Source organism: Chaetodon trifascialis, chromosome 9 (assembly GCF_039877785.1).
Source record: "Chaetodon trifascialis isolate fChaTrf1 chromosome 9, fChaTrf1.hap1, whole genome shotgun sequence".
NCBI lineage: Eukaryota > Metazoa > Chordata > Actinopteri > Chaetodontiformes > Chaetodontidae > Chaetodon > Chaetodon trifascialis.
Genome location: NC_092064.1, coordinates 18530207 through 18673200, shown reverse-complemented (window position 1 = coordinate 18673200; position 142994 = coordinate 18530207). Strand labels below are relative to the sequence as shown.

At 43.4% G+C, this 142994-nt stretch overlaps 8 protein-coding genes across 14 annotated transcripts in view; 3 read left to right on the top strand and 5 right to left on the bottom strand.

Annotated features, from left to right (window-relative positions):
• Positions 1–6631, bottom strand: part of fxyd6 (FXYD domain containing ion transport regulator 6) — an 11802-nt gene extending 5171 nt beyond the window's left edge. The window contains exons 1-2 of the mRNA XM_070971269.1: positions 6379–6631; positions 1–15 (exon numbers count right to left, since the gene is read on the bottom strand). The exon at positions 1–15 is cut by the window's left edge and continues 39 nt beyond it. Coding sequence (XP_070827370.1) covers positions 1–10 — 10 coding nt within the window. The 5' untranslated portion in view covers positions 11–15; positions 6379–6631. The remainder of the gene's footprint in view (positions 16–6378) is intronic.
• A 158-nt stretch (positions 6632–6789) lies between these two features.
• On the bottom strand, positions 6790–17182 carry tmprss13a (transmembrane serine protease 13a). The gene is made up of 13 exons (XM_070970605.1): positions 17007–17182; positions 13686–13860; positions 13465–13575; positions 12450–12611; positions 11754–11880; positions 11181–11276; positions 10906–10949; positions 10113–10275; positions 9660–9835; positions 9088–9186; positions 8077–8219; positions 7816–7968; positions 6790–7686 (listed from the first exon to the last, which is right to left on the bottom strand). Exons 1-13 carry the CDS (start codon positions 17022–17024, stop codon positions 7672–7674), a joined length of 1482 nt encoding a protein of 493 aa, XP_070826706.1. The 5' UTR covers positions 17025–17182; the 3' UTR covers positions 6790–7671.
• A 4056-nt stretch (positions 17183–21238) lies between these two features.
• Positions 21239–26304, top strand: il10ra (interleukin 10 receptor, alpha). The gene is made up of 7 exons (XM_070970701.1): positions 21239–21510; positions 22512–22635; positions 22825–22994; positions 23112–23257; positions 23647–23818; positions 24196–24314; positions 24544–26304. The coding sequence occupies exons 1-7, from the start codon at positions 21423–21425 to the stop codon at positions 25459–25461; spliced, it is 1737 nt and encodes a 578-aa protein (XP_070826802.1). The 5' UTR covers positions 21239–21422; the 3' UTR covers positions 25462–26304.
• Positions 26305–38252: 11948 nt separating this feature from the next.
• On the top strand, positions 38253–47011 carry tmprss4a (transmembrane serine protease 4a). 2 transcript variants are annotated; one of them, XM_070970675.1, is made up of 13 exons: positions 38253–38394; positions 42297–42351; positions 42449–42592; positions 42815–42967; positions 43074–43200; positions 43305–43424; positions 43789–43832; positions 44152–44314; positions 44424–44587; positions 44987–45082; positions 45212–45354; positions 45442–45594; positions 45703–47011. In XM_070970675.1, the coding sequence occupies exons 3-13, from the start codon at positions 42481–42483 to the stop codon at positions 45712–45714; spliced, it is 1287 nt and encodes a 428-aa protein (XP_070826776.1). In that variant the 5' UTR covers positions 38253–38394; positions 42297–42351; positions 42449–42480; the 3' UTR covers positions 45715–47011. The 2 variants fall into 2 exon arrangements, with proteins under 2 accessions (XP_070826776.1, XP_070826775.1); XM_070970674.1 differs by having other exon boundaries at positions 38325–38398.
• Positions 47012–47638: 627 nt separating this feature from the next.
• On the bottom strand, positions 47639–54394 carry mre11a (MRE11 homolog A, double strand break repair nuclease). The gene is made up of 20 exons (XM_070970382.1): positions 54338–54394; positions 53847–53927; positions 53523–53655; positions 53222–53382; positions 53047–53134; positions 52805–52946; positions 52594–52708; positions 52057–52242; positions 51788–51956; positions 51370–51450; positions 51156–51285; positions 50953–51053; positions 50688–50858; positions 50293–50352; positions 50026–50206; positions 48885–48971; positions 48674–48738; positions 48508–48569; positions 48287–48386; positions 47639–48041 (listed from the first exon to the last, which is right to left on the bottom strand). Exons 2-20 carry the CDS (start codon positions 53864–53866, stop codon positions 48000–48002), a joined length of 2094 nt encoding a protein of 697 aa, XP_070826483.1. The 5' UTR covers positions 53867–53927; positions 54338–54394; the 3' UTR covers positions 47639–47999.
• A 238-nt stretch (positions 54395–54632) lies between these two features.
• Positions 54633–59359, top strand: cep57 (centrosomal protein 57). Its single transcript, XM_070970200.1, has 11 exons — positions 54633–54891; positions 55313–55490; positions 55819–56007; positions 56102–56223; positions 56352–56480; positions 56978–57055; positions 57186–57281; positions 57598–57678; positions 57769–57998; positions 58083–58227; positions 58332–59359. Exons 1-11 carry the CDS (start codon positions 54844–54846, stop codon positions 58515–58517), a joined length of 1482 nt encoding a protein of 493 aa, XP_070826301.1. The 5' UTR covers positions 54633–54843; the 3' UTR covers positions 58518–59359.
• Positions 59360–62451: 3092 nt separating this feature from the next.
• On the bottom strand, positions 62452–63784 carry LOC139336853 (putative coiled-coil domain-containing protein 195). Its single transcript, XM_070971137.1, has 3 exons — positions 63413–63784; positions 62694–62913; positions 62452–62589 (listed from the first exon to the last, which is right to left on the bottom strand). The coding sequence occupies exons 1-3, from the start codon at positions 63744–63746 to the stop codon at positions 62460–62462; spliced, it is 684 nt and encodes a 227-aa protein (XP_070827238.1). The 5' UTR covers positions 63747–63784; the 3' UTR covers positions 62452–62459.
• A 3183-nt stretch (positions 63785–66967) lies between these two features.
• dock10 (dedicator of cytokinesis 10) lies at positions 66968–129250 on the bottom strand. 6 transcript variants are annotated; one of them, XM_070969816.1, is made up of 57 exons: positions 110138–110557; positions 102880–102999; positions 96677–96766; positions 95565–95647; positions 93911–93983; positions 93491–93628; positions 93183–93317; positions 91702–91888; positions 90664–90752; positions 90100–90183; positions 89756–89914; positions 89317–89565; positions 89067–89189; positions 88193–88275; positions 87970–88092; positions 87795–87874; positions 87516–87703; positions 87319–87384; positions 87086–87178; positions 86826–86949; positions 86615–86736; positions 86365–86448; positions 85322–85414; positions 85028–85146; positions 84749–84818; positions 82712–82825; positions 82451–82522; positions 82162–82308; positions 81828–81911; positions 81617–81713; positions 81441–81473; positions 81011–81189; positions 80146–80262; positions 79803–79920; positions 79587–79708; positions 79201–79315; positions 78987–79053; positions 78546–78593; positions 76104–76214; positions 75411–75523; positions 75201–75316; positions 74333–74470; positions 74059–74241; positions 73853–73963; positions 73537–73752; positions 73369–73426; positions 72650–72751; positions 71948–72054; positions 71708–71830; positions 71510–71623; positions 70197–70343; positions 69863–70073; positions 69588–69778; positions 69409–69509; positions 68941–69079; positions 68657–68729; positions 66968–68042 (listed from the first exon to the last, which is right to left on the bottom strand). In XM_070969816.1, the coding sequence occupies exons 1-57, from the start codon at positions 110294–110296 to the stop codon at positions 67984–67986; spliced, it is 6660 nt and encodes a 2219-aa protein (XP_070825917.1). In that variant the 5' UTR covers positions 110297–110557; the 3' UTR covers positions 66968–67983. The 6 variants fall into 6 exon arrangements, with proteins under 6 accessions (XP_070825917.1, XP_070825912.1, XP_070825916.1 ...); XM_070969811.1 differs by lacking the exons at positions 68657–68729; positions 110138–110557 and adding an exon at positions 128974–129250; XM_070969815.1 differs by lacking the exon at positions 68657–68729.
• Between the last annotated feature and the right edge of the window lie 13744 nt (positions 129251–142994).

Sequence of the window (142994 nt, the reverse complement as noted above, 5' to 3'; positions counted from 1 at the left end):
TAGTTTCCATGGCAACTGTTGACATAGAGTAATAAAGAGGAAGGGTGAGAGAGCGAATGAAAAACCAAAAAAATTACAGTGAGAACGGTGTGTTTTAGGAAGCTGCGCTGCTCCAGCACATATATTCCCCTGCAATTTGGGATATAGACAGTAACTACTAACCCACGTACACATACAGCTTCTAAACAGACTGCAGACTATTGGCACACAAGCACATAGGAAGTGCTGGTGAAAGTGGGAATCACGTCATACAGCACTTAGCTGTATCCAAACCCCTGGAGTTTGACTGATTCAAAAAGCCTGGGGATATAGTTTTTATCTCACATAACAATCCATGTTCACAGCCTGCTCATATGTTCTCTTTTCCTGCCAGAGATTACGCCGTCCTCCCTGTGGACATCACACAACCTTGGCCTATTTTCATGCGGGCGATTCAATGCACACACGCCAACCGTTTCTCCTGCAAAATGTGTTCATACGAAACTATTTTGCAACAAGAAATACATTTTGGAGGAGGTGGACTGTTGGCTCCAGGGGTGTCAATGACCGTCTCTCAATCAATCCCCCATTTTAAATAGACTATTATGGTTCCCAGAGGATGAATCCTCATGGCTTTGGTGATCCTCCTCTATTTTTGGTTCTTGATGACATGATTATCATGAAATTCAGTAACGTATTTCTATGGCTCTCAGATGATGGACCCTAAAGACTGAAATGACCCCATGACTTTTCCTCTCGTTCTTGATTAATGACATTGACCAGGGGGTGGGGAACTTGCAACCTCCAGCCCGTATACGGCCGGCAAGACCATTTGATCTGGCCTATGAGGCAATTCAGGAAAAAAAAGCACGAAAGGACAAAAGAAAATCACTTTTCTTCATTAATAACAGAAATTACAAAAAACAGTAGATTAAGGCGTTCTACTGACCAGTCCCTGAACACACCACACAGGGAGTGGTTCATATCACATTAATGCATCATGGCAGCTGTCAACAAAACATAAGCAGATGCAGAGAAATGGATAAACAATTGTTTTTTTGTTGAAGCAAAAGGCGAATTGGATGAGCTTCGAGGACAATGGTGCTTGAGTTAAGTTAACTCCCTTCTGCAGACTTTTGATACCCAACAAGCAGCTTTCATAAGACCACATTCTGACAGAGACAGTGTTATGCAGGCACATTTTGTGGTGAGAGCTAATAGCTAAGAGGCTAAAACCTCATTCAGAAGGAGAATTTGTGAAGGCGTGACTTGTTGCTGCTGTGGAGCTGCTCACCCCAGACAAAGTAAAACTGCTCCAAAGTGTCTGTTTGTCTGTGTGATTTGGCCTTTATGGTGGACATTACGAGGAACCTCTCAGAGCTGAACCTCAAGCTCCGGCCAGCTTCTCAGCTCTCTGCTTTCAAATGTGAAATCATCTGAAATGAAATTAAAGCCGTGGCAAGTGCAACAGGAAACTGTGCATCTTCCTACTCTGCAAAATCAAAAGCCTGCTATGACGTCTGAACAATCTGAGCTATGACATCTATGTGAGAACTCCGGGGGGGCAGGGAGTAGATCTATGTCTCTCTGTCCATCTGTTTGTCTGTCTTCAATCATATCAGCGGTAACGGACATAGTGCACTTAAATGAACACCATTATAATCATTAGCTGAGGTATGGGCTGCAGCATTCCTGCCTAGTTGCATATTTAATATGTGAGCCCTCATACAGATCTGAACAATAAACTGGTAACTATGACATTTATGAAATCATGTGACACAAGATGACAGGTGAGGAACTGAGGGCCTATGAGAATAATAACATCTACCCTCATCTTAGAATGAAGGTAGACTCTTGGGTATGAGCACGGACAGAAATATTTTCTTTAATGAGATGCTTCATGTGAGGATAGTTTACTAGAATTTATTATTTGTATTCATATTCGTGTTTGTTTTGATATTTTATAGTGAATGTTGGGGTGCAATGACCTCTTTTCAATGAGTTTTGACAGTGGCATATATAGAAAAACAATCAAGTCATTTCATGAATACTGGAGACAAAAGAGAATTTTCATTTCAGTTGTGACTACACAGCTAAGACTGAAACCTTTGAAGAGCTTTCTCAGTATCTCTTTAACCATCACAGTGTAACGTGCTATAAAAAATATGGTGCGCTCAGAGAGGAGCTTTTAAAACCAAACCCAGATATGACTGATGAGTTTTGACAATACAGTGTTTGTAGGCATGTCTGTCTCATTTCGAGAGAGACATCTTTTTTCACATCAGAGGTGATGATTGATGGTTGGCCCCAAACTGTACAGCACTTGCATTCAGCTCAGACATGTTAATAAAACACTGATCCAGCTCAAGCTCAGCAGGCAGAGGGATTGTTTATTTCCTGTCATACAGCAGCATATTGATGCCACCATTACAGAAAAAAGTTGGGTTCCAAAAGATCCTTTTCATGTTATAACCAGATATTTTTCATATGACGCTCTAATGTAGCTTATTTAGCCTGTAGCCACATCCCACATTCACTCCTCTCACGCATGCTCACTCCTAATCTCCTTGCCATCACTGTCTGTCAATTGAGATATCAGCCGTTCTCATCAGCTGGTCACATCTATCCAATAGCAGAGAGATACACCTTCACCGTTAGCCAATCATCTCACTGGTGGATTTTTAAATACGATTCTCTCCCTGCCTTAGCTCTTTTATGCTGCTGTTATGCGAACCCCTCCAGCTCCCCATCACCGCCCAGTCTTTGCAGGTCATCAGCTTCATCATTTCATCATCCTGATCAGTCAGCAGAGTCATCAGCCATCACTGCCACCAGTGTCCAGACTCCAAGGAGGGATTTATCTTGCTGCTCGATTACAAAGCCTCCCTGCGGAGTCTAAGCACCAAAGGCTTTCTGATAAGACTTAATTATCACATATCATATTTAACATGTTTTCTGTTTGCCACTTGATATCATCCTCTACTGCCTTTTGAAAAGTGGAAATCATTTAAACCCACTATAATTTGCCTTTGACAGAGCAGTCGGTACAGTTAGAGCAAACAATCAATAACCATTTCTTTATTCTATCAAACAGCACGCTTAGTTGGAAAAACACAGATGACTAGAAGCTGTCCTGCTTCACAGTGCTGCAAGACAAAACTGTCAGTGACTGATTTGTCGTTGGAAATTTGACACATCTTAAACACAAGTAGATATTGTGGTTTACATAATTAGTAGACTCTGTCAGTGCTTTGCCTCCATGTCTTGCACCTTGTTTCACACTCACTCACACACTTTTGTTTTAAACCTTTAAAGGTTAATCTTTAGTCTTAGAATAAATTTCCCATCATTGAAGGCGATTTGATGACATACTGTTGTACATGTGACCATGAGCCACCTGGATTTCCCTCTTCCCCTTTCTTTCTCTTTCTTACCCTCCAACTAATCCTTTAAACCCCACGTGCTGACCAACAACTGACGTGAAAACCATGCTATGTCTGAGAGGATATGGGATAAATGGGAAAGGTGGGTGGAAAGATGAAAGATGTGGACGGCTGGGATTATCACTTCTTTGTGTCGCTGTTTTCAATGAGGAACAGCAAGAGTTCAACCAAAAGTAAAAAGCTTGATACTAATAACCAACAACCTAATTTTGAAATATAACTTGTGCATGAGGCAGCTACTTAGCTGTTTGCTAAATGTTCCTACGTAACATGCTTTAATCCCGTGCGTGTGCTCAGCCAGATGCTCTCCTGTACCAGCAGAGTAAAGACAGGTCTGTCAATTTGAGACTACTGGAAAGGCAGAATGCTAGAGAGAAAGATTAGGTGTAGCTGGTGGATGGACAGGGGTGTTGCATCTCTTTTCACTCAGAGACTTGTTAATGGGACAGATATGACAACAAGTGTTCGGGCTTAAGTGGCCTGTTGGACAACCTCCATCAATTCTGGATGAACCAAAGATAGTCTGGGGTTAAAGGCCAAGCAGTCACGCAGACTCAAAATACTAGACGTAAGTCACACCACAAAACCTGTCCCTTGATGTAAGGACAAAGACCTTTAAGCAATACAAACCTCAATGTGAAAGAGGATCTGTAATGACTATTGACTGTAGTTAGTGCAGCTCTCATTTGTTGACAATACTTTGAGATTTGAGATTTGATCTACCTCGATTTTGTTACTACGGCCCAGCCAATATTGGTTTTTTTCTGACCAATAATTTCAACTCTCACATGAATGAAGTAAATGATGCGGCCACAGTAAAGAATGTCACTTCTGCTAGGATGCAGTATGAATCTCTTCTTAGTAATTTTAACCATTAGTGGGTCAGTGTCACATTTGTCCCAGGAGAATCCTTCAGGGTGTTTGGCAGCATGGCACTGCCCAATGTCATGTATCAAACAGCCTATCAGTAGCAGCCTCTCTCTCCCTTGGTATGATATGTAGCATCTGTGCTGTCACCTTTCCATCTTTCCTTAACCTACCTTATCTGCACTATTGTTTAGCAATATTTAGTTCCTTTGTCAGGCTCCTCTTTGTCTGAGAGGAGAGGACAAGAAAAGGGCAGGCAGGGCAGCTGTATCTGTTTGGGGAGGAAAAGGAAAAAGCGGTCATAGAGGCTGTTTCCTGTAATTTGGGGACAAGGAAAGGGCAGGCTGAAAGACGGAGAGGACGAGCAGACAGGGACAGACATTATCTGGCAGGAGAGTACAAGGCCAAGGCCATGCAGAGGAGACACTGTCTGAGAAGAGGGCAGGGGAAGGATAGTCTGGTTTATGTTAGTGGCATTTCGAGAATAAAACACACAAAGCATTAAAAAGAAAGGTCAGGAGATGTGATGACGGAGAAGAAGAATCAGGAAGGCGATCAAGGAGACAGTGTAACCAAAAGCAGCGGGAGCAGTAAGATGGTAAAGTCGAGCAGGGCAGCAGAATACTCAACAATCACAGACACAGGAAAAAATATTGATCTGACCTTCTGACACCATACTATCTGACAAATGTGTGAGTGGAAGACAAGTTTAAGATTAGACACAAACTTTGTGAGGCAAACATCCAAACTACAGTTCAACTGATGAATTTAAAAAACGGTGGACACGGTCATAAGTATGCGCACAGTGTCCACTATATGTGTGTTTTTACATGAAACCACACCCCACAAACCCCTGATTGTTGGGTATCTGTGTGTGTTTATGTGCAGGTTTCTAAAGGTAAGGCATCAATGTGCATTCAATACAAACAAAGAGAGAAACAAAAAGGTATTTGCTGTTTCTCAACATTAAGAAAAATGTAGGGCAGCTAAATAGGTCACAACGCAGGTCTTCATAACCTTTTAGAAAAAAAAACTTGGCCCCCTGTATCTGCCATCATAATGATGTTACATCACCATGACAACAATGTGCGTCGGTCCATAGTATCCAGTTATCTCCATGGTAACTGGGTTAAGATGGCATTTCATACCAAACCACAAGGACAACTAGTGCCCACATGAACAGGAGAAAGGGCTGTGGCACGCAGCGCTAAAGTCATAATTAGTCGGCTGGAATCCAGTCGGTTTCTGGCTGACTTGCATTCATAAGTACCAGTCAGCTTCAACGGACACCTGTGCGCGCCGACGACTACAATCACCTCTCCATTATGATGACTATGCACGCGCGCACACACCGTCAGGCTTCACCGACGCCAGCGGCAGTAAACATCTGGCGCGATGCAGTTCAACATCCGATGTGTGACGTCGGCGCATTCATCCACTTCTGCGCCGCTCAACCTGTGGATCACCTGACGGAGCGGCGCAAACGAGCCGCCACCCGCACTGTGATTCTCCTTTGCGGTGATGCAACTATGCAAGCGTTCATAACAACAGCAGTGACATCATAGACGACATGTGATATTTGCTTTTCGACCGCCTTAATAGCAATATGATAACAAGTCAGAGGAAATGAATGGATCGAGTTCGTTTTAAAGGTTTTGACTGGGATTCGGAAGTATTAATATATTTTTTTTGCCGCGCAACCAGTGAAGGTTGTGGTGATCAGTGGCAGACACACCCTCATCCTATAGCGCTGATAAACAAGACGCGTTGCTAATGGCATCTCTACAAGTTAATGAGGGGTTGTCCAGCAGTGTCAATTACTGCAAACCGCACACATGTTGCATAAAATTATTTTATTCCGACATTTGCGTGACTCACTGGAAATCTTACGAAGTGCACGATTTATTCACACAGCCTGTGAGCTCATAAGCTTCTGAATAGAAAAATAAATTGTGCTCAAATCTGCGTTTCCCTTCCAGTTCATATTTCATGGCTATCTTGAACCGTCCTCACTCTAATTTTGACGGGGAAAAAAGAAATTAACAATGGCACCATCTGAGACATCAAATATGCGCGCTTATCAACTTACCTTTGGTTTCTCCGGCGGACCCTTGGCCGACAAACTGAAATCCACCCACAGAAATCAATCAGCTCGTCTCACAAGGCTTTTGTTCCAAATATTCTAATCTGTCAGTATGTGCACAATGCACACATTTAGTCGTCCTGGAAAAATAGATGTGATGGATAACAAAGCGACTCCTGGAGCGACTGCTTCTTCAGTGCGTTGAACGCTCACTGTCTCTCTCCCTCCCTCTCCCTCTCTCTCTCACACACACACACACACCCATCATAGACCCCCAGCATATTGGCAGCCTCATGTTTGATTGACAGCTTGTGATGGTCTTGTGCTTTGGCTTTATTCTAGATTGATCGACTCCTCAATAACGATTTTCTTTGATTTTTATTTTATGTAGATGGATAGATAGATAGATACTTTATTCATCCCCAAGGGAAATTCACAATGTATGTATGTGCAGTGTATAAAGCTCAGTGATCCCACACATTGGACAAATACAAAACTGTCAGACAACATGGCAAATGTACATAAATATGACGCACAGGCAACACGCACACTGGCATACAATGCAAGAAGAACAATTTCTGAACAGCTTCACAGTGTGAGTGTAAGGGGAGGTTTAGGTGTGCAGACAGAGTGCCAGCTCATCAAGGGAGGGAAGGGTGATTTCTCTCCTCACAAAGTGAGTACATAAAGTGTCCTTTCTTCATTTGACTTTTTAAACAACAATCAACATCCAAAAGCCTGAGATGTGTCCCTGAGAAAAAACACACCTCTACAATCATAAATCATTTTTAACGAGCGTCATTATCTAACCCGCCGAGGAGATCACAGTAGAGTGGACTGTGTTTCATTGGCACAGAACACATACAGTAAGAGAAGGGCCAGCCATCTTTAAAGCTTGCTGAACAAGTAGGTAGACGTAAGTATACTGTATGGCTGAGAGACACCAAGAGACATGAGTAATAAAATCAAGAATGCAAGACTGAAGTCAGTGCATCAATTAGTGTGCATCAGTAATCAGGTTCAGGTAATACACGTAACTGCCATACAACAGAGGATGATTATAGATGATGCGGAACACTGAGACTGAAGTCCTGTGTTCGAGTTGTGTAACTTCAAGCTGCAGCTCCTCCAAAAGCAGCACGCATCCTTTCATCCTGCTGTCTTTCTGTCAACAGTATCACCTCATCAACTGTAAAAATTTAAATGTGCAAACCCATCCAGATCTCTGAGAAGACTTCATAGTGCAGGGGTCATTGGGGAGGTGGGGAAAGTAGACCAGCAGCAGCAGGCAAAGGGACATCACGGCTTCTCTTGCTGTAGACACAGGAAGAGTTAAAATGGTGAAAAACAGGCCTGCAGCACATCTAAAAGCATCCTAATGAATAGGATGTCAAATATGCTCTCCTCCACTATTTATTCATTTGTTGCTCCGTCTATTCTTACCTGCATTTTGCCATAGATCCAGGGCAAAACACTACTGACTTTGGTGTAAACCCCAGGCTTGTTTCTTTTACCGCAGCCAGCTCCCCAGCTGGTGATCCCCACCAGGTACCAACGGCTCTCCCCCTGACACACCAGAGGTCCACCGCTGTCCCCCTGAAAACATAGTTAATACTCAGTCAACATAAGCTTTGTTGGATGTTAAAAGTGCATTGTATAAGGGTCTGACTGCTGTAAACACGTCCCTCGACGCTGACTGCTCACCTGACAGGAGTCTTTGCCTCCGTCCAGGTGCCCGGCACAGAGCATGTTGTTGGTCACGGAGCCTCCATATACTCTGGGGCTGTTACACACTTCTCTGCCAATGATGTCCACAGTCACCTCCATCAGATCTTTGGAGACAATGTCTGTTTTGGAGGAAACAATATGCTCCTTCATTTTTCTAACAAGGCTCTACAATATGTCAAAATAGTGGCTGAATAAATGTGATACTTTGCCATCAGCCATCAGTACTGAGTCTTGAATCTGCCTTGCTCATTCGCCATCAGCAGCAGTACAGAAAGGACAGATGTTAATCGCTCTCTGAAAGATCATCCATGTCCCTTTAAAGGGTCCAGACTTTACTGTGTACAGCGCGGCCTGCCTGTACTTCTTCTGATGGCTATCTGCCTGCTTCTTGACTGTCTGACCTCTCTCTGGAGTTGTTTGTTGCTCTTGTTCTTCAGTACCAGATCTGTGATCCAGTGTTGTACGCATTCATTTCTTCCTTATCGTGTCCTGTAGCTTAATGGCAACTGATAAACTGCACCACAAAAGGGACGCTTAAAACATAATCTCCTCATCTACACAGAAAGACCCAGTTTATCAGTGAATAAAGGGAATAAAATATGCATGTGTGATCCAATCTGGTCTAATTTTATTTGTCCTTACTCTATATATATGCACCCTGCTATGTCCATCTGCCTGTTTCCAGAAGGAAAGCTATTTTTTTTAAGGTTACCAGAATGTATGTCAACCTTATGGAGTACTTTAACCTAATACATAACTTTATATTCAAGTTGGTATGTGAGTAAATTCCAGTTATACAACATCCCTATACCCAGAATAACATTTTAAACATACAGTTCTGGATGTAATAAACTCAGATGTACCAAAAGCAGATCGTGTGACTCGATTCGTGTCTTTCTGCCACACTGGGAGATAACAGGGATCCAATGAAATAGACTACAAACATTTTTAGTATACTACTGCAGGTGGCTCCATATCCCAGCTTACCTGATCCTTCCTCAGTGGTGCCAAAACCAGACGTCCAACATTTGGTTCCTTGGGGAAATTGCTGGTCATTCGTCGGCAGGCAAGCTGGCTGAACTTTATCTGGATGACACAAAAAGACATGTTTAACTTCTGCAAACGGAGCAGCCTTGTGTGTTCAAAAGCAGCGTACTGTAGACAGACGCACACGCCACACAAACACACTGGGCTGGGCAAATAAGATTACCAGTGTGACTGTGGAGTCAGCACAGACTTTAAAAGCTGAGCCTCAACAGCAAGAGAACAACAATTCCACAGTAGGTGCTGTCCTGTGTATTTGCTTTACGCCATGACATGGAGTTGGTTTTCAGTTTGGGTTTCATAAAGAAATAATTTATTGATGGATGGACCTTCAAAGTCTGTCTTAATTGATGAACATTGTGCTGTCAAACAGTAAGCCACTATTCCTGCATGCTATACCTTTAATAGTAATGCAAAATATTACTTTATTTTCCAACCATGACACTTAACCAGGTGCTGATGTGAGGACCGAATTCTGACTTAATATAAGTTTAAAAAGTGAATCTGTGACTGACCATCAAAAACAACAGGAGATGTGAGTTTGAGCAGAGCGACGTCCTGGTCATTAGTTCTGCTGTTGTAGTTCTCGTTCAGCAGGATCGTCTTCACCAGGTAGGGCTGAGGTAGTCTTTCCAGAGACACCACTCCACTGTACACTCTCCAGTCATCCGCAGAGGGAGCTGAGTTGCTTCTGCAACACAAAAAGAGACAGTTCAGTGGAAATAATCAACTCATATTGATTTGACATTGGTTCTTTTGTTTCCAGCATGCAAGAAATTAAATATTTGCATTGCAACTTTGAAATGCGTGAGTTCAGCATTGTGGACGGCAACTGGACAATATACACTTCTTCACTTACAGTGTACAAATTCAGTTCTAAGATTAAACAAGATTATTTCAATATGGAATAAAAGATGAATCCTGAAGTGTGTGAAAAATCACAAGCATGCATTTTCTGTGCCAGTCACCTTGGGAAGCAGTGGGCAGCAGTGAGCACAAAATCTGGAGAGATCAGGACTCCTCCACAGACGTGGGATCCTCTGAAGTGGAGCGACAACTGCCAAGGCCACTGGCCCACCACAGCTTTGCTGCCCCCAATGATCCGGGAGGTAGACTGCTGCCGACCACAGTCTGGGAACAGAAGACAACGTGAAACATTGTGTACATGCTAAGTAATAATGCTATTCCACAACATAATGTAAGTGAAATACAGGTCATTGCACTTAACATCAATGTGTTTATTTTATATATGTAATTTTGGTATTTTTCAGTCTGCCAGCTCCCATGACATATATGGTTATGTGAATGTAGAATGTGTACAGTGCTCGCTCCCCATACAGACACACCAAGCTAAACACAGCAGGGAGTGGAGAGTGATGACAGCTGCGGCAGTCGCTCAAAGTGTCAGTGTACTTTTCAGGTGAGCGGTATGCAAGCGGGCACGGCAGCAAAAGAATGAGCAAAGCACCGGTGGCTTAGGTAATCATGACTGAAAGGGTGTGCTGCAGTGCCAGGACTACGCCAGGTATGGAAAGTGCAGCAGCAAACTTTCATACTTTCCACATTGCGACATACAGTATCTCACTGTTGTTGTTTTTTTTGTTATGGAAATTCAACCTTGTCTGTCTGAATGACGTCAAACGGCTGGATGTGCAGTCATAGGTAATGTGCATGTGTGTGTGTGAGATATAGACGCAGAAAGAGAGGCTGCGTGTCACTGTGTGTGGCACATGACTTCAGGAACAGATGGAGGCTCCTTACCCATACACTGCAGGGAGACGGTCTCCTGGTCTGGACAGGAAGAACTACATAATGCCACAACGAGAAAAACATGTCCGTTAACAGGGGTATGCACAGGATCAGTAAACCTAGCTTCTGCTTCTTGTGGTATTACAAGCACATGAAAAACAGGAAATGATTAAGGATTATAGTTTTTGTTTTAGTTTTCAGATGATACGAAACAATTCATAATAAGGATCGTAGATTAAGTCTGAGCTGTGTATGAAACAAGGGGGCAAAAGGACTAGATTGCATACCTGACCTTTACCAGACCCTGAATTGGCAAAGATGATCTGCTGGTCACTGTTAAACCAATGGACCCCTGGGATTGAAGTGCTTTGGTAAAATAGGACCTGGAGATAGAAAGAAGGGCAGTTCAGAGAGCTGAAAAGATAAACTTGCACATACAGAGACCATTTTGTTGAAAACAATGCCTGATTGGGTCTGAAAACTCATTCTGGTTCTGTCACACTGAGACACCCCAGAGAGACCCGTGGAGAATCAATTCAACCCCAAACGCACAGCAGCAGGTGAGGAGGAATTAGATGGATCTCAGTGGGTAAATTATAGGTTGGAGAGAGAAGCCCACATGTTCACAAACTGCAGTTGAAATTGGGTCTGGCATTTGACGAGCTAAATCGCTCCTACATGAAGCATGAGATAGCTCTGAATGATGATGGGGTATGGTAATAACTATTCTGATGCTGGAGTGCCGATCCAAAATGGTTTTAAGCATTCAGCTCCGAGACCTTTTTCTGTGTTGTTCAGCACACTTTAGGTCAGGTTCACTTTGGCAAAATTATAGTTGAGTTAAAATGATGATTCCTTACTGCCTGAATCCGAGCTGAGCACAGGTCTGGTCAGCGAAGCTCTGGTCCCAGCCTTTGTAGCACACTGGTAAGAAGCGGCCATCTTGGGATGTCTTGACCTGCAGACTGCCGTCCCTGCCAAATCTCACTAGGGAGGACACGCAAAGGAGACGAGAGAAAGGAGACAGCTTAGATGGCTTCTCTTCAGTGGGTTATGCTTAACGCTACGTGACAGTAATGTGGCATCTTTGGCCTGTGGGCTGCTTCTGCTGCAACTACGAACAACTGCAGCGAAAGCACAAAAAGAAATATGAAGTGAGTTAGCTTTATTATGACTGACTTCACAGATGCAAGCATGCTGCTGTGTGCACTTTCTTCAAATCACATAATTCCCTGATAGTGAAGTCCAATATTTTTACCAAATTAAATCACGTGCTGTCTGCTGAATTGTACTTCTTGCCTGAAAAGCATTGCATAAATAAAACTACTGATAATCTTATGAGTGAGTTAAGTTTCATTGATGCCTGTCATATACTATTACAGCCATTATGAAACCCATATAAAACTAGTCAGCAGGAAGATCCTCTAGTCTGTTTTTCATTTTGAGGGTATCCTTTTGGCTGTCAAGCGTCTGCCCATCCTTCTCCACCATCTGTCCTTGTTTTCATCTGCTGCTGGTATGGTCTGTGTGTGTGCATGTGTGTGCGCCTCACTCACCACAGTTTGTTTCGTCAGTGCCCAGTTGGCAGTCTCTTATCCCATTACATTGGACAGTACTGTTGGGGCAGGTGTCAACCTCTATCGCAGGTCGATCTTGTATTGTTTCATCATCGTCACCATGGAAGATCGGTACTGTTGACACTCCAGTGCCATAACGAACTGTTGTTAGGGCAGAGGGGACATTATGAGTATTAGTAATTGGAGGTAGAGTGTGTTATTATTGTTGTAGCTGATTAAAGTAAATTTTGATATGAAATAAGCAAAAGCAAGGAAAGTAAAAGTGAAAATAAAACTTAAATTAAGTCATCACCTAAACACAATATATTTACCTCATTAACTTCATTTTTGTGAATATCTGCTTATTCTAAATTTGATGCAGCAACACGTTTCAAACACTTAGACACAGGAGCAGCTAAAGACTGGGAAAGTAGTGGAATGCTCCAAAAACACCTGTTTGGATCATTCCACAGGTAAACAGGTTGATTGGTAACAGATGATAGTATCATGATCAGGTATGAAAGGGGCATCCTGGAAAGGCTCAGTTGTTCACAAGCGAGGATGGAGCGAGGTTCACCACTTTGTGAACACATGATTGGATATGTCAAACTCGTTCCACAAAGGGCCGTGTGGCTGCAGGTTTTTCTTCCAACCAATCAGCTAATAAAATGAGTCAAGTCTGGTGTGCTGCTGCTTGGTTGGAAAGAAAACCTTCAGCCACTCGGCCCTTTGTGGAATGAGTTTGACACCTGTGGAAAGAAACCGCCATCTGTAAACACAGTTTGTTTGCAAATGACTGTTGTCTATTTGATACTGAATATAATATATAAAAACTGAATTTAAAGTACCAACATTTTGTGAATACCAACAGGAACTGTCATCAGAACCACAAGGACACGAGAGACATTGTGACTAACATACTTAGTTTTCACTTACAATAGGCTGAAATACATTAGAGCAGCAAATGAATATTAATGTCAGTGTCCAGCCATCTGTATGAGTAAACACACTATACCTCCAAGCCAGATGGCCAGTGCCAGCAGACCGAGCACCAGCAAGGCTCCCGCTGACCCTGCATAACACTGGGAATTACTCTCGCAGCCTCTCCTCTTCTTACTCCTGGGGGCTGGACAAACATGTATACGATACACACAAACACACATTAATAATCCGCGAAGCAACTCCATTTGTTCGCTCGTACAGCTGCATCCAGGGAAAGCTGTGGGTAACACTCACCTGTGCTTGACTGTGAGACCTGCGGAACAACCACAGGTGGGGGATACTGGGGGATGTAATGCGGACGGGTGGGAGGTGTCAGGCCTGGACCCACGCCATACACCACCTCCTCATAGGGCTTGAGGGGGGGCTGGGTGTGCACAGCAACAGAGTAGTACGGAGGAGGGTCCTCGTTCTGTGAGGAAAAGACAAAAGGGAAAGTAATTTACCGGTGAGATATTCTAAATAAAATCCCTCATTGTACGAACACACAATGTGGATTCTTTGTCCATTATTGTGTTATCTATTACCCCTGGAATCAAGACACCATGCTATATTTAAAGGTAAAAAAAAATCATTAGATAGACAACAGATAGGCAGGCAAATCACCTGCATGTTTCTGTTTTCCAAGACCGAGCACTCAGCCCATTGTCCTCCATGCACTCGTGACACTATTGTCAAGCCTGTGTTTAAGTCCACACCTGGGTGACAATCTTACACACAAGGACACAGGTGGTGGATCCTGGCAACAACGTCTAAAAGATCAGATTTTAACAGTTCCTGTTTTTTTCTATTCATTCTATCTCCTCTGCTCTTTTTGATTCACAGCTCCCAGCAGCCACGTCAGACACTTCAGTTTAATCAGCATTGGTAGGCGGGTCAGTTACCCTCTACTCACAATGAGAAGTAATCGCGTGAAGCAAGGTGACTGAGGCTGAGAAACAGGTTTTGATAGTGCTTTTAACCAGTTGCCGACATCTCTTATCATGAGCTCACTGGGACTCAGTCATAATAAACAGGTTGGTCACAAGCTCTCCCTGGTTAAACAATAGCCTGTAAGTGATATTTCAGCGATATCGCCTCATCTCTCTTTTATCTGTTTGTACCAACTTGCCTCGCAAATCTTTGTGCGGAAACTTTTTTCCACAGTTTCACTGTTTAAAAAGTCTACCCCTCCCTTTCCCCTGTACAAGGTTGAAGTTTAACTACTGCAAACTACAGTGTGTGACATTGATGGAAAGGTCAAGAAGAGCCATCAGTTTGGTCAAGGACTGAATTATCGTCCAGTGTTTTTATGTGCTCGTGCTCTCCGTGTGAAAACCTGCTCTGGGGTTACAGAAAGCAAATCAGCGTACACCTCGAAACCTCCAACTATTTAATTTTCAACTGAGCTCACATTCATGTGCAGTTGCAACATGTACTTATCAGAGGGTTTTGTTGTGCTATGTGGAATGAACCTTGGGAGAGGAGAGATATGAAAGTTCCCAAATGCAGAATGTTAAGTGACTGAACTTGTTTGAGCACAATGTGGCCCGATCACCTGTTTACGGTTCCACTCAAGCATAAGGAACAGAAAGAAAGGAACATGTTTGTCTTGATCTGTGTCTCTTTAACCTGCCATCCCTGTCTCCAGCCCTCGTCTCATCGGCCCTGCTTCCCTGGCCTGGACACACAATAAATTCTTTGTTTCTATCTTATCCCTGTCTCCTCTCTGTGGGAGTCTGCGCTTGGGTTCGCCTGCTCTGTTCCACCTGACAGTGCGAGGAAACAAGTTTGTGATGAGGCGTTGCTTTCACTTCTGTTATTCTTGCAAGTTAAAAGAGAAATAGAACAAGGTTATATACGGTGGGTTCATTTTTAGGCAAGGCAAGGCAAGGCAAATTTATTTGTATAGCACAATTCATACACCAGGCAATTCAAAGTGCTTTACAGAAGCATAAAAATACATTAAAATCATACATTTCAAAGAAAGAGAGAAAGAAAGAAAGAAATTAGATGAGAATAAAACAGAAGCCAGTAAAAGACAATAATTTAACATTTAGAATGATTAAAAAATCAGCTGTAGTTGCCTAATTTTTTTTTTGTTTAGGCCAGTAAAGACTCCATTGCAATAGTCCAACCTACTGAAAATGAATGCATGAACATGCATTAGAGCACTTTCTATGATCAGTTTCTGTTATGCATGAGGTAATCCAATCAGAAGCCCCACAGCATAGCTGCTGTTTGACATGTACATCACATTGCAGAAATTTGGATGCAGCTACACAAACTCTGAAATCAGTCTTGATTAGTGCAGTATTCCCACCACATCGGCCCCAGGACAGAAAAAGCTTACATTTTTTGTTCCGCTGTGACCCTTTACTAGGATGGGGGGAGGGGGGGTCCTTTGTTGAAAAAAGAGAAGAATTTATCTATCTAGGAGGCAATGAGAAAACTATGGCTGCATGTGCTACAAAAGGTGTTTCATAAGACCATTTCTATTGAATGCTTATCAAGTTTCAAGATACGCCTATAGGCAGCATTCACCTCTCTTAATTGAAGTGAAACGGACATGCTGAAGAAGGTGGCTCATCATATTTCCCAGCAGAGTACAGTTGGATCATCTTGCATAGTTTGCCTATCGGCCATTATCATGGAAAAATACTGGAAAAATTTAAAGATTAGGGGCTCACGCGGCATTCAGCGGGTCAATATTTAGTTACAAAGCTACATGGAAACTATCCCTTTGTGTTTAGTTGCCCAGTTACCAATCAGGCCTCTGCATCTTTAAGAACAGATACCGATCTAAGCGTCACTGCAACCAGAACAATGTGAAATATTCCTCTTTCAGTCACGTACTTGTGGAATATTTAGTACATCATGTGCTTATCAGCCGTCAAGAGTGTCTTACAATCTGTGCAACACTTGACAACCCGTATCTCGACTCTTGATTTGACAAAGGAAATAATGCCTCTAGTACAAATACTGTAGATATCTCATCTCCACATTTGGCAATACATCCAAAATCCAAGTTTTTCTTAACTTAATCCAATCTCATGCAGTGTGTGTGCGTATGAGAAATGCAGTTACAAAGCTGAAAGTATGGATTTTTAAAGTTGATGTTGTGGAGATACATGGCACACTAGGAAAAGAACAGAATTAGCTAAATAAAGCGTTATATGCTAAAGAGTTTCACGCAAAGTGTGCAATACTGCACAGTAGAAAAGAAAGAAAGACAAACCATTTAACAGCCTGTTTGGTCAAACCTACATTCAAACTGCTGTCTGGCAGGTAAATAAACAAGTAAAACCTCTGATGTCGGCCTATAATCCTGCAATGACCGGATCTCGCCAAGCTTATGCAGGACACACAGCTCTCCAGAACAATCAAACACACTGAAACTCAAACAGAGCAAACAGATAAACTGAAAAAGAACCACCATTCAGCGTCTGAGTGACAGGTGAGTACTGATGAAGGAGGAAGTTTGACTATTGATTGGAAGGTTGAAGCCAGAGGGGAGGCCAAGAGACACACTGTAGCAAGAAGAAGGAGTTTTTGTTCAAGACAAAGGAAGAGACCTACCGGGTCATGCTTTGCCATCGGACTCAGGTCAGCAGAGAGTGGAGAGCGGAGGTGAGAGCGGGTGGGTGGAGCTTTTTAACATCCAGGTGTTTACTCAGTCACGGAGCAGCGGTTAGAGCATGGTGGTGCCACATTAGACACCTCTCCTCTCCTTTTTACTCCACTGTGTGTTTGTGACTGACCGTCATCCAAGCAATAACAGGTAGGTCTACCTCCCCCCTCCCTGTCTAACACCTCCCACCTCCAGCCTCCATCATTCTTTCAATCCTTCATTCTTCTGCTCACAGAGACGGGCGTGCCCAGTGGACCAGTTTCCCACCTGCCAGACCGGTTTCAGGGGGCAGCCAGAGACTGTCAAAGCTTGTTTCACCGTATGAAGCTCCATTATGGCTCAAATGACACCAGCTGAGCTGTCAGGGCCTTGAACCAAAATGCCCTCCTGTCCACAGAGGATGACAGGAACTTTTTTTTTAAGGCTTAATGGTTTTCATGGAATTAGACTTCAGTTTAATGTAGGATGTGTTATCAGTGAATCTTACATCACAACAGGTTCAAAGGCAGTATGAGGAAGTGCTAGACAAAAAATAGTGTGTGACTGAATACAGGAAATAAAGTTAATGATTTATGTTTGTACACATTTATTTCATTACCTCTGCCTTTGACTTTGAGATGTCAACATATTAGCCCTTACCCACAGTGGTAATTTTCTGACCTCAGATGTTGTCTCTGGAAACTTTTGGAGCTACCCCTCCTCTGATTTCCTCTTCCACCTCCGTGTTCACTTTTAAATTCCCTTTCCAAATGACCTCTAGTTCCTCTCTCAGTCCCTGAATTTTCTCCAGTTTCTCAACCCCCCCTTTCAGTTTCCGTCACTTGAGACCCTCCATCTATCCATCACCACTGTTGTTTTCTGCTCCCTGTCCATTAGCATAATGCCTGGTTTATTAGGACTTCCCAGGGTCTGCAGATCTCACACAGCTGATCCTTTGCTGTGTCTGCCTTTGTAAGCTTCTCACCACTTATAATAGTTTCACACAGATACTTCCTGCATCTTTGATCTCAAAACAACATGTTAGTCTTATCAAAACAATTTAGTTTGTGGGTGTGATCGGGAAGGGGGCTGCCTCAAATGAACTGGTACTGAATGACTGTTCTTGTGTACATACAACATACTTAAAAGCACATAATTCTGAATATAGGGCATTGCGGTGGCTTCAAGGCCTAAGATAAACACCACATGACCACATGACCCAGATTTGAACCTGGATGATGATCTGTGTGACATCTCCCCAAGTTTCCTCCCCACAGCTCTGTACTTTTACATTCATGAAGGTAATACAGCCGCATGACAAACAAGATGGACTGATCTCCAAAATGTATAGTTAAAGATGAATTTCTCTCTTCAACATTGTAAGCAATATTAGTGCATTAGTTTTGTTTTGTTTGAGGAAAAAAAGGCCCTTTCTGATTGTAAAATAGCTTTGTGAAGATTTAGCAGACTCTGAAATGGTGGTGGGAAAATGGTGCAGAACTTCATGAAAAGAACACCTCTCCAACTGTTAAGCGCGGGGGTGGATCCATCATGCTTTGGGCTTGTGTTGTAGCCAGTTAACACCGGGAACATTTCACTGGTAAAGGGAAGAATGGATTCGATTAAATACCAACAAATTCAGGAGGCAAACATCACAAATCTGTAAAAAACCTGAGGATGAAAGGAGGATGATTATCCGAAACACACCTCAAAATCCACAACTGACTACCTCTATCGGTACAAGCTGAAGGTATTAAGGTGGCCCTCACAGTCCCCCGACGTAAAATTGAAAATTGTGCGGACAGACCTAAAAAGAGCAGTGCATGCGAGACAGCCTGAAAATCTCACTGACTCTCACAAAACTAGAACCCTTTGGAGGAAGAATGAGCGAAAATCCCCCAAACAAGACCTGAAAGACTCTTACTGGCTACAAAAAGCCTTTATAAGTTGTGCTAGTTGCCAAAGAGGAAGCTACTAAGTACTGACCATGCAGGGTGCTCAAACCTTTGTTTAAGGCCCTTTTCCTATTTTGTTATTCTAAAACTGTGAAAGATGGAAATGATAAGTAATCTTGCTTAAAATATCAAAGACATGTGTCATCTGTAACGTTATGGCGTTTGTAAATCAGCTCATTTTTTTCCTCACTTACTCAGAGTAACAGAAAGTTTAAGCAGATAGAACACATTAAATGTCCGAGTGCTGAAATAAAGGTCTAGATTGCAAGGCCTTTGATATTCAGTGTGGGTGTAAACCTACATTTTATCATTACTGAGTGTGAAGATGTGTTCACCTTGAACTACAACTAGAGGGTGATATTATATAGTCTCTTTGTGTGTGTGTGTGTGTGTATGTGTGTGTATGTGTGTGTATGTACGCACTGGCCACTCCTCATGTGCTTAGTAAACTGAAGGAAAAGTCCCTTTTCTGAACAAAAGCCGGTCTCTGACATTTAAGTGGAACTCCCACAGTTCAGATTCACTCAGTTTCTGTTCACCTACAAGACAGAAACCATGAGGTACCACTAACACACAGATCCACCGTTCAGTCTGTTTGCATTTTCCAGGAACTAAAACTCCGACAGTCACATGTCAAATGGTGAGAAATTTGAAGGGGAAACTCAAGTCACATATTCGGCCGCGGCGAAAAGTGCTTTCTCAGAAATCGAAGTATATTTGTAAAATTCAAGTCATGGGCAATTGCTAAGAGTTTGAACAAAGACAAACAAATGATCGTCTGTAACCACTGGCATCTCTTTCTGACCATTCTGACACTTTCTTCTGCAGTGTACATTTACGGGTATTGAGGGCTGCGTCACAACAACTTACCAATGCCGTTTCAGTGGGACATGCTACAAACATTGAGCAATTTTCATGATAAACAAATTTCCCATGAAGGATATAAATGTTGTATTTTGCTACCAAACAAGGTCTTGAGAAAAAACCAGGGTATTGGCTGGCACTAAACAGAACAGACAAGAGAGATAGTCAGGTTAATTAAACGTCAAATACTCTTGTAGTTTGAGGGGAGATGTGTTGTAAAGCAATCCTGTTATCGCACTTTTATTATAGAGCAGCATCCAGACGTATATGAGCAAGTTTTCAAATCATGTTTTTGGGTTGTATCCTCATGGTTGAACGCACAAGTCGCTTTGCATGAGAGCGTCTGCCAAATTTCTCTTAGTAATACCACAAAAAAAAACTCAGATATATGCACCCACAAAATCTTTTACATTACACATTTCCTCTTAAAATGTGCAGAAAAGCATTGAGAGTGGTGCGTTTAGTAAAGACGCTGAACTGGTGCGTTTAGTAAGAAAGATGAGGTGTGGAGATATGGTGTCACATTCGCTGTGGTTTGTCCAGACCGCAGATGGAGAAAGATTTTTAATGCAGCAGTTTTTGTAAAGGTCAGACCTCTTGAAATGACACTTCAGCTTACATGTTTATAACTATACTATACTATACTATACTATACTACACTATACTATACTTATCTCCAGCCTCATAACCTGCATAGTATATTCATGATGCATAGGAATTATATACAGTGATGCAATAAATTGAGTAATGCCCTAACTTTTCCACCTTTTATTCATGTTTCTTTGTGTTTCATTCAAATTATCTCACAGTTAAAGACTTGTGCATCGTTCTCACGGCAACCTCCACCTTCGCTCTTTGCACGAACCACCCGCAGCACAGCCGAGCCGACCACAACTGAGGCTGCAAAGACGCAGACTGTGAGAGGAAAAGAAACAGACACGTGCTGCAGTCAGACAAAAACATCTGTCTGCTGCTGGTTCACATTGCAGATTTTTCATCATGGGAAGCAGGAATTTAAAAAATGTCTTTAAAAACACCGTAATTCCTCTTACAGCCAGCAATTAAGGAAAGTGAAAGGGAAATCCATGGACACTTCTCTATTCTTGTCTCTTGGCCGTTTACAGTGCAACAGCTTGTTTGACGGCCGTCGCTCGCAGTTCACTGACAAATCGTGAACCTGCGGGGATTGTGGAAAGGGGAAAAGAAAAAGCTAAAGAGGAAGGAAAAGGCATGAGACAGTGAAACAAAACTAGCAGCAGCGTCACCGATGTAGTCTAACTGGACGCAACAGGAAACGCATCATCGGAGAGGGAGGGCAGTTGAGCAAGAGGGGAAGGTATGTGGGGAGAAAAGTACATTAATTCATTAGAGGAGTAAAACAAGCTGCCTCTTCTCATTTCTGTCACCGTCACCATCAGTGAGAGAACGGATGCTTCACTTTTGTCGGCATGTTTCAGCACTTTTATGTTCATCTGAACCGTTACAGTTGGAGAGAAAAGATGTTCTTCACTGATGACTGGAAGAAGTGACTTCATTGGTGGTTAAAGCGCGGACTATGACTGAGCGATGACCTCTCTCCAGACACCCGAAATGGACATGAGCAGTAACAGACTGATTGTCCTCTTCCTGATGATCTATTTAAACTGTGTGTCAGGTAATTAACACCCTTTATTACACTTTGTCTCAAGTCTAATGGTTTGACCTGTTTTATTTAATCTTGTCTAATTATTTTCACCTTGGTAATCCAGACAGTGACCTCTGATCATCATAATCGTTATTGTTAGTGTAGCTTAAATACCAAAAACCTGGAAAATATCTATCTGTCACGATGAAACCTATTTTTTTTAAACCTCTATTTTCAATGTGGTTTCCACCATGAAGGCGCCCAGGAAAAAAAGAGAATTTTACAGAGCATCTATCGCACATTTTCCTGTTCCGCCCGAGCAATCCCACAATTAGAGTGGAAACTGTTCAAAATCTGTTGCCTTCGCGAAAAACCCGCAGCGTCATTATGACCAGAAATGCTTTAAGTGTTTTGTCAGATGACCGTATCTTTTCGTCAACGAGACTTCCTTAACTTCTCCTCCTGACCACGGCATGTGTTTAGCATGTGTAAATAATGGTGGAATGTAACTAAGTACATTTACTCAAGTGTAGTAGTAGTAGTAGTAGTAGTAGTAGTAGTAGTAGTAGTGTCATACCGTACTTAAGTACAAACTTGAGGCACTTGTTATTGTACTTTTTTTAATTAGGCTCTACTTTTAACAACATTTCTCACTTTCATCAGAATCTTTACAAACCAATCAAATTGATTAATCAAGAAAATAATCATAAGAGTAATCTGTAATAAAACAATCATTAGTTGCAGTTTTTGACAAAGTGGTGCAAAATGAGCTCCACCTCCACCAACTACAACAGTAAAATCCTGCTTTTACATTAATGCATGAGCAATATGATCTTCAATGCAGGATGTTTTATTTGTGATTTTAACAGTGTGGCATAAGGACCTGAAAACTTCCTCAGATATAAATGTCTCCTCTTTATGTCTCCTCTCCTCCTCTTTGTGCTTTAATTGGAGAGTTTTAAAAGATCTTGTATAAAATGAGCAGTGAATGTATGTCATATTTGCTGTATTTTATTTTATTTTTTGGACAGCAGGATTGCTCGTCCCTCAGCCTGAAAAACTGGTGGTGGATATTTTGGATGGGGAGGTAATTGTACGTTGGAATCGGCCTGTGGACGCCCCCTCAAACTCCCACTACAATGTGCAAATGGGAAAGTATGTTTAACTTTTTCGTCAGCGTTACTGGACCCTCTTCACCAACTTCCTATTATTTTGCAATTCAAATTTCCCAGCATTCTCTATTTTTTTCTCTTACATCTAAACTGCTTCCCTCTTTACCGATTCTATTTAACTTCTCATCATCCTCCCTTTCCAGCTGGTGACTGGTGTGTTTTCTGCCCTCAGTTACAGTGGTGAGTGGACCATGGTGGCCAGCTGCACGGGGATCACAAAGACCTACTGTGACCTTAGCAGCCTTATACATGACTATCATGCTGGCTACAAGGTCAAAGTTCAGCTGGTCGCAGGAGAAGCAGTGTCTGCGTCAGCATCCAAGAAATTCCTCCCAAACGCAAGTAAGCATCTTTGGTATGACGTCAGTGTAGCATGGTGAAAACACTGGATTTTGGCTGGTTAAGTAATCAATTCGGTACACTGTGGGGTTGTTTTCTTACCTGTCTCTGTTTCCGCAGGTAAATTGAGGCCTCCCTCCTTCACGTTGTGGCCTACATCCAACAGTCTAACAGTTTATGTTCACCAAAAACCCATTCTGAGACAACTCTTTCCTTTCGGGCTCACCTACACCATCAACCTGCAGGAGAGAGGACAAGATAACAAGGTGGGCATCGGAATTAGGTTTAACGGCACAGTATGTGAAATAATGTGAGCCAGCATCCACCAATTAGTCATTAAAATTCAGAACACAAGAGGGGTGCTAATTGTAACAGGCTTTAATTGATTGGCAGGGCTTTTAAAACGGAGACAAACACACTAGACAACAGCTAAATTAGTTTTTTGACTATGTTAAAGAAGACAAAAAGCTTATTTAAGTCAAATTCTGCAATTGTGTGTGTGATCGTACTTGGAATTTATGTAAGAAATCCTGATTAGGCCTTGGTTAGGTGATTGATCCAATGAAAAATGACAATATTTCATATTTGATATCTACCTACTACTCATCTCTATTCTGTACAACGCCTTGATCTGCATTCTGATTTTTACACACAGAACACCACAGCATACCTGAAAGACGACATGCAGGATGAAGATCTAAGGACTGAGACTTTCAGTTCTCTCCGTCGAGGGAGGGAGTATTGTGTCAGCATGAAGGTCGAGGGCAGAGGAGCGCTCTCCTCCAGCAGTGTGTCCCCTCAACAGTGTGTGATACTCCCAGAGCAAGGTAAGAAGAACAATGTAATGACGATGCACAGCTAAGAGACAGCAGCTTGAGCTTTAATAATAATGAAAAATAATAATAATAAATAACACATTACAGAACTGAAAAATAATTTAGCTGGTGAGAATGAAAAAATGGCCCTATTGCTTCCAGCAAGAGAAAAATACTGTATGGTGGCAGCTTCATATTTACCGTACTGAATTAGATCCTCCTCTACAATCTTCCCATCTAACCCTTGGCAAGAAAGTGGCTATTTCGCAAAATGTCAAAGATTATGTTGCAATATGATACAGGCTTTGTGAAAAGCCTTGCACCTATTACGCCCTCACTCCAATTAAACTGTTTCTTGTTTTTGTTGTTTTTGTTCTTGTTCCCTCCAGAATGGTTCGTAATTGCTGTGACATCCCTTTCTATTCTGAGTATGCTGGCCTGCATTGCTGTCATGGCAGCCATCCTCCTATGTTACCTGAGACGTCCAGAGAAAACACCTCTTATGTTGGTAAGTATATTAAATTACAGAAGATTGGGAGGAATTGCTGTTATGTAATCATGTCCTGCCATCTATGTGGAAAGTGAAGGGGGATCGCAAAGGGCTATAAATGCCCCCTTGCATCACATTCTTGATATTAGCCTTGTCAGTTCAGTTTGTCATAACTCACTTTGGTCCTGAAAGTGACTTTACAGTGAATAAATCAATATTGTCCGCCCTCTCTTCTTTTCTCACCCAGAAATCCCCCGTAAGTAGCTGGCTTCCAGTCTCTGTTGTGGAGGGGACTATGGAGGTTGTGACGGACAAAGGATGGTTCCTGTCCAGTCGCAGAACACAAGTGAAAAACATTGTCCAAGAATCTGTGACCCCTGTTACGACAACAGATGACAAAGGGGAGGAGGACAGGAGGACAAGTACGGACAGTGGGCTCAGCTTGGAGTCCAACTCTGCTACAAATGGCAGAGGAAGTCCTCCAATGAGACAAGAGGACAGTGGCTGTGGGAGCATGGGGGGACCAGAGAGCTCCACTAGCAGTCAGACAGATTACCCCCTGCAGGAAGAGGGGACTGACACCCACATAAGACGGAAGAGGGAGGACAGTGGGGTGGGGCTGGGCTGCCAGCTTCATTCTTCTTCCATGAATCTGGATGGACAGGACAGGGGGTCTCTAAAGGAGGCTGTTGCTGGGGGGAACTATCGCAGCCAGAGGCCCTCCTCTGTGCATATTCACATCTGTGATGATGAGGAGATGCTCCCTGAGTCCGCTTTGGCCAAGGTGGTCACAGGCTACAGGGTTGGGCCTCAATCCTGTATCTGCTCAGGAGCAGGTCAGTGCACTTGGTGCCATAAACAAGGCATTTACGAAACAGGACTTATCAAAGAGTACAAAGCTATGTGCATGGACAACGGACTACAGAGCAGCAAATGTGATTTTGTGGACTCTTACAAAGGGGGGCTTACATTTTCAAGCTATTCTAAAAAAACACAAATGGACACTGTCATGGTGGATGATTTAGAGACAACTTTTATACAGCTGGGAGACACTTTCCCCCTGCTGACAGCTTTAACACCGCTGCCCCTAGTGGAGGGGAGACATGACTTCAATATGAACAATGTGTCCCTCTCTCTCTGTGACGTACAGCTGACAGCTGACTGACTCCGTGAAATGCAACAACGCTACTTACTGTATGAAATCACGCTGACATAACCTGAGATGAGTTTTGCCTCTTTCCAAAGAGCTGTTGTGGAGCAACACGCTCCCTTATCCCACATGACACGCTGTTGGAAACATACAATAGAAGAATGAGTTGATGTTTGTGGAGCAGAAACACTCTAAAAGGGGTAAACTGGAAGGGGAAAGCAGAGCAAACAACAAGCTAGGAAGGAAATAGAGGTTAGACCACACAGCTGCTGAATGATAGCTGTTGGCTGGAGTCTCACGAGATTCAACAGATGGAGAATATAACGTCAATGACCTTATTCAGCCGTCTCACTGGGTAGACTTACAATTAACTAAAATGCAGTATGCCGGAAGTGAAACTGGTGTGGGGAGCAACGCGCAGAGACGGTTTGAGAGTTATGTGCTTCGAACATTTTATGACTTCTCCCAGTAATCCAGAGAAGCTTTTGCCACTGTTTAAATGTTTGACAGTAAAACACTTTTAGTAGACGGATTCTTCACTTCTCTCATCAAAAATTGTCAGGTCATTTCTTAATATATCACCATTTCACAAACTTTTGTAACCTGTAACATAAAGTCAGATTTAAGGAGCAAATATTTCTTACTTCATTTTCAAAGCTGTGCAGGACTTTTCCTCACACATTCTTCTTCACAGTCTCTGACTCTGCAAGCGACGCTCACGTCCTTCAGCCTGAAACGTTCAGCACCTTGCCTGTTTAAAATATGTATCAGATGTGATGAGAAAAATATTTATTTATTGTGTGTTACTGTAAATACGTGTTGCTCTGCTCTTCTATGTGCGATTAAAAGAAACTGTCTCTCTGGGATGTTCTGCAAATTTCCTCCCAAAAAAAACCCAAACGCTGAAAAATGATGACGTTTATTTCAGAAACCATGACTCAAAGAAACGCAAGGAAAACCCTGAAACAACTAAGCGATACCTGCTGGAAAATAACTACTGTACTGGGATCCCCATATGTAAATTCTGTACAGGAACCAGAGCGTTGGTTTCAAACTAAGAGCTAAATTAAGACACACTTCCTCTTGACTTGGTTTAAAAAAAAGTCCTGCTTCACGCTGAGAGCAAAGTTTTGGGGTCTTTACTGGAATGAAGCAGATCTCTGACGGTGGTAAAAAAAATGAAATAAAATAAAAATCATGTGACCTACTTATTTAAATGCAGCATAAAGTGCGGGGGAAGTGAGACAGCTTTTGGTTAATCCTAAAGGTTGAGAAGAAGATCTTTGTAAGGGTCACATGTTACTGGTTTTGCAGTACGTGTCCACTCATGATCACCAAATAGGTCACAGTTCATCTTTTTTATTTGGCTGCATTAACCTGTTCGGGGTTCCTGTTGTAAACATATTCTGCTCAGCCCCAACATGTAAAGTACGATCTGTGTACCTTATACCAGTCATACTTTCCCCACTTGCAGGTTAAGTACTCGGTTATCCGTGAGTGTTACTCTTTCACAGTCTGTACTGGAACAGGACTGTACTGCATTTTTAATTTATCAAATTAAGCAGTGACATTAACCAAATCTTAAAATCAGGTTAGGCTGACACCGGACGAATCGCCGCGCACTATTTTGAATGCAAAAGATCGCAGGAGCAAAAAGTTGATCTGTGCATTGTCACCCGGCTTCATCCGTCCTTTCACTCAATGGCACGGCGCTATAATTCATGCACATCCAACGATTGGTGCCTGCCGGGAGCACAGCATGAGTTAATGCAGACTGTGCACAGTCATACTTGGGGGGAATGCAAATCAGCACAGCTGCAGATAGTTAACTACAGATGGTTTTATTACATTACATTACATGTTGGTTTTATCAACATGTAATCTGTTGAAAAACATAATATGTATTTTGGAAAACAGATTGAAGTAATTTCCCACCAGCTTAAAAGAAGTTGTTGGAAGTTTTGTGGAGATTCACAACTGCGCAACATTTACAGGAAGTGTTTTGTCGTACATAGGAACAGACACATTGCTTAACTTTGAGTGACTAGCTTGAATTTGCCTTTTCATGAGGCATAAAAAGTCTTGATCTCTAATGTAATTACAAAGGAAGAAATTCACAGCCGCACAAATGGACCATCTGCCATTTCCGTTTCTGCGCTGCAAAATATGACTTTACGCATCCTATTTTTATCTTGTGCATATCTAAGTTATATCTGTTTTTGACTGAAAATAGAAGTTGACCTTTGTCACATTAATGTGGGCAGCTCATATCAGAAAAACACCAGATGTAGAGAAACATGTTTAGGTTTCATTAAGGGGAAAACTATGAGACATTTAACTTCCGCCAATCATTGAAAGTATCAAAAAGGTAGCAGTTATGTGACTTTGGAGGGAAGTCGCCTGCAGCTTACAAGAAAACGTATCTGCCTGCTTGTTGTGGTTGAGCTGTTGATATTCTGCCCTCACCTCAAACGTTCTCATCAGCAGCAGAATGTGTGCATTTGTGTCTCTGTGGTGTGCGTGCACACTCAAATTTGCACCACCGCAAGCTAGAACATGTAGAACCGAGACAATTTTCAGAACAAACAGCAAAACCGACAGAGTGAAACTACACATATTCCACAGTATTTTTAATACATTTGTTTACATTGACGTTAAAATGGCAGAAAAGTACAGCTTTTCATGGAAGCGTGGTAGTGGCCCTCTTTCAGTTTCAAGTGTTGAGGCGGTGACATGGTTCGAAAGCATGATGTCACACAAAAAGTTCAAGGTAACGTAAATTCCCTCCTCGGTGTTCAGGTTAAAATATCGCCATGAAATTGAGCAGCAAAACACAAACAGGAACAGACGGCACGTTGAAAACAAGACATGATGTGTGGGGAAGTGACAGACGAGGGGTATGCCTGCCGTCGTGGTGGCAAAGTCAAGTGCCACCAAGTCAACTGTCATTTCACCATGCTGCTGATTGAGAAGGGAGGAGGAGATTTCTTTAGGCCGACCTTGCTGTGGACAGAGGGAGCAAACACACAAAGCTTACACATACAGCCACGAGGCGATTATATACAGGGAAAGAAAACTTTGGCTTTGCCTGTTAGGAAAAATCCACTTACTTCAGCACTTTGTCTTTCAATGAGGGCTCTATAGAGGAACAAATGGAAATGTGCATTTCAATGACAACAGCGTGACAGATTCATCATATTGTAGTGTTAATGTTTTTGTTTCTCCACCCCAACACGAAGAAGTTGAGGGAAATTTGGAGAACGCAGCAATTCTGGATACATCGTCAGTATCACTGTTCTCTGGATAACTCACAGTCAGCAGTTTCTGTACAGACTATTTCTTAAGTATAAAGGAGCTCTTGTGTTTTTGAATTATTGAGATTAGTCAGGTCGATGAGATGTTGCCGTTGGACTTCTTAATTGTAATTTTTCAATGCTGTGTGCTTGACAAATTCTATTCACTTTCTTTGAATTGGTGAGTCGTATCTGAAACCTGGACAGATAAAACCAAACCTATCTGTATGTCTCAATACATTGGCTCAATTGACTCATTAAAGCTCCACTTACCCTTTTTCTTACAACACTTTTTGCACTTTTTGCATTTGTACTTGCAGCAGAATTGCACAATGGCGATGGTGAAGAGGATCGCCAGGATCCCGAAGCCCACAGCAATCCCCACTGCTGCTGAGTTCACCCTGCTCGCTGCAAAGACGAGTACAGGGAGCTAATTAGATTTCAGCCGTAGAATAACACATTTTCACAGATCACCTCAGAAGCCGAGCCAAGTGAATGACAAAAAGGTTCTTTTTGGATTTTACAGGGTATCGTATTGCTGTCATAAATGATTACCAACTGAAATACTCGTCTGCCCGGCTGCCTCGGCCTAATTGGATCAATATATCTGTTGGTTATGAATGAATATTCACTCTGATGGAATGAGACTGGAAAATCAATCTCTGGGAAAGATGCTGGCTCTGCTTTCATCAGCAGACTTCGGAGAGACGCTGAAGTGACGAGTTCTGGCACATGATGTGAACAGCTGACGCAGTCCTCCACTGCGAAAGTGTCAGCAGCAGCAGATGGAGACTTTTCTTAACTTTCTACATTTTATACACTCTTTTAACTTATCTTATTTCAGGCAACAGCTATACCGTATAAATATATGCAGTAACGACAACAGTGACTGGCCAAAAGACTCTTTTAATATTTTCAAAGTTTCCAGCTAACGCAATGAAAAGAAGCTGTAGCTTATAGTTACAAGAAAGAAGCAGAGCTAAATGACTGTGTGAAATACACAACAAGCAACACAACAACGCATTCAAAGACACTGGTTCCGAAGACGAAAGGTACATTTTGGTGGAATTCAGGAACAGCGGGGTTGTACAAGTAAAATACTTAATCACTATGATGAGCAACTGTCTGAAAGTTGTGCACCACACTTACTGTAAACAGAAGTGAAATCTAGCATCTCAGCTACAAGACACCCACTTACCATCATTCCCCATCGCTGAACAGCCAGGATGTGTTCTGTCTCGTTTGTCTTCTTCTCTGCTCCCTGGCCGTTCGGAGTTGAGCTCTGCCACCGGCTTACTTGACTTTACATGAGTTTTTCTTAAATGGATTGTCTTGACTGTGAAGAGCCACGACAGGGAACTCTTCAGTCTTCCTCCTTCACCTACGTCTGTCTGCTCATACCAGTCATTCTTTTAAAACCGGTCCATCTTCTTTCTTTATCATGCCTGTCTTCCACCCTCCCTCCATTGGCAGTTGTTATAACAAAGTGGATCTGACGACCCGTCGTTCTCACATGGGCAGTCGTGCTTAGCAACCCTTTCTTTACTGTGCAACCTTGTTGTATGACTGTCTCACTGAGACCCAGCAGGAAACTTAGGAAAACTATCTTGAAACTACGGCAGGCCTTCAGCATGAAGTGCCTTTCACTTAGGAACTGCCCTTCTTTTGTCCCTCAGCTTCCACAGCTCCAATGCCAGCCTCTCCTTCCATAACAAATCATAAACAGAGAGCCAGGTAACACCTGCATCAGGTGGTGCATGGGGACTCCCTGTTGGATGACTGAGTTATTACACCTCTTCACCATCCTCGCTGAAAAATAATGGTGCAAACAGTAGACGAAACCAAATTTAACCCGGGCTGGAAACAGTACCAAAACATGTGACTCAAACCGGAGCGCTGGTGCTTTGACTCAGAAAATTCCACGAAAAAATGATTGAAAATGTTCTGACAGTAAATGTTTTTCATTTCACATAAGAAGTTACAAACCCAATATCTTCCACACAATTAAAACCTTACCATTTAAGCGGATACTATCTTGCTGTTTGTAGGGTGGATAGGTTTTTTTCGAGTGACACACAATCCTGCATCATTGAACACATGGAATTACCCACAATCTGTCACTGTATTTCAGAGTACAGTGGCCACCTACTTTTTCCAGGACTGAATTAAAATAAAACACCTGCATCCACTTTCATGCTTCTGGTTTGAAAGTGTGGTCTGAATAATGAAAGTTTGGGGATTCATTTTGAAAGCTTTCATGACTTTTTTGCATGATTGCAGTACACCTGGCAGCTGCTCTGACACATTCTGGTGTTGTACCCTTTAAAAGAGGAGAATAATATATGACAACACAGACGAGTTGTTATGGTAGTCATGCAATGCTTAAGAATCAGACTTTAATGAAATGAATGCATCTCAGTATGAAGGACATCAGCTTGAACAATCTGAATCTTGAAGATATGTCACCCCTCATCCACAAGATGTTATCAGTGTGGAGACTTTCCTGTTATTTAACCTTTGTGGATGATTCGCACTGCAATAAAATGAGTCTCACCAAAGATCATGAGCCACAAAATGTGTTAAAGGCTACACAGAGAGTCTGCCATTTACCAGGATTACTGCTGCCTTACACTGATAAACATGACTGTTACTGGTAAATTCTGCTGAAAGACAGAAATCTTTGACGTCTCTACATTCAACTGAAATTCAAGTTCCCCCTTCCATCCACCACATGTGTGGAGTCAGCAGTGCGGTAATCTTTCCGTTATTTATCTACACTGAACTTGCTAAAAAACAGTAATCATTGCCACTGAGCGCATGTTAGCATGTTAGCCTTCAGCTCAAAGCACAGCCTCAAAGAGCTGCTAGCATGGCTATAGACTCTTAGGTTATGTCCCAATGTTGAATACATTCTGTGTTTGTCTCTATGTTTAATTGCTACTGCAACAAAATAATTTCCCAAATTGGGATCAATAAAGAAACAGTCTAAAGTCTAAAGTCAAAACACTTATTTAAAATGTAGTTCACAATATTTACTCTCTGCCATTTTATTTGAACGTCCAGATTTTGAGGGCATAGATGTGAAAATTACAGTTTAAGAATGGAAATCTTTCTTCCACGATCAACATTAGCCTATAAAAGCCACACACAGTATGTCATCCAAAATTTGGCATGATATTTTGAGCATTATCCTCCAGATATTTTTCTAAATGTTTTAAGGAGGGAGACTTTCATAATCATAAAAGAGTCAACCGCTGCTTAAATCTTCACAAGTTTAAAGGTTCAGCATGTAGGATTTAGTGACATCTAGAGGTGAGTTTGCAGATTGCAACCAATTGAATACCCCTCACCCCAACCTCACTTTTTAAGTGTGTAGGACAACCGACTAAAAACTTGAAAGGCCCTCTCTTGAGCCAGTGTTTGGTGTGTTTGTTCTGAGCTGCTATAGAAACATGGCGGTGTGGATATAAAGTTGATTCACGTGACATTTGAATCTTGAACAATGTCGTTGTTGTTATCTTTCATCATGTGATTTTATTGTATCTATAGGATACATTTTTCTTGTTTCCTGAAAAAACTCTTATCTAATTGTTTCTTCATATAATTCAGTTTTCTATTTTGTTAGATTCGCATTATTATCTTAGTTTAGCTGTGCCCAGCGATCGGCTGGCGACCGGTCCAGGGTGTACAACGCCTCTCGCCCGTTGACGGCTGGGATAGGCTCTCCTGTCGGGATTGCGGGGGGGGTGGATGGATGGATGGATGGATCTTAGTTTAGCATAAAGACAGGAGTCAGGGTGGAACAGCTAGCCTTACTGGCCCAGTGGTACACTAAAATAATCCACCTACTAATCACTACACCACTAACTAAAGCATAAAAACAAGTTTTGGTTTCACGCGTCTCTGACAAAGTGTGATGTTTTATTTCATATTTCATATTAGAATTGAAGTAGACATTTAGATGAAAAATATAAATTAGAAAAACTGGGTCAACATCATTTTGTACAAATGCAGTGAGTGCATACTGTGCATGTGAGTCTGTGTGTTCATGAGGTGAGCAGTGACAGTAAACAGGAAACAATGTCACCTCACCATTCAGAAGTGCCGCTTGATAATTGCCACAAAAGCATGCTGCCTTCTTATGTTGCCTAACTAGTGATATATTTCACATTTCTCAGCAGAAGCTGCACAAGCGCCTCCTCATAATGTAAATCCAGTCAATTAAAGTTGTCAGTCAGGTGAGGCAGGTGTCGGTTGACACAATAAAACCATATAAAGTGCTTTGTGTTTTGTATCACAGTTAACCTCATGCTGCAGTGTGAATGCCTGTTATGTATTATCACAGACGTTGTTGGTGGTGCTTGAATGTCTTGTTTTGTCCTTTATCCAGGAAATTTCCAGGAAGTTCCATTTTTTACATTAATCTATTTGACCCAAAGCATATCACATAACTGACTGTAACAGTACTTTGAGCCGCTTTTCTTTCAAATTTAAAGCATTTTTAACAATATTTGCTCCATTTTCAAAAAACAAAACCAGTTTTTGTTTAAAAAAACGTGTGTTTCCCAGATGACACTGGCAGGACTTACATTCTTTAGAGCCTAGGGAACGTGAAATGTTACGGCGTTAATTATTAACCAGTTATTTTTCAAGCACTTCCCCTAACCTGTCTCTAGCTTCAGGTTTCACAAAATGTGGAGCGTTCAGGTGCCTTGATGGGTGGAGAGATGTTGGTGTAATGACTTTGATGGGAAATTGGGGTGGTGCAAGTGTGTGTGTGTGTGTGTGTGTGTGTGTGTGTGTGTGTGTGTGTGTGTGTGTGTGTGTGTGTGAGAGAGAGAGAGAGAGAGAGAGAGAGAGACAGACTGAGATACTTTGTGTGCTGTGGAAATGGACGGCAGAGAGGTGGGGTGAAGAAACCGTGAAGGGTGTTCCCTGTTGAACAAATAAAAGGTCAGATGAGGAATTCCTCAGAGGAAGATGCTGAACTTCAGACACTAAAACACGTCTCTCAACCAGCTTGTTCACTAAACCTCAGATGCTTTTCTAACAAGGAGGAAACTACGTTACAGGTGAGGAAATGAGGAACGATGCACAGCAAAATGTGAATCTAATCTATGAAATATCCTGAATCACATGTGCCTGTTTTTGGTCTTGATTTATCTTCTTACCAGGCAGTTTTCATGTTGTCACTTGTTTCAAGCTTTTTTTTGGACTTAATTATCTTAATTGCTATTACAACTTCTTACTGGGATTTTATGACTGGTTCTGAGTAACTTAATGCTTGAAACTAGAATTTCCAGAATTACAGGTACAAATCTGCTGTCTTCAGTCAGAATTTGAAGACAAATGTGTTCATTTTTAGTCGAGCCGCGTACCAAAATCTTGGTATGTGAAATTTTCCAACAATTTTGCTGGGTGTCTGTGTGTTTAATGAAGATTCTTTTCTTTACATCTGTTTTATCACACTTTTGGCTTGCTGAATCTGTTGTAGATGATTTTTATATATGAGGTCAGCCAACTCGGAAAAGAACTCTGATCCATTTCTGATTAAGTTTCCTATTAAACTTTATTGTAACCATCCTTATCAACATGTCTGATACGAATGCTTTGAAGGAAAGGTCAATTAGGTTATGCAACACATTTATTAAGCCTGATGCTAGTAGCTTTTTAAGCTTAATTAGATAATATAACCAAAGTTATGTTGACATGTTAAGTTCAACTAAATATGACTTAATAAGCTGTTTTGCAAGTAAGAGCTGAGAGGTGGATTGTAATTGGACTATAGATTTTCACCATGTTCATGTTTCCTTTGCTTTGTTCAAGATTGGTCTTGAAATCAAATGAAATGCTTCAGCCTGATCAAAGATCACACAGTAAGATCTCTGCTTAGGTTTCTCAGTAGTCTGCACAGAATTTGGGTCTCTTGCTGCATTGTTTGCCAGTCAGTGAGAACCAAAATAGTTGTTGTTTGAGAATAACTAATACAATTGTTTGAGAATACTTTCAGTGGAGTGATTTTAGCTTCAGCTCTCTCAGTTGGCACATATTCTTATTTACAGTGTGAATACAAAAATCATCAGCAATAACCCCTAAACTAATCTGTTAATATGTAACCCATCTGGACCATAAACTTTTCAGGAAGTACTTGTACTTGAGCTTTCCATGCGCCCAGTTTCAAAAGAAAACAGCAGTGGTTTTAGCAGGAGAACAGGTGGTTTCATTGACAAAGAAATGAAGAACAATGAACAGATGAATTTCATCTGTGTGATGCAGACTGTGTGTTTAACTGTCGTGCTGTGAGAGCTGATGGGATTGTGAATAGAATGAAACAGATTGACTCGGCAGAACAATAAAGGTCTGGAGTCAAACAAGGGCATACAATAGATTCATTAGATCTCTGAACTGCTCTCATCGTCTCTTTTGTGGCACGTGCAAACATCTTGTCAGCCGCTGCTAAGCCGCGTCAGCCAGGATAAACGCTGTGGCTGCATAATATTCATGTGTGTTACACTTGTGTGTTATTAGAGGGAATGAAAAATGGGTGATTTACTAGACATAATTGTTGCATTTTGGCAGGATTTGGACTCACACAGCAAGGGGGCAAGGGTAAACTAGGAATTCATTGAATGGATAATGAAAGGAGACTCCAGGTATGCGGGAAACTAGTAGCTGGGGAATCCTGGAAATAGCTGGTGAGGCACTGAGGTGGAGAGCAGTTCAGGGATACACTGGAGCACACAGAACTCCGATGATGTGAGTACTTGTGTTGAGGACACACGGTGGGAGAGACACAGGTGAAACTGGGTGGTGACAGTTGTGGACTGGGGGCTCGAGACAAAAAACACACAGGAGATCAGGCACTAGTCCTCGGCCAACTATACCACTAAGCAGCAGAAACAATCTGGCACAAGTCCTCTGCAGTCCACGGTCTTAAGCTGTGCTTGATTGTGATGAGTCCCAGCTGTGTTGGAGAGGCCACCTGGAGAACCACGTCCAGCCTTTGCCAAAAAAAAGAAGACACAGGAAACAAAGCCCCATATTTCTCTGCAGTACACCAGAAAACACTAGTTTTCCAAACCACCACACATACAGTGGGTGACAGTACACTATATACACACACTATAGTTGCATTTTTTATTGTTTTTTGTCCCACATCATTTTGTAAATAGTCATACACCAGACTTTATACCAGGGTGGAGTCTGCTAAATGTCTTGTCAACTTTATTAATGTTAGCAAACCTTAATAAACCAGCTTCAACCTGAGCCGCTCGGAAAGCTCTATGTATCTATCTACCAATCTAAATTACCTACCCACCTACATTTATAGAGCTATAAATCAATCTATTTTGGGATATCCCGTGTACTCTGACACCAAGTTTTATGAATGAGGAAAGTTTGGGAGTGAGCTTTAAAGTTCATTGCATTTAATAGTCCAGGTCAACAGTCAGCTGCTGCTTCTAACAATGGCTCTCTCTCTTCAGCCAACCTTATCAGTCTTTTTTCTCGCGCTCCCGGTCTTTTCCCTCAGTTGTCTCTGCTCAGCGTCCCATGACATTCACAGTAGCCCAATTTTTAGAAGTACTGACCTAGTGACCAAATTGTTCATTAAGTGCATCCTTTGACACGTTAGTCACACAGGACAGAAACCTGCTGCTATACCAATCAGTGGTGTCAGAACAGGTTTTGTTTTGCTTTTTGTTTTGTTTTTTAGTCAGGGCCAGTTACATCACAGATTTAGGTGTGCCTACAACTGCAGCATTCTTGTAAGCTTTACAGTGACCCATAAAAAGCATTTGCCTGATGTGTAATGCCATTTTCAATTAAACTTTAATTCAGTATAGGTTAAAGGCATATTCAAATATATTTACTGCCGTCAAGGATGTTATGTTTTCAGTTTGGATCATTTGCTGGCTCGTTTGTCAGCAGGATTATGGAAAAAAAATAACAGATATTCATGAAATTGGGTGGAGGGGTGTAGTTCAAGCTGAAGAAGAAATTAGGAGCAGATCTGAATCATGTGGTGGATACATGAATTATTTTTCCATTGTGCAAGAGAGGGCATTTGGACTTGGTGGAATAAATTTCCTTCTAGTTACAATATATCACATCTCCAGCCACAATACCATCTGTTTGTCTGTTTGAAATATCTCAGAAATATCTCAACAATTACCGATGGACTGCCATAAAGTTAAGGACAGACATACACGTTGTCCTCAGGATCAATTATAATAACACTGGAGGTCCCCAGACTTTCAACTAGAACATCACGTCATTTTTAATTTGTCAAATACTTAAGTTCATAACCAAATACCTGCAAAACTAATGACTTTCCCATCAGCCTCTGCTGCACTTTGTGTGATGTCCTACTTAGCAATAGGGAGTATGCTAATGCACTTGTGTTGCTAATGCAATTCGACATTCAACATCAACGTGTTAGCATTGTCACCGTGAGCATGTTAGCATGCTGGTGTGAGCAGTTGGCTGAAAACATTGCTGTGCCTATATGCACAGCCTCACAGATAGCAGCATGACTGGAGGCTCTTGTAGGTCCAGGCATATGGCCGCCAACCCGGAGCTTTTTCTTGAGGTCGCTGCTGTTTTAAGGAAGTTTTTCCTCACCAAGCACTTGCTCATGAGGGAATTGCTGGAATTGTTGGGTCATTAAGGAATACGGTCTAGACCTGCTCTACATGGAAAGTGTCATGACAACAGCCTGTGTTGTGATTTGGTGTTACATAAATGAATTCAATTGTATAGAAATAGGTCATTGCGTATATTTGTCATAGTACTTGCTACGTGACATGGCATGAGTCACAGTTGGATGTCAGACAGGATCTCCTGACTGATACCAACTGGCTTTTCATTTGACTGTCAAAACAGGTGAAGAAAGACTCACACCTCAGCCTCAGGGCATCGTACTGCACACGTACCATACCACACCACTGTTGACTTCAAGCTGTGCCTGGGTTTGTGTGTGAGTGTGTGTGTGCATACATGCTGCACTGTGCCACGTCTGTGCTTTTGTATGTATTTGTATCTGTACAGATGCCTGGCTGTGTGGGTGTATGTTTGGGTAAAACCTGAGAGGCAAAATGCACGGGAGGAGAGCTAAAGAGTAAAGGATACAAAAGGAGGCAGAGATGGTGTGCTTTATGTCCAGAGGGCTTAAAGGTTTGGAGTGGGAGGGATGGGAGGAGGGAAAATTGGGGAGGGCATACAGGTAGGAAGAGACAGGTAGTGAGAGAGAGGAGGTTTCAAGAGTCAGGTTACCTGGAATACCTCAGTTTAGTTTTGTTTCGTCAGCAGGGCTTGGTCATTCACAAACAACTCTCTGAATCTGCGGAGCGCCGAAACACAACGCTACACACCAGCACTCTTTATTAAAGCCAGTCAGACACCCTTCAAGCCAGATTCAGTTACGCTGCCAGAGAAAGAAAAGGAGAGAGAGACAGAAAGAAGAGAGACTGAATCTAGCCGGGTTTTGTAGTTTAAGTCAGCGGAGAGGGAGGGTGAGAAGAAGAGGACCGAGGACTTACAGAGGACAGTGACTTTCTGGGGAGTCCCACCTCCAGAGAGGGAGGGCAGTGTTTGCTCTGTGTTCACTGTCAGAAGAGGTGCAACTGGGCCTTACCAAGAAAGACAACTACATCATGTGGGTGAGTCCAACTAGAAGTAGAATCAACATATTTGTTGAGAAGATGGCAAGTCAGGTCACCAGTTTGCATTGGAGGGGCCATTTTGAATATCACCATCACTACATATCCTGTATCCTGTAACATGTTTGTTATCATGCTGTGGTACAAATGTCATACTAACTGTTTGCTAACTTGTATTCAGCCAGTGTAGCAGCTAAGTTTTGCATGTTGGAAATGCTGTGTGCAACTAAATGGAGTATTTTACAGTAGCACAGCTATAGCTGATATATGTTGCCTTGTGCTTTATATATAGAGTGTAGTAAAAGGTGTGTGATCAGCAGCAGCTACTGGAGCAGGGAGGTAGGAACATGTTCAGTTCATGCTGATTCCAGCTGATACTCAGTTTTATTTGATTTGTGTGGAAAGCACAGTTACCTGTAGGTCAGACTAGATAGCAAAATCTTCAAAAATGCATGTGGCTGGCAGCACAGTGTTACAGTGTTTAGTACTGTTGCCTCACAGGCAGAAGGTTGTGGGTTTGAGCCGGCCAGCTGTGGGATTCCTGTGCATGTTCGCCCTGTGTCTGTGTGGGTTTCCCTCAGGCTTTCATCCACAGCCCAAAAACGTGCAGGTTGGGTTCACTGGCGGCTCTGTAGATGTGAGTGTGAATGGTTGTTTGTCTCCATGTGTCAGCCCTCACATTGAGACAAGCCCACAACCATCCAAAGGATAAGTGGTTTTAGGTAATGGATGTATATGTGTGTGGGCTTGCTCGTGTGTTACTGAGCGCACTCACTTTAGTGTGCACTTCTGTCCACATAAATATGCTTGTTTGTGCTTCTAAACATGCGCAAACTGCACTGGTCTAGATCTCCGCCTTTGATTAAAGCTCGTCCAACGTGCAGTGCATAGTTCCTCAGAAGCCCTTTTGTGACCGTTTCAGTCGTGAGGAATATAATCCAACAAAGCTGAGAAGCAGCGAGGGGAACACCTCGTTTGAACAAAAGGTTTACCATGTCAAGGCCTGTATCAATTAAGCCTGACCCACTTATGTTTTTTCACTCCAGCAGTTCCCACTAGCACTGGGTTAACTGGCTGGAGTCCACTTTATGGGTCAGTTTGACTCAAACAAAATCAGGTAAAACATGTTAGATGATGATGCAGAAGTCAAAGACAATAGATATGCTCATGCTTGGCAAATGCAGCATGATTGTGCTTTCCAGTGGCCACTATCACCAGACTGTCTGTCATGGTAGGAACAGATACCATGGACAGATCAGGTATGTGTCTGTCCCCTCTCAGTCACATGACTTTCTTTAGTCATCTTTCTGGTTTCCCAGATTGGATGGACCTCCCATTTTTGTGCCGTCTCCTTAATCCCGCCGACTGTCCTCTCCCACTCATTTAATTCATACTGTATGCTATCAGATGATGATGACCTTGTTTCTTTTTTTTTATTTTTCAGTTCATACTCATATGAGTATCTCTGATTTTTTTGGAGGGCGTGTATTAATCGGCATGTTAAAAATAAGTTATTGTTATACACGGGGTATGCTGGTTATGCAAATCTGATTATTGTAGGCTCCATGTGTTGTACTGTTTGGCATCAGTGTGACTGAAAATTGATGACATCTCAGTCTTGGGGAATTTGAGAGAAAAAACTAACTATACAGAACAAAAAAAAGCATTTTTACTGTAAGTGAGTACAACATTATGTTACATGCCAAGATGCTGCAGGGCTTAATGCACACAAATGAAACACTCCTTGTTTCAGAAAAGAGAAATCTGATAGAGATTTGATGACACAACATGCAGAGTAAAGACCAAACTGTCTGGGTGTTTGACGTATGCAGCTTTTATGCTTAAAGATGGACATGATTATTTGAATTGCTGTCCTATGTAAGAGTGTCTCAAGGAGCTTCCAAGCGCCCAACCACCCCCCTCCTCAAAAAAAACATTCCCCTCTCTCTTCATAGAGTATATACACTTTAATTGTTCCTCGTATTTGACTGACGAGAGCTCAAAGTGGACATGAAACAGCCGCATCAGCCGTTATTTTCACAGGGAGGCGCCTTCAAAACATCTCTATTGAGCACTTCCTTTAATTGAAGTAATTGCAGCAGAGTGAGCCTGGCAGCAATATGAAAATTAGGGAAATTTCTGAATACTTTAAAGCAGAAGTGAAAATTAGGCAACAGTATGTACTGTGACAGTGTTCCCTATTAGCCGTTTTGTTTAGCTGTTGTTCTGGCAAGTCCTCATTTAGTCATCAAAGATGTGCAAAACATGTTTTTTTAACCACACAAGGTATCGAGAAACATCCAAACTGCATACTGTAAGCATGTTTGTAGTTCAAACAATGGGTGGAAAGCTGTGAGAACAAGACAAAGGAAGAACAGCAGGTAGGCGAAAGTGTTCTTCAAGCCATCACTCAGTAACTGTATATACCATCTGCTGAAATCCTCAAAGAGGCCAGTCAGCAGCAGGTTTGGGACTTATTGTATCTTGCTGTGACATTACTGAGTCTACTTTCTTTTTATCACACCGTTTTAATCTCATAATTTCATAAAAGCCCTTCTAAGGCCTGGTGTCGCAAACTAGGAGCCACTATTAACGCTTTGATTTTTGCTTTAGATGCCGTTTTTTCAGGTGCATGTGTACAGTGTATCTGTCCCTATGAAATAAAGATAACACCCCCGACCTGTCACTCCACTGAAAGGGCCAAACTGACTGTCAGACCCCTGGCCACAGCCAATAAGCCAACTCCCAAATATTTCAGGGCAACTTCCTGTTCATGAAATGCAAATACTTGACTTTAATGAGACTAAACTAGCTAATCAGGGATGTAAGTCTCGGTTAGATCTTTGGAAGGACCTGCCATCATGGGCCGTGTCCTTCAGGGCAGTGGTTCCCATCATGGAGCCAGGCCAGGGCCGAGCATGGGGCCACAAGATACTGTAAATCTGAAGGGTTGCAAGATGATGAAAAAGCAGGAGAAAAGACATGTTTCTGCTGCATAGATATTTGTTTTGTTTTCTTATCAAACAAATGTTTTACCCTTTCAAGCCTCATTTGAATTTTTCAGGTGAAAATAATCTGAAGGGAAAATTACAAACATGAGCGCATTGGAGCTGCTCTATTGGGACATAATGACTATGATTCATTTTGTAATCTATCCCACATGCTACGCACACAATACAGACTGAAATGTTCATTATGCAATTATGCAACTGGGATGCAGCTGATATCTTGCTCAAGGATACAAGAGGATGGGGCTTTAAACTGGGTCCTGTGGTTGAGGGCAGCCACCCCTCTCACTGTACCAGCCTGCATCCTTACAGGTTGTCCTGTCTCCAAAGTATCAGTTTCATTTGAATGGAGGACTCATTGGGTCCCAACAGACCCTGCCACACTACACCCCAGGATCCTGTACATTCACATAGGATCCCGTTCGTGGTGGGGTCTGTCAGACAACAGATTATGGGAACTGCCTGCAGCACATGGAGCGGCTGACATATGCACATGGGTGTAATGTGACAATTCATAGTGGGACACTATGTTCCATGTGTGCATGATGGGTAATCTGTTGTGGCTCCTCCCATGGGTATGCATTGTATTGTACACCTGTCTTGCACATGGTTCATTTGTTCTATGCTTTGCAGGATTTTTGGACAGATAGGTGCAATTTATTCTCACATATAATTGGACAGCCACCTGGAGAGAAACACAAAAAGTCACATGCAAACAGATGATGACAGCTTTAGATAAACACACTGAAACCTACACACACAATTACACAATCACCTAAACCTCCACCTACACGCACACACTATATTTTCTCTCAAGCCATGCAACGCACACTGTTGTTTCGACACCTGTGCTCATCCTGTTTAAAGCATCTTTGTTATTCTCTCCTCAGGCAGTCGTCCAGGTGCCTGAAGAAAGCACAAGACCGTTGAATCCCAGGCAACCAGGTGAGCTGTTTCACGCTAATGTGTATCGTGGAATGGAAAGTATCGTGTTAGATGGTACTAAGAACGTGTTTGCCCCCCCCCCCCCCCTTCATCCCAGTGGTTCCAAAGCCAGGTCGCCACAGAAAGCCCATGACGGCTCCAAGGACTCAGAAAAATAAGGCGTCCAAGACGAAGGCAGTGGTGCTCACTGTCTTGGCAGTTGTGGTGTTTCTGGGCATATTGGTCACCGCAGTGTACTTCAGTGAGTCACAGTTCCTGACAGTAGTTTTCTTCCTTCAAGGAAATGCACATACACCACAGGATGGCATCATGTTTCTATTTCTATATCAGTCATACTAGAGACACACGTTTTCCAAAGGTGTTTTCGTGACAAGATTATGTGACCATTTATCAGATCATCCAAGCAAAATGTTGTTCTAACCTGAGTTCTGCCCTTCCAATGTGCCACCTCTTTCCCCTGCAGTAAAGCAGCTGATTGACAGCAAATATTTCTTCTGCAAGCATTCGCTGAAGTTCATCCCAATAGACCAAGCATGTGACGGGATAGAGGACTGCGCAAAAGGAGAGGATGAAATGAATTGCGTGGCGAGCCTTAAAGTCAACACCACCTATCCGGGTAAAGCAAACACTCGACTCGGTCTCGCTTGGGCATCACAAAAACAAAGCTCGAGGAAATAAAATGACTCCTCTGTTCTTCCTCTCTGTGCCACTCCTCCCTCCAGTGCGTCTCACGTCAGCTCAGAATGTCCTGCAGGTGTACAGTCCTGGCTCAGGTTGGCGGAGTGTGTGCGGTGAGGACTGGACCCAGCAGCACACAGAGACGGCATGCAAGCAACTGGGATACACAAAGTGAGTTCACACCCACCGAGGATCAATAGACTGTGTACATTTAAAGCTTTGGTTATCAGAAATCAAGCCTTGCATCGTCCCCCTTCTGTTTTCTTTCTTACCAGTAAACCTCGTAGTACCAGTATCCCAGTGGCCATTTTGCAATCTTCCCTGAAACCTGGACCATTCACAGCTGTCAGGCCGGGGAATACGACCACACCCATACATCAGGCTACCATTGACCGGTGAGCAAGGCAGCACATATGTCATCCAATGGGAAAATTAGATGCTTATTATACACTTCTCTCCTTCCCACTTCCTATCTCTGTTAAAAAATCTTTCATTTATTTTCTCTTTCAGCTTTAAATGCTCCCCCCTGCCTGATAGTACCCTTCTCATAGTTTCTGTTCCTAAAAGACAAAAACTTCCACAGTTTTTGTTCCCTCTCTGTCTAATCCCCCATGAAAGTGTACAAAACACTTCACTCCGAGAGGGCAGAACAGAAACAGGGGTCAGTTAGGTCAACATGCCACTGTGTATTTTGTCTGTTTGACAAACTAATTGAGGTTTGTGTGTAGTTCTAAATATTTGATTTTTCCCCCCCAACAGCAGTCAATGCAAATCTGGATCTGTGGTATCTTTGTCCTGTTCAGGTGAGTTTTCTTGTTCCGAAAAACAACCACAGTCAGCCACATTGTTTACAGTTTTTAACGAGGCAGAGCTGTGTGACCAGTTTCACAATAACAGGCTCACACATGCAGAAAAACTCTCTCTGTGCATCACGTGACAGACTAGTTCACTTCGTCCTTTATGACAAATCATGAAGGGGGAAAGAAACTTGTCCAACCTTTACTGTGTCAATAGAAGGATTAAGATGGATAAATCAGCAAAGCCTAAGATGAAAGGTAGTTTGATGTGAACCACAGTAAAGAAAATGCTTTTTGAAAATAACAAGAGACCTTTGCTTTTCAGACTGTGGAGAGGTGGGCTCTCAGGACCGTATTGTTGGGGGTACAGATGCTTTCATTGAGGACTGGCCCTGGCAGGTTAGCCTGCAGATGGGAGGCAACCATGTATGCGGAGGCTCTCTGGTGTCACTGCAATGGGTTGTCACTGCTGCCCACTGCTTTGCTGGGTCGGTACAGTTTGCATATACACCATTTCCACTGAACTTCCTCTGTGGCTAACATCTAATACGTGCTCACATCCCCCTCCTTGCTCTCTTCTTCTGGGTCTTGCAACAGTAAAAAGCAGGTGAGTCGCTGGAGAGTGGTATCAGGCCGGACATACATGGGTACGCTGGGAGGTTCCTATGTGGACAGGATCATCGTGAATGGAGACTACAGTCCAGCTCAAAACGACTATGACATAGCTCTGATGAGACTCAGCAGTCCAATCAGTGTGGGAGGTCAGAATTCAATTTAATACTCATAAAAGCACACAGGCAGAAATCACTGCCCCTTAATGATTGATTAGATTTATGAGCATATTAGTTAATTGACAGTGAAGGGTCTGTAGTTGAAATTTAAACCTGAACAGTCCTGATAAGAGCAAGTACAGACATACAGTATAATCAGTAGGCTTTACTCTACTGCCCTCTACTGGTGTACATGTCAAACAGCAGGCTCTTCACTGTAGATGTGTGCACGTACAAGAAATTTGTCCCTGCTTCAGACACTGCATTGAATGTACTTGAAAAAAGTCATTCAATTCAGCCAGTGTGACCACATGACAACTCTACTTTTCAACTGCCAAAGCCATGACAAAAGCAAACATTTTAAAAATGAATATGCCGCCTGTCTTTCAGAGAGCCGTAGGCCAGTTTGTCTACCTCCTCATTCCCTCGGCCTTCAAGCCGGAGCCGCCATGATTGTGACTGGCTGGGGATACCTGGAGGAATACGGTGAGAAACCTTTTACACTACCTGTCATCATCATCATCATCATCATCAACTGCCACCTCACAAACAAAAAAAGACAACTCTTCTGAGGTTACCTATAACTCAAACGTTACATCCCTGCTCTTTCTTCAGGTAAAATTAATCCTTCACTTCAGAAGGCCTCCGTCCCTCTCATAGCCTGGGATACCTGTGCCAGGCCCGCAGTGTATGGTTCCTCCATCACCCCAAGGATGATCTGTGCTGGTTTCCTGGAGGGGAAAGTGGATGCCTGCCAGGTAACAAACCACTGACAAAAACATTTAAAGCCTAACAATATGGATGCATTGGATATCAAAATACTACTGTGCTGTTATGAATCCCAGGGGGACAGTGGGGGTCCTTTGGTGCACTTCACCTCCTCTCGGTGGTATCTGGTAGGAGTGGTGAGCTGGGGCATCGGATGTGGCCAGGTGAGAAAACCAGGTGTCTACTGCAGCACTGAAGAGATGCTAAGCTGGATTCATACAGTCATTGACGTAAGTGTCTGTTAGTGAGCTCCACTCACTAGCTCTTCCAAGCAGTAGTAGTAGTGGTTTTACTTGGCAAAACATATACTAAACGGACGTTTTACTTCATCCCTCCAGAAAAACCCCTGAGGTCCTCCATCATGAGAAGCAGCCACCACAAGACTGCAGTCCAGTGCGGCTTGGACAGACGTTGAAACTAAAAGAAGGCTTTTGTTTCCATGTGGTTTACTGAGAGACAGAAAGGGGAAGATGAAGATCGATGACAGCAGCAATGCAGATTAACTGTTAAACACAGCCTTATGCAAAAACACTGCACGTGTACACGCACACACAAACTTGTTTTAGGTGTGGTTTGTACCATTTCAGGTTCTTATCTCAGGGGACAAGTATATTTACGTTGCTTTGGTATGTGCCGCTGGCCTGTCTGGGATGTTTTAAGCTTTCAGTGTTGTAATCTGACAGACCCAAACCACTGGTTCCTGTGTCTTTAAAACAAGATTATTATCAATTTAAAATGGAAAATTTGTTCACTGCCATTGACATGATGGTTTAGCAATAAGAGTACAAACTGTTTTAACTGTGAAGACCAGGCTGGCAGACATAATGTACTTGATTACTGTGTGCTACAATTTTGGGTGTGCAATGATGAGGGTTGATATGGTAATGAAAGGTGACAGACAGGTTAAACCCTGCAGAGGTCAGTGTGAAGCCTCAGGTTAATACCACCAATGTTGTAAAAATGATGCAAAGTGCAGGACTTTAATGCATCAATGGTGCTGATTCAGTCGATCTGATGTTTGTCCACATCGAAGGGCAACTGCACCTTTTCACAGCACAGGTTATGTGCTTTTCTTCCTACCGTACATCGATTTATACGAGCACTTTAAGTGGAAAGCGAGAATTACTTGACGTTATTGCGAGCGCAGAAAATTCAAGTAACAAGTCTACTGATGCACTGAAGACTATAACTTATAAATATAACACTGTAATATGATCACGGTACCTCCACACTGAGTTTCAAAGTGCCTTCAGAAAACTCAAACTGTGGCCACAATATTCAAAGCTGTGCTCACTGACTGTATGTTGATACGTGCACTCCCTGTCACCACTTCTTCATTTTAAGGTTGTACTTCCATTTGTAGCAAAGTAACTGAATTCATCCTGTAGTTTTGATTTATTTATGATTCTCTGGTCTTTGAGACATACATTAAATAAGTAGAAATTTTTCAATTTAGAAGTTTTAGTTAAGCTACTGTGTAATATCGTGATATAAAATTTTTGACAAGAATAACATTTCTGTCAAGGTTTGCATACAGTGTGGTGAGTGACATGGCATCGGATAGTTGGCTATATGTGGTATGTTTTGTTCATTTTTATATACCTGTAAAATAGGCTGTAAATGCAATAAAGACATTCTTTAACTTGGCAAGTGGAACATTTGTTTTGCCACATAACTGTCTGGATATTCTTTGTATGAGCTGGAAACCAGATCTCTCCTTGTTCCAGTCAGCGTCGTCCTCGTCCCACGCACACGCCCTCTGACCCAAAGTTAACAAAAGGAACAAGAGAAGGATTTATGGAAATCATTATATGAATCCCGAACAAAAGATGACGCAAATGACAATTGTCATCTCAAATTTCAAGCACCATCAGTGGAACATCCCTCAAGCGGCATATTGTGCAGGAAAGGTTAAATTAATAAATCATCTGATGAATGAAAAACAAATTAAAAACAAAGTTTGGATGAAGTTTCAAATATCTGCCTTTCTGGGCTGCATCCTGAGAAAATCTTAATTTTGATAAATGTAATTCACCTTCAAGTTTCTGAATACAACTCCTCCAGTGACACCCAGCGCCTTCAGTTTGATTATACCGCCCCCCTCTGGTGGATAGATGTCATTTTCTCTGTCTGACCACCGTGTCACTATCTTTACCTTTGCATTGTACATGGAACTGCTTCAATATTAGCTTCAATATTAGCTTTAGCAGCCACAAGGGTACTTCTGTGACCTTTGAGAGAGAGACACAGGCTATAACTCAAAAACAAAAAGTTGATCATATATGAAAAAAAACATTTATTATTTCCTGAATATCAGAGAACTACAAAAGCCAATGACAAAACCCAACATGGATCAGTGCTGATGTACAGTAGCAGACGCCCTCCACCGGTTGGTGCGTTCAGGTGGTGGATAATAAATGAGGCTGGGAAAACTGCCACCTCCACCTTATAGCCTTTAGCTGAAGCCTTTGATCAGAACTGATTGACTGGATAGTTTTATGCTAACAAACAGCAGCTGATCGACTTAATTATTCATCATCAACATTAAGAAGACTGAGTGAAACATGCACTTAGAAGTCCTTCAGCACAACACTGCAGCAGCTCGCTTGCTAATTCAAAACAGACGCGCTCGTTGTTATCTTCGTGAACTAGAGCTGGGGCCTTTGAATGGGTTATCCTGCATCACAGTAAAAAAAAAAGAGATGAAGATGGAAAAATGATTAAAATGTTTGTCAGGGAAAAGTGAAAACAATCAAGTTAAGCTCATTTTTGGAAATATGACATGGATTGTGTGAGATTAAGGGTAGAGGTACATATTGCTGCTTCCCAGAAAACAATATGGTTACATAGGAATCCCACTAGAAAAATAATCATACAATCCCCAGCACTGCAGACACATGCTGTATCACTGTCTCTTTTCACCTCATCATCATCACTGTCATCAAACGCGACCCCTCTGGATGACTGGCTCTGGCTCTGAGAGCTGTACTTTGTGAAAGATGACGACGACGACGATGCTGCTCTGTGGTAGAAAACCCAGATTTAGGAAGATTTAGGAAGAAAAAAAAACATTTTCAAACATAGGGCTGGTGGAGGGTTTCCTCTCGTGATGGCTGGATTACCACCGACTGAAACAAACATACCTTGGCGGGCGTTGGGTAGTTTTCATTACAGGTATTTCTTCATCTGAGTCATCAATGGTCATCTGGAGATGAGATGCAGGGTTGGAGGAAAGTAAAGTTAACATACAGATTAAACTTAGGAGGTGTACGTGTTTACTGCATGTGTGTGTGTTTTCCCTTGACGCACTTCATCTATAGGGTTAGATGTGACGGCTCCTGTCCGAGATGATCTCTGGGATGTAGCTTGAAACGCTGAAGAATGAGGTAATAAGGAGAGAGGAGACACGTTGAAAAAAACAGATTCATACCCTGATAAAACACCAGGTTCGTCTGTATTCTCTGCGTATACAGAACATTAACTTGTGTGTCCACAGATCATCACGTTCACTCTCTCCTACCTTGCATAATGCCTCTGCTCTGTGTTGTTGCTGAGGGTTTCTGGGAACGGCCCCGACCGGCCGGCTTAGGTTCAGCAGAAGTTGCACCTGGATAGACAGATGAAGGATTTATGATGCACAGCATTTTGCTGCATTAGATGTAAAATGCACTGAATATGGGCTGAGTGTTCCTCAACAGTGGATTTTTTCCTGTTGTATAAATATATATACATATATAGAAATATACCTGTCTGTTGTTATTATGGACCGTATATATATTTACTATTTACTACTACTATCACTGCACGACCTGTTTACATTGTTGCTGTTTATACATTTTACTATTACCCTTCCAGTTAACCCCTTATGTTGCATCCTATTAAATGACCTCGGCTTCCCATCATACAGTGGATGCACACTCTCAACTACATGGTGTGTACGCAGAGCATTAGCACTGGTTCTGTATCGCCCTTCACAGTAGTCTGGTGGGCACTCACTGTGCATCTGTGCATGTTTGGTCTAACCCTCTGTTAGAGTTACATATTTACTCTCATCTCTTTATAAGCCACATACACATGGTAACACAACCAACGCGCCCTCCAGTAACTATAAGCTGCACACACATAGCCACACAGGCAATATGACCTTTAGTAACCTCAGAAAACACAGAAAACGAAACAACATATCTCGTGTCAGGTAACACATAATTTACATATGGGGGGGGTCTAGCCATCTTCTCTTTCAGGGCGCTGTCTCCTTTGGATTGGATGGGTCGTGTGCCAAGAGGCTGGTCCAGCCTGTGGACCAAGGAGGGAGCACTAGCTGCACATTTCTTTTTAAAACTCTGTATAATCGTAAGTCAGGCATTCTCATTCTGGCGGCTGGTTGCAGCTAACTGCTTGCACACTGTGATTTCCCAAAAGACTGAGATCCATGTACATGTTTTCTATTTTATCAGTGTGTTAATAAATGTCCTTAACTGAAGACAGAATATCTTCTGACCTCTTTCTGCAAAAAACGACCACGCTCACACCTCCACTCAGGCACTCACTGGTGTATTCGCCGTGTGTCACTGCCTCGTGTCAAGCCTCCATTCTTGAATACAAGAATGTATGCTCCTCCACCTCACTTCATAATTGTAACAGACAATAAAGTAACTGACCTCTCCCTCTACCTCGGCCACCCCGCCCCCTGCTTCCTCGCCCTCTGCCTCGGGTGGGGGCAGGGAACGGGAATGAGCCTTCATCAGAGTCCATCGCAACATCGTCGAGCCCATCGAACATGTCCTGGACTCCAGGGTCATCGCCACGCTGCTGACGGTGAGCTTTGGCTCTGTTCATAGCCTGAGAAGGACAGAGAAAGAGCTCACACAGCAGTCAGACACAGCAGACAGTACAACATATCAGGCGTCTCTGCATTCATTACTCACTTCTTTGATTTCATTCTCTTCCTCAGCTGTGTTCTTTTTGGACTCCCTGAATCGCTGGATCTGAAAACGTAAAAACAAGTACTAAAAAAGTCAATAGTCCGACGAAGGTATTTACACGGCCAATGAAAATTAATAATCCTGTTTATATGCAGCCAAACATCCTCTGATTAACACACACAGCCTCCCTCTTTCATGTGTTCGATCACCCTCTTGGAAAGGTCAGCACTGCAATATTTGCACATGTCCAAAAACCCGAAGTCTTTCATAATGCCTAAAAGTAGGTGATGTTCTGTTCTTTTGAGCATGCATCTCTACCACACCAGAGCTTATCGTGAACAGACAAGAGGCTGTGTGTCAAACTGGGTAAAATTTTGAAATTAGACCCCGTCCCTTACCTCTGTGTCTATATCCTGCTCTGTGGTCACTCCTCTGGCCTGGAGGTGGCGCTGTGTCTTCTCTAACTGGTAAGTGATCAGTTCCTCGATAGCATCTTTCTCATCCTTGTCTACGAACTCCTGAATGGCCTTCCCCATGCCCTGCTCAGTCAGAAGGGACAGCTGCACTGTCTGTGAGGATATGAACATATGAACACACACACCATGAAAACAAGCGTTATGACGCCCTGCAAATATGAGACTGTGAATCAGTGTGTGGCAGCACCTGTTCAGCTGCCTCAAAGTACTGTTTAACCAGGTCCTCCACTCTCAGCCCCTCAACGGCTGTGGGTTTTAACAGTTTGCTGTAGTCAACGTTGACCTCATCTGAAAAGCACAACAATTAAAACACGTCAATTAGGCAACACTGTACGTCCATCTACGGCGTGTACCGCAGATCCAGAGATGTGTATTTATTGGGCATCACACCTTTGATGCCCTCCTTTTGCTCCCGACGTCTGAGAAAGTGAATGATGTCTTTCGGGTTGGCCACGCGGTCCACAAACCTCTGGCTGAAGCGCGACGTGTTGAAAGCCTCGAAACCTCCACTGTAGTCCACCTGGGGAAGGCGATGAAGAGGGTGAATTTCAATGTGGAGTGACGATGAAGGCGCGCACACACGGGTAAGGTGTGTAAATCTTACCCTGAGGCGGATAAGAGGTTTCTCTGGGGTGAGAGGACATCCGAGTCGTTCTCTTTCAGCTTCTTCTAACATCTCTGTGACCTACAGAAAGGCAGACGGAAAGACAGAAGACACAAGGGGGCATTTCCATTTCTTTAAGAACTTTATTAAACATGCACTTCCCAGGCATTTTTGTGGATAAGCAAACTGCGAACTTTACTGGCTCGTTAGACGTTCCCACCACCAATTAGATGCATCCGCCAACGTGTATCGCAAAACTAGTTTCAACGGTCATGCAGCAGAGCACTAGATTTTAAATTAGTAATACATGCATTTCTCATAAGATAAGACATGTGTGGGGATTTTTATGAACATACTGACAACTGAGCAACAGATGTGAGACCGGCTCTGCATGTTTGATGCTGACTGCGGGTCTTACCTTCGCATAGCACAAGTTCTCCACCTTCTTTGTGACCTGGGGTGTACCAGGTGTGAGGTCTTGGTAGTCAGCCAGCACCACATCCTGGATTAAGAACTGACGCACCGTCTTTAGGGGGATCTTTTCCAGGTTCATCTTGCGACCTTTCACCCTCAGCAGCCCTATGTGCCTAGATCCACACAAACAGAGTAGTTTGGCAACTTCATAATGTCAAAACACCCTCAGAATATGGAAACGATCATTCACTGTGTGCAGGTGTCTCTGTGTACTTCTTGGTAGCCTCTCCAGGCGACAGGGAGGTGGCGACTGAGCTACCAGGCTGTGTCACATAAAAGAGCTGCTGTTCATTTCTGGAGGGTGTAATCAAGCACTCGTGCTCGTGACCCCACACCACCAAGTCAAGAAAGTCATCCAGGAACTGCTCAGGAATGTAGTTAGTGGGTCCATGTTTACTCCTAGGTTTCAAAAAAAACAGAAACAACATAACAATTAAACGAACAGGATGACAAGAGACATTGAAAAAATAAAGCCATTTACATCCTAAAATTATAATCTAGGCAAGGCTTTGTGAGTTAATGCAGTAAAAGTTTACTACTCCCAGTGCGTGAAGAACATGCCAACCTATCAATCTTAACACTTCCAACATTTTACCACTTCCCTCACAGCACACATCTTCTTTTCTGTCCAACTTCATCTGAGATACAGAAGCATGGAGTCTGACGGTCTTTGGATATATCACTAATGTTTTGAACACTTGAAAAATGTACAGCTCTTCCCTCCTAATGCATCAGTTTGCATGCACACACCTGTTCTGGTGGATGGCGAAGAGGTTAAACCATTCATCCTGGTCCTCTTTGGGGCGAAGCATAGTTACCTGGTTGTTGACAAACATCCTGTACAAGCGCTCATCTGGGATAGAGCCTTCACACACACAAACACACACACACAATTTAGACAGAAAAAAACAAGTCCTATTCGTATTAATCCTAGAAGAATACACAAAACACACACACTTACCAAGACCATATAAGGCGAGCCTGGAGTTGCCTTTCTGCATGAGGATGGGACTAATCTCAATCCTCTCCACTGAATGGGAGTGACCGAAATGATTGACAAGACCAGAAGCACTTAGCAGATCCAACGCACACAAACCCTCAGCCTAGAGGAAAATAAAGTAAGCGTGGTTTTAAAACGAGCACGCAGGAACGAGACAAAGATGTTGTATCTGATAAATTTCTTTCACGCTGGAAGCAACTCACCCCAGTCGGATCATCGTGGTTACCATGAATGCTGAATACAGGAATAGAGACGTTCAGGTTTTCATCCTCATAGTTAACCCAGGGGAACCTGCGACACATCGACACCGATGTAACGTTCGTTCAACACGAATAAAATGTTTGCCAAGAATAACCACACGAACGCAGCAGAACTGACTGGGTGGTGTTGAAGTTGACAGTCTGATCACTGAGAATGTTGAAGTGAATGGGCGAGTCTCCCATGCAGTACTGCCTGAGCATAGTGATGCAGTTGTGGAGGCACCGGCGTGACGGCTTGTTGTCATGGAACAAATCCCCACCCAGCAGGATGAAATCTACCTGCAAGCAAACAAATACACAAATAGAAATCAGTGGGCATTTCGAACATGTTGACTTTTTGATGTCCGTTCAAGCAGACTTGGTATAATCTGATTTACTGCCAAGTCACCCATCCGACCCTCCACGCAGCTTGCACGCACCTGATTTGTCTTGGCACATTTCAGGATCTCATTTAGGGTATTATAAGAGTCATTGCCACGGATAGCATCCTTCTCAAGGTAGCCGAGATGAATATCTGTAGCAATCAGGATCTTGAAGGTGTCCTCATCATCTCTAGAAAAAACACATTTTCTCCAGTCATTAAAAAAGAAACACAGTTCATACCTGGACATACCTGTACATTAGACTGCACTGTGCATTATCTGATTATAAATTCATTAGGACATTTCAGATGATCTGTTAACAACCAAAGAGCATGATCGCAATATATCTTTGCTTTAAAGTGATAATTTAAACAGACTCACAAGGTTTTCTCCGAGGACATGATGATAATGGGAATTTGAGAGGTCTGTTTACACCTCACAGGTGGTCAGCAAAAGATTTCCCTGCAGAAAATTACATTAATTTCAGAGAATGGCACAAAACTGTCACGGAGGCTTCTGAACGCCACAACTAATATTACAATTGTTTATAACGTGTTAGAGGAGCTAGGAAACACTAGCTATAGTTAGCTATATTGCGTGATAACGAACTAATAATCAGATTGTAAAGCAGTAGCATAGCTAACAGTAAGCTGTACCTGAAGGGTAAGTTCCTGTGAAGATGATGATTAACGTTAGCTTTCACTTTTGCTAGAAAACTGCCGCGTGCCAGCTATAGCTAACACGAACTAAGCTTGTGTTTACACTTCGACTGGCTGTAACTTGGAATTAATATATCGATTAAACCGTACGTAATTACTATTTGTATGTTCGTTATAAGGTACAACGTGGGAGAAACACTGCTTGAAACCCACCTCCTCTCTTACTCCCAGAAACGCTAAACTTTCCATAAAAATCCCGGCAAGTCTTGCAAACCCTCCACCCCGCCCCTCACTGGTGGCTCACAGTTATTGTAGTTTTACTCTGAAGCATCAGCGTTCTAAGCGGGAGAATCTACGCGGAGAAAGAACTACATTTCCGGTAAGCAAGTGATATGCATTTGTTTTACTCACGTAGGCGCACCGATAAAGCCGTCTCAAAAATAAAACCATGACCTATAGGCGCTCACATCTGACGGGGCATGCTGTGATAGATATCAATCAAATCCTTAGAAACCCAGCGTTATGAGGCTCAAGTGATGTTTTCTTTTCACAACCATATTAGCACTGACAGCACTGCAAACGGTGCTTAGCTAGCGAGCTATCAGTCGTATTTAAAAAGGTCTTGGCTGCAGCTTTAATTCAAACTAACATTAGCACATTTTGCACATTTTACTCCCCGATTCAGCACGAGCGAGGCAGACTGGATCGGCAGCATTTCAATGGAGACTGTGTCAAAAACACCCGCTGCTGCTGCTACGCGGGAGAAGGTAGCTTTACTAGACCTTACATAATTTAATTCAAAAAGGAAGAATAGAAACTCTTTGCCGTGGATTATATTAGCCGTAGAGTTAGCCAGACTATACGGAAAGCTACCTAGCAGCAGTTGCTACAACTCAGACCAGCTAATGTCGCAAAACTAGAGAGTCCACTGAAGTTTCACCCGAATGACTCGAGCAGGAAAATAACTCATGCTGCTACGTTAGTTGTGTTAGAGCACGAATTTAAAGTTTTAGCTCACATTGGTGTCACTATCTGTACTTTATTTGCTGGTTATTGCTCGTTCGGAGAAGACTACCGCCACTCCAGCACCTCCATCACTGATCGACTGCAGCCATCACTATGAAAGCTTGTAAAATATTCGCCAGATATTGGGGATGCTTCTCAACATTTAGCCCTGTGTCTCTGCAGGACCTCTGTCCACCGCCACCCAGTGGAGTGGACAGCCTGTCCCTCCCATCCTACAAAGCGTATCCTGCTCACCGTCCCTTCATCAACACACTCGTGCATCACACACCCCAGACACGCACACATCAGTCCTGTCGCTCATCATCACCCAGCAAGGCATTCCCAGAGAGCAGCAGTGCAGGTGACTTGAATTTGTGCATGTGTGTGTGTGTGTGTCTCTGTGTTATTTTCCCTTTGCAAAGTTTCCAGTCCAGTATTGTGGTGTTTCAGAGCTCCATGGTTACAGCCTGTGTAACATGATGCCACACTACTTGAATGTCTCAGCCGCATTGACATCTATTCATCCTCTCACATTATCCTCTCCAAGTCCCTATCCGATCCTCCTATTCCTCCACCCAAACCTAACTCATATCGTATTACACCTTGACTATAATCATGCTCTAAATATGTTTCTATCAATATATATTCATATGCATTCACTCACACACAATCCCTATGTGCACGTGTAGCAATCCTGTCCGCCTTGAGGAACCTCCAGGAGAAGATCAGGAGGTTGGAGTTGGAGAGACACACAGAGCGCAGCCTGCACGCTGTGGGGAACGATGCACATCTGCAGAGCGACACAGTCACACAGAGGCTGTTCAGTGATCAGACAGACACAGAAAGAGAGATGAGCAGCCAGTCCAGCTGCAACCAAGGTGGGTGTGCGATGAAGATGTAACAGCTTTTTAACTGGCGTTGTTTATATATTCGTCTTCATGTCTTATGGTGTGTCATTGTTCTACGCCACAGTGCTGGTCACCCACCTGGCTGCTGCAGAGTCTCGCTGTGTGAAGCTGGAGCGACAGCTGGAACACATGAGGAGGATGCTGCGCAGTGCCAAGGCAGACAGGACCAGCCTGCTCAAACAGCAGGTTAGCCCCATGCTAAGTGTCATCGGCCGTGCTGCAGACGCTACGACTCTTCACCTCGAAAACACACAATAAACACTCATGCATGAATGTGAGTAGAACTGTATTTTAATTGTTCTCTGCACTTTCAGGTTTCCATGGAGACAGCCAAGTCAGCTGACCAGCAGTCTGACACAGTGTCTGAGCATGCCCAGTTGGAGAAGCTGGAGCGGCTGGAGCAGGAGTATCGTCGGCTGACACGCACACAAAACACAGCTGAGGTACACACAGAGACACAGTTTGTACAAGATATGCATTGACGAGTGACTTCTTTAAAGCCAAAAGTCATAGATTATCCAAGAATGTAGGGTTATGGTTCCCAATCAGGGGGTCAGGACCACCACATGCGTACCTAAGATAGATCTTGAGGGGGTCACAATTGATTTAAAGGGTAAGAAAAGGAAATGCACTTATTTATTTGACACAAAAGTATTTTATTTTACATTTCCGTACATTTTTTGCTTTTTTCTTGTGAAATGCTGAATATGTTTACATGTTTAGACCTCAGTTTGAGAGGAAAGTGACTCTTTTGTTAAACTGCTCACTGAAACATCATTCTGTCATCTCAGAAATATTTCCAGGGTATGGGGGCCTTACTTGACCAGAATTCTATAGAAAAGCCCAATTATATTTTAATTTCAGGTGGGCAGTGACAAGAAAAAATCTAATTTTCTTTTATTATTACCTCAATAATGATGGTTGTGTGTGAATGTGTCAGATGAAGATTCGGCAGCTGGAGATGAAGCTGCAGGAGGAGGAGCACCAGAGAAAGCTGGTCCAGGATAAGGCCAATCAGGTCAGCTTTGACTTGTATTTCTCTTTAGCTACACTAGCTTGTATTCACTGTTGTTGTAATGTTTACATACTGTATGCTTTATGCTAAGTGTGGGGCCTTTTGTGTGTGCGTGCATGCGTGTGTTCCTCAGCTTCAGACAGGATTGGAGGCCAATAGGATCCTGCTGCAGTCAGTTTCACCTTGCCTGTCCAGCAGACAGTCCAAAGAGAAGAAGATCAATTCAAAGGTAAAGACCGTCACAGCGGAGGTTCAAGGTTTACCTTCTGTTTGAGTGCGCTGAGAGTGTTTCTTTCCCGTTTTATGAGCACATGTTAAGACCAGCGTGACAAGGCAGCTGCAGTCGAGTGCTTCTCTACATCATCTGTCAGGATATCCTGATGGAAGGTGCTGCTTTTGTTTCTCTAAAATGCACTTTTTTCCCTTTCTTTTTTTAAAGAATAGCTCTCTTTTCTTTCCTTGGTGCCATGATGAAATCAGTCATTTTAAAATTAGCTACAATTTTCCTGTAGATCATATTACTTGTGTTTATTGTCTCTCTCCAGAAATCTGCACCCCAGCAGTCGTCCTACACGCAGCCACACTATAGACTGAGCCTCAGAGATGTACCTTTTGTTGCTGGAATGGTATCATGGGCATATATGCATTTTTTTTTTTAGCGCTGGAACAAAATGATATTGAATTAACGCTGCACTTCTCTCCTGCATGACTTTCAGTCGGTAGGCTGCAGCCACTCAGTCCGAGCCAACGTCCAGTCGGTGTTGTCTCTCCTGAAGCGACACCAGCCGCACCTCTGCAACAGCCGTGTCCTCTCTAACAGCGCAAACGGCTATAGGACAGGTAGTCGCAGGCATTCGGACACTTCCTCTTCTTCCTCCTCCGCTAGTGGGGGGGAGCTATCGGAGCTGCTGCAGGCACTACAGGAGGAGCTGCGACTCATGAGCCTGTGAGTGTCGCCGCATCCGAGGCCTCTCTATGAGGAGCGAATTGCTTAGAATGGTGTTAGAGTTGACCCCGTGTGTGTTTGCAGGGAGCAGGACGAGCTGATGAGGCAGGTGGAGGCCAGCGTTTCTGAACAGGAAAGAAAAGAGCTTCAGAGGGAGCAGGAGAGGCTGCTGCTGAGAATGGAGAGGAAGGGAGAGCAGATCAGTAAGCTCTACAAACACAAAACACAGGTCAGCTCTCACACAAAAGCAGTTGAGTTCACACAGACACACTGCATGAGGAAGATTCTGTTTTCTGATTCCTGTCTATTTCCTTGTCTTGTCTCTGTTTTTAGATAAAGAAGTTGAGGAAGGAGGCCAATTCTAGGCCGAACAGTGGGAATGAGGTGAGAGTGACGACCACAGTGTCCACCAGAGGTCGTTCAGCTGGAACGGTCAAAGTCAGACCAGGAGAGAGAAGCCAGAGGAACCTGAGGCTGCTGAAGGACATGAAGGCTCTGCAGACCTCGCTGCGGGCCTGAAACCCACCAGGACACGAACACAGCACACTAGATGAATCCTGTTGGTGCTATCTGCCTATGTATAGCCATCATTTCACCATCAACACAGCCACTGACTGATGATCACTGCAGAAAGTGGCAGATCCTCGGAAACAGGAGTCTGTTCATGAACATGTGATCTGTTGAGAAGAAAATATTCTTGTTTACTAGGAATATTGTACCTGAAAAGCTGCCTGTGTCTGGCTCTCTAGCAACCCACCCAAGTGCATTTTATCAAAAGAATTCGTTCTCTGATTCGTCATATCTTTATCTTGATGTGTACGTCGTTCACCAGCAGAGGGCGTGAAAGATCTAAGGAGTGCTAGAAAAGATGTTTGAAATGTTCATTTCAAGTTTTTAAATTAAGTTTTTTTGGGGAATGGAAACATGTTTTACAGTAATGCACAATCTGGACTTAAACGAGTTCCAGAAAAACTTCCCTTCAAGGGAGCTAAAATCCCACGGTGCTGAAACATTCCTTGGTTTTCTGATTCGAATGCAGCAGTCAGTGGTATTATAAAGAAACTGCAGTGATGAAATCAGCTGATACATATTTCTGGAGCTTGATTAGCTTCATGATGAGCCTAAAAAAATACTGTGTTCTTGGTTAAAACAACAGAATCCTCTCGATCGATGTGTCATATTGCAGATTCTTACTATGTGAATACGAACACGCACATGTTTTGTGTTGGCATCAGAATATTTGTAATTATTTCTACAAATATATGAAGCTGGATTTTGATATTTTTTGACAATCATGAGTAATTATTTTTGAGTGGGCCTTCCTCTGAGAAATAAAAGTATTTGCGTTTGCATACGATGACAGTACTGTTTTCTTCTTTTTTGGCTTTGTCATGTGCATCAGCCTATGCACTGGTGGCCAGCCTTGGACAGCACTTGGTTTTATTTGTGAGGATAGTCCAGTGAACCACTGTGGCCTTGTACCTGTACCCTGCTGCTGCGCTGGACTCTCCTCTTTGACAGACTTGTCTCATCAGACTTTGATGCTGGCGCTCATGACGTCAGTCATCATCAGACCAAAATCACATAATGATCTTAAAACAAATTATCTGCAACTGCTTTAACACCATCCTGAAGCTTCATGCGTCATTACATTTAGATATGTACCTTCAAGCAAACTGGAATTCACTGTAAAACAAAGGATTTTAATACTTTATTGTGATTTTCTTCACTCCTCTCATCTTAATTTTTATACTTCATAACGTTTAATGAATTGTTGATGTGCAGTTTTTATATTAATATTGTAAATGCTCTTGATCCCAAACCTGCAGTCTTTTTTTAAGGGTTGTTCAAAATTAAATATATAAAAAATAATTAGAATATATATTATAAATTATGATAAGTAACTGTATGTACAGATTTGTTTCAAGGCTCACCTGAAAGCTGCTGATGGCTGGTCTGGAAATAATGCATGACTTTGAGAGGATCATTTCTCAAGTCAGCATTTCTTCTTTAGTTTTTATCTTCTTTAGCATAAATCCCAAAGCAATGAATCCACTCTTTTATCAAAACTCTCACCATCATGCAGGGATGCCTTCCTGACAGATGAAGTCTATAAAGATGAAATCATCGTGCACTCAGTGGCAGAAGCCTGCAAGCTTCTAGGTACATGAAGTACTGTGTGTGCACCTTTCATTTCAGTATTTTAAAATCTGAAATATTTGCTTTGCATAATGTGTGTCACTGCTTTGGTTTGCTGTGTTTTGTTGGCAGGAGTGAAGCCAGAGGTTGTCTTGAGGCAATTTGGAGAATATTTCTTTGAGTTCTACAAACGCTCGGGCTACAATCGTTTGATTCTTGCACATATTCATGCAGGAAAACATGCATTCATACGCTTTTTTTGTTTGTTTGTTTTTTCTCTTTCTGATTTCCACATCCTCTGTCTATGTTTCCCAGGGCTTTAAAGAATAAAAGCTTGGTTATCCAGAAGCGAGGGGAGATCGAGGTGAAGGGGAAGGGCAGAATGACCACTCTCTTTCTTGAGAGGAACATAGGAGTCAGCGAGCAGCAGATTATGGGTGTTTCAGACCTACAGACTAGGGCCGGACATCAGGACAGTCAGATGAGCTTCCAGTCAGTTCTCCACAGACCAGATCTGTATGCTGTCTTTGAATTGAAGGACTTGAATGTCCTGCAGTCTTTCTCAGAGATATATCAATCTCTTCCCCTTTCACCCTCACTGTCTTCCTCTGCTGTAGCATCCCAGAGGCAGCACAAGGGTGACCTTTGTTTGATCCCTCTGAAATATGGAGGCAGCCTGAGTGAACCCCCGCTCTCCTCACATACGTCTGAACCCCAGTTCTGCCCAGCCATGAAGCCCCAGGACTCAGAGAGCTACAGAAGCCTGCACACTGATGACCAATCAGAGGGTGGAGCTTCAGACCAGCTAAAAGATACAGATGGCCAAACAGAGGTGAAATTCACAGAAAAACATACGGCCGGTTTAGGCAGTGACAGCCATGTGGACACAGAGGAACACAGAGGAACAACACAGAGGATTACCGGTGCTGTGGAAACCAACAATCAAAGCAAACACACCCGAAACAGGTTCTGCGTGGTCCTCTGAGCTGGTAATTATCTGCTGAATGGCTGATTGACTATAAATGATTTATCAAACAAGGTGCAGAATATGCCATTGCTAGTTAACAAAACAGCTTTTCTGTATATCATTCTCACTGTATTACATCAGCAAGCTAGGTCCTCTGCACTGTCAAAAGATGTGTGATACTTTGGATGCCGCAGATCAAATATTACATCAAAGTTCACAGCATGTGCTTGTAGCTCATGTATCTGTGTGACACACTAAATAAGAAATGCATATGCCCCGACAATGACTGACTCTCAATAAATCTTATGAGCACAGAGGGTAAAAAATATTCAGTTCAGTGACTTTTCATTTGTTTTCATGCAGTAAAGTGAAGAATCAACACGCTCATCCTTATTTACATGCTGCATTTAAACCAGCAAAATCTGCAGTATATCCAGTTTGAGGTGAGCTGCACTCAGAGTGAAAAGTTTGAGGTTCATTTGCTGTGTCCTTTTGTAATGAAGAGACGTTTTTGGCTAAAGTCTTTAACTGTGCGCAGGCTTCTGAGTTTCAGCTAATGCCAAAACATTAATATAGTAAATCTGAACTTTTCAATAGTGTGACCCACTTTGCCTCTAGTTGAATTTCCACACCACAAAATTCAGTCTTATAAATACATAAAAGTGATATTAATGCATTATTTTGGAAATTTAAACTGACCTACAATAAGGGTAAGAGGGAAACATAAATGGGCTTCTTAAAATGTGTCAAAACAATTCATAACACTGCATATATTACAGGCAATAGCTTACAATGCCTTACTTTAATGTTAATATAAGTGTGCCAGTGGGATATTTACATACATGAGAAGCAGATGCTACACTTTGTGATTTGGACTAAAAAAATACACTCTTGTATATTTAAACATGCTCGTGGCCCCTTGACAACCCATTTAAGTTTACATTGTGAAAAGAAACAAAGATGAATAAATAATGAGGTGATGTTGCTCACGAGGACTGAGGCGGTGACCACAACTGTCCGTAAAAGAGCTGTCACCTGCAGGTGTTTGTCTCAGTCCAAAAACAACACCCCAGGCCGGGACAGGAGTCCAGACATCTGATCCTCGCTGCAGAGGGCCCCGTGTCTCATCACTGCTGACCGGGCCCGGATCGCCATGGCCAAATGAAAAGCACACCTGTAACCAGAGTCTTCTATTTGTGCGGTCAGGTGTGATAAAATCGGTCTGCTGGCTCACTCAGTAAAAGCCCAATCTACGCTGACCTAAATGAAGAGGCGAGTCTGTTTTGAGGCCGCAGAGGCTCAGTTCATGTGTGTGCATTTTGTCTCGTGGCCTAAGAATTAAAGAAGTTCTTCTCTCAAGAGTCTGTTTCAGTTATGGAAGCCAGCTCGCTGATTTTAGGCTCCTCCTGGTGCTTGCTCAGAACTGGCCGGTTGGTGTAGATGTCATCCACAGGTAGAAGGAAAGTCACAGTTTTTACCTTGGCCCTGGAAAAAAAAATCACATTGACCAACAGTCAAATTAAAACCAAACTTAATTCAATAATGTTGCTTTGAAGCTACATTTCTGTTTTAAACTGCATCACTTGCACCTGTTCTTGTGTACATATTCCTGCAGGGAGCGCCTGTTGGAAACCTTTCCCACTTCTCTGTCTGAGTGACCAAAGATGCCGTTTCCATGCTGGATTTCTCCTTGTAGTCTTCCCCATCCAGAGTCACTCCGCTGTGCTCTGTCAGTCGCTCCCTCTCTCATGGTCACCCCCGACAGGTTGGAGCTTATGGAGTACCTTCGGACAGTCATGACAGTGTTCTCTGTGAAGTACCATGAACACGGTGCATTGGGATGGTTTAATTTCCAGGGTGCAGAGAGAGTAGATGTGGAACAAAAATAGTGAGGAAATATCAAATTTAAATGTCATCTTTCTGCACCAATTTAAACATTTAATAACTTGCCATGCTTTAAAGTAAATCCATGGTTTTCTTGTCCTTTTCACATTTTACTGTGCATTGCTGTAAAAAACATGTTTCAAAAAGAGGATACTGAGTTGCATTGTGGGAAATGTAGGATCAAGTTGTTTTTGAGTCTGACCAACACTAAGAACTAAAATCAGGATATCTCAGCTCTTGCTTCTAAGATTTTTTTTTTTAAAAACATCATCAATCTATTAGAAATTGTTGGGGTGCTCCTTTAAAATGCTCTTTATGCTCCTTTATTCGTGTTTTTTCATGCCTATGGTGCTGTATTGAAAATAAAATAGTAGAAATAAACAAATACAAGGTGAAAGCAACCACCTGTGCACTTTCCTCTTACCTTTGTACTGTCCCTCCAGGACCGGCGCAGACGCATTTCGCCTCAGGTTCACATACGGGTTTTCCTCCATTGCCTCCCGCTGCTCCGCTGCTGAAGACACCGGGCCGCCTTCCACAGGCACTCCCCCTAATGACCGCTGACCGGAGCCTCCCCGCAGCTCCTGGTTCTCCGCCTCCAGCTTCTTGATTTCATCGCGCATCTCCATGATGACCTGCGCCAGGCTGCGGGTGCTCTCCATGGTGCCGCTGCTGCGCTGCCAGTACCACGGCTTCCCAAACACCGGCGGAGAGTCGCGCAGGAGAAGCTCACCGCGCTGCTGCTGGGGCTTCAACATGCTGCACCCTTTTGAGGTCCTCCTGCTGCGTGCCTCTATCTCTGTATGTGTCTCAATCTCAGTCCAAATCTTGTTCTGGGGAGATTATGTCGCCTTTCACCACTTATACAGCTGAAAGGGCTCCGGTGATCAGCCAGCAGCACACAATAGATGTTTTATTAATCAGCAACCGGCTTCCAGTTTCAGGAAAACTAAGCAGGGGTCGGAAATGAAATGCGCACTGCACAAGAGCTTGAATGCGGGGGACCTACAAAACCTGCAGGGTCAGCGAAATAACACGAGTTTCATACAATTTTGGTCCTGCAACACGTGTACAATTTCATGTTTTAGCTCTATAAAAGATGATCTGGTTTTTATTCTTTTTTGGCATCACACCCTTCCTCTTGTAATACCCTTGTCTCTGCTGGGATTACAATATCCTCCCTCTAAAATATTAATTACATCTGTCAGCAAAGATAAATCTAGGAAGGAAACTGAGAAAAGGCCACCTTTTGATTTTTTTTCTTTGATGCAGGAGATCATTTATGTAAGCACTGGAAAAGAAGGTCAAATTGTATAGACTGGATGCACAGTGAGGTTTCATTCATTACACTCAGGAGACAGAAGGTTTGCTTCAAAGTTACTGTAAGGCTGCTAAATAAATGGTCCTCGCTCTCATTAATATGCATGTTGTTTGATAAAGGCACCGGTCAGGGGGTTGACCCCATGATGACAGGCAGTCTTGGTCAAAAACATGAAAACAAAACAGGCATTTGATAAATAATAAGAGAAGGAATCACTGCAACAGACATTAAATACAGGCAGGCTGCAGACAAAGAAGGGAATTACAGATAATTACTCTCAATGGGGCTTCCACAGCCAGGATTGTATGGTCAGGTGCTGCACAGGGTTCATGTTGTGCTGCAAGTTGTAACCCATTATGAATAGACCAGACAGTTTCTGAGCGCACCTGTAGCTTATCTGACCTGACTTTCAACAAGAAAAGATAGAAAATAACATAAAGTAAAATATGAAATAACGTCAAGAAGAGCTGTTCGCTTGAGACCCTGCAGTCTGTGACCTGGACTGAATAGTGCTGGCTCAGAGCAACCTGACCCCACCAGAGTCTAGGCCAGTGGGAGGGAGACAGGCACACAGAGGCCGGCCTGCAGAGGAGAGAAACCCAATCAGCCCCCTCTGTCTGGTTCACAAAATAGGCTACAGAAGGGGAGGGAGGCCAAAAAAGATGAGACTGAGGGAGGGAGAGAAATACTAATCGGCCGGAAGGAAGGGAGTGTGCGAAGAGGCAGGAGGTCAGTAAAACTCAATCTGCTGCACCTCGGGCCTGCAGCCACAGAGGGAGAGTTAAGAGACAGAGGTATAAATGTGTCAGCAGGCTCGTCAGGCAGTATACAGACAGAAAGTCAGGACCGCATTCTGCCCCGTGCCACCGGCTCCATGTTCAGGGCCACTTAACCTCTTTTTATGTGCGGTGCCACAACCCCAGGCTTAGCATCAATAAATAAACAACCACTCTCCTGCTCTCTCTCCCTCTGCATGGTCAGTAATTATACCCAGCGATTGGAAAAAAACTGACACCAGATCCCATGGAAAGCCGTTCTATGTCAGAGCACATGCTGAATTTGAATGTCATTTCACTTTCAACGAAAGCCCAACCAGGAGTTTTGTACTTTCCCGTGTAGTCGGGGGCCTTCTCCCATAATACATGCATTTAATCATCAAGTTTCTGTCTGCGTTACTGCTTTCTGCATGGAATACATCATACATACATACATCAGCTAGTAGGAGCACAATGTAAGTGAGTGTCAAAAAAAAATAAATTGGCAAGAAAACAGCTGAACTAAAACAATAGCACATTAAAATTTCACATTAAACCTCACTTACAGCAAAGTCTACCAAGAGAAAACATTCAGCAAATCACTTAATGAAATGAATGAAAAGAAGACAATTCAAAAAAACTCATCCAATTGTCCCCCTGTTATCAATTAAAACCACTCTCTTTATTCATTCTTATTTCCAGATGGCATCTTAGCTCCCCGCACGCTAGTGAAATACTCTGGCTGGGGCGTCAGTTGTGGTTTTAGTGAAAAATAGAGCCGACAATGAAAACAGAGCTGCGGGGTAAACAGTGGAGACAGAGAGACCAAACAGCAGACAGACACACAGCGCTGATGATGGGAGCCTCGAGGCTCCATCACATCTAAACAAACTGCTCAGATTTGGATTCATTTGGCTGCTGACTTTGTTCTGACCCCTCTGACTTTGAAAGAGAAATCAATGATCCAAAACAAAGGATTGTTGCTTTTGGAGTCTGCCCTTTCATTTCAGGCAGGATTACTGTACAGCAGCAGTAATCCTGGCTCCCGGAGTTCAGAATATGTTGAAACTCTCACCGCTGTGCATGTGTCATGTAGTTCCTGCAGTACATTTTGAGTACATTTATCTATAAAGGAAATATTTCGAACATTTCAGGGTGTAAACACAGCAGCGCCGGCTCTTGTGACGCCGATGGTGGAGGGAGATGAGATGACAGGTTGACCTAAAGCAAAATGTCTTTCTACTGGTCAAAAACAAGCCTGACCTCTTGTATCTGAATGTTTTGATGCAGCAGAGCCTTTACATCTTTAGCACTTTTAAGTACCACTGCATATTATTAAGTTACTCCACTGACATTTACTCCTTGAAGAAGACGTGACTGCAGACATTACACAGCACACCTGCAGCTTACAAATGGCAGTTGAACCTCTGTGAACTTTCCGTTGTCTTATCAGTCTCTACTATTATATTTGTTAAAATTGGAAACAGTCAAGTTGGCGTTAGGAGCTGATGGATTTAAAGATTTGTACTTTATCTTCGGCACCATGGACCAAGGGAAAAAGTCATTTTCTCCACCTTGGTTTCAGGCTGAGTTTGCTCATTCCATATTTCATTTCACATCTTTTGTGCAGCTAAAGGACCTCACAATTATATATAATTAGCTGCCGTCTGGTCCAGTCAATAGCCGGGATATGAGGGGCTGCTGTGCACAGCTGAGGCACAATTTCCTTTTCAGAAAGCTGTTTTGCTCCATTCAGCGAGCCTGGAAACCTGGGCGATCAAAATAGTGAGAGACACGGTGAGAGAAGGTGTAAGGTGCAATCTCCCACAAAAGAATAGATAACGTAGGATTGTAGCAACGCTGGCATCAGGGCCGCAGATGAAGAAATGCTGAGGAAAATGAATTTTGGACATTAACAAAATTTTATTTAAATGTTATACGTAAAACTTTAGTTTTTGTTCTTTTTTTAAATTCAGCTAAACAAATATTTATATATCGCATATTTTATAAAAAAAGAAACATTTCAAACATTTTAAATATTAATATTTCTTATTTACAATTCAAAACAGTACAGGAAATAATAACAGTAACAATGCAATCTCAATCATAAAAATGTTACAAAACATATTTTTTTTTGTTTGTTTGTTTCTATTTGAAAATCGGCAAGCTGATATCTCCAGAACGTTAGCAAGGATAGAAAGTAGCAATGTGGAGCTGCTCTACATTCAAACAGGAACTGGAGGTGCGTTCAACTCTTCAGATGCTTCGTTAGTCAAAGACCTGTAATCTTTTCTCTTTTTTTTTCACATTAGTCATCTCATGAGATCTCTGGAGATAGCTTGAAGTACAATGATAATCCACAGAAAAAATGTAGAAAATGTCATCAAAATGCACCAGAAAGCTTTATATTACACAGACAGCTGAACGCACCTCGAGCTCAGTAAGGTCACTGTTCTCTAAAGGGACAGAGAGAAGGCGCATGTTGTGTGGTTGTGTGCATGTGTGTGCAAACATATGCACTGTGTGTATCTGTGAGCGTGTCTGTCGGTATGTAAGCTGATGAGTCAGTTGGCAGGGCAGGGGAATCCGTATGACACATGGAACGAGTCTCTAAAACCAAAAACAAACAGTAGCTTACAGTCCAGCAGCCTGGCCTCTACTGTAGATAGTTTTCAACGACAGGACTACAGACTATCACGACCACAGTCTACACACTTCTTCCCTTGTTTTCTCTACGCTCGCCATCAGTCACAGTTCCACTCGCCCGCTACGCCCTGCAGCAGGAAATAACTACAGTCAGAACAAGAAAACGAGCCGCTTTCAGGCTCAAACTGGCGCTCCAAAGCCATTTTTTGTGTGTGTGTCAGGGGTTGGGGGAGTGGGGGTGTCCTTTCCTGGCACAAAGCATTTCTTGTGAGTCTATTGGCCATTCAGTAGGCGCTGTGCCGCTCCGTTCCTGGTTGTCTTGTGTGAGGAATCTGGACAAAGCAGGGATAAAAAGCTTGTATTGGAACAGGAACATATAAAAGGAGGTATGAAGAGAAGCAGTTTTGGCTCGGGGAAAGGCTGGGAGAGCAAGCACAACTCCGACTCCAAAAAAAGTTGGGATGCTGTGTAAGACAAATAAAGACAGAAGGCAATAATTCACAAACTAACTGAGTTTACAAAGAGTTCCTGAGCCCATGTGCTAATATCCTTTACACAATCATGTTCACAAAGTGGTAAACCTCGCTCCATACTTGCTTGTGAACAACTGAGCTTTTCCAGGATGCCCCTTTGATACCCAATCATGATACTATCACCTGTTACCAATGAACCTGTGGAATGTGGAACAGGTGTTTTGTCGCTCCAATTTGTTTGAAATGTGTTGCTGCATCAAATTCAGAATAAGAAGATATTTACAAAAAACAATGAAGCTGATGAGGTAAAACATATTATTTGTCAGACATATTGTGTCTTTGTACTGTTTTCAGTTAATGTCAAAAAGCAGATTATCACATTCTGTGTGTTTTACACAGCGTCCAAACGCTTTTGGAATCAGGGTTGTATTAACGTGACGTGATGCCTTCCATGAATGAATTTGATGACATACCAGCCTTAGAAAGAGTGGACAGAGAGCTGTTAGAGAGAGATGAGGCACTGGCAGCAAGAACACTTTTTTGCAGCTGTAATGAGAGAAAAAGTTCAAAAAGAAGCAGAGAGAAGCATGAAGCCACAACAGAAGCCGACGCCCGTGAAAATGCTAAATGTCTCATAAAATAATGCAAAGGAAAAGATGATGCTTGTGATGCCGTGCGACTGAATATGAAAAAAAAAAAAACAACAGTATGGTAGACACAGAGGTCTGGACACTCATTGGTCATCGCATAATGAGACCTGTTCATTCATGATGGCAGACAGCTCGGTCAGCATGTCCCGGTAGTGAGCTCTCATCTCCTCCTGGTACTCCAGCTGGTCCTCCTTGATCAGACGCTCGTTCACATCCAAAGCCTGACCGCAGGCTTCTGCAAACTGCCTGCGGGGGGCAAACAAAGTTGTACTGATTATTAATGCTGCAAATCACACCACTGAGCCTGACCTCTAATGATCTACACAAAGACTCTTTTCAAAAAGTCAAACAACGTTAGGCTCGAACCACTTCTGATTAAACAAAGTCAGGTGTGCCTGATGGGTGCTTTTGACAGGACATTGCTGCATTCTACAGAGCAATAGGAACCAAAATCAAACAGGAACTGGACGAATGCATTCAGGGCTTCTGTTCTTCATGCAAAATATATATCTGCTGTGTAATGCTCGGCACAAAGTCCACAACACTTTGCACTGAATTTGTGCTTTGAATCCTACCTGAAGATCTCCTTCAGCAGTTTGACCTGGTTGTCTGGGTATTTCTTGGCATTCTTCTCCTCTAGAAACGCCCTGGCATAAGCCATTGGCCCTGCATTCACCTGAAAGAGGAAGTTCAGGTGAGACAAAACACAGCACCCGAATTTACCCAAAAGCATGTATTTTGGAAGAACCCCCACCTTCACACTGACGCTGCCCTGCAGTTTCAGCTGCAGCCGGATCATGTCCACCTCCTCCATGTTGCAGAGCTGGTTGAGCTCGGAGACTTTGCGAGACATCTCATCAATGGCCACCTCGATCGGGTTCATTTCTGTGCTCTGCTGCTCCACCACCTGGATACGCTTCTTCAGGTAGGGGAAGCTCGAACTCGCTGAAGGGAGAAAAACAACAAGCCACGAATCAGACCGACTCCACGTTACAGGACAGAAATTGGCACATATGAACAAACACTTACTGGTCAATATGGTGCGTCTCTTGCACTGCTCCTCCACGTCTCCGTGTTTCTTCCCTGACAGAGTGAACGGCGTCTCAAACACAAAGCGGTTGATGTTATGATGTCTCTCAAAATCTGTCCTCTTGTCCTGTTGTTCTTTCTCGTCAAAGTAGGGCACCACGTACGTCACCTGGATGTAGGCAAACTTGGGGTCCAGGTCTTTAGGATTCACCTGTTTTTAAAGCGAACAACAGTGAATATATTTGCACATATGCTGGCAACAATACAAGAAAGGCAAATTATTCAGTTTTAATGACGTAACAAACTTATAAACAGGTTAAATTCTGTCAGGTACCTTGTTGGAGTCCTGGATCATCTTGACGTTATCAGCTCCAAACTTGTCAGAGTAGAGTTTGAGTAATCTCTGGGAGATTTCTGACAGCCCTGTCAGCTTCGGCTCTTTGTAGATGAACTCTTTGCTCTCCTCTTCCTCAAAGAAGCCCTACCAGAGCACACACACACGCAGACACACACGCGCATGCACACATTAATTAACAAAGCCTGTTATGTGCATGGATGTTTTTGTGTGTGCAATGCAAATGTAATCTTTAGATGACTTCTATACACTGTATACATCGGATCTGATACTGCCCCCTGGTGGTTTCTTGTACACACAGACCATAACACATGTTAGAACAACTTAGCCCTAACAGGGTGCCAGTGTTAAGTTCTGAAGGGGAGAGATCAGAGGTCGTTTTCAAAGCAGCATTGGAGCCAGATGTCAAAGGTGAATGACGTTTATTAAGTGGCATCTTCCTGTCCCGTCTGACACCAGCTCTTCTTAATGTTTAGGGGGGAAACAGCTTCATCGTTGGAGATTATGGAAGGTAAAATGGACCACAGCAAGCTTGACAAAGACCCTTCAAAGGGTGAGAGCAGCACGTGTTAATAGTGGTAGAAGGAGAAGAGAGGTAAAAGTGGTTAGCTCTGAGGACAATGGAAAATCAAAGACATACAGAACTTACCGCAATCTTGAAATAGAATTTAATTAAAAAAAAGGAGGAAAAGAGCACACAGAGAAATTAAGGACACTGAAATCTGGTCTTATCTTTCCTCACTGACAAGGCTTTGTATCATTTCCCTCCATTATTTCAATAGTGAGAAGATTTCATATTCTCATTATGGGCTTTTTAAACCCTTTCTTCACTCCACAACTCTGAAATCCCTGCATGGAAATATCATCCCCTCATTAACAAACAGGAAACTGTGTCAAAGATCCAGGGTCTTAAAAACCAAGGCCAAACCACACAGTGCTTCTCTGCAGATGAAGTCAGGGATTCGAAGATGAAGCCGGACACAAGGCAGCTTAACTAATTCTAAAGAGTTAGTTCACCCAAACTACAAAGAAGTTATTTTCCTCACATAGCCCTGATGGCATCTAGCTATGCGAATTGTTTTGGTGTAATTGCAGAGATATCAAGATCCTTGGCTTGAGATACACAAAGCACTGAAAGACTGCACTGGAAGAACTGTGTATTATTGAGAAGAGTACATTTTGGTCTTCAAACACTGGGTGCGGCATTTCATCAGTTAAATCTGCCAGCTGCCGAGTTTTAGGTGTGTTTTTCAATGTGTGTGTACTCCCTGCAGGGATGAACCGTCACTCACCTGTCCATAGAAAGCTACGCGGTAGTAGCGACCGAAGAGCCGCTTTTCTGAGTTCACCACCTCAGTCACCTTGAGATAGGAGCGATGGATGTCATAGTACAGCTCTGACAGCCTCTGTGGACACGAACACGCATGTACAGTAAGATGAACATTAGCTCAACATGCACGCGCACAAAGAGCAGAAGGGTTAGCAGTTACCTTAAAATCCCGCCTCTTTTCGAAGACAGCGATCACAGGTTTGTTGATGTCGGCGATGAGCTCGTGTCTCTCTGATTTCCAGAGGTAGTCCACGCACAGCTCCAGCTGCTCCACCAGGGTGTCCTGCACAGTGCAGCAAGATCAGGAAACCCATAAGAGAGAGAAGGGAAGCCCAGTTCCTGCCATGCAATCGACGTTTGAAGTTTGAGGTTTTGTTCAGGATTAAAGGCTAACACTGACCTCAGTATAGGGTGTGTCTTGTGTACCAGTGTCTTCCTTCATGGCGCCCTCCTCCTTGACATTAGGGCTGATGCACATAAACGCTGCCCAGCCCATAGAGAACGACGCTGGGGTTTCAGACGAGTGAAACAGATATCAGGGCAAGTAATTCAATAGATTCACACTTCCCATAAACGGTCCCACATTATTGCTAGTTTTATGTTTAGCTTTTAAACACAGAGATGCATAAAATGCATCCAGCACACACGTTCTTGTATTAAAATACAAGTTTTACATCGTTTTTACAGTCAAGCATTCCGTTCTTGCACACTCAAAGGCAAACTAAAAACATCAGACGTGAGCGTGCGTCGTATCAAACCCCAGTGACACTGAACAGCTTCTCCAGTGAGATTTGAGTGAACAGTGAGGATCAAACAAAAAAAGACAATCATTAAGGCAAGAACAGTGGTCCTCAAAACATTTAACTGCACAATGTAGAAAACTTTATCCATCAGTGCAGAGGTTAAGATTTGAACTGGCACCTGACAAACGGATGTCCCTTCAATCCAAACCAAGTCCACCGGTCAATATCAACACCTTCCATCCAGCTGGTTTAAACACAACAGTGCACACCCACTCCCTCCCAAAGCCCCTTGTCTCTCCATCATTATGTTCTGCACTCCCAACCCCACCACCCAGCAGGCCCCAGGCGCACACACTCACTGTCTTGATCTCGGGAGGTAGTTAGTAAGGAGCTACAGTTAAAGACAGGGCTTTCTTCAGGGGACACACTGGACATCCTGGCCTTGTCAGCTCTCCAGTAGCCTGTTTGGTAGGAGCGGAGGAGGAGGAGGAGGTTTACAAAGTTCACGTTCCACTTGCTTTTGCCTTTTATGCTCAAGGACAAGGCTCACGAATCAGCTGAGCTGCTGGCATGCTACGCTAGGTATTGGCACACAGGCTCAGCGCATAAAGATGTCAGACACGTGCAGCTAAAGATGGACACATGCTGCGGTGTGAGCGAGGAAGCATGCACACATAAGAACAAACAGATTTGCAGATAGAGGAACATGAAGCACGGTGACATCAGTCTCTATACTAGAAGTTAGGGAATGGTATTTGGATGCAAAGACAGACCCATATGATCCAACTTGAGTTCCTAATTCATCTTCACCACACAAAGACTCAAGTCACCAGTGTGCTTGCTTTCAGGCATACACATCAACCCCCGTGATGATATGAAGGACTGAGAGTTGCAATGACTGTGTTAGCAGCAGTGATTGGACTTTCTGATTAGATGTTACCATGTCTGCAAAGATGCACACACCACAACAGCAATACCATAGTCCTGCATATGCACAATATCCGCGCATATGCATAAACACACAAACCATGCTGCAAAAAGTAAAGTCAAGCAGCAGCAGCAGCACGTGTGCACTAACCTCTCCTCTTCAGCGATTCTGCAATCAGGGCTGAGATGTGGATGTAGCACATGGCAGCCTGAGGGAAAGCCAGACACATCACCATCACAGTTGAGTAATACATTGTTTTAAACGTCATTTGTGAAGTTCATGAAGTAAGAGCACACTAGAAAGTATAAGGTGTATAACCTCCGAGAGGTCGCCGTTGCGGACGTGAACCTTGGCCATGCTCTCCAGCCAGGTGCGTCGGAGCTCAGGGGTGCTGGCGTAAGAGTTGGCCAGACTGTACTGAAGATCCACCAGCATCTCCGGATCCTTCTCATGCTCCTTCATTTGGGCTGTGGCCATCAGAACCGTCCGGATCCGTTTGGTCAGGTCCTTCACCTCAGCAGGGAATGGGGTGTTCTGTAGAAATAGTAGTTTGAGTATGAAAGTAGAATGAAATACCACTCTGAATCATAATTACTGATAATAAAGCTATAACATAACCAGGAAGCTGCTCTACCTTGAGTGGTGCATCCCCGTTGGCGAAGTTATTGATGATAGCCAATGACTGCTGAAATCTCGAGCCTCCGATTCCAGCATCCGCTATCAGCTGGCTCACTGCCTTGATAACCTGAAGTGGAAAGAGGCGTGTGGGGTGACGACACGCGATTCACAAAACGCACAAACCTGAAATGACACACTTGTACTGCATTTGGTCTAACTGACCTGCAGATGTGAGCGGACTATTGACTTGCCCTTCGTAAACTCAAAGTTTTTCCTCATGAAAAAATACAGCAGGGCAGCTGCCTCCGTCTGGGTGGAGCTGGAACGATGGTTACAGCACTTGAGGATCTCATAGCACAGACAGCCGCACAGGTCTGCCTTACCCTGGAAGAATGCACTGGGGAACTATAGAAAGAGATGAAGATGAAACCACACTTCAGAAACACAATGGGAATCTTCGCTTTGATCTTATATGTATATAAAAAGTTTGCTGGACCTTTTGTACAAAGAGCCTGAGTGCAGCGAAGATATGCCGCAGCGTGGTGGTTGATTGGTTGATCTGAAAGAAGAGCAAGTAGGTGTCCAGCACCTTCTTCATCAATGCATTTTGCCCTTCATCCAGCAGCAGCTGCTTCTGTATGAATGGACAGCAGGAAAGAGGAAAAAAAGCAGAAAATGCATTTTATTATTATAGTTTCATCAGGCAACTTTTTTTTTCCAATTGAAAGGCATCTCACACATTACAGCTCTTAAAAACGTAGATTCTTCTGGCCACTAGGTGGCAGTACCGTACCAATGGCTGGAGTGTGCATGAGGTACACAGCAATTCAGTTTGTCCATTAGAATTATGGAAGCAGGTATAAGAATACTAGTTTCTTTTTTTGTTGTTTTTATCAAGAAGCACAGAGTAAAATATGACCTGAATTACAGTTACAAAGCTAAAAATCAAACTTTTAAATGACTTTTTAAGAGAACAGTAATGTGAAAAAAACTGGTGTGACATACTACCTTTAAAAAAAATCTATAAATAAAGGTGTAAAAAATGTAAATATATTTGTTTGCATTAACAACTCATTCTCAAATCCAAAAGCTGAAGCCAGAGCTCTGATTCAACAAAATAATATTAATAAGACAGACTATAATATTCCGAGGCTTCACATATCAGAAGTATATTTCTCTTAACAAAAGAAAATAGATGGCACATAATAAGTGTAGTTTCAGGCTGTAAACGATCAAAAGAGCACATCTTCTGCATACCTGAAGAAAACTAAACTGCACACTCTGATAAATAACCTGATGAAGGTCTGTGTTCCCAAAAGTGGTTATTGAATATCTCTAATTGCAAAGTGAGGAGGAACACAGACCTTGTGATGGTGAACAAAGAGCTCCAGGACATCCAGCACAGTGAGGGCCACCTCAGTGGACAAGTTTGCCTCTATATCTGTCGGACTCAGCGTGTCTCCATCCTGAATATTCCCATCTGTAAACACACAGTCACATATATGAATAACACCAATCCACCTCAGTAACCTCATATTCATCTCATTCAAAATGTGCCTGTGTGTGTGTGTTACCTGTCTCCATCATCTGCAGCAGTTTAGGGTTGGTGAGAGCATTCTTGCCCCTGATGATGGGCATGGTTTGGGAGCGAGCCTGTCGGTGACCCTCCCCTCCAGATGATGCCATCCTGGAGGCGACAGCAGGGATCAGCAGCTAGCATCGATCACAGCGCTCACAGGTATTATTTGATTTAAGATTACACTGCAGCTGACGTACTACTACTAAACCTACAGTGCCAGGTCTGGGCCAACCATCTCTAAGGATTTTGGACATTTTAGTGGGCTGGGAAATATAAATGTCACCCATGTCACAAGGACCTGCTGTTATTGGGAGTCTATTAACACACAGGAGTACAGAGACAGAGGCTGGCAAATCACATGAAACACTGCAGGTATGAGGAGGGGCATGCTGAGAACACAGTCACAGTCTATAACATGGAAACACGCAGTGGTCACATCAAAGATGAGTATACACATGACAAGGATGCATTTATCTAAATCTAAGTGTTCACACTGGTGTTGTAGGTTGTACCTGCATTTAAATAATCTGAAGTTTCTCATTATTAAAAGACAGTATTTACATCTTGAGCCAATCACCAGACATAATTAGCATTAAGAAGAAATTCCAGTAACCAAAGACTCAGTGGCTTTGAAAGAGTTTAACTCTGTCATCATGGCTGAGGTGTTTTCCTGGCGGAGGGTGATTACCATTGTGGGAAGAGGCTTGAGGGTTGAGAGGACTGGGAGGGGTGGTTAGAGCCCTTCAGGGTGCCATTGGCGTGGGCGGACTGGGCCAGCTTTACTGCCGCTGCTAGCTTCCTGTTCACGAGCCAATCACATCAAAGCTAACATTAGTTAGTTTAGTCGAGACCGTTGTTGTTTAGTGACAATCATTACCATCATTAAGCTAATCGTTGCCTGCAATCAACAAAAAAAATGACTTTACAGTGTAAAGGAGGTGCAGGAGCTCCAATTTGACCTTGGTGTCAAGAGAGGTAGATCAAACATCTCATATAGAGAGGGAGGTCAGCCAGATGGAAAGGTTAGTGGCGTAGCAGAGTCAATGGTTTTAGTTTGCCATTAGTACATGTAGTATCGTGTAAATCAACTCTTGGTCGAGTGTTAGTGAAGAGCAGAGGCTTGCAATTAGCTTTAATGTAAAACAGTGGACAGCAAGGAGATTAAGATGTACAGATGTGATGAAACCAGTCGCAGCTGCAGCACAGATCAGCTTAGGAACTGGATTTCAACAAACAGATGTTCAACATATCATATTCTTATGATGCCTAAATAAAGCTTGATCGACGACGACCAATTTAAACAAAGCAAGCAAGAGCAAGAGTCAGCCAAAAGAAAGAGGACACAAATGGTGTGTAAGCCAATCAAAACAATGGCCTCAGAGCCCATTAAGGAAACTCATTCAAGCCAAGCAGCAGGTGGAGTCCAGCCAATCATGAGGCAGCACGTGGAGACCGAGGGCTACAAGGTGGACATGCAACATCAATGAGGGAAACGTCATAAAGAAGGTAACTAAAACTATCATGCAATGCCAGCTTCAATTCCCTGTGTATTTATCATATATGTCAATACGCAAAGGGCCACTGATGCAATGGAACATCAATAATGTGCAACCACACTGATCCATTAGCAGCAAGCAGCATGCACGGGGGGAGGGCATGAGGCGTGCACTGTGGTGGAGAAGCTACAACAGCAAGGTCGAACATGGAGAACACATTTCAGTTATTTGTTGGTGTCATGTAGTGTATATGTACATATGCGCAAGCCTGTATCTCAGCTAAAGTCAAAATATGGCTCAGGTTAAAGAGGTGAGGCTCCCAGCACCAACACACAAACTACTACTAACTATAGCTACTAGCATAGCCGGCTAACTTAAAGGACCAGACAATCGATTTTCTCAGTCAGCTTCTTAACAAGTGTTGGGACCAAACAAGGACACATAATTTTCTGCCAAATTTGGGACAACTCTGGTTATTTCACATGATCAATTTGTGTGTTTTTCTTTTTGTCTGCTCCCCTCTGACTAGTTTGAAGTGGGCGGGGCTCAGTAAGAAACTGGCGATGTCATGCATGGCCCTGCTCCAATCGGGATTTAGCAACAGCCAATCAAATGACAATTGTGGGGATGTTTGCTTTTGCTGTCAGGTTGCTCTCAATCAAATTTGATCCACACATTCGTGATGAAGCAGTTTTTGACAACTTTCATTGTTGCTTCAAGCATGAATTGTTTAAATTTTGAAACCTTTAATGGGCTTTAATGACTGGATTGTCTGACTGACTGTCTTGCTAGCTTGCTGGCTGGCTACACTGCTACTATAATTCATTACTCCTGAACTTCAATGGGTGCCTACACTGACTCAGCCAGGCATCAAAAAGCTAACAGAGAGAGACACTGAGACAGACACAGGCGTAAGACTGTGAATCCCCCATGGCCTGGTATTACAGACGAATGTTAAGTAGCTAGCAGCCCCAGACAGGCTCAACTGCGTCTGAGTGTGCTAGCAAGGCTTGCAGCTATCTTTACTCTGTTAATGCCTCCACACACAGTAAAGCAGTGTGTTCTCCCAGCCTTTTGTTGGCTTACATCTCAGCATCTCATTGCTGAAAGGAAAAAGAGGGCTAATTTAATTAGCTGGGAGGAACCAGAAGATGGAGGAGTCGAGCGGTGCCAATGGCTCAGCTCCAGTAAGAGTGCACACACACACACACACTCGATAACAACCCCCATCCTGCGCCTGCCAACTACTACAATACAATATCCAGCAGTGCTTTTCTCTCAACAGCAAGATCCAGGAGTTTCACTACCCCCTCCCTTCCTTTTCTTCCCCTCTTGAAGCTCATCCCTGAGCATGCACACACATACAGAGCACATATTAGTATTTCTGCCTGACTGTGCCTGATTCATTTATTTGTGTGTGTTTGCACATAATGCGTCTGCGTGGCTGCGTTTGCACATGTGTGCACTCATGTGTGCGCATGATTATATGAATTATGTATCAGTGGGTGGGGGGAGCGTTGCGACCTTTGGCTGCGGCATGTATGTTGAGTTAATAAGCCGTTTCCATATCTGCGGCATTACAATAAATACATGTGAATGAGAGCCTGTCTTTGTCGCAGAAGGAGAAGACTCACCTGGCGATGTGGCGTTTTCCGAGGAACCTGAAGTGCTGAAGACACAGCCTGCAGGAAATGCGAAAACATTTTGGGTGACGGGTGAAGGTTCGCTTGTTTTTTAAGTGTTTTGTAAGCTTAGAACACAGAATAAAGGAGACGCATGCGTTCAAACTGAGCTGCAACATTTCAGTCTCGATGCTGAAACAAACAGGAAACACAGACACTTCATTAAGTGCGCTGTTCAGTGGATAGGGAGCTCTCATTGAAAGTACAGTCTGTTTTTCTTCTCTCTCGCTTGCTGTGTCATTGCTTTCATCTGTTCCCTTCTGGCTACATTCTTCCCCCCGTTGTCTTCTCCTTTCATTCTCCTGTCTCCGTCCCTGCCTGTCTCTTTTTCTCTCTGCGCACAGTATCACTTGCTGTGGCAACACTCGACAATGAAGAAAGAAGAGCACTCACTCCAGGATGTTAAAGAAGTCTGAGATCTCCTGGTGAATGGCCCGGTGCCAGTAGGACACCAGCACATCTGGATACACGTAAAAAAAAAAGACATCATGTCACACACACATCAGATTTCTAGAGGGGGAGCCAAGTGCCAGTGAGTGAGTATAATAGTAACTATAAACCGTAGCATAACAACAGAGTTACAAGAGTCTAAAATGTCATTTCTCACCCTCAGATATGGTTTTCATGATGTGCAGAAAGCACATGAGCAGGCTGCGGGTCTCTGCCTGGTCCAGCTTGTCACAACGGGAACCGTAGCCTATGAGGGACTGCGGCCGAGCAAACTGAGGAGAAACATCCAGGCAGAAGTACACTGCTCACATGTGGGTTTCAGCAAACTGGAGGGAAACTTGGGCACAATGGGTTCAAGTTGTTGTAGTGTTTTAAGTTTTCAGCAAGTTCTGGCCAAAGTTTGATTCCAGGCAATGTGGAGAAAGTACCAACTTCAGTTCTTTTGACAGATCTCCTCTGCCAGAAACACAGCACATATGTGATGAGTCATGAGTCACACAGAAGGTGACCGCTGCTTCTCTGCTTCCCCGACTCTTTTCTCACCTTCTCACATCCGTCCATCTTCTCACTGTTCCTGTCACTGTTGCTCGGGTTGGAGTCCACACTGATCAGAGAACCACGAGAGTCAGCCTGGTTTCCTGTGGCAACTGCCAAGGATGAGAAGGCTGGTGTGCAGAAGGGGGGGGGGGGGGTCAAATCAATGTCCTGATTCACACATTTTTATAGACAGCCACACACAAGCACATCACAAGCTGCTACCTGTGATGGAGTTGAGCACTTCTTTGGAAAAAGAGGCATCTACGGAGTTGCCATGCCGAGTCACGGGAATTACCCCTCCAGCCACTCCTCCTCCCACGCTGAGGTCATCTCTGGAGCCCTGGCAGAGGGAAAAATACGATTTGTTCCACCTGACTCTCAACATTTTATCATCCAGGCTATTATTTACGAGATATTAAGAAGCTGCAAAGATTGCCAAGCCTATGAAAATAAGACCACTGCTGAAAGAAAAGAAGGTTTTCAGGAGGATTATGTATGACACAATCAATAAAACCAGCACACAGAGAGTCAATGAATCATTTCATCTTCCATCATCCATTCTTACTTGGTCACTAGAAGTGAAGTAGATGGGGAAGAGATCCCTGAGGAAGAATCGTGGCATGTTGTCCAGGATCAGGCCGTACAGCGGCAGGTAGAGAGATGCAATTCTTGCCTGCTTCTCCTGGAGAGGCGGTCAATGAAAGGAATACCACACTTTACAGAAACGCACATATTTTATAGCCATTGACATTATTTTCTAACACCTCAACAAATCAACACCCTCTCTGATTTTTAATAAGCCTGTAATGACACATTTAATGTGTTTGGAAAGCCACTCAAAGTCCCCTTCTAATAAAACTGCGCTTGTGTCCCTGGAGAGTCCATTACTACTTAATTAAGGCTGTATATAAGATTTGACACTTTATATCTCTCCGGTCTTTGAGTACTCCATAGATTTCTCAGTGCGTTTATCTAATATCCAATATATGTTGCCAAGAAGCAGGGTTTGTACAGCTTTTAAGAGCACTTTCAAGGTACCTAAACCAAAATATTTCCAGACTCCCAAAACCTTTATCGTCACATCTAAATTATTGCAATAAATGCAACTGCAGAAAATGAAGTTTACAGAATTCCTTTATACCCCAGCAATCAATATATATACTGCCACTTTGTCTATTTTATCTGTTGTTCACATTGACTTGCATGTGGCCTGTGCACACATTCGGTTTTGCCTTGACCACAGCTCTGCTGCTGCGTTGCGGTTGGCAGCATTTGGTGGTGTTAAACAGTGGGTAGATTACTGACTGGACCATTCCCAGCATTCAATAAGACACGGTCTCTGCTGCTTGCAGCTGCTACTGACAATCATATGTCAGTGTGTGTCTGTTTGTGTGAGTCACATGGGAAGAATTTCTATGTGTTCTGGCTACCTTGGTGGCGTAGCGTGCGTCCAGAGAGTGTTTGGCCATTAGAGTCTTCAGGGTGGCCAAGGCTAGATGTCTCAGGTCCTGCTCGTCCTGGAGGGCCAGCCCCAGCTCCCGCAGCAAGATGCCGGTCAGGAAGTGCTTCCTGCAGAACTCTCCGGTCAGGTTGTACTCAGGCACCGACACTGAGGAGAGAGAGCAGAAAAGATTCACATTTTAAATGGAAATGAACGTTATTTAAATAACGCGTGTGCCAATGTTTGCTTTCCATCAGGGAGTTAATTAATCCCTTTCTAAACAGAAATCTGGTTACAGTGAGCAAATAATGTGACGGGCCAATTTTCCTTTTTGTTATCATCATACCACTGTAGCGCACACACACACACACACACTGTAGCACATACAACATTGCAAAGGAATGAGTGAACATATTTACCATGAGTACTTTGTGGCTCTGGAGATGCATGGTCTGACATGGACAAACAGACAGAGAAAGTGACAGAGAGAGAGAAAGACGGAGCGTTAATAGACAAATGAGAGCGTGAGAGCGACTCGATGTTATGAGAGTTACCACGTTAACGCCGAGCCACAGGCACTGACTCGGCTTCTCACCTGAGATGCGAGCGGAGGGTAAGGGCAGGCTGAGAGGGATGTAGTGTTCATGGTTACACACCTCTCTCAAGAATTCAAATTTCAGCTCACACAGAACCTATCAGACACAAAGAAGATATCATTGCACTGTATATGTGTGCCCAGTTGGACCTAAATAAAGTCACTGTCAATCATCGATGTATCCTTATTAATCAGCACTGTGTTTTTTTACCTTGCTGTCAGTAGCTGTGATCATATTTATGTAGTTGCTAATCAGCTTGAACGTGAAGCCTCTGTCCATGAGAGTAAAGCAGCGCTGCAAAGAGACAGAAAGAGACCGGAGATGAGACATCAGCTGACAAGACAGCGAGAGACAGATCATGTAACACAAGTTCAAGAATTAATAGGCAACAACTGCAAACAGAAACTATTTTCATCTGCAGACTGTTTATATAGTTTATAGTGATCCCTTCCCAGAGCATTCAACAGTAATATTAACAGTTTGTTCTGCTGACATATGCTTAAATTTAACTGGGTCCCACAGACCCGAGACAGCTTGCTCCCACCTTGACAAAAGCCGCTACGGCTAAGTTGGCACTGCGCGTCTCTTCTGCCAGCTCTTTGTTTTTCCAGAAGATGTGCTCGGACACCGTCTCCACCAGGGTCTCCACACGGTTCAGGTAGGACGAGGGGAAACGCTGGGGCCTCGGCAGCTGCGGGAACATGGAGTCAGCAGAGCATAATCATGCACTGTGTTACAGGACAGATTACACACATGCAAAGGAGCCGTACTGAACCAACAATTACAAGTGGTTAAAAGACTCGAGGGGTCCAAAGTAGAGAATGCAACCTTACCTTCACCTTGTCAGAGTCGACCAAATGTTGGGCCATGGACTTGACAATCAGCTCAAAGAAGAACCAGGAGAACTGAAACCAGGACAGGTCGAAGCAAGGTCAATCTTATGCCAATGTTTATCTGTCTAATCAGCTCCAGGAGGTACACATGACTCTGTTTTTGGAACTAATTCACAAAACAGCAGTCTCAGTAATTACTTATTTAAAAATTCATTCTTCCTTCTTAGAGTGAGTAGACAGAAGAGCAGGTGGGAGACAAACCTTCAGGACATTTCTGACTGCTGCCTGCTCGTTGCTCTTCAGGTCAAAGGTCATCCCCTTGGCCAGCTCCTCATGAACGGTCCTGAAGCCATGGGCCTCTGACTTGAACACATACTGCACACAGGAGAGAAGAGAGAGGGAGGTGCTCAGATAAGGGCACATATAAAGTAGGGCTGCAAATAGTAATTCTTTTCATTATCCAGTAATCTTGTTTTAATTATATTTGGGGGGCATTTTTTGCTTTTACTGGAACGCAGCAGTGGAGATAACAGGAACTGAGGGGAGAGAAAGAGAGGGAGTTATATGCAACAAAGATCTCTGCTCATGCCTGATGTGCTGCAGTTCACGGTCATGACTAGAGTTTCAATCACTCAATTTTTCATTTGCTGCTTTTCTTTGTCTTATATTACAGTAAACTGAATATTTTGGACGACATTAAATGACTTGCTCTAGAATATTGCAATGTACATTTTTCATTGTTTTTGAATCTTAATAGACTGAACAATTCACTGTCCAACCAACAGTTCAAGACCCAAATATATTCAGCCTATAATGATGCAAAGTTACGGAAGCCCTAAAAGGCCATGGATCAACATAATTTTTTTGCTCCGTTTTACTGTGATAACGACATAATATTCCACCGTTTTATCGTTATAACGACATAATATTCCACCGTTTTATCGTTATAATGAGTTAATTTTCCGGTGAGGTAGGATGTCAAACCAACCCGCCAAAAGTACAAACAAACACATGAACATGCTTAACTTACCGAGTGTGCAGCTGCAGGAGAGCACGTCCAGGCCTGGTTTCAGTCAGTGGTGTTCAGGACAGCAGAGCACTGTCCGGTTTGGCGGGTTGATTTGACATCCTACCTCACTGGAAAATTAACTCATTATAACGATAAAACGGTGGAATATTATGTCGTTATCACGACAAAACGGTGGAATGTTATCCCGTTATAACGATAAAACGGTGGAATATTATGTCATTATAACGATAAAACGGTGGAATATTATCTCGTTATCATAGTAAAATGGAGTGAAAAAATATGTTGATCCATGGCCTTTCAGGGCTTCCGTACAAAGCAGAGAAAAGCAGCAAATCCTCACAACTGGGAAGCTGGAACAAGAGTTCCAACGACAACATTGAGCTTATTTTTCCAAGAAAAATTTTGACATTCATGGATTATCAAAATACTGTCTGATTAATTTTCTAATTGATTCATTGTTTCAGCTCTAATATGTACCAAAACACACATTCACAAATACTGTAAAAAACACATAAACAGCAGCCTGGAACAGGCCAGTGTGAGGTTTGATTCAAATAATATTGCTTCATGCTACTCAATTCATGCTACAGTGAGTTCAGGCCCCATCTCACTGAGCACACACAGGTTTCCACACACACACACACACACACACACACACACACACACACACACACACACACACACACACACACACACACACACACACAGCAGTTTAAATTGGGCACCACTACTACCGAACATCATGCCAATCTGTTACCATGGCAACCCCAGTTCCATTAGCTCTGCTAGTCCTCTCCTCTTACCTCCCACCATTCGTCTTTGCCACTAGCTCTTCAAGCGCTGCGGTTTTCCTTCACTGTGGCCAACATGAAGCAGGACGTGCGGCTCGTCCTGCTCTCTTCTCTATTTCTCTGACTGACTCTTTACCCCTAAACAAACATGCCTTGTACTTGTGATTAAGCCGGCTGAATGTCCTAGTTTGACTCCTACACAATCACCTCTTCTTCTTCTTCTTCTTCTTCTGTGTTTGCACTGTGTTTTTGGGCACGCGGCCCTAGCCACACTCCTGCTGGCCCAAACACACACAAACACATAAATCCCCCTTTTCTAATTTATTTCTTCAGATATTAAATGGTCTGTGCAGAGAAACGCCTCCTTCACGGGAAACAGCAGTAATTAAATTTATCATATCATCTTCCTGAGCGAAAACACTTGGCGGCAAGGATTACTGAAAGCACAGCACACACAGCGTATCTGTGTTGTTATACCTTGATATATGAGTGCAGGTAGTGATCCAGGTTTTCTTCATGGCACTTTGCAACAATGTGGACCAGCACTCTGCAGACACACGGCAACCACAACAGGTTTTTATATTACTGGATTAATAAAAGAGCCAAATCCAGATAAAAAAAGCCATAAATAAACTAAAAAGAACAATGGTGCTTTAAACAGTACGCGTTTTCCTCACTGCATGCTTTGCCACATCCACTGAGCTCCCTCTTCGATGGGAAACCAGTTGTTATTGACATTGCAGTATCACGGCCTACCTGGTGGTGGCAGTGGTGACCTCATCATTGTCATTCTGAGTCAGGACCTTGAACAGCTGGTTGAAGAGCACTGGCAGAAATCGGATGATCACTGGGATTCTCTCCATGCTGAGGAGACCCTGGAGAAGGGTGGAAAAGAGGCGTGGGTGTAGGCGTAGACGTAGGAGGACATGGAGAAGGGTGGAAATAAATAAGACACAATGCAAATGCAGCAGGGTTCAGCAGTCCAGGTGTTAGCTTTTGTGTCAGTCACAATAGGTGAAAACTGAGGGGACATAGTTCCTTTTCTCTGACCTTCAGGCAGTTGAGGAAGTTGGAGGTAGGAGGTAGCGAGAGGTCCAGCTCTCTCTTCTGGCACTGCTGGAAGAATCGGTTCAGGTGGGGGTCCTGGCAAAGAGAGATGAGCTCATGAAAATCAGTCCTCAACATCTGCTATAAGAATTAGTGAACTGGTTCCTTTGCAAGAAACAATTAATCCTAAAATGTGAACTGTGCCACCTCGCAGCTAACGGTCAAATTTCATCGAGTAGCAAACACTATTTTTATTGCAACAAGTGCAAATGAAGTGCAAATGCTTGTGAACGACCGAGCCTTTCCAGGATGCCCCTTCCATAGCCAATCATGATACTATCACCTGTTACCAATCAATCTGTTTACCTGTGGAATGTTCCAAACAGGTGTTTTTGGAGCAATCCACAACTTTCCCAGTCTTTAGTCACTCCTGTCCCAACGTGTTTGAAACAAATTCAGAATAACTACATATTTACTAGCTGATGAAGTAAAACATTAAATATATTGTCTTTATACTGTTGTGATTGAGTATATTTATCTTTTATAAAGTGCTGCAAGTGAAACTAAGACAACTCAACAGCCAATCAAGACATCCTTTACTCGAAACAACGCATTTCCTTGTTTCATGTCCGTAACACAGAAAAGGAAGTTATCATGTTTACCATCCACTAATGCTGATTGTGCATCTTGGTCTCACATTGCATTTGTTTATATGCTTTTGCATGCTGTATAATTTGTTTAGGAACATCTAATGGTTGGCTCAGAGAACGGAAATGGCCAATTAACTCATTTCAAAGTAAAGTGTTCCTTTGAAGCTAAGACCTTCGCAGTGCATGTTCACATCCTGGCTCATTTTTTACAAGGATGTAGTGGCTGACACAATATGTAGAAATCCATCCACCCATTCATTTTCTATATCATATATGTGTCCCATTCAGGTTCATGTGGGGCCGTAAACCTATCCCAGCATTCAGTGGGCAAGCTGCAGAGCATACCTTAAAAACAAAGAAAGCAAGTGGAGACTGCAGAGACACGTGTGGTCTTACCTGAGTGTATACTGTGGAGACGACATTGGTGGACACTTTGAAGATAGCTTTTCCTCCATCGACCCATTTCACATCAGCTCCGTTCTGTAAAACGGAGAAAAGAAGGATGTTCATTCTCTTCAAACGGTCCATTTATCACATGATTAATACCCTTCTTTTCATAGAAAGGCCTGCTTTTTATCATTCATGACTTCGTTTCATATTCATCCACCCTGTAGCCTCGTCCTCCTTCTCCTCCCCTCCCTCTCACCTTGGTGTTGCTCGCTTCCTTGATGGCCAGGTATCCAGGCGGCAGGTTACAGGAGACGGGGATGCTGAACTCCTGAGATGACAGGCGACCTTCTTTGAGGAGAGGCAGCCAAGAATACCCCACTGAAAGATGTAAAACACAAGAGTACAGGATGGTGGAGGAGGCCGACCACAAAATAACCCGCCGCATGATGAATGTTTCACCAGCTCACCTGGGGTCTCCAGGGATTCTTTCCTCTTGGCATTCGTCTTGGCGTTGATGTCACAGGTGACGTGGTAAAAGGAGAAAAGAAGGTGGTGCTTTTCATGAAGTTGAGTAGGAAGCTCAATCTTCGCCTGGGGACACAACGGATGCATGTAATGGGTTACAGGCAGATTATATTACAGGCAAGGGAAGCTGCAGATTGGCAAGCAATCCTATCCCAGTTTCTAATGATGTCTACAGTATGTGATTATTCCTCATGTCTTTTACCTCATCGTAGAAGTCAGGGTTCTGGGAGTGATGCAGAACAGTGGAACAGGCTGCTGTGGTGAAGACTGGACCTCCCGGCTTGCCATAGATGCACTACAAAAACAGCAATAAAACAAAGGCAAAGTTGAGTCATGCTCAGCCAGTTTCTCAGGATAGACCGAGTTTAACTGCAGAAAACAGTCACATAAAATCCAATAAATGTCCCATCAGCATGTTTTTGGATGGCGTCCTACCTTTAAAGGTTTGGCAACTTCTTCGTCCGAGCTGCGGAACTCCACATAGACGGCGAGGTTACGAGCCTGCAGACAAGAGGACCATTGTAACATTAATAATGAAGTATGGAAGAAAACGAGAGGCACGCTTTTGGACCATTTCTACGAACTTAACTCAGGCCCCTCTTTAACTGTGCTTTGTTGTTAAAACGTTATACCTTGGCGAAGCTCTTCTGGCTGTCGTATTTGAGGTGTTTCGGGTAGACGTAGATGTGGTTTTTGTAGACGCGGTGCGGCTGCGTGAACTTGGTGGAGTCCTGGACGAACTCCTCCACCTCCACAGTAGGCTGGTGTTTGCTCAGCTCTTCAAAGGGCTTCACCGGTACATAGGAGGATGTCACACAGTCTAAGAGCACAGATGAGAGAGAGCGTGAGCAGAAAGATAGCAGAATGGGAATCAACACAGACGGGAAGTGCTGCCTGAAAAGCGGACATACTAGGATGCTCCATTGGAACGTAGTCGACCGCGATGTCCAGCGCCCCAGGAATAGTCTGCAGTTTACTGGTCTTCTCAGCCCTGAGGACACAAAAATTCATAAACAAGTGTTTATCTTGACTTGCAGAAGAAGAAGTGACCTGTAGTTTATAGGTAAAGTCCACAGTCTGCCTCACCTCCTGTACTCAGACACCAGCTTAATCAGGTCATCAGTGGAAATCTTGTTGCTCTCCTGTTTGAAGAGCGGCGAGAAACGAGACTCTCTGTCCAGCGCCCCATGGTTGTCCTTAAACACTGACCTTTAAGAGATTAGAGAAAGAGATTAGATTCTGTGAAGAGGACATTGTAGATACATTTTTAAATATTTAGACAGCTGAGCCTCCAGCCAGGGGCACTGACCTGACGGACCAGGCAAACGGCATTCGGTACTTCCCCAGTTTACTGCAGAACTGTTTGTTGGATTTCAAAATCTTCTGAACAGTCTGTGCAAGACACAAGCAGATGAAGAGAAGGTCAGCCGGACGCCTCGGCTGAGATTTTAAATACAAAGGGATGTGATCAGCCCTAAATTCTAGTTGACTTGGACAGAGTGACAGACTAAATCAGAGGTTGTTTAATACAGTCACTGGCAGCAGGTTGAATGTCTGGTGACAGACTTTAAGAAGGACCACATGGAGCTCTGCCAGCGGGGCAGCCAGGAAATGTGGTGGATAGGATTTCGGAAAAACTTAATTTCTAAACAATCCGGCCGGACGGGCATTCAGTGATGAAGATAAACTCCAGCCTTACAGGAAAACCATTCTGTAAATGTGATGCATTAAACTGTTTGAGTAGATTAAGGCATTTCCCCTGCAGTAAAGGCCCTAACAGCATGTTTCATGAGCCATTTTTCCATCTTGCAATGGAGATAAGACAACGTGAAAGCGGCACTGCTGCCCTTCTCTTAAAATGTTGTATTTTACTTAATTAGTTTTATGTGTTCCATTTTAACTTATTTTATCATCTTATTTTCCATTCATTTTCTAGGCCTGTTTTTCAGCCCATTCATTGTCTTTTTTATGTGGAGGACTTCATGCCTGCAATTTCTTTGTTGTGAAGCACTTTGAGCTGCAATTCTGGCATGAAGGATGCCATAAAAATAAAGTTTTTATTGTTACTGTTACTATTAGCTCTATGTTGTGGGTCAGTGACAGGAAATAAATCAAGCCAAGTAAATACTGATGCAAAATTATCAGTGCCAATGACCAAAGCAATGAATAAATGAGTTTCTGACCTTGCTGGAGTCTGTATTCTTGATATAAGGTTCTGTCCCACAAGCAATATTTCCCATCAGCACCTTTTCCACTCTTGCCACCATCACTATGTCTGTGTGGGGGTTGGTCACAGAGAAGATGGCCTGCATGAAGAGCATAGGAAGGGAACATTAGAGTCAATGTGAATGTATAATGCAGAGTAAAGGATGGAAGAAAAGTATTTTTCCCTTGACTGATATCCATCATACTGTAAGAGTAACATCCTTGCACCTGTTTGGGAAAACACAGCCAGTGATCCATGTCCAGGCTGAGGTAACAGTCCCCTGGCTTCCTCTCAGCAGGAGAGCACAGGCCATTCTCCTGACCTCCGACCCCCGTCCCTGAACCACCCGTCCCGTTAGCGCAGCCTCCAAGCATCTGACGCACTGCCTCGTGGTTGAGGTCCACGTGGAAGTCGGCAGACACCTTTCTCCCCTCTCGTACATCCAGCAGAGCCAGCGACACGAAGAAGGGTTCAATCTAGTGGAGCACATTCAACTCAGTCATTCTCTGCACATTTACAGTTACTCAAGAAGCATTTCCTTTATATATAAAATGACCATAACTCTACAGAAACGAGAGTCATGACCATTTGTTTCACAGAGACGTATTAAAAGTTAACTTTGAAACACGCTTTAGTAACTGTCTGAAATATGTCTCCAATCCTCACATTAGTGACCGGTCCAGTTTCACTCTCGTTGATGCAGCCCTGCAGCATGAGGTTGAGCGATCGGCAGGTTATCATAAATCTTCTGCCCAGTTTCTCCTCAAACGGACGCACTGCTGCGTTCTCAGCTGAGGAATGCTCGGCCCGTGGGCTCCTCAGAACCTGCGGTGGGTGAAACACAGCCTGTTACTTTACTTTATTTTACAAAGGTGAAGTCATTGAGAGGGGTTGAGAGAATTTTACTTATAAGATCTGACTGAAAACTGCAGCATCATGACAAACGTTAGCTTAACGATGCATGAGGTGCAAACATATCAAAATAGAGAAAATGAGAAGAGTCTACTTACAGGAGTATCAGGGTCCAGTGAGAATAGATTCAACCTCTCTTCCCTCCTGGCAGAGCGGATTCCTTCATCTGTCTCAGAGATATACTGTTGGGAGAGAAGGTAAGAAAGACAGAAAGAGATGCAAATAATAAATCACTTACTATGAAATCTGATATCCCTAAAAACAGCAAGGCTTTCTAGTATTTGCCTTTTCAGTGAGTTTTAATGGTTTGGACTTAAAGGTAGCCGGTGGAGTCTTCTTGTACACAAGCAGTGTTTCTCATCAAAATGCATCTTTTAGACCCATCAAAGCGTAGTTGTAGTCATTTTCTTTCCTATTCTACTCTTGTTCATTGGAAGCGTGAAACCATCAGCAGGACTGTACGTCGCATCATGCTTTTGTGTGTCTGTGTGCAGGTCCATGTTCCATAGCGCCACTAATGGTCAATAGCCCCAAGGGTACCTTTAAATAGACACTGACAGGTGTGCTTTACAAGCATGTAGCATGAATTATGATAACGGTAACTATAATGGAGTCGCAGAGGATTATATCATGTCATCTTCTGCAGTTTCAGCTTAGCCAACCTTTGCCAGCTCTGGATTGATGCCGTTCTCTGTCGTAGTATCTTCGTTCTCCTGCAAACAGCTGTCACTCAACGATAGGTCAAACACATCTGGAGAGAGAACAAACACAATCAGGACTCCTGAGAGTAACTTCTGCTTATGAGTGACTGACTGCCGACACTGAGTGGATGGGAATGTTGATCTAAGCAGTCCATTTCCCCCCGTAGGTTAAAGGTCATGCGGCTTTTTCTAAAATAGGTTCAGCGGTACGCTAAATACACACTAGCCAGAGTCAGCGGACACATATCCATCTCAGAAGAAAATATGACTCCATTTGTGGTATTTATGGATAATAAATAAGGCAGGCAGGCTTCTGCAGAAATATAACCTTCATGCGCCCGGAGCACTTCTTCCCAAAGGCCACGCTGAACAAAATGGCTCATTAATGGTAGGTCAGCACATGCTCGCAGCCTGATTTAGAGGCATGCTAACAGACCACAGAGCCATGACGGCTGAGGCTATTACATCATCCTACCACTTTTCACTGGGCCAAATCTCAGTGTCAGTGTGCGTTATGTTACGGGCTGCGGTGCCATGCCCGAGCTCTCACAGTGCTGGCACTTATAGTGGAGTTTAATAACTTCTGCTTCCATGTTAAGTTTTTTTTATTAATAACAAGGTATGATGTATTAAACAAAGGTGGAGTCAAGGTTGGTGTCAGGCTTCATTTCCTGATAGCGACATTTGGGATTGACTGGCAGAAATTCCCCATTACGTTTGTGGCAAGATGGCAGATATTATTTAGCTAGAGTGAGTCCGACAGAGAGGAAAGGTTACATTTCTGCTGACACTGAGTATAAAATCATTCGTCTCCTAAGGGCACCATGATTTATACATGTGTTGGAAATATGCTCTCTTTAAATACCCCTTTCTCCTCTAAATTACCATTTGTGCTTCCACCCCCTTTGCTCTGTCCAACTGTTTTTCAGTTCCCTCCCTCTGCATCCATCGTACGTATACATTGTGCTTTCCTAAATACGAAAACAGACCCAATCTCACCCTGCCGATGGTCGGTGAGGTCCAGACTCTTGCGGTCAGGAGCCGGCCCGTCGTGGGGGCTGATCTGTAAGATGCGGGTCAACGTGCTGATCCACTCCTCCATGTCCTGCTCGCTCTCCGCGGCCAGCACGAAGTACGTAACCTCGTTCATCTTCAGCTCAAAGGCATGTTTCCTTAGACGGTTATTCTTCAGGGGGATGAATGGAAGGATGGATGGATAGGATAATGTGGTTACACAACAAAACCAGAGCTTGGTTTGGTTTTTGGAAAATTTGATTCCCTCTTACACACAGAAGTAGTGTAAACTGAATCATAACTTTAGCGTAGCGTAGCTTAGTTTGTGGATGTCTAAAGGAAACAAAACCCGCCTCTGAAAATATCTAAAATATCATAAATCCTCTTCACAGTTTTCTTACAAAGACATATTCAATCATAACAATAAAATGATGGTTTGTTATTACAAAGCACAGAATTCATAGCTGCTTTCCTCTGCCATGCCCGTGTACAACAGGAAGTTGTAAGCAAGTTTGATATAGCATCATTCCTTTTTAATTTACAGTTAACGGTCTACTGTACATTCAGATAGATTGATTTATTTGACAGTGATGAAGCTAAACACAAGAGTGCACACGCATACAATATAAAAAACAATAAAGCTAAAAGCTCATTTCCATTGTGGTCTTTGGAAGGAAGAGGAAGCTCTAAGTCCCAAACCCACATACAGTACATCCAGCAATTACTACAATTACAATCGCTGCAATTATAAGTTAAGCTAGACGACTGCAAAACTGTATGCAGAGACTTGAAAATGACACCCGTGAGGTTTGCCGTTCACTGGATAAGTCAGAAAACACAAAAGGTTAAATTCTCCCAATAACACAGTAACGTCTTGACCTGGACATGCAGTGTCATCGTGCCCTGCGTTGTCATGCCACAAGCCACATTTTACAGCAGTACAACGATAAAACACGTCTCCTCATAAAACATAATACTAGCTCAGAGAAAGTTAAATGTCACTTGCTCCTCAGCTTTGTTTATAGAGGAATGCCCTGAGGAGGGTCTCTGTGAACAAAAGCTTACAGCAGACAAAGCATTTGATGCAATGGAAATAAGCTTTTAGGCATTTTGGTGTTTTTCTTTGCTGCTTTTTGCATTTAGCACCTTCTTGTTTTGTGGCAGTGTGCAGATCTTTTGCAGGGAAAGGAGCCTGAAAAGCCCCCCTGTATCACTCAAATGTCCATCCACTGCAAGAAGTGAATTATAAGTATGATAAAATATCTTAAATCAAGAATCAAGGCCAAATCTGCTTGTGTTTGTCTGATCAGATATATTTTCTTACCAGGCAGCTTTTATGTTAGAACATTTAATTAGTGTCAAGCCTTTTTTTATTTCTGTTGCTGCTTGTAAGTAACATTGATTTTTTTTTTGCAGTGAAGAGTGTAGACTGTGTTGCGCTCTCACTCGAATGCTTTCAAACCCACCTGTACCACACCAGTGCATGAGTCAAGGAAGATGCACCCTTTGGGTTCCTTGGAGATCTTTTCGTCTTTGTAGAAGTTCATGATGTAGGAGTTATCTGTCAGCTGGGTGAGCTGAAAATATCTCCTCTTGAATGACTGCACACATAGAGAAAGGTTCAAATGCATTAAAATGGTTTAAGGACCAAGTCAGTGGCAGCTAATTATTTGGGCCTCACACTAAAACAGAGGGAATCTGAGGATCGGGATGAGAAAGTAAAACAGAAAAAGTGTGTGTGCATAAAAAGGAAGAGTGTCAGACATTTCCTCACCCGAACAGTGATGCTATTGTTGACGGTGCTGTTAAAGTTCCCTTTGTAGAGCCAGCCTGACCGAAACACACCGATCCCTCCACCTCCTCCTCCACCACCTCCCCCTCCTCCTTTGGACGAGGACAGAGAGGTGGTATCCTGTAAAACGCAAACACAGTCAGCTCTGACACAGAGACAGATGATCAATAGAGAAAATTAGACTTTCTGAGACGTATTCTCTCGCAGGACGGCCATTTGTCAGTCAAATTATGTTCATAAACAATGTCCCAGTGACCTGTAATGAGCTAACTGCTCTCTCAAAGTATGTTTTAACAGCCTTAAAGGCTGCGATAAACTAATTTAAACATGAGGCTCAGGATGTATCCAGAATGTAATGCACTCATTCTAAAAGCATTGGTCAAGAGGATGGTCTTTACTGACCTCATCCTTGTCCATGTCCTCATAGTCAATCTCAAAAGAGTGGGATGGCAGCTTCTCTGCCTTGTACAGTTTCCTATAAAGGAAAGAAGAGAAGACACATGTGGGACTGATAATGAAATATAGTGATGGAACGAGAAATGATTTCAGGAATGTAATTAATCCACTCTAATGACTGCGGGTGGCTGACTCTCCACCGTCCTGTCAGGAGTCAACAATAGGTAGCCCTCGCTCGATCCCGCTCCGCTGATTTCACACGCTGGCCCGTCTTTGTGTGAGAGCCACGGGATAAAATGCCTTTGTGCGTGTGATGTGAGCTGCAGACAGCTCGGCTGCAGTCTGTGGAGGACGAGGCTGGAACCACCCTCTGCTAAAAGTCACCAAGTCGTAAAAAAGCTGTCTGAAAAAAACAAACCTCCTAAAGGGACTATGTTTAGAAGATTTTTGGTGACTGCGGGCTGGCCGCTGACAGAGAAATGCTAATATTGGCGTGCGCGTCCTCTCAATCACAGCAGTGACAAACACACATATACAATAGCTGCAGATTCCCATTGTGCTATGTTTCCCTGGTGTATTTCCCGACAAACCTGTAAGCCTCCAGTTTATGGTTGGTTAGCTTGTTAGCCATATAAACAAACACTATGGCTACAAAGAGACAACATAAGTCTGTATGATTGTGCTTTAACTAGTGTTTACTGCATCTTACTGTATAGTTCATCCTGGTTGACAGTTCAGAGGTTATGAGAACTGAGTGAAAGAATACAGCGGCAGCCCAGGGGACAGAAGAGGGACATTCCTGTGGTTGAGAGCAGTAACTGCAGGGCTGCTCGGGGTCAATCTCATTGGGGCTGACACAACTCCAGTTGACTGACTGACAGCCTGATTTAAATAAACGAGCTGCTGAATGGGTGTCAACGTCTAAAAAGGGCAATCAACATTTGCTAGAGACGTTCTCAATCTTTCTCACTTGCCACCATCTTCTTCTTGTTCGTGATCTTTCACCTCAGTGTAACAAACTGTGGTTATCCTACAGGGTGGAAAAATATGATCAAAGCAAGAATGGAAGTGAGTATGGAAAAACTAATATACATTACTGAAGGAAAGCTGGGAATTTCTGAATTTTTGTGCGGCAGCTTCATGGAGCTTTTGAAACAAAATGAGGGGCAACTGGAATAAGATTCTAAAGTGTAGCAGTCCATGTAATCTTCAAGATTTCTGATGCCTGTAGGCTAAAGATGAAACTACAGCCAGAAGAAAGTTAGCTTAACTTGGCTCAAAGACTGGCAAGCTCATGGAATATCTTGTTTGTTTAATCAGTACAAAGAGCATAAATGACATGCAGCAGTGCTTTGGGGCTTATGTGCTGGTGGAGGGGCTTGTTCGGGTGTCATGACTCCCCTGGTGTCTCCACTGGTTGCATCCCCATCCTCATGGGGACCCCAGAGAATCAACATGCCTGGCACACATAACCCACGCTAACTGCTTCCCCTCGCTTCCAGCCTTTATGCTAAGCTAACCAAAGCATCTTCCGGTTGTAGCTTCATATAGATTGTACTGATCTCTCCCCATGAAAGTGCATTTCCCAGAATGATGAATTGTTGCTTTAAATCCCATACAGCAGACACAGCAGACAGGGTGACATAGTAAAATGGATTACCTGGGCAGCAGGCGGTAGTCTCCAGCGTAGTCGTCATACTTGAACTGGACCACATTTAGCTCAGAGTTGTAATACTTACAGGCCTGCAGGAGGGGACGGAGATTAAGTTCAGTATGATAAAATATTAACTATCCAAAATGACGGACCTGGGGCAGCTGGAAAATCTGCAGACAATGAAGACAACTCCAGCAGAGTGAAAGTACAATCAGACCTCAGCGCTCTCTCCCGAGGCCTCGTTACTGATGTGTAGGCTGGGATTCATCATTAGATTATTTAAATTATAAAAGGAACTGAATTAAGACTCTGTCCCCAAGGAATCTGCAAATAGAGATATCTTAACATCTGAATAGATTACTTGTCTGTCTCAGGGGTTGAAAGAGTGCTCTCACTGGGTGTGTACTATTACTACGTATTGTCCATACACACAAGCCGCAGAGACGGGGAGGCAGCTTCCCTTCCTGTCTGCCTGCTGAACGCTCCACCGCTGTTCTCTTTCATCCATTTGTTTGGAAAGATTCTGATCTTTTGTTAACAATGTCCCAAATTATAAACAGATGAAACATATTATCAGCTACAATATCAGCCTCAGACAGGACAGCACACACACACACACACACACACACACACACACACACACACACACACACACACACACACACACACACACACACACACACACACACACACACACACACAAAGTGTCAGACACACATGCTAGTCTCCAGTGAGCTGTGACAGCACTGTCTGGGGACTTTCCTTCTACTCAGACATTATTTCTACACTTAGCCTTTGAGATTATGGCTGGTCGCCCTGAAATGAGCCCTGATGCACACATGCACATGCAAATACACATCAAGATATATACACGCACACACACATCTGGTTTATTTTAGAGGTATGGTGAAACTGCTCCACTGGTATCAGGATGTCCGACATTAAGACAGCCTGAACTGACAAACCACCACCAACTGAAACCTCTTTTATTCCAAACCTCAGCGGCTTCAGTTAACACCAACACACACACACACACACACACACACACACACACACACACACACACACACACACACACACACACACACACACACACACACACACACAAACTCCCTCACCTGTCTGACCAGCAGACACTCGGCCTGTAGCTCTGCCCCCTCTGGAACAGTTGACTTGAGAGTCCGACTCTCCTGAGGCACAGTGGATACCTGAAGAGACAAAAGAGATTAAACATGAACCATGAGGGGAAAATGAGCAGAGGTGGTATTTCACAAAGCAAATGTCAGATTTAAGAAGTGTGGGTGTTGTTGTGCTTTTATATATTAACTAAACCGATCACAAGTCAAGATATGTGAGGATCTGAGTGAGTCACCCGCTTAAAAAAATCCCCTCGGGGGGAAACTGATTATTGTTCATAGGAATTCATTCATTGATCCATCTAGTCAAGCGAATTACTCAACAACACAAAATCATGGCCACTGAGAATATTTCGTTCTGTGTGTATACACATCGTGAAACCACTGTGGAGCAGCGTAACCTGCTAATGGCTTGGTAAGTAACAAAAATGTGAATCATATGTCATAACCTTCAGAGGCGCAAGGCGTCATCCAAACTGTCAAGTCATTTTTATAGTTACAGCTCAATATTATAAAGCACAAGACGGATTTTAGGCTGATGTGTTAGACAGCTCTCTCCACCATCAAAACACCAAATCCTCTTTTGGATGAACGGCGCTCAGCCCTACAATCTACTCCGCGCCAAGGAGCATTCAAGCTGTTCTGGAGGCCCAACATGTTACTGATACACTTTGAGTTGTTGTTGTTCCTTATCAGGTCTACTTGTCAAGCTCTATTGCTCCACATGATGCTTGGAGAGGACATGAAAAAAGTTATCCTGTATATTGATGTAATATTCATTCAGTCCTTCTTCTTGAAATTCTTTCTGGCCAGCTTTATTGCAGTGAAGATGAATAATTCAAGTCGAATCTCTTAATAAGTATTCCATTTCTCAGAAGCGGTTAGACACGCAACTAATAACCTAACCTATCAATCACGTAGTTTTAATTATATAGAGTATATTTTATGATGCCTGAGACAGAAAATCAACGCTCAGTCTTTATGGTACATGGTCATATTCAAGAAGAAATATTCTTCAAAGTGTGCACAATGGGAATGAAAACAAGTCAGCATTAAAGATCTTGGTGCCTGAACAGAGACAGACTTTGATTTATAGAATCCAATCAGCTGGCTGGAGCGCTGAGCTCACTAACCAACTGGCAATGAAGCAGATCTAGTAAATGCCTTTTGTGCATTAGCAATACTCTGCCAAGCCACTTTCACTTACAATTATGGAAATTGACTGTAGGCTGCGGAGACAAAGAAAATCAGAGGAGCTTGTGTTGTAGCCAGACAAAGCTGGGAACCAGTGGAGTCATGCATTAAAGCCACAACTCCAGGGGTCCACAAGCAAACGTTCCCCTTTACCACAATGAGCCAATTAGGTCATCATAATGTGCAGTGGATCTGCGTCTGCAGAAACGCATTAGCAGAGTAATGAAAGCACTAATGAACAAAGAGCTAAAGGGAGCCAGAGAGAGGAAAGTGTTGACTGTAATGAAAAGACCGCAATGCTTAACATGCATGATTGGTGTGAGTAAATCTGTTATGCTTGAGAGGAAAAAAGGTGTCACGTGTTGCATTTTAAACAACGCATCATTGTCAAATTAGGAAGCGACATCTTGGCCTCTGTCCGAAATCACTCAATATTTACTGTGCAGTGCAGCGCAACATTTACTGTCTGCCATTAGTGGCTGAATTCTGAGTGCGAAATGTACGCACAATTGAGCAATTCTCACAATGGAAATAAAGTGCATGGCATGTAGAGCACTTTCTGCTAACAGCCCCACGGTGCAATGTGTTGCATTTTATAGATGTGAAAATTACACAGGTCAGCAATGATGCAAAATGATGATTATCCATAGGCGCCCAAAATCTGAATTTACTGCCCACTGTGGAGCGGAGGGTCTCAAACTGAGGGGACATAGAGCCACTGCGGGGTGGATGACTAAGGGAAAAATACAGAGGGAAACAAAGTTGAATAAATATGATCCATCCATCCATTATCTTCCGCTTATCCGGGGCCGGGTTGCGGGGGGAGCAGTCTGAGCAGGGACGCCCAGACCTCCCTCTCCCCGGACACTTCCTCCAACTCTTCCGGGGGGATTCCGAGGCGTTCCCAGGCCAGCCGAGTGACGTAGTCACCCCAGCGTGTCCTGGGTCTTCCCCGGGGCCTCCTCCCGGTGGGACATGCCTGGAACACCTCCCTAGGGAGGCGTCCAGGGGGCATCCGATAGAGATGCCCGAGCCACCTCAGCTGACTCCTCTCGATGCGGAGGAGCAGCGACTCTACTCTGAGCTCCTCCCGGGTGACAGAGCTCCTCACCCTATCTCTAAGGGAGCGCTCCGCCACCCTGCGGAGGAAACTCATTTCAGCCGCTTGTATCCGGGACCTCGTTCTTTCGGTCATGACCCAAAGTTCATGACCATAGGTGAGGGTAGGAACGTAGATTGACCGGTAAATCGAGAGCTTCGCCTTTCGGCTCAGCTCCTTCTTTACCACGACAGACCGATACAGCGACCGCATTACTGCAGCCGCTGCACCGATCCGCCTGTCAATCTCACGTTCCATCCTTCCCTCACTCGTGAACAGGATCCCAAGATACTTAAACTCCTCCACTTGAGGCAGGAACTCTCCTCCAACCTGAAGGGAGCAAGCCACCTTTTTCCGGTCGAGAACCATGGCCTCGGACTTGGAGGTGCTAACTCTCATCCCAGCTGCTTCACACTCGGCTGCGAACCGCCCCAGCGCATGCTGAAGGTCCTGGCTCGAGGAAGCCAACAAGACAACATCATCCGCGAAAAGCAGAGACGAAATCTGCCGGCCCCCGAACCGAACCCCCTCCGGCCCCTGGCTGCGCCTAGAAATCCTGTCCATAAAAATGATGAACAGAACCGGTGACATAGGGCAGCCCTGCCGGAGTCCAACATGCACTGGGAACAGGTCCGACTTACTGCCGGCAATGCGGACCAAGCTCCTGCTCCGGTTGTACAGGGACTGTACAGCCCTCAACAGAGGGCCTCCAACCCCATACTCCTGGAGCACCTCCCACAGAATGACGCGAGGGACACGGTCGAATGCCTTCTCCAAGTCCACGAAGCACATGTGGACTGTTTGGGCAAACTCCCATGAACCCTCAAGCACCCTGTGGAGGGTATAGAGCTGGTCCAGTGTTCCACGGCCAGGACGAAAACCGCATTGTTCCTCTTGAATCCGGGGTTCGACTATCGGCCGGATTCTCCTCTCCAGTACCCTGGAATAGACTTTACCAGGGAGGCTGAGGAGTGTGATCCCCCGATAGTTGGAACACACCCTCCGGTCCCCCTTTTTAAAAAGAGGGACCACCACCCCAGTCTGCCAGTCCAGAGGCACTGTCCCCGTCTGCCACGCGATGCTGCAGAGGCGTGTCAACCAAGACAGTCCTACAACATCCAGAGACTTGAGGTACTCAGGGCGGATCTCATCCACCCCCGGCGCTTTGCCACCGAGGAGCTTGCGAACTGCCTCAGTGACTTCAGCCCCGGTGATGAATGAATCGACCTCCAAGTCCCCAGTCTCTGCTTCCTCTACGGAAGACATGACAGAGGGATTGAGGAGATCCTCGAAGTATTCCTTCCACCGCCCGACAATATCCCCAGTCGAGGTCAACAGCTCCCCACCTCCACTGTAAACAGTGTTGACAGAAAGCTGCTTCCCCCTCCTGAGGCGCCGAACGGTTTGCCAGAATTTCCTCGAGGCCAACCGGTAGTCCTCCTCCATGGCCTCCCCGAACTCCTCCCAGACCCGAGTTTTTGCTTCTACAACCGCCCGAGCTGCCGCACGCTTGGTCTGCCGGTACCCATCAGCTGCCTCAGGAGTCCTATGAGCCAACCAGGCCCGATAGGACTCCTTCTTCAGCTTGACGGCATCCCTTACTTCCGGTGTCCACCACCGGGTTCGGGGGTTGCCGCCACGACAGGCACCGCCGACTTTACGGCCACAGCCATGGACGGCTGCATCAACAATGGAAGTGGAGAACATGGTCCATTCGGACTCAATGTCTCCAACCTCCCTCGGGATCTGGTTGAAGCTCTCCCGGAGGTGGGAGTTGAAAACTTCCCTGACAGCGGGTTCCGCCAGACGTTCCCAACAGACCCTCACGGTACGTTTGGGTCTGCCAAGTCTGTCCCGCTTCTTCCCCTGCCAGCGAATCCAACTCACCACCAGGTGGTGATCAGTTGACAGCTCAGCCCCTCTCTTTACCCGAGTGTCCAAGACATACCGCCGAAGGTCAGATGATACGACTACAAAGTCGATCATTGACCTCCGGCCTAGGGTGTCCTGGTGCCACGTGCACTGATGGACACCCTTATGCTCGAACATGGTGTTCGTTATGGACAAACTGTGACTAGCACAGAAATCCAATAACAGAACACCACTCGGGTTCAGATCGGGGAGGCCGTTCCTCCCAATCACTCCCCTCCAGGTGTCACTGTCGCTGCCCACGTGAGCATTGAAGTCTCCCAGCAGAACAATGGAGTCCCCGGTTGGAGCACTTTCCAGTACCCCTCCCAGGGACTCCAAGAAGGCCGGGTACTCTACGCTACTGTTCGGCCCGTAGGCCGAAACAATAGTGAGAGACCTATCCCCAACCCGAAGGCGCAGGGAAGCGACCCTCTCGCTCAGCGGGGAGAACTCCAACACATGGCGGCTGAGCTGGGGGGCTATAAGCAAGCCCACACCAGCTCGCCGCCTCTCACCGCGGGCAACTCCAGAGTAGAAGAGAGTCCAGCCTCTCTCAAGGAGTTGGGTTCCCGAGCCCAGACTGTGCGTGGAGGTGAGCCCGACTATCTCTAGCCGGTACCGCTCAACCTCCCGCACTAGCTCAGGCTCTTTCCCCCACAGTGAGGTGACATTCCATGTCCCCATAGCCAGAGTCGTTGTCCAGGATTTGGGTCGTCGGGGCCCCCGCCCACGACTGCTACCCATTCCACATAGCACCGGCCCCTTCTGATCCTTCCTGCGGGTGGTGGGCCTACGGGAAGGTGGGCCCACGTCGCTCCTTCGGGCTGTGCCCGGCCGGGTCCCGTGGGCAAAGACCCGGCCACCAGGCGCTCGCCTGCGAGCCCCAACCCCAGGCCTGGCTCCAGGGCGGGGCCCCGGTGACGCCAATCCGGGCGACGTATGCTTCCTTGCTTTAATTTCTTTCATAAGGGGCTTCTTGAACTGCTCTTAGTCTGACCCGTCACCTAGAACCTGTTTGCCTTGGGAGACCCTACCAGGGGCATTAAGCCCCGGACAACATAGCCTCTAGGATCATTCGGGTACTCAAACTCCTCCACCACGATAAGGTGGCAGTTCAAGGAGGAGAATAAATATGATTTATGTGGGAAAATAAACAAAAGAGTTTGCTGATGTTATCGTGCTGACCTTTATTTCACTAAAATTCAAATTGCATCCTTTGTTATTGGTCGCTTCCCCTGTAGAGTTATTAAAAACTGAATGATGGAACGAAGGAAGGATTTTGGTACAATGCTACGGATCTGTATGATTTCATTTGTTTAGTAAACTGCTGAGATCGATACGAGGGTTTGATTGATGTTGAATTCTTCTTGTCAGAGCTCCGGCCCTGTGGAAGCCATCTTATCCTCTGCAATGCGCTTTACCTTGACTTAATGTTATGACAGTGTGGAAGGATTAGTGTAGACGTATGTTTAACAGATTCATTATCATGTCAAATGAATGCATTTTAAGGTGCTGTCCGTATCATAACATGGCAGTAAAGCAACATAAGTTTTGCTGTAGCTGTCAATGGTAACAGCCTCATAAATGTGATGAATTACACATTTATTTACACTTTTTCTGATTTCACCTTGTTTGTGAACTGAAAATATGGATTTTTCATGGGTTTCACACCTTATCGCAAGATGTTTTAGTCGCCTTGGGCTTTAACCCACTGAAAATGGCATCTCAAAATCCTCATTTTGGTGTATGAACCTTTGTTGCATGTCGCCTCCATCTCTCTTTTTCCTTTAGCTCTGTGCTGTACACCTGTCTAATAAAGTTAAAAAAATGCCCATAAAAATACTTTCAAAATGTGTCATGGCAGCCTCTGGTAACATGCAATGAGTCAAAACAAACTGATGAATAACTCAGTAATGAACTGAAGCAGGACTGAACCATCAGGCCATCACACACACACACAGACACACACAAGCACGCTTACGGAGAAATCGTTGTCGGGGAATAGGAGCAGGTCTCTGAGAGGGTCTTCCTTCAACTCGTCCCCCAGTTCAGAGATGACAGTCTCATAGTCAAGAGGATCGATCAGCTTCGGCTTCTCCTGCTGCAAATGGAAACACAGAATCCTTCAATCAGCATGATACAAAACAATAAGATGCAATAAGATAAATAGAGAAAAGTGCCAAGTGCTGAAAGCTGGCATTGAGGGGATCAACTACTTCTTGGTTAGCAACATTTTCAAACTTTCTATTGTGATAATGTCTTTATCTAAAACTCATACAGTGAGTTTTTGCTCACCAAAACCTTAATTAAAGGATATTAAGTATCAAAAAGTGATGCTTTGGCATCTACACTGTAATTTGGCACATTGGAGGTTTTCAAATGATACAAAACCCTTCTGTATTTTTATTTCATATCTCATATCAATTAGCCGATATTGCGAAAGCAGAAAAAAAGCCTCAGTCTAACGAAGTTCGACACATTTTTCTTATAGCACAAAGATTTTATCAAAAGCGGTATCCAATGCAGATAGTCATGATCATTTCCTGTGTTATGCCATGACATCATCAGGACCTAAAATAATCGAAGAGGAAGTAGCACCACAGCTGAAGCTGAAGCTGAAGCTGAAATGAGGCTCAGACACGACACACAGAACAGCACAATTAAAATTAGCTGAGACTAAAAAGAGAAATATGAGTGTGAGACGGCTTCATTTCAACAGACAACATAACACAGGTGGATTTTCCAAACCACCAAACTAAAACGTGTAAAGCAATGCCGCTCTTAAGACAGAACAATCCATTACACACTAACTCTCTCTTTCCTCAAAGAGGTTTAAAACTGTGCTGAGGGATTATGTAGCGGGTCAACGAGTCATTTTCAACATGTGTTTTACAGATAGAGCGCAGCGCTAAATTACATCTGTCGTTCAGAGAACAGCAACAGCAGCGAGGCTAGAGCTGGAGCAGGCTGTGGTGAGGCATGTGGAGGAAGTAATGATCTCTGGTTTGGTTCACACGCATACAGTGCAGACCGGGGCTTTTACCCGCCACAGCTAGCTTAACAGTCAGAACAGGCCTCCTGGCCCACCACCAAGAGAGAGCACAGAGGGGAAGAGCAAGAACGTAACTCAGCTGAAGGTGATCTATGTTTTAGGGCAGCTCTTACCACCCATGCTGCATACTGTTAACTTCTACAAGTGAGCACACGGATTTACACTGTCAGCATGATTTATGCTCCGTCCAGGTCTGCAGTTCATCTAGAGTGTTATTTTCTAGTTCTTTGTTCCATTCTGTGACTGTTTAGCCAAATAAATTGTCAAACGCCATAATAATGGATTGAAATTTTGAATCAATTGTATTTAAAAAAAAAAAAAGCTAAATATGTGCAGCATTTTCTCAAACATGAGAATTTGCTGCTTTGCCCTGTTTTATATCACTGCAAATTAAAGATCTTTGAGTTTTGGGCTGCTGGTCGAGAAAAAACATGCAAACTAAAGGTGTCTGCTTGGGTTCTGAGAAATCATGATGGGCATTTTTATTATTTTGAGCATTTAATCACTAAATCAAGTGAAATACCTGTCATATCGATATCGACTGAATCGATGGTGGAAGTAATCATTGGTTGTAGTTTTGTGGCAAACAGTAATGAGCTGATTAATGACATGAGAGACGCAGTGGGCAGGCAGGTATATTCAAGCTTGAGCACAGTGACTCTGCCCTGACCCACGTGACGTCAGAGTGAATGTTTGAGGGGGAAAGGCAGACTTTCACCCTCACCAGCCGACATCATTAGCTGCGCTAGGTGTGCATCATCGCTACACACATGATTTAATAAGCTGACTTCAAAGTGCTCTCCTCTCTCTTCCTGTCACAGAGCCTGACTCAATGTAGTGTAACAAGCAAATCTTCAAAAGAGGAGGAAATGAAGCACACAGATATCATAAAGCACAGATACAGTATAACGGCCACAGGCTGTGGGCTATAATCATTAAAGCTGTATAAATCACAATTATGACTATGGCTGAAAGCGTGGAAGCGCTAAACCCAGTGTGTTAGTCAATAAATACTATTTGAGAGTGTAACGCCTTGACTTTGTCACAACAGGCAGAGATAGAAAGAAAATACATACAATTCTCAGGTGGTTGAAATCCGACCGCACTCGTTTGCTTTTTATTCTCTTCCTGAAGGTGATTTTGCTCCTGAAGCTCATTGTGAGCAGAGTTGAGTGCGTAAGGTGTTACCACAAAAAAAAAAAGCAGCAAAACTCCCACTAGAAAACGGGGTTAAAGTCAAATTAAAAGTGAACTAAACAAAGCGCACATCGGCAGGCATGTGCTCTATCAGAAGCAGAACTAACACTGAGGGTGGGTTTATGAGTTTGTGTCAGCGCACGTGGATGTAGAGGAAGTTGATGTTTGGTGTCCAACGCACACACATGCAACCGAACGCACAGAAAACCCCAGCAAATGCGAAACCAAACACCCAGACCGACACATCATTCTCTCAAGGTCTTTCACAGTCTGAGAATTCAGCAAAGACAGGGTGATGTAAGACGCTGCTATCTGTATTGAACGAATGAAGCGTACAGACAGTCAGTTTTTACAATCTACATTACTAAAAGTAAGCACACACACAATATGAGACCACTCTCTACAGTCAAGCACTGTCATTTACTAACTCAACCTTACGGCATCTTATCTTTCTCTGTCCAGAGTTATCAATAGCACACCGTCGCCCAACACATTTTCTCTAACAGAGCATGAACTAGCAACTAGCAAACCATCAGCTTCCTGTTCTAAAGCAGATTGTCCTCCTGCCCCTCCTGCATGACACACTTGGCAGCACACGTATATATATATAAAAAAAAACATATGCAAAATGAAAACACACACAGGTATTCACTGATGCATGTTCCCCTTCTGAATACGAACAATATTAATACACGATAACAGCTATGCCTATGTTCGCCTGCACACACATTCACTTCCCCCAGTTTAACCCTCATAGCAGAACAGAGATCTGTACAAGAGGAAACACTCCCAATGATACAACAAACTATACCTGCTGTCAACACATCGCATACGGTGCCGCCATTAGGCTTATTATTAGGCTATTCCCACTTTAAAGGGTCGAATTGCTTATTGCTAAGGAAAACATACAGGACGTGTAGTATGAATTTCCTCTTTATTTTTGGCACATTTTGACTGAATTTTAGGCCACATTTGTCTTACAGCAGCATTTGAATTAGTATATGGGACACAGTGAATGGTAATCTCAGGTAAATATCTCAAAATCTGAGCAAACAAATATGCATCTACATGGTTAGATACCACTAGAGCTATGTGAGGAAATATGATTTTGCTCTTATAAATCAAGTGAACTGAGCCCTTAACGCTTCTGTGATTACTTTGATATGGAGAAGTCGTACTTTTTAACATCTGGCTGTCTTTTATTCAAATCTGAGGTGGTGGTACGTGCCGTAACTTACAGTGTGTGGAGTCTATTTGCTGGTAAGTAGCAGCTAATTTTAAGGGTAAAGTGCAAAAGCTGTTTCACATCTTTTACACAGCTGTCAAACACAAATGCGTGAAATGCAAAGGTTTGTCATCTGTGTCGCTTTGAGCCTGCATCCTGCTATTTATGACATTTTATGATTCAGCAGAGACGACGCTACAGTCTGTCTCATGACTGCAACGCTCATGTTGACGAGGGAGCGAAACAAAAACGTGGCCCTGCAGGACTACCAGGACCAGACGTTTCAAAGTAAACCATTAATCTTAATCTACCGTATGTTTTCCTAATTTAATAACCATTAATAAGTCTTTGATGTTTTGCATGTGAAACAGTGAATCATAATTACGCTCTCAGCACTGCACTCCTTCAAACCTATTTAACGTCAGCAGCAACCTCCTCTTCTTTCACTCTTTCACTCCCTCCATCCATCCTCTGTTCTGCACCAGCTGCCTCAGCTGGCTCCATCCCTCCAGTCCTCCCTCCCATCCCCTCCTATCGCTTCCTCATTTCATCAAACATCCTGAGCAGCATACTCCTTTATTTCTTCATCCTTTGATTCTCTCCTGTCTCTCCCCTGCTCCCTTGTTCTCACCCTATTAAACATCCCTTTTAACACCTCTCCCTCAGTCCCCCGCTCCTCTGTTTTCTCTCTCTCCCTCCCTCTTAGCAGGGGTGAGATAGTGGGTCTTGGTGTTGGTAAACTACAGCTGTGTGGAGGGCACAAATAGAGCACTAGACTGGTGGCTCACAGCATGGCTTTCCTCCAGCATAACTTTGAAGAAGGGAGTGAGACGGAGGAAGAGGAGGGAGGGGTCTGAATTAGTTAGAAGAAAAAAGAGAAGCAGAATGAATCTAAGCAGGGAAGTGATTAAGATAAAAGATGGAGCGAGGGTTCACCTCTTTGCACATTATGCGTGCAAGCTGGTCTGTGTCATTCTCAAGCACAGATTTAAGGGCTTTTCATTTTGTTGAGGGAAATTTGTGAGCAAAGTGTGACCAATACAGAGACGGGGGGAGTGAGGAAGAAGAGAGGGAGTGTGAAAGATTGGTAGGGAGTAAGAGAGAGAAAGGGTGAGAGCAGGGGACAGAGACAGCTGAGACAGCAGAGAAGAGAAGAAACAAGACAGAAGCCATCTGCTTTACATCATTAGAGCAATACAGAGTTCGGGGAGAGACACGGTGGGACTAATGGAGGCACATACTTCTAAGAGAAGTCGCTCCTCTTTGTGGTGGCAGTTTGATGTGTTGAGTTAGATTTTTTCTAACTTCCTTCCTTTCTACCAAAACACAAATACTACAGTTTTTGTGGTGGGTGTCTACTTAACACGTCTATTTCAGGCTGTCCATTCAGCTGTGTGAACGTCTGTGCATGCATGACTGTGAATGGACAAATAATTCCCAAAAATCACACATTTCGTCAACGGCCAATCAACCAACTGATCGCACATTATCGAACAAGGTCTAAAGGGGCCAATGCCAAAAGAGGATTGACAGTGGCCAAAGAGAGGCTGGAGGATTTGCATTCTTTCCCCAACCACAGTGTCAGTGACAGAGGGTTAGACAGAGTGTCAAGCTTGGAGGAAGAGACGGGGAAGTAAATAGGGGTGCTAGGGACGACTTACACCATGTAGCAAGTGTTAAATCCTATTGTGTACAGTATATGTTGGCATTGATGTTAGTGTGTTTTTGTTTGTTTTCTTCAGTTGGATTGCTTATTATCATTACTGCAGATTAGGCATTTATTTTTGTTTTAATGTCTGCAAATTTCAATGCTTTTGCTACTGAGGACTCCCTTGAAAATGAAATGGTGCATCTAATTAAATTTAAAATCATTAAAATTATGTGATGGCTCTAAAGAGCCCTTGATGGAAGCCATGGTTGCAATAAAGCCTTTTTGATATTCTTACTGCCAAACTCCTTTTTTAAAACACTTTTACCTTTTATCCTGACAGTTACGAATAACACACCTGACCTGTGCTACTACTCTCGCTCAGCTTAAAACTGAAGATACTGAACTGCTTTTGAAGAAACCCTCTCTTGATCAAACTGTGTTTGTGAGCTTAAGACTGTTTTCCAAACATTTCTACTGAAATACATACATGTCATCAGTTTTATGACCACAAATCCTGACTAGAAAAAGGAGAAGGCTCTCATGGCATTAAACAAGTTTTAATAAATTGAGCTGCATTTGACCTTTGGAGTTCTCCAGAGCTCCATACTTGGGCCATTACAATTCTCCATCTGCATGCTGCCACTAATATACATGAGTTTCCTTTTTTACGCAGATGACATACAGCTCTACTTTTTAGTTTCATCCTCCTAATATCTAACAACCTGACTCTCTACATGGGTGTCTAATACAACTCTATGTATCTTAACACTGACAAAACTGGCCTGGACTCCCATGTAAATCACCACTAATGGATCAAACATTAGATGACTGTCTTTACGCATAAAACTGTGTTGCAGAAATTGTCAACCGTGTTATTGACAACAATGCCACCTGTATTTTTACTATTTTACGGAAGAAAACTATTCCCTACAATTGCATTTTGGAATAAAATCTTTTGATTCATTTAAGCCTGGAACAGTGTAGAAACCCTGTAATAATAATGATTCTCTTTCTCTGACATGGAAGTCAGAGAGCAAAAGGAAGAGTCAGGGCACTAGTTCCTAGTGTCGCCTGGCTTGAATATATCAGCACATCTTATACTTTCAGTACAAGACTCAGCAGGAAAACACATTGCAGTGTAAACTAACATAACTCTAGCTTGCCACACAGACCAGAAAAGCGGGCACCCAAAGAGATGGTTTATAGAGGGAAAGAAAAGAGAAACAGAAAGGGTGACTCTAAAGATCCCACCCTGCCAAAACTCTGACATTTTTTCCACTAGGCTCACAGAAACCAGGGTCTTTCTGGGAATAAAAAATCTGGCCAACACTAACGGACACAGATACCAAACAGATGTCTGACGTGCAGCACTGTACAGAAAAGTCAGTAAAGAGACGCACATATGTACTTTCATGTAATTCATTCATCAGCTCCCTCATCCAGCCATTCATTCTCTCATGCTTGCACTGATTCATTCACTCAGCCGAACAACTCTCATCCACCATCTTATTCATGGTTCTGTTTGAACAGCTATATTTATCATCTTCTCTGTGGGGCCATATGCAGAGAAAGCAGTTTTTTCCCACAGAAACTAGATTCCTCATGTCTGACCCCACCATCCCCCTCTATGCTCCCCCCTCCGTTTCCGTCTTTCTGCCTCTCAGCTGTGAGGCGAAACAACCAAGGCCCAATCATTGATCATACAAGAACCTCTGCAGCAGAGAAGAAGAAAGAGGCAATGAAAAAGAGAGAGTTGGACAAGAGACAGCAGAGAAAACAAAGCAGAACTGATTGCCTTTGATTGAAGTTCTCCTAATTTACTATTTTCTACTATTGTCTTAATTGTAACACGTTGACTGTGGTGAAGCCAAAGACAATTTTCCACAAGCTTCTAGCCTAAATAAAGATTACAGACATGGCAGAAATTCCCTCTACGTCGGGACATCCATTCATCCATCATTACAATTTCAAAAAAAAAAAGTATACATTCATGCATATCCAAATATGATGGCATTGTGCACACAATTACTCCACACCCACATACTGTCGTCTCTTCTACCTGCCCACACATGCATTAGGTAGGAAGTTAATGGGGAGTTGGGGGTGCTGGTTACCATTACAATGATGGTCAGAGGTGAGGTGGTAGCGGTGTAACCCTCTAGGGTGGGAGTGGCAGCATCCAACGACATCTGGTCCTGTCGTGAACACATGTGACCACAGTCAGCTCCGCCCACTGAGCGCAGGAGCAGGACCACACTGGCCGAACAACCCATAATCCACTGCTGCCGACTCCTAGTCCAGCCTGATCCCGTCCTGCAGCGTAGGCGTCACCTGAACTGAGGTTCCTTGTCTATCAACCTGAACTCAACTGTCTGCCCTGACGACACAGTCAGCCCCTGGTCCAGCCAGTGGTGCTGTGCTCTGTTCAAGCCCAGTAGGATAACTGAGACTCCATCCTACTCTTCCCTCCCTTGCTTTGCTTCACTCAACCAGTCCTGCTTTGCAAGCTCTCCGTGTCTTCCCTGCACTGCTCTACTCCAGCCTCCAGCTCCTAATGTTGCTGTTGCTGAGCTTACACACTGGCAGTCTTACATGGCTCTCTCTCTCTCTTTCCCTCTCTCCCTCTCTCTCTCTCTTCCTCTAATACACTCACACACACACACACACACACACACACACACACACACACACACTGACTGCAGCTGTGCACGGTTCAGCCCAGCCCAGCTCACCCAACAAATCACAATCTGCAATGGCTGTCAGCTGACCAGAACCAGCTGCCACACACACACACAAACACACACACACACACACACACACACACACACACACACGCACACGCACACACACACACACCCACACACACACACACACAAACCAACATAATTTTTCTGATTTTCATTCTGCAGCACTCTCCTTCACCATTTCCCTCCCAATCACACCAGACCTTTCAACTCGGAGTTCTGCTGGCTGTGTTTGTGCTTTTGCGGTTTGCACAGGATAAAAAGCCCACATTCTGATTTGGTCGAATAAACTGTTGCTTTTGTTAAAGAAAGAGTACAGAAATGTGTGTATCTTTGCATATGCATGTGTTTGCTACAGTGAATTCAGCATGGTTGGCAGAGTGCGTATGAGGCTCCAGGAAGACTGTTGGGGAGCGGTGAGAGAGGCTATTGAACGGAAAGTGGATGGAAAGTGGGGAGTGGGTGGCTTTACAGATGAAGCGTGCATTTGGAGTTTTAGGGCAGGAGAGTTAATGTGAAATTCTGTTGACTTTGGTTCAGCACAGAGACAGGCAATAGGACACTAACTGGGCTTTCAGTATGTCTAAAACAAGTGCTCTAAGTATAAAATTACATTAGATCAGTTCTGATGTCCCTGAGTGCCAGCGACTATCACTTGTGTTCTCATGTCACCGTAACATCTGGTCTTGCTTTTCTTCTTCCATTTTCAGTGCGTGTGGCTAAACGAAAAGACAGAAATGTGCATTCTGAGAACAAAATGGTTTTCGTATGTTTCGCAGCAATTTGAACTTCTTCTCATTATAAAATTCCCCTTGCTCTTCCTTGCCAGTCGTACTTGCTGAACCAGAGGTTGTCCAAACATAGATTTCATAAAAGATATGGACGTAGCACCAGTTACACCACCCAAAGGTTTCAAAAGGGTTGCTTTGAAGCCAGGGTTTGGGTTTGCTGTTCTTTGCCATCTTTGTCAGTCGTCCAGAAACCTTTTAATTTGATTAAGGGGGAGAAGGTGGAACAAGATGGAGCTTAACTAGAACAACAAACTGAATTTGACAGGCTGAGACATCTGTCAATCAAACAGTGCCCAAAGCGTACTTCTTTTAAGCCTTAACATTTCCTCAGTGGAACAGAATCACAGCTATGACACACAGGTGAAAAAATCCATCCATCCATCCATTATCTATACCGCCTATCCCTTTCAGGGTTGCGGGGGGCTGGAGCCTATCCTAGCTACAATGGGCGAGAGGCGGGGTACACCCTGAACCGGTCGCCAGCCGATTGCAGGGCCAGTGAAAAAAGTCTTCAGACGCTAATCTGCTATGGAAATAATGCCCTGACTATTGGTGCAATATGACTTTTACCTCAACTTATAAGAAGTTGATGGTTTACAGATACGTTGTTTTTACACGACAGAGGCGACGCTGCAAGGTGACTTAAACAATGAAAGAAGGAACGGAACGAAATAAATTTGAGTCAACTTCACATTTGACCTGCGATGCATTATAATTTAGCCGTGTGTATGCCTTGTTTTCAAAGGCTGTCAGCGGATCTGTAATCAAGTGACACATAATGCATAGGTAGAGACATTTGCACGCTCTCAGATGCCTGCAGAGAGTGGGAGGTAGCCATGGTGACGCTGTTGGGTCATGATTAAGGCCATTAGTGTCCATGCCAATGTGACAGCAAATCCTGCCCACCACCCACATAAATGCTCATTATTATAATGCTTTACGTAGCTAAATATACAACAGCACACATAAACACACAGAGGACGCCCATGAGCGTGCACACATATGGAATCGCTATTCCTCTCCCACACTGTACAAATATCAATGTGCCCCACTCAGTAGGAGATGACAGTGCATATGTCCACTGCAATGTACAAAGTGGTGAGAAGCATTAACCGCACCCACTGCCACCCCTCCCCAGCGCCTCCTAAACCACCAGCTCTGACTGAAGGCTCTTCAGTGCAACATGCCTGATGGCAGCAGCTAAAACACACCGAAGCCACAGAGATGGGCTTTGTTTGTACGCCAGGCCTCCACAATGGTCCTGTCATGCTAATATGCCCACACACTCGTGCCCTGTAGATGCCAGCAAAGCCTGCGTGTTACACAGCTAGCTTGGTGTTACGCTCTCATTCACTCCGCCTGCCTTCACACTGTTTTCAAACACAGATGATATCACCGTGCTGGCTGCTGTAAGTATGCTCCCATCCAAATGTTCGTCAGGGTTTAAACTAATGCAACTAATGCAACCCATGCATGGATGAAATATCTTTTTATTCTCAGTTCTGTGGAATTTAATTGATGCTAAGTTGCTATTTATGTTTCTTTTTTTTAGGAATTTCTCTGTCCACACATACTAAGTTTATATTCACAGATTTTCTAGTGCTCTTTTTTTCCCCACATGATTTTTATGCACTCATGCAAAATATGCATAAAAAGAGTAGCTGGAAGCATACTTGCATTTGATATTAGGAGAGTCTGCGGCCAGATCACATCACACTCATGCTAGAAGTCTTTCGCAGACGATGATATATATTAAGTACTGTAGTCATCAATTAAATCACAATTCTTGGCACGTTTCCCAGAAGAAAACACTGCAGTGTTAATGCAGAGCCAGTGCAGAAGGTAACTTGAGGGAAAGCTACAATAGCTACAGTCTTCTCTGCATTTTCTCTGTTTTGCGGGAGCCCTTTTTGTAATGGTTTCACTTCACCTCCTTTTAAAATAAAAGGAGAGGGAGAGGTGAATTTTAAGCAAAGCACCCGAGGCGACGCTTGGCGAATGAGAGTGTTGAATAAGTGATGAGGACCTCGCACTTCCACGGTAGGGAATGAGGAAACTGACACACCCTCTGTGGCTGCAGACACAGGCATGGAGATGAGGCAGAGTAAAAGCAGCTCAGCTCCCAGGACACTTGTCCTGGAGTTGGAGTCGGTTAGGAGAATAAATAAATCACACAATGAAATGGGAGAACAAAACTCTACAAGGATTGTGTCACATCCCCGGACACAACCACAAACACTGTGAACACGATGAGACGGAACGATCTGCTCTTTAGTTCTTCAATCTATCGGTCATTATCTGTAATAATTTATTTTATGTGTTATTCATTTTCCAATTTCCTAGACAGCAGCGGATATGCACTGTAACTGCTGTTTCTTATATATATATGTTCTGTAGAAAGTATAAATGACGCTGTTTGTTTAAAGGAAAAAGAGAGAAGTGTTAACTTGGTAAGTCCCTGCTATTTTTGACTGGAATTTCAGGAGAAAGAATAATGATATTATAATTACATGAACAATAGAGGAACACAGAGGTTTCAGAGAAAGAGCTCTGGCTTTTAAACAATTTGAAAAGCATACAAAGAGCCATTTGGTAACAATAATAAACAGGCTAAAGGTTTATGATAATGAAGTATTCCATTGTCAATATGTGTAATTGTCTGCTTTGCTGTAAGCATTTCAATGCACTACTTACACAGATTCTCTGGGTTTGAACATTGTTGGAAACTTTTGGGGTAATGTAAGTACAAAATGTTGGTCTGTAGATCTTGTCGCTTATTTGATTTTTTAATGCAAAATGTTACATATTAGACCTTTGAGCTTTACTTCAGTACTTGTCAAAAGTGTTTTAATGTCAGCTGGTCAAGGCGGATCTACTGTCTTATTGTTGCTAATTTATAACAATGGCAAATATTTTATGAGCTAATCGTTTATTTTGTCTGCTAAACGTTAAGTGAAAAACTCCCCACTGTACTAGTGAAATATTTTCTCAGTTTTCCCAAATGATATAATAGGGAACTTCCCAGAAAATAAAGAGTTAGCATTCAGTTAGTGTGTGTGTGTGTGTGTGTGTGTGTGTGTGTGTGTGTGTGTGTGTGTGTGTGTGTGTGTGTGTGTGTGTGTGTGTGTGTGTGTGCACCTCTGCTCTTGTTTGGACCTACAGTATCCGTGCCTGTGTCCTCCTTGTGCTTGCCGGTGCTTCCCTGTGTGACCGGGGTTAAGCGGTGTGTAAATCTGAACCTCTGTGAAGGATGACATCATTGGGGTGTACAGGGCAGTGTGCCGCCATCATTTGTGGAGTTAATGTTTTCCAGCTGTACAGCCTCAGTCTCTACAATCCTCTTGTTCCCGGCAGAGCAGCTCCTCTGCTGAGCGATACTGAAGGTGACAAAGCAGCGGTTATGTACAATGGATTTGCAGGAGTTTGATCTGTGTGTGTGTGCGCACGCTGCACACATTAACTTTTTAGACAAAAAACAAACATAAGCCATTTTACTGACTTCAAATACCTCGGCCAACTAGGCCAAGTAGGAAACCACAGTCCATTAAAAACTCCTGCACACTGCCTTGTAAGCAGTTAGCTCTGCTATAGTTAGGTTCCCTGTAGAGCTGCAGGCTGACTCATGGCAGCGGTGTTTGATGTGGTGCAGAGCTCCACTCAGTTTACTTGGGAAAACACTCTCCTGTTCCCATGGTAACCACAACAGGAAGGATGCTGTCACTCAAGGGTGCTGGGTTCTCAGCAAACTACGGCTTGGCCCCCTCGCACTCACAGAGCAATGAGAGGGACACAGGGTCAGCCTCCTTCTGGCTACCCATTCTCACACAGCAGGCACACATGGTGTTTCTCTCTGATGAGCTGCAGAGATGCAGAAAGTTCACGGACTGTACTGAAAAGTAAGGATTCAAAGAGGTGAGCGGCTGAAGGAAAACAGGACTTTGGAGACTACAAGCTTTCAGATCTGGTAATATTTTATCACTGTTTGATCTGATCTGGTCAATGAAGATGGACTTCATCACATGACCAGTGTGTGTCTGCAACTGTCGCTCAGCTGACAGGTGGTTACAGCAGAGGGTAGCTCATACAATGGTTCCTGTGTTGTTTCCAGTTTTGCTCGTGATGTTAATATTGTCTCAGAGTCATCCTGATGTGCTGTTCTCGGTAAAACCTCAGCCTGCAGATGCAACACCACAGCACACTGTCTCTTGCACAAACAGGAAGATAGACAAGGTCTAAAGAGAGTGTGTTTTTCACCTGATGCACTGAGGCTCTCCAGAAATCTATTTCTGCATGATTCAAGGCAAAAAGTCTTGCTAAGGCTTGATTAGAGAAACGATTTCAATAAAAATCCCCTGCTACTGCACTGACTTTGACTGGTTCATCATATTTTATGATGGTGTTTCAGGTGGTTGCACACATTTATGGCATTACCCTGCTGTGCTGCAGCTGTGGCAAAATGAAGGAAATATGTGCTTTTGACTGTCATTTTAAATCCGAAACAGTTCAACACAACTGTTGAAGCACAAGATTTTACTTTCAGCTGGCGGGGTTTTCTTGATTCTGACTCATTTTGGTCTTGATTTTCTTACTCCTCCACAGCTTTCTCTTTCGTTTCTTCTCCCTCTCTCCCTCACAGGTTAGATTTGTTTTTGTGTCTGCCCTGCTCTGCTGATACCTGCGGTCATGAGTCGTCTTGTTATTTGTTGAAGGGGGAAATTAGGAGCACTGGGTTTGATGTAACAGATCGCCTTCCTAATGCAAACACTGCTGGAATATGTGAGAAAGCAATTGCAAATATGAATCAAAATCACTTATTTAATATGCAATACATGTTGGGAGCCTGAAGACGGAGCGTGTGGAATGTCTGACTCAGTCGTATCTGGCTCTGAGTCTGGCTCGTCCCCGGAGGAGGCAACAGGAAGAACTGAGTGCAGAGCCACAGCACGCTGCCAATGCCATCTAGTGCTGACAACTGGACACAGCAGGCTGTGTGGGCGATGAGTGTGCCTCTGTGCCAGCCTCCACACCTCTGCGAAGCAGCTGCTCTCACTGCCACGTCTTTAATGAATGACCTCCAGGAGGCGCTCTGTGCCAGAGATGCTATCTGGTCTTCTGGCAGCTGGTTTGTTTGGAAAAGGAAGCTATTAAAATGTCTTTAACTGAGAACTAAAGTCCCGAGGCAGGAGGGATGTTGGGGGAGGGACCAAGAGATGGGAGATGAGGTGGAGAATATGGCAGAGGGGAAGTTGGTGAGAAACAAATGCCGGGAAGGGGGGAGGCTTTGTTAAAAATTTCCATTCAATCTCCTTCGGCTCACCTCCCTCTTGAACAACAACCAGCCTCACCTTCTCTCCTGTCCATCCGTCGACCCTACGCTCCAAAGCACTGCTCAACTCTTTTCTACACAACATTTCTACTTTCTCCAACATTTCAGCAAATGCAGATACACACACATATAGCTCGGTTCTTGGGACAATTACATCTGCGAGATTTGAATAACTGGCCAGAGTAATTGAAAGCAGACATTATTTTATCTTTAACCTGGAGGCAAAGGGGGACATGTTTTTGATTCTTTAACTTATTGTGAGTTGACTCCATAATTTATCAGTCATATGTAATATAAATTGGATGCAGTACACGTCAGGGATGGGTTTACATTCAACATCAGGGAATCCTCCGAGAAACAGATTGGCCGAGGCTACGGGCCATCCAGATCTGATACATTTTGTCTGGCGGTCAATTTAATTAGTAGATTAGCAAATGAATGGCGTTTGCTGTGTAAAATAGAGCATCTGCTCCCTGAGCTTTTCCCTTACATTTTATGTTTTAGTTTAGAAAAGTACATCAGAGGAGGCTCACATCTACTATAAACACTTTGGGAAACAAGCTGGACTTTGTGATCCTGCGAGGACGTTACTGCTCCTTGATCTATTCTGTGAAACACTCCTTTTATCTTGGCCTTAATGGAATAAAACTACCACTTCACCTGTCTACCTGCCTGTTTTGTTTTAACATTCACTCTCTGACTTACAAAAATGCATCATGAGGGAAAAATCTGGCCGGTGAGACGTGAAAAGCTGGTGTCATTTAGCGGCCATGCAGCAGCAGAAACACACATAGCTACTGTACTGTCAAAGAGATGGTGTCTCATTAATTCATTCTCCCACGTGGCGTCTCTCCACATCTCCCTGCTGTTTTCTACTCCCAGCCCTCCCCCCTCCTCTTGTCCCGTATCAGGCCTCAGCCGTCTTTGCTTGACGGCTGAGGTCACCGGCTCTTATGTGCTCTGCAATAAATATTTGCGATTATACCCATACATGTGCACATGCATGGGGTAGCAAAGCTGTTTTTGGTCCGTGTGGTACTTTTAAAATGTGTTGTTACTGTTACTGAGAAACGCAGATAAAGTTTTGGTTCAAACTTCAGGGCAAGTTTACGGTAATAACAGCAAGTGGAGCAAAAGAGCTGCTCCTTTAATTGTAATTTTTTCCATCCAGGAGAGAGAACATTGATTAGAAACAGAAAAATGAACCTCGCTGCAGACGGAAGAGGTCTATGCCAGTATTAATCTGTTGATCAAAACCTGATAATACTGGAACAAGTACTGCAGCAACATAATAAACACCAGTCCAGTACGGTGGTCATGATTATTCTCTCAGTACTGCCATGTCTCCGTTATTTCTCTGTGATCATATCGGGGCCAGTTACACAGCTGTTAGGCCTCTCCTGTTTCCTGTCCAGGTAAGACAGTCTCCGACCAATAAGACAGTTAACTGACTCCTTCACGCAGGCCAAGTCAAACTCTGAAATAGCCCAAACTCTCCTCTACCTCCGCTGCACGTCTGAGCGTCTGACACTCGGAAACCGTAACTATTCCTTAAGCAATTATCCCTAATGATTTCTGCTTCCTGTAACTCTGCTAGCTTGAAAAATATGTCCTCACTCTGAACCTGCCATATTCATCCTAAATCAGGCCCGAGCCAATATTTACTTTTAAGCAGACATGCCAGAAACACATACCGGCACGATGGATGCTATGGTTAAAAGCTACTTTGGTTATGAACAGTCACATCAGCCTCATTACAGCCAGAGTAAGAAATAAATTATAAGACTTTATGCCAGCCCCCAATCTACACCCTCACAGGGAAGAAAAAGCCCAGTTGAATGCCTGCTTCGCAATAAATCATTCAGTCATAACGCCTACATATGACACCTACACAAAGCCTACATGTAACCTCTGTGTAACCTCCACGCCAGCGCTAACTATCTACCAGACGCCCACTCAGCACAACTCCCAGAGGTCCCAGATTAGACTGAGGACGCAGCTGGTCTGAGGACTTTTCCTCATGCCTTTTCATATTATCCTCCCTTACCTTTCCCCCCTTACCCCCCATTCCCTTCCCAATTTCTCTCCCTAAAAAAATCCCTCCTCTGTCTCCCCCTCAGTGCTTTTTTTTCCCTCCCTTATTTCTTTTGCAGATCCCCTTTCAGCTCTCTGGCTGACATTTAAGGCGCACAAAATTGATGTACGCACACAGAAAGATACAGAGTCAGACATGCAGCGAGCCAGGGCAGACTCGTAGAAAGGCTTTAAATCCAAAGCAGAAAAAGAAAAGCAGAACTCCTACAGATGTCCGTCCTCTCACATCAGCGTCCACAGTGTGTCTGACAGTCATGGATCTGAGTGTTGTTTCTTCACCTTTACTACCTTTACTTATGGAATATTTTGGCTCGGCGCTACGTTTCCTGTGGGACGCATGTCGGAGAGGCACACCTTTGTCTCAGTCAGCATGAATAGCAATGAACTGGTGTCTTTGAGTCAAATCTACCTCCACTGCATGAACAGAAATGTGTGACCAGACACTGACAATACACCCTCAAGAGTCCTATTATTGAGACAGGAATACTTAGATAACAATAACATCAGCATAGCTCATGTACACTTTTCTTTCTCACGCTGAATGACAGCATACAGTTTTGGTATCCACTTTTAAAAACAGTTTGGGAAATACACTTATTTACTTATTGCCGAGAATTTCCCGAAAAGCTTGATGCCACTCTCCTGTCTGCATGCTAAGCTTAGCCTAGCTTAGCTTAGTTTAGCTAAATGTAAAGACTGGAAATGGCCAAACAGAAGCTCAACCAATATCTTTAAAGGATTTGTTCAACATTTTGGGGAAATACTGGGGGAATGTTTGCTTTCTTGCTGAAAATTAGATGAGATGGTGGACACCGTGACCACTGCTAAATATGAAGCTGCAGCAGCTGGTTAGCTTGTTTAGCTAGCATTAAGAAACAGGGTGAAATAGCTAGCCTGGCTGTGTCCAAAGGTAACAAAGTCTGCCTAGCTAACCAAGCTAACCAAGCTAAGCGGCTGCTGCAACTTCTGGTTGGATGTTTTTCAGCCAGTTAATAAAAAAATAAATAAAAGAAGTAAATCTAAGTAAATTGTTTACTGTCCAGCAGGAGAAGAATATATATTTTGATCCAACATTTCACCCAATGAGAATATTAATAGAAGCCATATCTTCAAACTATAGGCTTTTTTCAGCCAGTTATCTTGTGCTCTGACCAGTTATGCCAGCTATGTCCTCTTGTCTGGTGCTACTTAAGACAACACATTATCTGTAAGTGAAAACTATCTGTTCTATTTCTATCAGGCTCTGCAGACATAATGCTGTGTGTGCCTTTATCTCTGTGTGTATGTCTGAAGGGATGTGGGTAACTGGCAGTGAAATTTTAATAACGGCTGCTTGTTTCTGTCTCTTTCTTTTTCACTTTCTGACACCAGGGCAGAGAGGACAGACTCGGTCAGACAGGATTATTGGGGGGTCAGCCGGGCTGATCAAAGCCGGCGGGGAACAGTCAGACAGGCGGAGCAGAGAGGCACTAAAAGATCTTAGAGGATTCGACCACGTAACAAAAAACAGATCTTAAATTTTAAGATTTATTGACTTTGAGGACAAATGGCTGACACGTTTTCTTTACATCCGGCCAATTTGTTGCCAAATTATATCAATCGTGCAGTCTCTCTGGCTCACCCTGTCCAGCTAGTGTTAATGAGGGAAAGTCCACATCACGTATAACTGCCACATAGTGTGTATGACTCTGTGTGTGTGTGTGTGTGTGTGTGTGTGTGTGTGTGTGTGTGTGTGTGTGTGTGTGTGTGTGTGTGTGGATACAACAGGCGAGGGCAGCAGGGCATGGAGGTCGGACGGTAATGGCAGTAGCATATTCAGGCCTCCTACTCCGGAATGCAGAGTGAGGGAGAGACACAACACTGCAATTCACTGGCGGAGAACTATTCTTAGTCCAGTATGTGAAGTGGACTCCCCCCAACCCTCCCTCGCCCCAACCCTGGGGGCCGTGGAAAGAGTCTGGACGGACGAGTGGACATGGCGTCTGTCTATTAAGGTACGGGGCAGGATGGCGAGGCTCGACGGAGAGCTTTAGAGAAAGAGAGAGAGAGAGAGAGGATAAAAGTTAAGCTCCAGCAAGGCAAAGCCTGGTCAGCTCAGTCTGAATGGAGCAGTTCACTGGCTGTGAAGCCTCTCCAAAGAGCCTATTGTAAACGTACACTGGCACAATGCATGGAGCCCCGGGGACCTCTCTCTCCTCCTCTCATGTGACCTCTCACGAACACTGACACACAGACACATACTTTCTCTCGATCCAGTTTTGCTACCTAGACTAAACAGACTTTGTGCCTTCTAATACGATTCAACAATTGGCTGTCCGACAGTGCAAAGTTACATGTATTTCATAGGGGGGGATGAATTTCCTGTGCTTAGGCACCACTGAGATCACTGTGCAGCATCACGCAGAGTTCAAACAGTGGGGGAATTCAGCCAGAGACAGCGTCACTTGTGACAGTGACAGGCTCAGATTCATTTTTCTGCTGTGTTCTCTTCTCTTTGCTTTTATTTCTCTGTCCTTTCTGAATGAGTCATTGAGAAGATGGGGACCGACGCACACCAAGGCCTGGCAGTGCACGGTCCTACTGTTATCAGGCAAACATGGCTGAGTTGTCTGCAGCTCAGTCATAACAAAATGTCAAAGAGCTATTCATCTCCTCTAATCCCTCTCTCCATTCTCTTGTCTGCATGTGTACACACACACACACACCGGTGACACTAGAAGCATTCACTCAAAATAACAAGGAGTGAGGAGTGGAGAGCAGAGTGAATGTAAATCCAGTTGATTTTGAGAATGCAAGGAGCAGAGAGGAAGTGTAGGCAATTAGGGAATTCATGTAGAGATGGAAAAGGCAAAGTGAGAAGACAGACAGGGAGCAGAGCAGAGGGGGGCTGAAGGTAAGAAATGAAAATGTAAAAGGGAGCGGTAAGCAAAGTGGAGGGGGGAGGAACAGATGAGGAGACGGGGCGAAGGGAGGTTTGACAGGAGGAAGAGAAAAAGTAAGTGTCACCCTCTAAAATCTCTCAAGTGATATGAACACACGTTTAGGTTGCATCGCATGACAAAGGCGCCACCAAGAACTGCACAGCACGGCCAAGAAAAGCTGCACGCTGAGTTGTTCAGAGAGACACAGAATGTGTGGTGGGTGTGTGTGACAGAGCAAGATACGACATCCTGTGTCACATTGTGAAAGCGCGCACAAACACAACCTAAGACACTTTTCACAGCCCGGTTTGACTCATACAGAGCAGCCTATACGATATGATGTACAAGCAAACCGGGGTGTTGAGGGGAAACACAATGTGACAGTGAGTGACGTGAAACAGTGTTTCATAGAAGTTATTTAATTTCATGTTTTATAACATGTGCAAAGGTGGTCTTTATTCTAGGCAAGGCGTCCCAACTCCACTATAAACCCTGATAATCATCCTGTAAAGTACTATTTAATAGTGCCATTGCAGTGTTATAAGCCAAAAGCTCCTTTCTTGATTGTTCTTGCTGGGAGAGTCTCTTTTCTTTCACAGTCTTATTTATATGGTTATACAATCAGACTGTGGTATGATTTCCAAAACCCCAACTTATGTAAGAGAGTGACTTCGCTGGCAGGCAAAGAAACTTTGCCTCTGTTGATTTGTGAAGCAGCTTCATGTCCGACTCCATGGATATAAAGACAACAGCGCGGTATTTGTCCCTGAGTGTTGAGAAACCAGATTTCTTCGAGAGCTGGAACACTTACATGTACGTCCACAGGGAGCAGAAATGCTGCTAGCGTGCAAACTTGTGAATCTAGCACGAAGTCACTAACAATTGCATGCACGCTCAAACATGAGGCTGCTAAAGCTGATGAGAAACCCCTGACGTGTGCAAACGCTGTATGTAAAAACATGAACATAGCATTACAGCTGCACAATAGCTTGCCAAACACACAAACACAGGACAGAGCGTTTATAACAGGACAAGTTATCTGCAGCAGAGCCTCAGTGTGGACCCCTCTGGGAGGTGAGACAGAGATCTACTGAGTCTCTCTCTTCCTCTTCTCACCCTTCCTCCCCCATTCTCTTCGTGGTTTTCCCCTCTTTGTGGTCTAGCTCTCTAAAATGATAAGACTGGCGATGTCTGACCCAATTATAAGCCTGATTCTGGCTCCAGCTCCACTGCAGTCCCTGTCATACCTTGCCTTGATGTAATCAGAGGCATGTGACAGAAATGTCTGGATCAGTGCAGCTCTCCTTCAGCGACTACAGCTGGGTCTACTGTTCAGGCCTGCCATGAGAGACGCAGGATAGATAAATAAAATGAAAATGTAGGATCGAATTTACAAAATACTTGGGAGTGTGGGAAGAGAAGAGCAATGGATGAGATGAAATAAGACATACTAGAAGGGGGAAAAGTAGAGATATGCGAGGAGCGATAGGAGTGCTTCCTGTTAGAATTCCATCCCAATTGACCTTCCTCTGTTGCCGTGGTAACAGAGGCATGGCTGTGGGAGAGTAGGCTAATTACTGGTAATCTTACCGGTTTCTTTCCTCTGGGACAATTGATTTTCAGCATTATCAGTCAGACTAAGTCGCATGAGACGGGCGTATTAGCTGGTGCCAGCGACTGAAGTGACACTGACAACTCTCTTCTTGAAACAGAGCAGCCCACTGCGGTCAAATCGAGATAAAAACCCACGCCGACACTGATGAAGTGCAGCTACAACCCCATGCATGCATGCTGCAAGATTTTTTTACGCAGCTCAAACGGTTAGTTTTGCAGAACCACACAGTGCCACAGAGACACACACACACTAGGCAGCTGTGCATGTATGCTGGACAAATGCGCAGGTCAGCAGTCATGCACAATGCATCCCAGGCGGTTGACATGATGTGTCATGAGGGGAGAGCAGAGAGTCAGACTGACAGCACGTCGTCCAACGACCACACACACCCGCAGCACATCACTGGGTCATGCTGGGTAGATGTGCCCCCCACCAACAAATGACTGCTCCACGCTGTCTGACACACATTTTAGCTCCAGACAGACAGACATGCCCAGTAGTGGTATTTTACTAGAAAAAGAGCAGACACACACATGCAGAACATGACTAGTAAAAGCCAGGAAGACAGACATAGTAGGCTGGCATACATATAGTTTTACAAAAAGCAGAGAAAATTAAACTAATCTAATGTGACAAGACAAAAAGGGTTCAATATCCAGACTGGGGAGAGGAGAAGAGAGGAAAGACGCAGAGATCTGAAATATCTTCCAAAGTGTAAAGTGAGATGAGTTAGGTAAGATGGTATAAATCCTGAGGGGGAGAGAAAAACAAAAAAGACGAGCTCTGGGCAGGTCAGTGAAATATGAACACCTTTATCAATATTTGAGAACATCCAGTGCAAGCTTTGGGGCATAAAGCACAAACGTACAGGACGGAAAAGCACTTGAACTTTAACCAAAGTGTGACCCTCTTTCTACATGTTGCACTGTGAGCGTGAGTGTGTGTGTTCACATTTTAGTGTGAAGGCCAAAGAACACATACTGCTCTCATGCGATTAGTTCAGGAGCGCTGGAGCATGCACATGAGTGTAAGGGTGAACCGCACTGGTAAGGGACCACCATGGCAAAGTTTTTTTTGCATTAACTACAACTCACATGCATTTAACATCACTGTCAACCACTTTCCAAAGCACTACACTATACAAGACAGAAGAGACCTTGCTTATGATTTCATCATTGTAAAATTATTTTTCATATTGTTGCACATGTAATATCTTGGGATTTTGAACTGTTGGTCAGAATTTATTAATCAAATAATTGACATTAGCCTGCAACAGTGAGATATATTCATGCTCTCCTTTGGAAAATGGTCAGCAGCAGCAATGAGTTAATAAGGAGTTAAAAGGAAAAAAAAAAAGGCTGGTATGTTTATGCACACCAGATACGTTCACATCATACGACTGCAGAGCCATCTCTGTGACTGGACGACAGACGCTGGTTTGTAACAAAATGGAAAATTCACGGTAAATGCCTGGAGACTGGGAGTGGGCACCAGAAATAGTCAATATGTGATCAGGCATGAAGCTTGCACCATAAGGGCACGGAGGATGCCAAGGCAAGGAGTGGCATAATCTGGAGCCAAAGGAAAATCAGGACCATGGCCATATCACACCAAACATAAGGATACCATGTGGAAAAATGCATGGGCGTACATGTGGCCATAAGCAGCGATCACTGGTGACTGCATACCAGCGACCCTGTGCTGCTGGGCAAATAAACTCTGAGCTGCTAGTGGGATGCCGGGGCAGGCATGTTGGCCTGAAGGTCTGGCTGTGTTGGTTAGTGTGGCTGGCATCCTCCTGACATGTGGTTCATCCCAGCAGGCAGCCAGAGTCACAACAAGAATGACACTTGTGTCTACATGGCTATGCTGCTCACTTTTACTGAGAGTCATAATAAACACACCCACCCTGATGCCAGTATCTAAAACGCTTTTAATGTTGATATTTAGGTGATTTATATGACTGAACTTCAGCTGTGTTTGATACAAAACCTGCATCTCAATCTTTTATATCAAACACATCTGTTTTTATGTTTAGTTCATTGTTATTTGGCGTATAGCAGCTCAAAAGCCAGACAGGCCAGAGAAGATGTTATGGAAAAGATCCTATGGTCACTGAAGCAGCAAACCATACTTAAAAAAACCTCAACCACTATTACATCCTTCATTCTTGTATCTATGTACCCTTCCATGCTCCCTGCATATTTGAGGACGGGTGGGCCGACCAGTACGAGAAACAGTGAAGTAGTCAGACAGCACTGATTGCTTTCACAGAGCAGCTCATCAGAGGAAAATACAGCATGCACCAGAGGGATTTACCAGGTATCATGTATGCTACACACACATAGGAACACACACACACACAGGAACACACACACGCTTCAGAAAGGGACCCATGCAGAGCAGTGGGGCAGTCAGAAACACAGAGGAAAACAGCGTCCGAACTAAAATACAGACGAATCTGAATGAGTGAAGGCATGGAGGGATGGGGAGTTAAGTCAGGGGAGGGGGTGGCGTTAAGTGAATGAGGGGAAAAAATGGCTACTATGAAAAGAGAGTGGGGGTCAGTGGGAGAGAAAAAGAGGCTCACGCTTCGATGAATGTTGTGCCATAGGGGCTGATTCTGCTGACCTGGTTTCTTTCGCCAACAAAAGGCCATGCATTAACACACTCACAAAAACACCCACACACATGCACAAAACGCCTATGGACATTTACACACCCACTTAGCCCAAGCATGTGCAAACAAGCATTACACCTACACATTTACACACATGCTTACTCTTCTATCCCGCGTCCCCCCCGCTCTCTCTTCCTCCCCACGTTCCTGCATCCTATATCTGTATATAGAATGACTCCATGGAATTATTAATGGTTTTTCATCCTCAGAGATGTGTTCAAGATGTAGGGAAGAACTGAGTCAGTATCTCGCACTGGACGATGTCAGAGACAAAGCAGCAGGTGTATTTGCACACACTGATGCAGATTAAAGTATCGGTCATGGTTTCCATATCAGCTCTCACCATTAAACAAACCAACTTTTGCAAAATGGTTAAGTTATCTGGCCAAATCTGCATAAGAATGTGAGATATGACAACATATGCGTGAGACCTTTCGACCTTTGTCAACCATCTGAGATGCTGAACCTTTTCGTGTTTATACTTTTAATATCTCAGGGTGTACTCAGCCGCATTATTGTATTGTGAGCAATGTCATGCATCAAATAGCAGATCATTGTCTTTTTTATATGATTTCTGCACTAATAAGATACTTTGACTTGTCAGGTTTATAATTAAATGGACTAAAGCCGAAACAGATGTGCCTGTCTGTTTTTTTTTTATCCACTAACAACTTCTCACATGTTTAGCCAGAAAATTTATTGCATCATGATATATTTACATTTAGTGGTGGAAAAAGTATTTTGATCTTTTACTTAAGGAAACACTAAAAACACTCTGTAAGTAAAAGTCCTGCACTAAAAATGCAAATTAAGTAAAAGGACAAAAGCATTTTATGCAGTAGAGTGTAACTACAAAGTAGCATAAACATGAAAACACTCAAGCAAAGTGCAGGCACCTCAAAATTGTACCAAAGTACTTGAGAAATGTATTGAAGTGATGTACATTCTGAATATTAAATTGGTTTTATGCATATTGTCCACCCCTCATTCAGCATGAATGTAATGCACCAAATATTTGCTTAAATAAACACTAAATAAACTGAACCAAGAACAGTTATGATAAAGTCGCGGTGGTGTATCCCCCCAAATAATGGGGGCTTTAATGGAGAAACATGCTGACAGACTTTTTTGTATTAATCAGCATTACTGTTTATATTTGATACTGTAAAGCATGGTATACATGTTCCCACTTTCTCTCCCCATCTACCTATATCTCCTTTTATTTAAACTTTGCGTTCGTGGCGTGTTTGCTTGAAAACCACACACTCGGTGAATTCGGCTGTGGGGCTTTGAGGCGAGGCGGCGAAGCTCAGTGTGCTGTGACTGCACTGCAACATGTGTATCAGTGTCCTAAATGATACCAACACAAGGTGACCCACCAGTCAATTTCTACATCCAGTCAGATCAATAAACACTATTCTGCTGTACTCCATTTGGGGACATGACAAATGCATACTGTCAGTGAGCCTCTCCTCTTAAGGCTCATGCTTGTCTATCATATTCTGCTCTATTCGGCTGACCAAGCGTAACATCTGGATGCTCACAGAAAATGTCTACTTCCCAGTGAGAAATACATTGTAACAGCACGCTTTCATTCATTGTGAGTCCATTCAATTCTCTTCCATTTTAATCCTGTCTTTCTGCCACGCACCCCCATTTGACAAATATCAAATTTTCCCTCTTTATTCCAATCAATTCTCACTGCGCTCTGTTCTGCATGTGTCCCACTGACACACTAACACCAGAGTGAAGAGGATGTGGAGTAGCAGCAAAGAGACTGGAGTGGAGTGACCTTTCTCTATGCTAATCTCTACAGAACGGACACACACACACACACACACACACACACACACACACACACACACACACACACACACACACACACACACACACACACACAAGCAAAACGTGAGGTAGAGGATTTGTCCTCCGCCATAACTCAAAAGGACATCATCAAAACACAAATCCATCTCCTTGCATGTGTTTGTGCGCATACATGCTCGAGTGAGGCTGTTTTTCCTGGATTACCCCTCCTCCCACTATCTTGTGTGTCAATCAGAGCCTTTCATTATAAGGCGTGACACACCCACTGGAGCATGAATTACGCACAATTCGCGATGTAACAGCTTGATGATAGAATTAGTCGTAAATGGAGCCCAGTGGTCGAATTCATGTCCCTCCCTGCTCCTCCCTCCATCTTCCCTGGTGTCTCTGTGCACCGCTGGGCAGATGTAAACCGCTGCCTGTGCCATGCCGCATCCCACTATCCCACTACCAAGCCGCTATGTGCTGCATTTCATTCACTTCAGCCAGCCACGGTGAAATAAACTCCAACCCACAAGAGGATATGATAGGCTCTGCGACTTTATAGCCACGTTACCAGCCAATACCGACCAATCTTTCCAATAGTGGCAAAGAAATGTGGCGATCCCTGCACCTTCTGAGCTCTATCCGTTTAAACGTATTGAATTGTTCCCCCTGCAGGATCAATAGACAGAGGCTGAACAGCCCTGCTGCACCGTGCTCATCCCCTGCAAAGAAAGATGCAACATGAATGCCAATGTCAGGTCCGCAAGAGCTGCGGTGCAGTGGTGCGGTGCGTCCTCTGGAACAGATGATACCAAATCTAATTCACTTCCAGATGCAAAGCTTTTAGGGGCCGCGCCGCTCAAAGCGACCAGCGGTGAAAAGCTTTGGGCCCACAGGTGGTGATGCGTTTTTTTGTTTTTTTTTTTTCCTACTACCACCATGTTTTTACGATTCATACGGGTCCACTCACCGTCACTGCGGAGTGTCTGACTGCGTTGCACGCCGTCTGCCGTATCTCCGCCGCGCTCCCCGGTTTCAGCAGGTTCTTGGTGAATCTCCGGGTCGATTCGGCTGCCATCTCCTCATCTGAGCGGCCACCGAGCGCTATTCAAGCTGGTAGTTTGTGCTGCAGTCAGACCTGGCCCTCGCTCCTTACATGAGCCGACCGAGCTGTGTTTACACACACACACACACACATACACACACAGACACACGCGCGCACATACACGCCTCACACACACACCGTCGGTCCACACGCGCAGACAGAGCGCGGGGTGCAGGAGATGTCTGTGTCAAACTGGGCTGGAACAAAAGCAGCACCTCCGGTTATGACTTTCAAAGTAATACATATTTAGCGAACCCGGGCGAGATAGATTCGTGTCTAAGAGCGGTGCTTTTATTTTGAAGGCTAACAGAATGGAGTACAGCGTTTTTATTCTATCTCTTCAGTGAGCTTGACATGTGAAAGGAAGCATAAATTTTAGCACTGCAACTGAATTTTATTTTCCATTCAGCTTTATTAACATGTATTTTTTTTCTTTTTTCTGTCTTTTTTCTTTTCTTTTTTTTTTTTACTACTTGAAGTGAATCTTAAATGTATTTATCGGGATTCATTCGATATTCAACAGTCTAAACTGCCAACATTGATTTGATCAGGCTGTTTGAGGCTATACTGTATACATCATGCATCTCGAGGGGAGCTCTGAAATGTCAACTACTCATCAGCAGTCCAGTCACGACCACGATGGGATGGAGGAGCGTTTTCGGTGGAGGGAGATGTGGGAGACACACAGGCCAACAGCGACACGTGGCGGTAATAAATGGTTATCTCAGAATGTCAGAGTTACTGTTCCAGAAGAGGTGAACTGCTGCAACACAGAGGAGAAATATGAGATGCCATGCAGCTTGTTTAACTATTGCACAGCTCTTTTGATTTTAAAAACTAATTTACCTATTTTCCATGCATTTTATCTTTTCTTGCAAATTTCTATTTTATTTATGATTCTTGCCTTATGCAGCACTCATTCTATTTTGTTTTGCTTGAAATGTTTATTATTATGTATCACAAATTACTTGTATGTAATAACCGACTTGGCTGGATGGATGCTGTTCCATAGATGCTTACAAAAGGGTAAATAGTCAAATTTCCGTCCTAGAAACCAGGCTTAAAACACACCATTTACCCCAGTCAGACAGCGTTTAAGCTACAATAGTGCTCTGCCTCCCTCTTGTGTGCATAAGCAGTACTGCAGTAGATGGTGAATCGTCTGACTTAAAAGGTGAGTTCGTCCAAATTACTAAGAACATTTTCTCACCTAATGTCGTTGGTGAAGATCGTTTTGGATCTATTTGCAGGGCTTTTGAGATACCCTTTGCCCTTATAATGGAGATGAATATGACTTTGTGGTGGCCAGTACATTAAAATAATATTTCAAAATGTCACAAAAATGAGAAAACTGAGCAGCGCCGTCCATCTATATTTTAACTGTCGAAGTCGACAAATGTCATTTGAATTAACACATTTAATATTTAATATTTAGAAATTCCTCATGGGTACAACAGCGCCCCTCTGGAATGTAACCACAAATCGACGTCAGCCAATCTGTGTGGTCAAAGTTCGTATTGCAGTGTTACAGTCGAGGTGAACCTCTCAGGGCCGCTGGAGAGAAGTAAAGGTGAAGTCGATTTAAAACACACATTAAACAGTCAGAAGCGGTCACTTTAATGGCAGAAAGAGAAAGAGTGAATGAACCGTCCTTCGAAATATTCAAAATGTCTGACGTTAACTATGAAGCCAGTCATATTGTGGCGTCACAAACAAAAGTTAAAATAATTTAAGCTAGCTAAGGGGAAACAACCAAGAGAGTTAGTTAGCCTTAACGGTTAGTCTTCCAGTGTTATGCTAATGATAATATGCTAATTACACAAGCTAGCGCGGTTTTGTACGACTAGTTAGCTAGCTAGCAAGCAGTGCTGGAAATTATACACGGGTGCGGTCAACAAATAGGCCAACACAATAAGCATCACTGCAACAAGTGCAGTTGGATGTAATATAATATGTTGTGGATACTTCATAAAGAAGACTGGACTTCAGGGACAAATAGGGTGAGTCTGATACACCATTTGCCTGTCTGTGTTTTCGCTGCTTTGTTTCCTGGTGGTTAAATGTTTTCAAACTCCTTGCTGTTTGCTTGTCAGTGCTATGAAGGTTATGTCGCAGCAGGCCAATGTACTGCACGTTGTTTGTTGTTGTGTTATAGCATAACAAGCTGCAGCTCTAATAATGTTGGCCTTGTGGGTTGTTTTTGTTTGCCAAGCATGAAAGTGATGTGTTTGATACATGCACTGGTACTGTTTGGTGTGAACAGAAATATTTAGATCTCTCAGTGTTTTTATTGTTCAGTGAGAAGAAGCTTTTTTGTGTGGTATATATTTTTAATGTTAATATAAATGTGTGTTTTCATGTATCTATGACATTCACATCGATTTTTTTTAATGTGGCTTGTTGTCTTATGATACAGCACAGCATACCTTACTTCTTAAAATGATCTGTCTGTCTTCTTCTGAACTACTCCACTGCTAAAATGAGTGCTCAGTTTCAAAGTTAATTTAACTGGCCCCTCTCAAAGAACAGCCAACCCTAGTCTGGCCCCTGTTGTTTCCAGTATACCACCATTGGATGGGCCCTTGGGCGCAGATGCCTAAAGGAACACTCTTGCCCAACTTACATGAGTAGCTCCCATCCACCATGGTCTTCATAGTGATTTTGATCGAATCCTTTGACTCTACAGCAATAAATATAGTATAGTAATAGTGGTTAACTACCTCTTCACGCACAACTCTAGGACCGTGTATTTTTTACTTATACCAAGTTATATTATAGGTTTGAGCAGTAGTCATGTTTATGATGGCTTTAATGTGAGGTCAATGGGACATATACACTCAGTCGCTGGTTTATTTGGTGCACCCAGCTAAAGCTACCATAATACAGTCTAATGTACAACAGCCCTGCAATAAATCCCACTTTTATGAAGGTTATAAAGTGTATGTAAGTTTCAACTTTAGGGTCCTTTTGAAGGCTGTACCCCTCCACCACCACCCCGTTATATCAGTAAGTATAGACAAAATAATAGAAACACCTCTTACAATATACAGTATGGTTCAACAGTACCACAAAGTACAGCCTCCAAAATGACCATAAAGTTGAATGAACACTTCTTTATGACGGTTTCAACAAAAACCGAACATTATAACCTTCATGAAGGTAGGATTTATTGCAGCTGTGTTGTGTTGATCTACATTAGTCTGAGCTACTGTAGGTGGACCTATTAGACTAGCAACTGAACGTAAATTTGGTATACCAAATTTGATCTCTGGGTGGCAGTAACATATCAGATATTGCCTTACAAGAGCCATGCAGGACAGGACACACCATCATTGTGATATTAGAACCAATCAACCAACCAATCCTAACAGTACTGATGTGTGATGTATAACTTAAAAAACACCCATTAAATCTTCACAATGAAGGCTTTAGGCACATAACTTTCTGTTGTCATACCAATGAAGCCGTCTGGAATAGATAGCAATAGTGAAATACATGTGCACATACACTTGCTGGCCACTTTAGGTAGACTTTCCACCTCAGTGGTCTAAGTTTAGTGAGTGTAATTAAGCAGATAAACCACACAGATATGGGTGCACACGTTTGGTTACTTAAATGAAAGCTCTGAAGCATCATATTGAGCAAAGAGGTTGTGAATATGTAACTGTAACCGTACCTCCATCGCCAACAGGACCTGTATTTCTAACTTGACAGTTGACCAAATCAATTGATCCATTGACAGATAAATGAAAGCCGCTTTAAGAGCTGGTTACTGATGGTGTAGGTGGTACACCACCTTTACCTTTGTAGAGCTGTTTGACACAGTAACAATTGAGCCATGTTTGAATATCACATTTAGGTCCCCTCATAGCTTCAGTCCAGCCACCCATGAAAGCACATATCCAGTAACATGGTTGTGACTATACCTTAATCCGATGCCCTGCGTAGTATCCAAGTCTTGAGCTATAAATGGACCACAAACTTTCTGCGGGAATGGTATAAAACTGTAAGCGTGGGCCAAGTTCCTTGGAAATACCCAGGGTTGAACCCGTGCCCTGAAGAATACAGTCTCCTCCAGTAACTGGGTGGTGATGCTTTTCTCACAAACACATCAGAAATGGGACTTGTGGGGTCACTGGGGCTAAGCTAGCTGTTCATGCTCAGTGAAGTTTCAACATGTAAGGGGTAATGGCCTTCAAAGTCCTCTGACAGAGCTTCGCTGTGTAACAAGTAATCAGTAAATTTATGTGATTATTTTTTCCAGGTTTGAAACACAATGAGCGGTTTGCACATTGAGCTTGCCCAACATTTCTGCTCTGTCGGCGAACCAATCCTTGTAGTAGTACTACACTATGTGCAAATAATAAAGTGGCCACAGAATGTAGAAATACTTTTTGGACACATGACAAAATCCTGTGCGGTCTGACAGACATCTAGACTCACCTCAGAGCTGCAGACAGAGGCAACCAGATGGGGAGGGGCGGTTTTAAAAGAGGGGATGGAGCAAAAGAGCAGCAATGAGGAAGACAAGTAAAGTAGCCAAAGAATAAGTGCTGGTGCATTCATAAATGATAAATCTATCCCAAAATGTGTTAGCCAGACAGTTGTGAATGCATTGTGAGTTCTAGCCTAATCCCAGTCCTATGTGGCTGACAGCAAATGTTAACTGAGAGGTGAGAGTGAAATGCAGGATATGGAAAAGAGAAAGCAGAGCAGCCAAGACAGAAAAAGAGGGAGTGAAGAGGTTTGGTGAAATGCTGGATCTCCTCTGGCAGGGGTTGGACATAGTGCAGCTTTAGGCAGCCTATTTTTCTTGTCAAGTCCTCAGATTCAATAACAAGATAGCACTCTCCAGCGTCCACAGGTTCCTCAATTCAAAACTATCTTGAGGACAGAGGAAAGAAAAAGAGCATTTGAAACCTTAAGGGAGAGCAGCAGGATCACATTTCTGCAGGCCAGGCTTTGCCAGAGTGTCTAATTCTAATTTCCTCTTTCACAAGCTAACACAAAAGGAGTGCATGTCCATCTGCAATAGACTCCCCCAATGGGAAAGGGAAGAATGGTGTGTGTGAAGGGGTGAGGGTGTGATGCTTGCATGTGTGCTGCTGAGTGTGTGTATGTTCGAGAGAGATTCTTTTAAAGATGAGAATACGATGTGATGTAAGTGACTGGACTTGTGTAAGATGGAGAGAGTATGGGAAATGAGAGCTTTTGCCAGTGGAGGACAAGCTGATGGTGGATATACAACCACAGAGAGAGACTTAGATGGAGGGAGAATCGCAGTGATATTAAAAAGTAGATGGAGGCAAAAACAGAGGAAAATGAAAACAGAACTTTTGCAAATAACATATGGACAGTGGAGGGTTTTGAACATATGGGCTTCCAACTGTGGAGGCCAAGTGAATGTCAAGGGAAAAATCCACCAAATTGCTGCAGTTTGATTTTTTTTTTAATTCTAAACACATCAGGCAGTTAGGTCTTAACTCATGAGGTTTGGAAGAGTCTGACTCATGTATGCAAACTGAGCAAATATGTTTATCACTGCTTTTTCATAATCTGAGCTTTGCAAAGTAACCATCAAATGCAAATGCAGTAAACAGCAAGTTGATATGGTTGATGTGTTTGTCAGAGATGAATTAGCTCATGAAGAGCCACACAGTAATAGATGTACAGTGCAGACTTCCTTCCAAACCTCAGTTGTTTCATAAATTATACTGACTAACAGAAGCAATCTGCATATCTACTCAGTGTATTTATGCACCTGAAGCCAGTTGAGGGCTGTAAGTATTTCTCGAACCAGCCAAAGAGAGGCAAAGAAATGAATAAAGCCCAAACTGGTACTGCATATTTTCCCTAAATGCCCGAACACCAACAGACATTGGTGTTTCATATGCTGTTCAGTACTTTTTTGGTCATATCCGAAACATGTCCATAGCACTGAATATTAAAACTTAAGTAAATGTACAAGTAAGGTATAACTTTAACAATCGATTTATCCAGTATATTCTCATATAATCGTTCCTGAGAAAAATGAATCGCAAGTGAGAAAGGCCCATTATAATTTCCTAAAGCCAAAGGTATTGTCATCAACTTGCCTGATTTGCCTCAAATCCTCACATTTTAGAGGCTGGAACTTGAGGATGTTTGGTATTTTTGCTTTAATAATGACTTAAAATGACTAATCACTTATCTGATCAATCAACTCGTTGATAAATTGACTGCTCGTATCACCTCTACTCTAATGGGATATTATCAAATCAGATGTAGATGAACCTTAACAATTGATGCTGAACAGATGCCTTGTATTTTGCCATGTACATTGATCCTGCAGGGTCAATGCCTGTGCTTGCTGTACATGCATTGGTAAATATCTCTGTATGCTCACCTCAAAATGTGCCACGGGGCAAAAGTTTAGTATTCTCTCATCCTCGGCTTTTTCTTTCTTTGTCTTTTTGTTTTGTCTTTTTCTTTCTCCACGCTGGACTTTTACAAAGTCAACCCGATAATTGAAGCGTCACTCTGAGTCGAGCACAGACTCCCCAATCCTAGATGACATGCCCTTCTTTATTTGTTTTGCACTCTTACTTTCTAGCTTCACTCTGTGTTCTTTAATAAATGAATAGTGTTCATCCCCTCTTATCCCTCTCATTCACTTACCCCGTGTGTATGTGCCTGTGTGTGCGAGTGCGTGTGTGTTAGAGAAGAGTGTCTGGTGCCTGGGGTGAAATCAGGCAGATAAAAGGCAGTGATGAGGTCTGGATCGTCAGCATCCTGACAGCTGTAGATTAAATTAAAGAACCTCTGACAAATCAAACAGATTTCTCTCTCTATCTCTCCCTCTCTTTCTCTCCATCGCTCTCTCTCTCCCTCTTCACCCCCAGAGCCCTCATCAGGCAAGCTGGGTGCGGAACTTGAAACAAAATGGATTTCATCTTTAAGGGCTTGGGCAGGCTTTGAAACAGCACCAGCTGCCGGGCCTGCTTGTCTCTCTTTCTTTCTCTTTAGGACTCGTTGGCTTGCCTTTTTTTCCCAGATACTTCAACAAACTTGAGCCATATTGTGACGGATAAAGGTAGAACATCAGTACTTCAAACCCTGACAGTAATTGAGAGATGAAACAGACACATTTTCCAGGTTCTGAGAGGACCGCTCCAAACGGCACATCAAACGCTCCCACTCGGGATTCCAGGGAATGGCAGAGAGCGGCGCTCCGCTCCCACTGGATCTAAATGCCGCCGTAATAAGATGTTAGTACTTTCTAATGTGGTCTATTGGCAGTTAAACCCACTCTGATATGAAAATTCAAGTCAAATAGGCCCACTGCTGATCCCGCTGAAGCACACACACGCACACACACACACACACACACACACACACACACACACACACACACACACACACACACACACACACACAGACATGCTCAAAAAATAGCTGCTGCCATCATGAAAATGTGTCTGTCATTGAAATGTTGTCCCCTAACGTGTGGCCCTCATGTGATTGCCAGTCTAACATTACACAGATTTATAATGGAAACCTAATTCAGGCACATGCTGCCCCACAAAGGGAGTAACTGACAACTGTGTCAAAAAGAAGATTTTTTTTTATTTTTTGCTCACACTGCCCAGTGTCATGTTATCAGTCTTGTATCGGCTGTAGCCTTTATCTTTGCATCAGCATTTTGACTGTAGTTAAAATCGTTCCACATGGGTTCCCATGAGTGTAAAAATAATTTGATTTAATTTATGAAAATAATAAATGGTATGTGTAAGATTAACTTCACATAGCACACCTACAGACCAATAACAATTAAGGCAGATGCTTGTTTTATTTATTTATTTTTTTAATCTGGCTTTGATGCTTGTCTGATGAGCAGAGGAAAAGGGCTAAAATTTGCGCATCATTATATTCAATATCAATTAGCCTGCCAATTATATTCTGGATTAATCGTGCGGTTTATAAAATGGAACATAGTGAATTTAGTGATTCCTGTAATGCAACTCATCTTCATATTTATTGTTTTATCTGACAATCAGTCCAAATACAGACTATGTTTATATACTATCGTATACGGCAATGAAAAGATAAGCAAATCCTCATAAATGAGAAGCTGTGGCATTTTTGCTAGAAATATTATTGAGGTGATTATTTGACTATTTGACTCAATAATTTCCTGTCGATAGACTAATCGATGAATGAACTAATTGTTTCATATTCACACAACAGTTCAATCTGAAAGGACAAAGGAGGAAACTAAAAGATAACTATTCCCAATTTGTTTCATTAGTTTGATGGGTTTGTGTAAACATCCTCAATATTCACTCATTTCTTTACATTTCTCTCTAATTTCCTCAGAGGGGCAGAGGATTGTACTTCACCCGAAAAGTGATATTAGACTGTACTGTAGTGCACATCGAAATTTGAACACCCATCTTCAAGAATGTTTTCTGTCACTAGAGAGCAGTATTGGGCAGCGATGAGAGGGGCGATGCCAATTGTGTGTGTGTGTGTGTGTGTGTGTGTGTGTGTGTGTGTGTGTGTGTGTGTGTGTGTGTGTGCGTGCGTGTGCGTGTGTGTGTGCGTGTGTGTGTGCGTGTGTGTGTGTGTGTGTGTGTGTGTATGGAGATAAAGAATGTAAAAGAGTGTGTGGACACAAAGAGCCCAAGCTTCAGCAGCTGGCCAAACAAACTGAGCAGGGGTTCAAGCAGAAACTCTGTGTGTGTGTGTGTGTGTGTGTGTGTGTGTGTGTGTGTGTGTGTGTGTGTGTGTGTGTGTGTGTGTGTGTGTGTGTGTGTGTGTGTGTGTGTGTGTGTGTGTGTGTGTGTGTGTGTGTGTGTGTGTGTGTGTGTATGAGTGTGTGAGTGTGGGAGTGTGGCAGGGAGAGAGGAGTGGTGCTGACTGCTGAAGAGAAGAGAGGCCTTCTTCTTACCCGACTCCTCGGCCCTGCTGCTCAAACCAACAGAATTAATAGGCTCGTTTGCCAAGAAAAACACTCTAATCAGTGGGTTTCCTCTCATTAAAAGTTAATTAGTTTGACACGAGTTTCCTGCAGAAGAAAGTATTGGCCACTTAGAACTCATTAGAGCCAAAGGAAAACATCACACTGAGGAAAGCTGGAGGAGAGGAGAGAAAGGGGGAATGGGGCACACACACACACACACACACACACTCATACTCCAACTTACAGTGCACACTGAAAGACTCGTGCTGGCTGGCACATGCACTGATATGCGCATCACTTTGTAATTCCAAAATGTTGATGACATATGTAAACATGCATGCCAGCACACATATACATCTAGACACACATAAGCAGTTCCATACACATGTGCACACACATAGACTGACAACACTGTAATCTAATTTAAAAGCCATGTCAGTGATCTTAGCTTTCATTCTGTGATAGCATCAGTCGTAGAATAGTTTACTACCATATGATAAGTTGGTAACACCCCAGCTGCTGATTGTCATTGTGACAAACTCTTGCAGCTACTGACACTGTGAAGTGAAGCGGTGCACCGAATTGTGGAAGGAGCTCTTCTTCACGTTATGTTTTCATTCCAAGACAAACACTGCAAACAACTGACAATGGTGATTGATCAGGGCGCTCCATCATTAAAGGCAGACAGGCGATGTTTGAGCTGTATTGATGACATTTTCATCCTCGTGCTGTTGACATGCGGACCTCTGGAGGTCTGCTTTCAGACGGTGATGGTAGGTTTTGTTGTGCTTTAGGTATTAGTGTGGTTGTTGAGATTTTACCCGTTTAAAGGGTTGTTTGATAGTTCAAAGTTTGGGCTCACTCATACCAGTGTGGTTAAAGATTATGACACGAAAGTCATCCAATATTACATATAATTTAAAAAGTATGGATGGAATGTATTATTTACTTTTTTAACATATCATATCATTCAACATATCATACATACTTTAATGTTAAATATGTACAAAACATGTAAATTCATGCAAGATTTGACAAAATAACATGGCTATTAAATAATGAGAGCATTTCTGAGTAAGCTGAAGCAAAAGGGTGAATACTTAACTTTAACACAAACTTTAAATTTTTCTTTTTTCAGTGTCAAAGTTCCTTTCACGCAATTGAGATATAAACCCCAAATAAATGTATTTCCAAAGACCTTTGCTCCACAATATAATTCTGTGCTTCCTTTGCTTTGCCATACAGCATCTGCTCTATACTGTAACTCCAAAGCAGGTGTGGACAGCTTCTCAGCACTCAATATTTCATTCAACACATTTCCTAGAGGAAATTACGAGACTCACATTGGAGACGAAGAGGACAGAAGTCATAACAAACCTGAGAGAAGGTAGAAAGGAGAGGAAAAAGTGAAGGAATGTGTCTGCTATCAAAAAGTTAAAAAACAAAAAGAGTAAAACCACATCTACCAGTGTAGTGCAGGCAGTTATTATCAAAATTACATCCGGTGGATCCCAGTCTCCATTTGGGATGGATTTGGGTTCTCCCACCCCACACTGTTAAATAACATTGAACACACACACGCATTCACAGAGACACATACCCTCCTGAACCCTCTCCCATTTCCTCCTTCACTCCAACTCTCCACTGCTCACTGATCTGTCCAGTCTGCTCAGACTTCCTCTTCTTAATGAATCATGAAGTTTGACTTGTACTCCTTAATAAGCAGTGTTTTGCAGAGAGCGGGTGGAAAACGCAGAGTTTGTTTTCCTTTAATTAGCTGGGCAGGTTCCCTGGTCACGGGGCTGAGCGAGTGAGAAGGCCTGAACCCACGGAGCAGCATCAAACGAGGAAATGCTGGGAGGCAGCCGGTGCTGCCAGGTGGCCATAAGACGAATGGGCGCGGGCACAGACTGAGACGGAGCAGGAAACATAGAGGCATGGTGCCGCGATCTGAAGAACAATGATCGGATATGTCCTGGTGAAAACACACCAGCCAGTGGTGAAAGAAGGCTGGAAAGAGGGAGGAAAAGAAAGATGAAGAGTGAAGAAAGGAGAGGAAAGACAAGGAGAAAGAAAGGAGTCAAAAAGGAAAGAATGTTGAGATGGAGAAGAGTAGAGCAATAGGAACTGTACTTAAATATAATTTTGAGGTATTTGTACTTGAATAGTTTCATTTAGTACTACTTTATACTTCTTCTCCACTACATTTCAGAAGGAAATCTTGGACTTTTACATTTAGCTGACAGATGTAGGTACCAGTTCAGTAGCATTTTCAGCAGCTTTTAAAACAGTGAAATTTTGCATTAGTTTGAATTGAATTGCGGCAATCGATGGATTTCTTTGCAGGAGTGAAGTAAATCTGAGCAAGTTGCTCATGCTGAGTTTAACTTTGGTGAACTTTGACATATGAATATGCTCTATGACAGTGCTGACCTTTGAGGGAGCATGAAGCCAGAGAAGCTATCATAGCGTTGTCTTTATTTTACCCGCCTCTGTCTGGGTAGGAACGGTTCACAGGCAGTTAGGAGACATAAGTCAGTGGTAGAGGTTTAAATTATGAATCCCTTTACTGAAATTGTGTTATTCAGTTGAGTGTTAAGATTCTCACAGACTACTTTGTAGACTTTTGTAAGCGGTCATGTCACACTTCAGTAGTTCAGTGCAAAACTAGGTCTATACAAGCACTGATTATAAGGCTTATTGTTCATTATTTGCTTACAGTGCTTCAGTAATCACCTTCTGATCATTTGTGCGGCTTTTGTAGTCTTTTAAGAAGGTCTCAACCAGGAAGCAGCATACTTTGTATCACGGCTTAGTGGACAACTAACCAACCAAACGTCGTAGCTGATGGTGCAATACATCTGTCTGTTAAACTGTCTGAACTTACTGTTCCACCTAACAGTAGGCAAGTGTAGGTACATTTTGCTGATAATACTCTTGTGCTTTTACTCAAGTAAAATTGTGCAGGGGTTTTACTTAGAGTATTTTTACATTGCTATTGTTTTAGTCAAGTAAAAGATCTGAGGTCGTCTTCCACCACTGGAGGTTAAACTTTGAAGTTTCTTCAGAGAGATAGCTGGAGAAAGAATTTAAGAGTCAGCAAAATGACACAGAACAGCAGTCATGCTCCTTTCCATGAATGCGTAAAAGGAATATTAAACCAGACTAAGACAATAAGTGTCTACACTAGAACAATCAATTAATCAATTAATTGATTAAGTGTCAGCTATTAAATTAATTGCCAAGTATTTGGTAATTTTTTAAGAGAAAACAGTCAAAATCCTCTGATTTCAAAGAGGACAGTCAAAAGCCTCTTAAATGTAGATACTTTCTGACATTTGAGGACGCCATCTTTGGCTTTGGGAAATGTTCATCAATATTTTTCAGCTTTTTCTGACATGTTGCAGACCAAACAACTTATTGATTAATCAAGAACATAATTCACAGATTAGTCAACAGTGAAGATCTTCGTTAACACACACAGCACAATGGCCAGAATGGTGTTAGAAAGGGTACAGCAGCTTCTTATTCCAGGCTCTTAGCTATTCGACATATTTATTAATGTAATTAATTCAAAGTAATCCTCAGTGCATCACTGTTACTTTTGACTGCATGTCTCATTGTGATCGCACTTGTGTATGTGTGTTTGTGGGTTTGTGTGTGTTTACAGCTTGGAATTGTGGGATCACAGGTATTAGACTCTCATCAGAGCAAACCTTTGTAGAGTCAATATCAGAGGCTTCACCTCACAGCCTGACCTTTCCAGCCTGTCCCCTCTCTAAAACACCCACCATTACCACCCCACCCCTTCCCATGCATGCACACATACACACACACACACACACACACACACACACACACACACACACACACACACTCACAGACACACACACGCCCTACACCCCCATGATCAATCTTCCCCCGGTCACTACGACAGCAAAGCACAAAGCCAATCACATCAACGCGGCCAGGATGCCACACTCACCCTCTGACGAAATGTCACTAGAGAGGCTATGTCAGGAGACCTCGGGCCTGTTAAGCGTCTGAGTGTGTGTGAGTGTGTATGTATGTACGTGTGTGTGTATAAGAGAGAGAGAGAGAGCGCGAGCAGAGGATCGAGAAGATTCTGGTTGCAGACGAATAGAGGAGTCCTTTTGGGTTGTGTATTTGGTTGCAGCAAGAAAGTGAAGTTGTGTGATTCATGCACACTTTGACCCTATAACTCATTTAGCAACAGATGATGGACTAACCTTATTACCAGCTGGTATTTGAGCAACTATTGTATTACAAAGCAACAGAGGTGAGCGTTGTCTATTGAGATCACCCTGGAGGCAGTGAAGATAATGCCACGACGCCGCGCTTGAATAAGAGGGCAGCAGTTGATAGGTTGGTTAAGAGACAGCCAACTAAGAGTAACACAACACAATAAAAGCTGTAATATACTTTAATTAATTCATCAGGAAATCAATTTACATCCCGCAGACTCAGGTCTTACCCTGAATGATTATGCTTCAAATGCACTAATTAAACAATGAGTGATCTGTTTTTTTTTTCCACAGTATATTACAAAAAAGCACTCTGGCCAATCAAATGCATGATGGAGCCTGGCCAATGCTGTGTACTGTATACTATTACCTTACCTGGGTTACATTGTGTTTCCGTGTGAAGTGGGATGCCAAGATGAGGCTTCAGAGCCCATCTGAGTCTCACGTCCTACAGACAGCCGTCTGCGTTCTCCTGCCAAGCTCACCTGGGCTGCTTCACCTGCGCTTGTGACCCAGTGGTGCAGTGCAGCTCTGTATGTGTAGAGCCGTTGGCTGAATCAAAGAAAAGTGGTGTGTTAACACTGGTATGTAAGAAAGAGGTTAGCGAGACGCAGGACATACACTCACAGAATGAGAGCAGCTCAACAGTGCCAAATGGCGGCTCTTTGGCGAGCTTTTAG

What these genes read in the sequence shown, in the direction of transcription:
- tmprss13a (XM_070970605.1), bottom strand. An exon ending in CGTCTCCCTGCAGTGTATGG is followed by an intron (nt 10,276 to 10,905) that starts GTAAGGAGCCTC and finishes TTCTGTTCCCAG; the next exon opens with ACTGTGGTCGGCAGCAGTCT. An exon ending in GCTGCCCACTGCTTCCCAAG is followed by an intron (nt 9,836 to 10,112) that starts GTGACTGGCACA and finishes TTTGTGTTGCAG; the next exon opens with AAGCAACTCAGCTCCCTCTG.
- il10ra (XM_070970701.1), top strand. Translation starts at nt 21,423, where the DNA reads ATGACCTCTCTCCAGACACCCGAAATGGACATGAGCAGTAACAGACTG. An exon ending in AGAGAGGACAAGATAACAAG is followed by an intron (nt 23,258 to 23,646) that starts GTGGGCATCGGA and finishes TTTTACACACAG; the next exon opens with AACACCACAGCATACCTGAA. An exon ending in TGTGATACTCCCAGAGCAAG is followed by an intron (nt 23,819 to 24,195) that starts GTAAGAAGAACA and finishes TGTTCCCTCCAG; the next exon opens with AATGGTTCGTAATTGCTGTG.
- tmprss4a (XM_070970674.1), top strand. An exon ending in AAGCAACTGGGATACACAAA is followed by an intron (nt 43,201 to 43,304) that starts GTGAGTTCACAC and finishes CTTTCTTACCAG; the next exon opens with TAAACCTCGTAGTACCAGTA. An exon ending in GGAAAGTGGATGCCTGCCAG is followed by an intron (nt 45,355 to 45,441) that starts GTAACAAACCAC and finishes TATGAATCCCAG; the next exon opens with GGGGACAGTGGGGGTCCTTT.
- mre11a (XM_070970382.1), bottom strand. Translation starts at nt 53,866, where the DNA reads ATGTCCTCGGAGAAAACCTT. An exon ending in ATGTCCTCGGAGAAAACCTT is followed by an intron (nt 53,656 to 53,846) that starts GTGAGTCTGTTT and finishes TGTTTTTTCTAG; the next exon opens with AGATGATGAGGACACCTTCA. An exon ending in AGCAGGATATAGACACAGAG is followed by an intron (nt 50,353 to 50,687) that starts GTAAGGGACGGG and finishes TTACGTTTTCAG; the next exon opens with ATCCAGCGATTCAGGGAGTC.
- cep57 (XM_070970200.1), top strand. Translation starts at nt 54,844, where the DNA reads ATGGAGACTGTGTCAAAAACACCCGCTGCTGCTGCTACGCGGGAGAAG. An exon ending in CCAGCCTGCTCAAACAGCAG is followed by an intron (nt 56,224 to 56,351) that starts GTTAGCCCCATG and finishes CTGCACTTTCAG; the next exon opens with GTTTCCATGGAGACAGCCAA. An exon ending in AGAAGAAGATCAATTCAAAG is followed by an intron (nt 57,282 to 57,597) that starts GTAAAGACCGTC and finishes GTCTCTCTCCAG; the next exon opens with AAATCTGCACCCCAGCAGTC.
- LOC139336853 (XM_070971137.1), bottom strand. Translation starts at nt 63,746, where the DNA reads ATGTTGAAGCCCCAGCAGCAGCGCGGTGAGCTTCTCCTGCGCGACTCT. An exon ending in CCTGGAGGGACAGTACAAAG is followed by an intron (nt 62,914 to 63,412) that starts GTAAGAGGAAAG and finishes GGTACTTCACAG; the next exon opens with AGAACACTGTCATGACTGTC. An exon ending in GAATATGTACACAAGAACAG is followed by an intron (nt 62,590 to 62,693) that starts GTGCAAGTGATG and finishes TTTTTTTTCCAG; the next exon opens with GGCCAAGGTAAAAACTGTGA.
- dock10 (XM_070969816.1), bottom strand. Translation starts at nt 110,296, where the DNA reads ATGGGTTGTTCGGCCAGTGTGGTCCTGCTCCTGCGCTCAGTGGGCGGA. An exon ending in AAGTTGCCAAACCTTTAAAG is followed by an intron (nt 87,179 to 87,318) that starts GTAGGACGCCAT and finishes CTGTTTTTGTAG; the next exon opens with TGCATCTATGGCAAGCCGGG. An exon ending in ACCTGCACTCATATATCAAG is followed by an intron (nt 82,826 to 84,748) that starts GTATAACAACAC and finishes TCCTGTGTGCAG; the next exon opens with TATGTGTTCAAGTCAGAGGC.